Source organism: Pleurodeles waltl, chromosome 7 (genome assembly GCF_031143425.1).
Source record: "Pleurodeles waltl isolate 20211129_DDA chromosome 7, aPleWal1.hap1.20221129, whole genome shotgun sequence".
In the NCBI taxonomy this organism is placed as follows: domain Eukaryota; kingdom Metazoa; phylum Chordata; class Amphibia; order Caudata; family Salamandridae; genus Pleurodeles; species Pleurodeles waltl.
Window position 1 is genome coordinate 1,553,208,784 of NC_090446.1, and position 144,179 is coordinate 1,553,352,962.

The 144,179-nt window shown below is 49.9% G+C and overlaps 1 protein-coding gene across 1 annotated transcript; it reads right to left on the minus strand.

Annotated features, from left to right (window-relative positions):
- Nucleotides 1-1,398: 1,398 nt before the first annotated feature.
- On the minus strand, nt 1,399-73,681 carry LOC138246700 (C-X-C chemokine receptor type 3-2-like). Its single transcript, XM_069201472.1, has 2 exons — nt 72,947-73,681; nt 1,399-5,023 (listed from the first exon to the last, which is right to left on the minus strand). The coding sequence occupies exons 1-2, from the start codon at nt 72,992-72,994 to the stop codon at nt 3,959-3,961; spliced, it is 1,113 nt and encodes a 370-aa protein (XP_069057573.1). The 5' UTR covers nt 72,995-73,681; the 3' UTR covers nt 1,399-3,958.
- Nucleotides 73,682-144,179: the final 70,498 nt, after the last annotated feature.

A 144,179-nucleotide genomic window follows, 5' to 3' on the forward strand; every position in this document is an offset into this window, starting at 1 on the left:
AGTCCTATTGCCTAGCTCATGATGGGATGGTACAATATCCACTTTATGATGAGATGTTCCCATAGCCTGGATCAGTTCCTGTTGTAATGGAGAGACACCCAGTTTAGGATGAGATGGAGATGGTCCCATTGCCTGGATCAGTTCCTGATGGGTTGAAGTGATACACAGATTATGATGAGATGGAAATGCACCTGGGGTCTGGATTACCTCCTGATGGGATGGGCTGATACCCAGTTTGTGGTGAGAAGGTGATGCACCGAGTGTTTGCATCATATTTTGATGGGATGGAGTGATGCACAGTATATGCTGATATGTATAGGGATCTGGTGTCTAGATTAGTACCTGGTGGGATGGCTTGAGGCCCATGATATGATAGCGATATACCCAGTGTCCAAATCAGTTTCTGATGAGATGGAGTAATGCACAGTTTATGATTAGATGGTGAGGCATCCAGTGTTTGGGTTAATTCCTGATGGAATGCCTGGAGACACAATATATGATGAAATTGTGATGCATCCAGTGTCTGTATCATGATGGGTTGGAATAATACCCAGTCTATGATGAGATGGAGATGATCCCATTGCCTAGATCAGTTTCTGATGGGAAGAAGTGATGCACCCAGTGTCTGCATCATATTCCAATGAAATGGAGTGATGCACAGTTTCTGATGAGATGGAGATGGTCCCATTGCATGGGCCAGTTTCTGATTAGATGATGTGAGGACTAATATATGATGAGATGGCGATGTGCCCAGTATCTGGATCATGATGAGATGATAGCCAGTTTATGATGAGATGGAGATGGTCCCATTGCATGGGCCAGTTTCTGATTAGATGGTGTGAGGACTAGTATATGATGAGATGGCGATGTGCCCAGTATCTGGATCATGATGAGATGATAGCCAGTTTATGATGAGATGGAGATGGTCCCATTGCATGGGCCAGTTTCTGATTAGATGGTGTGAGGACTAATATATGATGAGATGGCGATGCGCCCAGTATCTGGATCATGATGAGATGATAGCCAGTTTATGATGAGATGGAGATGGTCCCATTGCATGGGCCAGTTTCTGATTAGATGGTGTGAGGACTACTATATGATGAGATGGCGATGCGCCCAGTATCTGGATCATGATGAGATGATAGCCAGTTTATGATGAGATGGAGATGGTCCCATTGCATGGGCCAGTTTCTGATTAGATGGTGTGAGGACTAGTATATGATGAGATGGCGATGCGCCCAGTATCTGGATCATGATGAGATGATAGCCAGTTTATGATGAGATGGAGATGGTCCCATTGCATGGGCCAGTTTCTGATTAGATGGTGTGAGGACTAGTATATGATGAGATGGCGATGCGCCCAGTATCTGGATCATGATGAGATGATAGCCAGTTTATGATGAGATGGAGATCTGGATCATGATGAGATGATAGCCAGTTTATGATGAGATGGAGATGGTCCCATTGCATGGTTCAGTTTCTGATTAGATGATGTGAGGACTAATATATGATGAGATGGCGATGCACCCAGTATCTGGATCATGATGAGATGATAGCCAGTTTATGATGAGATGGAGATGGTCCCATTGCACGGGCCAGTTTCTGATTAGATGATGTGAGGACTAATATATGATGAGATGGAGATGCACCCAGTATCTGGATCATGATGAGATGATAGCCAGTTTATGATGAGATGGAGATGGTCCCATTGCATGGTTCAGTTTCTGATGAGATGGTGCAAGGCCCAGTATATGATGAGATGGAGATGCACCTGTTATAGTTTTCACATCTTTTTCCATGTTAGGCACCCCCTGTCCTGAGCAACAAATGTTGATTATTTATGTATGACTATCAAATTCAAAATACACATCTATTAAAGTTGTTTTTCATTGCAATGTGATAATCAAGTCTGCTTAAGATAATCACAGTTTTTAATCTGGACCGCATTCTCTGTTAAAAAATAATTGTTTTTGAAATATGAACAAGGTTTCATGAAACCCAATCTTGTCATTTCCTGATTATTGCTCTTTTTAAAAAACAGGGTTTAGCAGAATGAAAATAAGTAAATATTACCAGTGCATTCTTATGCTAATGGTTTCTTCTAAAGTGTTCAACAAAGGCCTGGTAGTGTCATATCCCCTAAGAACAGAGAGTGATGGATTAGAAAGGAACTTTGTGATGAGAGAGGGTCTGCTGAATCGTATCACCAGGGTCACATGTAGCCGCCTTTTACTGGTCTAGAGATATCTTGTCTCTCTGCGTCACTTCCTCTCTCTGCAACACACATAGAAAGAGGACTATGCCTCTCAGGGGGTCTGTGCAATAAGGTGCCCCTTACTCCCCAAAGCAATCCTTCTGGTGACACAGGCGCCCTTGCACCATGCACAAGGTGAGAGCCCCTCTGCGATACGATTCTATGGGGCGCAGCACGTTCTGGGAGGGTTCTGTGTGAGATTTGTGTAACTTGCTTTTGTATAACTCTACTAACATTTTGGGCAAATTATGCAGGATTATGCAAAATTAAACTAAATGTAAATCTGTGATTTAGGGCTATATTTTACTGTGAAATGCATCTGTGCACTAATGTTAGATGTAAACGCACATTTTGCGCTATAAAAATAGCACAAATAACAAACTTCCCATACACACCACCACTTGCGTTCTGGTTGTTTGCATTGTGTGTGCACTCCTGTGTTATAACAGCAGCACAATTATGCAACATGGCATAATGGTGCGGTTTTGTGTATTGTGTGTAACATGGATAATGTGCTATTCCCAACATTACGCAAATTATGCTGGCGTAATTGAAATGTTGCCCAGGGCTAAGTAGGATCCGGTCACTATAGAGGCCATCCCTGTGTGTTGTTATTTTGCATAGAGTGCAGTCGTGTTTTTAAGGGTGCCCAGGGTTGCTTTCAGCACCTGGGACACACCCTTTGTGTTAAGTCACTGAGGGTCCTATCATGTGCTTCAGGTCCCCAAGGACTGTTCTTTCGGATGGAGCACACCCTGTGTGTTGTTGTGTAGTAAGTCACTGGGGGTCCTATCATTTGTTCAATGTTACCCCGGATCGCTTTCTGTGATGGGTCAGGCCTTGTGCATTGTCAAGTTGTGTTGTAATTCACTGAGGGTCCTATCATGTGCCATAGGTGCCTATGATTACTTTCAGTGATGGGGCAGGCCCTGTGTGTTCTTAAGTGGTTTTGTAAGTCACTGAGGGTCCTACCATGTATTCAAGGTTACCTAGGATTGCTTTCAGTGATGGGGAAGGCCCTGTCTGTGTTGTTAAGTTGTGTTAGTAAGTCACAGAGGGTCACAGTGTGTGCCTGGGGTTACCCAGGATTGCTTTCAGTGATGGGGCAAGCCCTGTGCCTGTGTGTTGCTAAGTTGTGTTGTTAGGTCACTCCGGGTCCTATCATGTGCCCTACGTACCTAAAATTACTTAAGTGATGGGTCAAGCCCTGTGTGCTGTTAAGTGGTGTTGTAAGTCACTGAAGGTCCTATCATGTGCCTTAGGTTCCTATGATTACTTTTAGTAATGGAGCACACCCTGTGTGTTGTTAACTTGTGTTGTAAGTTACTGAGGGTTCTATCATTTGTTCAATGTTACCCTGGATCGCTTTCAGTGATGGGGCAGGCCCTGTGTGTTCTTAAGTGTAGTTGTAAGTCACTGAGGGTCCAATGATGTGCCCGGGGTTACCCAGGATTGCTTTCCGTGATGGGGCAGGACCTGTGTGTGTTGTTAGGTCACTGAGGGTCCTATCATGTGCCTGGGGTTACCCAGGATTTATTTTAGTGATGGGGCAGGCCCTGGGTGTGGTGCTAGGTCACTGAGGGCCCTATCATGTGCCTGAGGGTACCAAGGTTCACTTTTAGTAATGGATCAGATCCTGTATGTTGCTGAGTTACAGAGGGTGATATCATTTCTTTGAGGTTACCAGGGTCGCTCCTACGCTCTTCACATCAGGACTGGGTAGATGGTGCTTGTTGCCTGCTCTGCAGATGAGGACACTGTGTGCTCCCTGCAGCTCTGATGGCCACTGGAAGGACTTAGATTTGATCTTTGGTTTTGCAGCCTGCTCTTCTTGAACAACCTGACAAGTTCATGCCTAAATTTAACACCAATAAATGCATAAATGATGGGGTTCAAGCAGCAGTGAGCGAGTCCCAGGCATTCAGTGATGGTCACTCCAAAGTCAAGCACCTGTTCCAAGTAGCAGTTGCGGTCGATGTAGCCCAGCCGCTGAAGGCTATCGACGAGCAGGAAGGTGTTGTAGGGCGCCCAGCAGAGGACAAAGACCACCAGAAGCACCACCACCACCTTCAGGGACTTGTGCTTTGCAAACAGGTTGGAACGGTGCAAGGAGCAGAAAATCTGTGAGTAGCAGAAGACCATGATCAGCAGCGGGATGAGGAAGCCCATGCTCAGGTTAGTCAGACGCAGAGCAATCCTCCATTTGTTGGCATCGATCGGTGCAAAGGCATTATGGCAGAAGAAGACCCTTGCACGGACAGAAAACTCCACTTCCCTGAAAAAGATCTCCACCCCGGCGAAGCCCAGGCAGATGGACCACACCAAGAGGCAGAGCAGATGGGTATGGATGGGCCGCTGCCTGCGGTACAGGTCCATGGCATGGACAATAGCCAGGAACCGGTCCAGACTGATGCAGGCCAAGAAGAAGACAGTGCTGTACATATTGAGCGTGAAGAGCGCCCCCAGCAGCTTGCAGGGGATGCGGCCCAAAACCCACCCATGAGCAAACTGGGTGACCCAGAAGGGCAAGGTGAGGCAGAGGAGGAGGTCGGCGACGGCCAGCTGCAGCAGGTAGTGGTCAGCCAGGTGCCAGGGACACTTCCTTAAGCCAAGGACCAGCAGCACTAGGCCATTCCCCACCAGACCCAGCACGAAGATGAGCGAGAAGGCAATAGGAATGAAGACTGTGTTGAAGTGGCCGATGGACTCCATCGTGCAGGGCGCAGTTTCCTCAGATAGATCCGGGAGATCCGTGGGCAAGGAATAGTACTAGAAAAAAGAAAAGTAAGTTAGTCCACACCTCATAGCACAGGCCTCTACACGTCATGTGAATCTGAAGGTGCTCCTCCACACCTTCATAGTGATGGCTGACAGAACTAGAGGATGCACCACCAGACCTTTGTATCAGAGTCCTGAGATTCCAGGGGTACGTGACCAGACCTTTGTATAAGAGTCCTGAGATTCCAGGGGTATGCGATCAGACCTTTATATCAGAGCTCTGAGATTCTAGGGGTGCACAAACAGGCCTTTATATCAGCGTTCTGAGATTCCAGGGGTGCACAAATAGACCTTTATTTCAGAGCTCTGAGATTCTAAGGGTGCACAAACAGACCTTTATATCAGAGCTCTGAGATTCCAGGGGTACAGGAACAGAAACAGACCTTTATATCAGAGCTCTGAGATTCCAGGGGTGAACAAACAGACCTTTATATCAGAGCTCTGAGATTCCAGGGGTATGCGAGCAGACCTTTGCATCAGAGTCCTGAGGTACCAGGGGTATGCGACCAGACCTTTGTATCAGAGCACTGAGATTCCAGGGGTATGCGACCAGACCTTTATATCAGAGCTCTGAGATTCCAGGGGTGCACAAACAGACCTTTATATCAGAGCTCTGAGATTCCAGGGGTGCACAAACAGTCCTTTATATCAGAGCTCTGAGATTCTAGGGGTGCACAAACAGACCTTTATATCAGAGTTCTGAGATTCCAGGGGTATGCAACCAGACCTTTATATCAGAGCTCTGAGATTTCAGGGGTACACAACTAGACCTTTATATCAGAGCACTGAGATTCCAGGGGTATGCGAACAGACCTTTATATCAGAGCTCCGAGATTCTAGGGGTGCACAAACAGACCTTTATATCAGAGCTCTGAGATTCCAGGGGTACAGGAACAGAAACAGGCCTTTATATCAGAGTTCTGAGATTCCAGGGGTGCACAAACAGACCTTTATTTCAGAGCTCTGAGATTCTAAGGGTGCACAAACAGACCTTTATATCAGAGCTCTGAGATTCCAGGGGTACAGGAACAGAAACAGGCCTTTATATCAGAGTTCTGAGATTCCAGGGGTGCACAAACAGACCTTTATTTCAGAGCTCTGAGATTCTAAGGGTGCACAAACAGACCTTTATATCAGAGCTCTGAGATTCCAGGGGTACAGGAACAGAAACAGGCCTTTATAGCAGAGTTCTGAGATTCCAGGGGTGCACAAACAGACCTTTATTTCAGAGCTCTGATTTTCTAAGGGTGCACAAACAGACCTTTATATCAGAGCTCTGAGATTCCAGGGGTACAGGAACAGAAACAGACCTTTATATCAGAGTTCTGAGATTCCAGGGGTGCACAAACAGACCTTTATATCAGAGTTCTGAGATTCTCGGGGTGCACAAACAGACCTTTATATCAGAGCTCTGAGATTCCAGGGGCACAGGAACAGAAACAGGCCTTTATATCAGAGTTCTGAGATTCCAGGGGTGCACAAACAGACCTTTATTTCAGAGCTCTGAGATTCCAGGGGTGCACAAACAGACATTTATATCAGAGCTCGGAGATTCCAGGGGTACAGGAACAGAAACAGACCTTTATATCAGAGCTCTGAGATTACAGGGGTACTGGAACAGAAACAGACCTTTATATCAGAGCTCTGTGATTCCAGGGGTGCACAAACAGACCTTTATATCAGACCTCTGATATTCTAGGGGTGCACAAACAGACCTTTATATCAGAGCTCTGAGATTCTAAAGGTGCACAAACGGACCTTTATATCAGAGCTCTGAGATTCCAGGGGTATGCAACCAGACCTTTATATCAGAGCTCTGAGATTCTAGGGGTACACAAACAGACCATTGTATCAGAGCTCTGAGATTCCAGGGGTATGCGACCAGACCTTTATATCAGAGCTCCGAGATTCTAGGGATGCACAAACAGACCTTTATATCAGAGCTCTGAGATTCTAGGGGTGCACAAACAGACCTTTATATCAGAGCTCTGAGATTCTAGGGGTGCACAAACAGACCTTTATATCAGAGCTCTGAGATTCCAGGGGTATGCGAACAGACCTTTATATCAGAGCTCCGAGATTCTAGGGGTGCACAAACAGACCTTTATATCAGAGCTCTGAGATTCCAGGGGTACAGGAACAGAAACAGGCCTTTATATCAGAGTTCTGAGATTCCAGGGGAGCACAAACAGACCTTTATTTCAGAGCTCTGAGATTCTAGGGGTGCACAAACAGACCTTTATATCAGAGCTCTGAGATTCCAGGTGTACAGGAACAGAAACAGACCTTTATATCAGAGTTCTGAGATTCCAGGGGTGCACAAACAGACCTTTATATCAGAGCTCTGAGATTCTAGGGGTGCACAAACAGACCTTTATATCAGAGCTCTGAGATTCTAGGGGTGCACAAACAGACCTTTATATCAGAGCTCTGAGATTCCAGGGGTGCACAAACAGACCTTTATATCAGAGCTCTGAGATTCTAGGAGTGCACAAACAGACCTTTATATCAGAGCTCTGAGATTCCAGGGGTATGCAACCAGACCTTTATATCAGAGCTCTGAGATTCCAGGGGTGCACAAAGAGACCTTTATATCAGAGCTTGGAGATTACGGGGGTGCAGAAATAGACCTTTATATCAGAGCTCTGAGATTCCAGGGGTGCACAAAGAGACCTTTATATCAGAGCTTGGAGATTACGGGGGTGCAGAAATAGACCTTTATATCAGAGCTCTGAGATTCCAGGGGTGCACAAACAGACATTAATAGTAGAGTTCTAAACAGACCTTTACATCATAGTTCTGAGATTATAGGTATGCACAAGAGAAGCCTTATATTAGAGCTTTGACCAACAGGAGTGCACAATCCAGGGCTCAATTTGATTGGCGGTTTCCGGTGCGGAGCACTGGCACTTATTTTTGAGGGCCAACACTTATTTTTCTGCCTTAAGTGTTTACTGCGAGCAGAATACACATATGGAAAAGAGAGAGCAAGAGAAAAATGAAGAAGCGTCACAAAGGCAGTATTCAGAAAGCTACACGAGTGAGCTGAAGGGGCAGGGAGTGTCTGTAACTGGATTAAAGAGGCCTGAGATGGCTATAGGGATTACGCTGCCTCAGTATTCAGCGCTCACTCGTTTAATTGCAGCAGCTGCATGTTTAAAAGGAGGGCTTTGGACACCAGCACTTTTATTTACAAATGAAGCACTGGAACAATCCCACCATTATATCAGAGTTCTGAGAATCTGGGTTGCACCCCCAGACCTTTATAGTAGTAGTTATCATAGTTAGAAGGTGCACAACCAAAACGTGATGTCAGATTCCTGAGATTTCAGTGTAGAAAAAATAGATATTATTATTAGAGTTCAGAGCATCTGGGGGTGCACAAGCAGATCCTTATATCAGAGTTCTGAACACGTGGGGGTACAATTCACCAAAATGTCAGGGGTAGCAGACGTGACATCACACAAACTTTGAACTTCAGTTTCACTCACACTCACATTCTTACACATGCGCACACATTTACACTTACACACACATGTACACTTACACACACATGTACACTTACACACACATTTACACTTACACACACATATTCACACTTACACTCTAGCTCTCTCATGTAAACACACATTCACACTCAGGCACGCACACAAGAGAGGTGCTGTAAATCTGGCACTGAATCTGGCACTGGTATATCCTGACCTCTCCACTGACAGGTCTGAGAATCTGGCACTGGTATGTCCTGACCTCTCCACTGACAGGTCTGAGAATCTGGCACTGGTATATCCTGACCTCTCTACTGACAGGTCCGTGAATCTGGCACTGGTATATCCTGACCTCTCTACTGACAGGTCTGTGAATCTGGCACTGAATCTGGCACTGGTATATCCTGACCTCTCTACTGAGAGGTCTGTGAATCTGGCACTGGTATATCCTGACCTCTACACTGACAGCTCTGTGAATCTGGCACTGAATCTGGCACTGGTATATCCTGACCTCTCCACTGACAGGTCTGAGAATCTGGCACTGGTATATCCTGACCTCTCTACTGACAGGTCTGTGAATCTGGCACTGGTATGTGAATCTGGCACTGGTATATCCTGACCTCTCTACTGACAGGTCTGTGAATCTGGCACTGGTATGTGAATCTGGCACTGGTATATCCTGACCTCTCTACTGACAGGTCTGTGAATCTGGCACTGGTATATCCTGACCTCTACACTGACAGCTTTGTGAATCTGGCCCTGAATCTGGCACTGGTATATCCTGACCTCTCCACTGACAGGTCTGAGAATCTGGCACTGGTATATCCTGACCTCTCTACTGAGAGGTCTGTGAATCTGGCACTGGTATATCCTGACCTCTCTACTGACAGGTCTGTGAATCTGGCACTGGTATGTGAATCTGGCACTGGTATATCATGACCTCTCTACTGAGAGGTCTGTGATTCTGGCACTGAATCTGGCACTGGTAAATCCTGACCTCTCTACTGACAGGTCTGTGAATCTGGCACTGGTATGTGAATCTGGCACCGGTATACCCTGACCTCTCTACTGAGAGGTCTGTGAATCTGGCACTGACAGGTCTGTGAATCTGGCGGGTATTTTGTGACCTCTCTACTGAGGGCAGACCTAAAGATGTGACTTGTATCTTACCTTTCTGTATACCGAAAAGTCACAAAGATAATGGTCCGTACTTAGCCCAAAAGTCTAAGTTTACCTTTGTGAGTTGGGCCCGCGGTCTGCGGAGCAGCGTTCCCCACTGGTTCTCCTGTCACGGCGGAGGAGCGCAGGCGGGCTCAAGCTCACCAGACACCGCTGTCGCCATCCTGGCCTCCAGGGCTCTTCCACGTGCACAGAAGGGCCTTCCGGCGCTCGGCCAGGGCCGACAAGCGATTGCCGCATCAGGCCTGTCGCATCAGGCCTGTTGGTGTATGAACAACCCCTTCACTGTCAGGTGTGGAATGGGAGCGCAACATCGAGGATTGCAGCTAAAATGCTAACTTTTGATTGGGAGCAGGTAAGGACTTCATGTTTCATGTCTAAGAAATTGTAATTTAAAATACTCTTTAAAGTCAGATTTTAAGTTACTGTTTGGAAATTCAACTTTAAAAAAATTGGTATTTTTCTGCCCTAGGTATTTGGTGTGACTGGGGGTAGCTGACAGTTATACTTTGTTTATTCCTCCGAGGCAACCACACAATAGATGGATTTGGTACACCTCAGTGGGCCGTCACTGACAAGATGGGGGGCGAAGCTGGGCACAGCCTTAACCCAGAGGACTTATCGCCCTTTCATTGTTCCTGCAGCAATATTATACTGGGAACGATCGGGAAATGTATTTCAAATGCTGCAGACATTCTTGTATATAAGGCCAAATGGGGTTGTTTTGTGGGCACCTTATAATGAAGCATTTACTCGCCTGCAGGGGGAATACTTGTGCTCGGTTCGGAAATTAGCCGGTGTCGTCCATACCAATGGAAGGAATACAGGTTTCCTGAGAAGGACACCTAGACAGTTTTGTATTCCCTAAGGACAATGAAATCTATTTTAAATCTTTTTTTTGTTCATAGATTTGGGACTGAGATCCAAAACCGCGGCATAGTACTGCTTTGTAACATTCCGATGAATTTGATGAAATAGTGGAATATACGGTAAGAGACGAGAATACCTGGTGATGGTTTGGGGTACATGGTTTCCCCCGAGCACCATATGGCACTAATTTTACTCACAAACATTATTGTTTGGGGGGGGATCGGGACCCGCATGTGGATGGAGAACCATGGGTGAAAATAGACACTGGGGACCTGTAGGATTATCGGGCCCCTAAATATGATTATAATTACCTATTAATTTATTTTGCCCAATAGAAGAGACTCATCCTTGAACGTTAGAGAACCAACAAATACTCTCTGGATGAGGATACGCTTTGGTGATTGGTATTGAATTTAGGTGTTTGTATCACTATAGATGCAGGTGACTGTTCTGCTTGAATAATAATGATCCTTTGGCCCTGTTTGAGCTGACCTTAACTTGACTGATTGCCCACCGAGGGTGTTTTTAATGTGATGTTTTAATAAAGGAATGACGGAGGCATCCCAAAGGGACAACTTTGCTTTGTTTCACTGATGCTCCGTTTGGAATTGGGGGGATCCAGAGGATGGGTATGGGCTGTTAAAGAGGGCCTCTTAAGTAATGGGGGTTGTAGGATGGTGGAATTTGTATATTTTATCTAAATATTTTTTATTCTAATACAGACATGAAATTATGTATTGGGAGAATATAAAATCGTCCTGAGGAAGGTGGGAAAAGATTTGTGAGAGACCACCGAAACGCATCGATGCAAGCCAGATAGCTGGACCCATTGGAACTGGCCAGGAATAGATGAGAAGTTTGGTGCACAAATCAATTGGCCACTACATGCCTATATTGGGACATCAAGAGAAGACAGACTAGGGAGGGTGTCTTCTGCCTTGTCTCCCATTTTTGTTAGGTTAGAGATTACACAGAAGTCCATTGTGGAGTCTGTTGAAATGTTTAATTACTGGGTTTTTATATTTATATATATATATGTTATATATATTTTTTATGGGATTATTTAATAAATTATATCTTTGATATTCCTTTATTAAGATTGATCATTGGAGTGAAGGGGTGCTTAGGAAGTGTATTGTGTGGTGTATAGTAGGATATTTCCCCCAGGGGCTAATACTTTTGATATCAACCTCAGACTCAACCAGTGAGTGGATGTCTCCACACGTCACCAGACAGGTATTGGAGCCCTTCTTCAGGAGCTTCAGCGACAAAACAAGTCCACACTGATCACCTGGTCAGACCATGCCCTCGTCAACTTCAGCATACTTATCCCACACTACAGCAGAAACACCATCAGTTATCCAGACGATGGGACTGTAATGAGATGTATAAAGCATTTAGGTCTTCTGAACTCCTACACCAAAGTCCTCAACACAACAACAGCCTCCCTAAATACACCTCCACCTTCAACCCCTGTATAACCAACAGCACAGGCACAGGGGCGCCTCTCAAATCCAGTAAATCCACTAGAACCACACCGCAAGCAAGCACACACAGAACAACTTGAACACAGATGGAGACAAAGTAAGAATGACAATAACAAGAGCTCCTACAAATCGTCCTTCAGACACAACCTTCAGCAAATCAGAGCCAAAAAACACTCTGTGCTCACCGACCACATCGAAAGCAGCATAAACAGCACCAAAGAAGTACTTGCCTCGCTGGCATCAAGCTCCACCAGTGCAACTCCCTCTCAGGATCTCAGCACCCAGCTGTCCCTAATCTTCAGCAACAAGATCAACAGCATTTACAACTTCAAGACTCATCCAGACACACTCCCTTACAGCCCTCCTGTCCATCTCAACCATAACCCAGTGGAGCTTCCTTACCACCTGGCCCACCATCACCAATAAAGAATCTGCAATGACCATGCAGTCTATACACACCGAGCACCCTCGGACCCATGCCCTCCCCACAACTTCACCAAAGAACCGTACCTCATCAGTGCAGCCCTCGCCCTAATCTTGAACCACTTCATCATCACAGCCTGGAAACATGCCACAGTAAACTCCCGCTCCTAAAGAATCCCTCCGCAGACCTTAAGACTGTAGCCAACTACAGGCCTATCTCCCTGCTACCCTCAATCAACTAAGGATTTATAAAGCATGGCAAATCTCCTCTGAGGGTCTCAAGGTGATGAAAAGCAAGCAAAAGACAGCAGCAAGAGCGATGCAGCAACACAGGGAGAGCTGGGGCTGGGACCTGCTCACAAGAAATGAGGGAAAAGCAGGAGAAGATACACAAAAACAGGGGGAAAAGCAACGAGAAAGCACTGAAAACAAGGAAAAAGTAATGAGAAGGCATACAAAGAGAGTTGGTCCTGGGACCTGCTCAATGGGGTTGCACCGCAGCCTCCATGAAGTCAGTCCTGGAAGGATGGATGTGTGCGGGGAGGCGGTGGACAGGGCTAGGCCGGAGGTGGGAAATAATTAACAGCATGTGGGAGCAGCAAGGAAAAAGCAAGGAGAAGGCACACAAAAAAACATTGAAAAGGCAAAGAGAAAGCAGTGAAAATGAGGGAAAAGCAAGAAGAAGGCACTGAAAAAATGGGTGAAAAGGAAAGAGGAGACAGAAGCAAGAGCAATGCAGCAGCACGGCGAGAGCTGGGCCTGAAACCTCCTCCATGGGATCACACGAACTAATTTCACAGAAATGGTGATAACGAGATGCCTAGCCACCTATCTCACCTATCCCACCTATCTGTATCTCCTTCCTCAACACCACTTATTCCAGATTCAGACCCAAACATGGTATAAAGACCACTCTCATTACAGCCACTGACGACATCCGGATGATTATAGACAGGTGACATCACAGCCGTCATTCTACTGGACCTTTCTTCAACCTTCAGCACCTCTCACACCTAATCCTTACCCAAATATTGCATGAAGCCGGCATCTAAGGACCTGTTCAACTTTGCTGGATTTGCTCATTCCGCACCGAGTCAGACAAACCGGCCCCTTTACCTTGGACGCTATCAACCTCATCTGTTGAGATCCCCAGGGATCCTCCCTTAGTCCACCATATTCAACACCTACCTGACCCCACTCAACAGCATCCTCCACGCCCACGGGATCAACATCATATCCTACACACATGAGACCCAGCTTGTACTCCCAACTACAATGCCTACCTGAACCCGCTCGGCACCATCCCCCATGCCCACGGGACATACACACGAGACTCAGCTCGTAACTCAACATCATATACTACACACATGAGACCCAGCACGTACTCCCAACTGCAATGCCTACCTCACCCTGCTCGCCAGCATCACCCAATGCCCACGGGATCAACATCATATCCTACGCACGAGACTCAGCTCGTAACTCAACATCATATCCTACACACATGAGACCCAGCACGTACTCCCAACTGCAACGTCTACATGACCCAGCTCGCCAGCATCCTCCACTCCCATGGGATCAACATCATATCCTACACACCTGAGACCCAGCTCGTAACTCAACATCATATCCTACACACATGAGACCCAGCACGTAACTCCCAAATGCAACGCCTACCTGACCCCGCTTGCCAGCATCCTCCATGCCCACGGGATCAACATCAGAACCTACACACGTGAGACCCAGCTCGTACTCCCAACTGCAACCCCTACCTGACCCCGCTCGCCAGCATCCTCCACGCCCACGGTATCAACGTCAGATCCTCCAGACATGAGTCTCAGCTTGCACTCCAAACTGCAACCCCTACCTGACCCCGCTCGCCAGCATCGTCCACGGCCACGTGATGAACATCAGATCCTACACACGTGAGACCCAGCTCGTACTCCCAACTGCAATCCCTACCTGTAGGAGGCTGGCCTGGCTTGTAAGACCCAGCTCGTACTCCCAACTGCAATCCCTACCTGTAGGAGGCTGGCCTGGCTTGTAGTGGGTACCAGAGGTACTTACACCTTGTGCCAGGTCCAGTTGTCCCTTATTAGGGTAGAAGAGGTGTTTCTAGCAGCTTAGGCTGATAGAAGGTAGCCATGGCAAAACAGCTTAGGCTGAACTAGGAGACATGTAAAGCTCCTACTATACCACTGGTGTCATATGCACAATATCATAAGAAAACACAATACACAGAGTTACTAAAAATAAAGGTACTTTATTTTTATGACAATAGGCCAAAAGTATCTCAGTGAGTACCCTCAGTATGAGGATAAGTTATATACACAAGATATTTGTACACAAACCAAAATTAGGTAAGTAATAGCAAGAAAAGTAATGCAAACAGTGTAGAATTACAATAGTTTGCAATAGGAGCACATAGGTATAGGGGCAACACAAACCATATACTCCAAAAGTGGAATGCGAACCACAAATGGACCCCAAACCTATGTGAGCTTGTAGAGGGTCGCTGGGACTGAAGGAAAACAGTGAGGGTTAGAAAAATAGCCCACCCCAAGACCCTGAAAGGTAGGTGTAAAGTGCACCTACTACCCCCAGAGAGCACAGAAGTCGTGATAGGGGGATTCTGCAGGAAGAACAAACACCAGCAATGCAACAACAGTGGATTTCCGGACCTGAGTACCTGTAAGACAATGGGACCAAGTCCAAAAGTCGTGACAGTGTCGAGAGTGGGCAGGAGCCCAGGAAATGCCAGCTGAGGTTGCAAGGAAGCTGCCACTGGATGGAAGAAGCTTGGAGTTCTACAAGAAAGAAGAGAGCTAAGGACTTCTCCTTTGAAAGACGGATGTCACACATCGCAAAGAAGCTTGCAAAGGTGATCCCACGCAGAATGACCGCACACAAGCCTTGCTAGCTGCAAGGGTTGTGATAGAGGTTTTTGGGTGCTGCTGTGGCCCAGGAGGGACCAGGATGTCGCCACTTGGAGGAGGAGACAGAGGGGGCGCCTAGCAACTCAGGGAGCCCTCACAGTAGCAGGCAGCACCCGCAAAGGTACAAGAACAGGCATTTGGAAGGAAAGTGAACCGGAGTCCACGCGAAGTCACAAAAGGGAAGCCCACGACACCAGAGGACAACTCAGAAGGTTGTGCACTGCAGGAAGGAGTGCCGGGGACCCAGGCTTGGCTGTGCATGAAGGAAATCCTGGAAGACTGCACAGGAGCCGGAGCAGCTGAAAAACATGCAGTACCCAGCAATGCAGTCTAGCGTGGGGAGGCAAGGACTTACCTCCACCAAACTTGGACTGAAGAGTCACTGGACTGTGGGAGTCACTTACACAGAGTTGCTGAGTTCCAGGGACCATGCTCGTCTGGCTGAGAGAGGACTCAGAGGACCAGTGATGCAGTCTTTTGGTGCCTGCGTTAGCAGGGGGAAGATTCCGTCAACTCACAGGAGATTTCTTTGGAGCATCTGGTGCAGGGTGAAGGCAGGCTACCCCCAGAGCATGTACCACCTGGAAACAGTTGAGAAAGCCTGCAGGATGAGGCGCTACAATGTTGCTAGTAGCCATCTGGTTACTTTGTTGCGGTTTTGCAGGCGTCCTGAGCAGTCAGCGGTCGATCCTTTGGTAGAAGGTGAAGAGGGAGATGCAGAGGAACTCTGGTGAGCTCTTGCATTCGTTATCTAAAGAATTCCCCAAAGCAGAGACCCTAAATAGCCAGAAAAGCAGGTTTGGCTACCAAGGAAGGAGGATTGGCTACCAAGAGAGGTAAGAGCCTATCAGAAGGAGCCTCTGACGTCACCTGATGGCACTGGCCACTCAGAGCAGTCCAGTGTGCCTTCAGCACCTCTAAATCCAAGATGGCAGAGGCCTGGGACACACTGGAGGAACTCTGTGCACCTCCCCTGAGAGGTGCAGGTCAGGGGAGTAGTCACTCCCCCTTCCTTTGTCCAGTTTCGCTCCAGAGCAGGGCTGGGGGATCCCTGAACCGGTGTAGACTGGCTTATGCAGAGATGGGCACCATCTGTGCCCATCAAAGCATTTCCAGAGGCTGGGGGAGGCTACTCCTCCCCTGCCTTCACACCTATTTCCAAAGGGAGAAGGTGTAACACCCTCTCTCTGAGGAAGTCCTTTGTTCTGCCTTCCTGGGCCAGGGCTGCCTGGACCCCAGGAGGGCAGAAACCTGTCTGAGGGGTTGGCAGCAGCAGCAGCTGCAGTGGAGACCCCGGAAAGGCAGTTTGGCAGTACCCGGGTACTGTGCTAGAAACCCGGGGGATCATGGAATTGTCCCCCCAATGCCAGAATGGCATTGGGGGGACAATTCCATGATCTTAAACTTGTTACATGGCCATGTTCGGAGTTACCATTGTGACGCTATACATAGGTAGTAACCTATTGTTAGAAATGGGGTTTTTGGTTGGCAGCCAGGTTACCCTCTGTCCAAGCAAGAACCCTCACTGTAGTCAGGGTCACACACAATCCAAAATTATCCTGTGCCCACCCTCTGGTAGCTTGGCACGAGCAGCCAGGCTTAACTTAGAAGGCAATGTGTAAAGTACTTGTGAAAAATCATACAAGAACACGATATAGCACCACAAAATTACACCACACAGTGTTAAGAAAAATATATTATATTTATCTGGATAATTGCAGGTCAAAACGAATAAAGATGCAATGTGAAATTGTAGAGATATCACTGAAAAGTGATATAGGGGGTTATTCTAACTTTGGAGGAGGTGTTAATCCGTCCCAAAAGTGACGGAAAAGTGACGGATTTACCACCAGCCGTATTACGAGTCCATTATATCCTATGGAACTCGTAATACGGCTGGTGGTATATCCGTCACTTTACCGTCACTTTTGGGACGGATTAACACTCCTCCAAAGTTAGAATAACCCCCATAGGCCCTCATTCCGACATTGGCCGGCGGCGGTCGCCGCCGGCATGTCGGGGGCAGCCAGAATACCGTTCCGCGGTCGAAAGACCGCGGCGGTGATTCTGACTTTCCCGCTGGGCTGGCGGGCGGCCGCCTTCAGGCCGCCCGCCAGCCCAGCGGGAAAGAGGCTTCCACGATGAAGCCGGCTCGGAATCGAGCCGGCGGAGTGGAAGCTGTGCGACGGGTGCAGTTGCACCCGTCGCGTATTTCACTGTCTGCAAAGCAGACAGTGAAATACATTTAGGGGCCCTCTTACGGGGGCCCCTGCAGTGCCCATGCCAGTGGCATGGGCACTGCAGGGGCCCCCAGGGGCCCCGCGACCCCCCCTACCGCCATCCGGTTCCCGGCGGGAGAACCGCCGGGAACTGGATGGCGGTAGGGGGGGTCGGAATCCCCTCGGAGGATTCCTATGGGCGGCGGTACACTGGCAGGAGACCGCCAGTGTTGCCGGTCCGACCGCGGCTTTACCGCCGCGGTCGGAATGCCCATTGGAGCACCGCCAGCCTGTCGGCGGTGCTCCCGCGGTCCTCCACCCTGGCGGTTTGAAACCGCCAGGGTCGGAATGAGGGCCATAGTGTCTTAAGTCTTTAAAAAGCAAACAAAGTCTCTTTCAAGCACAAAGTACCTGGTTTAAAGTGGAAAATCTCCGCAAAGGGCCGCAGAAGAAGAGATACGTGGAAAAATGGTGTGTGCGCCGATTTCTCCCCTGCACACAGGGACTTGCGTCGTTATTTTTCACACGGGGAAGTCATGCGTTGTTTTCCGGCGCGCGGACAGTGCGTGGATTCTTCGGCTTGTTTTCCGGCTGTGCATCGTTCCACGAGGCTATGCGTCGAAGTTTCGATCTCATGGCAGGCGTTGATTTTCCCTCTGGAAGTCGGGCGGTGTTTTCCTTGCGAGGCCGTGCGTCAAAGTTCCGGTCGCCCCGAAGGCGTCGCGTCGATCAGCGTTGGTGTGCAACGTTTTTCTTGCCGCGGAGCAAGCTGTGCGTCGAAATTTTCGGCGCAGAAAGAGTCCAAATGAAAAAGAGAAGTCTTTTTGGTCCTGAGTCTTCAGGGAACAGGAGGCAAGCTCTATCCAAGCCCTTGGAGAGCACTTTTACAGCCAGGCAAGAGTTCAGCAAGGCAGCAGGCCAACAGCAAGGCAGCAGTCCTTTGTAGAAAGCAGACAGGTGAGTCCTTTGAGCAGCCAGGCAGTTCTTCTTGGCAGGATGTAGGTTCTGGTTCAGATTTCTTCTCCAGCAAGTGTCTGATGAGGTAGGGCAGAGGCCCTGTTTTATACCCAAATGTGCCTTTGAAGTGAGGGAGACTTCAAAGAGTGGCTAAGAAGTGCACCAGGTCCCCTTTCAGTTCAATCCTGTCTGCCAGGGTCCCAGTAGGGTGTGTGGCAGTCCTTTGTGTGAGAGCAGGCCCTCCACCCTCCCAGCCCAGGAAGACCCATTCAAAATGCAGATGTATGCAAATGAGGCTGAGTACCCTGTGTTTGGGGTGTGTCTGAGTGAATGCACAAGGGGCTGTCAACCAAGCACAGCCAGACGTGGATTGTAAGGCACAGAAAGATTTAAGTGCAAAGAAATGCTCACTTTCTAAAAGTGGAATTTCTAGAATAGTAATATTAATTCCAACTTCACCAGTCAGCAGGATTTGGTATTACCATTCTGGCCATACTAAATATGACCTTCCTACTCCTTTCAGATCAGCAGCTACCACTTCAACAGTGTATGAGGGCAGCCCCAATGTTAGCCTATGAAGGGAGCTGGCCTCACAGTAGTGCAAAAACGAATTTAGGAGTTTTACACTACCAGGACATGAAAACTACCTAGGTACATGTCCTGCCTTTCACCCACACAGCACCCTGCTCTAGGGGTTACCTAGGGCACACATTAGAGGTGACTTATATGTGGAGAAAGGGGAGGTTTAGGCTTGGCAAGTACTTTTAAATGCCAAGTCGAGGTGACAGTGAAACTGCACACACAGGCCTTGCAATGGCAGGCCTGAGACAAGGTAAAGGAGCTACTTAAGTGGGTGGCACAACCAGTTCTGCAGGCCCACTAGTAGCATTTAATCTACAGGCCCTAGGCACATATAGTGCACATTACTAGGGACTTATAAGTAAATTAAATAGTCCAATCAGGTATGATCCAAGGTTACCATGTTTAAAAGGGAGAGAGCATATGCACTTTAGCACTGGTTAGCAGTGGTAAAAGTGCGCAGAGTCTAAGAACCAGCAAAAACAGAGTCAACAAAGGGAGGGAGGCAGGCAAAAAGTTAGGGGTGACCACCTTAAAGCATGTCAGGTCTAACACCTATGTATAGTGCACGCGTGTAATGGTGTCTCCACACTCACAAAGTCCGGGGAATTTGCCCTGAACGATGTGGGGGCACCTTGGCTAGTGCCAGGGTGCCCACACACTAAGTAACTTTGCACCCAACCTTCACCAGGTGAAGGTTAGACATATAGGTGACTTATAAGTTACTTAAGTGCAGTGGTAAATGGCTGTGAAATAACATGGACGTTATTTCACTCAGGGTGCACTGGCAGGCCTGTGTAAGAATTGCCAGAGCTCCCTATGGGTGGCAAAAGAAATGCTGCAGCCCATAGGGAACTCCTGGAACCCCAATACCCTGGGTACCTCAGAACCATATACTAGGGAATTATATGGGTGTACCAGTATGCCAATGTGAATTGGTAAATTTTGTCTGTTAGTGACAAATTTGGAAAGCAGAGAGAGCATAACCACTGAGGTTCTGGTTAGCAGAGCCTCAGAGAGACAGTTAGGCATCACACAGGGAACACATACAGTGCACATACTTATGAGCACTGTGGCCCTGCCTGGCAGGGTCCCAGTGACACATAGACAAAAACAACATGTATACAGTGAAATATTGGGGTAACATGCCAGGCAAGATGGTACTTTCCTACACTACCTGACTCCGCTCCCCAGCACCGTCCACGCCCACATGATGAACATCAGATCCTACACACGTGGGGCCCAGCTCGTAACCCAGACAGCAACCCCTGCATGACCCCGCTCGCCAGCATCCTCCACGCCCACGGGATGAACATCAGATCCTACACACGTGAGACCCAGCTCGTACTCCCAACTGCAACCCCTATCTGACCCCGCTCGCCAGAATCCTCCACACCCACGGGATGAACTTCAGATACTACACCCGTGAGACCCAGCCTGTACTCCAATCTGCAACCCCTACCTGACCCCACTCACCAGCATCCTCCACGCCCATGGGATCAACATCAGATCCTACACATGTGAGACCCAGCTCGTACTCCAAACTGCAACCCCTACCTGACCCCGCTCGCCAGCATCCTCCACGCCCACGGGATCAACATCAGATCCTACACACATGAGACCCAGCACTTACTCCCAACTGAAATGCCTACATGACCCGCTCACCAGCATTCTCCACGCCCACAGGATCAACATCATATCCTACACACATAGGCCCTCATTCTGACCCTGGCGGTCAAAGACCGCCAGGGCGGAGGACCGCGGGAGCACCGCCGACAGGCCGGCGGTGCTCCAATGGGGATTCCGACCGCGGCGGTAAAGCCGCGGTCGGACCGGCACCACTGGCGGGCTCCCGCCAGTGTACCGCCGCCCCATTGAATCCTCCACGGCGGCGCAGCTTGCTGCACTGCCGCGGGGATTCCGACCCCCCCTACCGCCATCCAGATCCCGGCGGTCCGACCGCCGGGATCCGGATGGCGGTAGGGGGGGACGCGGGGCCCCTGGGGGCCCCTGCAGTGCCCATGCCACTGGCATGGGCATTGCAGGGGCCCCCGTAAGAGGGCCCCTACATGTATTTCACTGTCTGCTGCGCAGACAGTGAAATACGCGACGGGTGCAACTGCACCCGTCGCACAGCTTCCACTCCGCCGGCTCGATTCCGAGCCGGCTTCATCGTGGAAGCCTCTTTCCCGCTGGGCTGGCGGGCGGTCTGAAGGCGACCGCCCGCCAGCCCAGCGGGAAAGTCAGAATTACCGCCGCGGTCTTTCGACCGCGGAACGGTAACCTGACGGCGGGACTTTGGCGGGCGGCCTCCGCCGCCCGCCAAGGTCAGAATGAGGGCCATAAGGTCCAGCTCGTAACTCAACATCATATCCTACATACGTGAGACCCAGCACGTAACTCCCAAACGCAATGCCTACCTAAACCTGCTCGCCAATTCCTCCACGCCCACAGGATCACCATCATATCCTACACACGTGGGACCCAGCTCGAAACTCCCCAGCATCCTCAACACCCAGGGGATAAACATCAGACCCTACACACGTGGGACCCAGCTTGTAACTCCCAACTGCAACCCCTACCTGACCCTGCTCGCCAGCATCCTCCAGGCCCATTGCATCAACGTCAGATCCTACACACGTGGGACCCAGCTCGTACTCCCAACTGTAAACCCTACCTGACCCCACTCGCCAGCATCCTCCATGCCCACGGGATCAACGTCAGATCCTACAGACATGAGACTCAGCTTGCACTCCAAACTGCAACCCCTACCTGACCCTGCTCGCCAGCATCCTCCGTGCCCACGGGATGAACATCAGATCCTACAGATTTGAGACCCAGCTGGTAACTCCCAACTTCAACCCCTACCTGACCCAGCTTGACAGCATCCTCCACGCCCACAGGATAAACATCAGATCCTACACATGTGAGACTCAGCTCGTACTCCCAACTGCAACCCCTACCTGACCCCGCTCACCAGAATCCTCCACACCCACGGGATGAATTTCAGATTCTACACACGTGAGACCCAGATCGTACTCCAAACTACAACCCCTACCTGACCCCGCTCACCAGCATTCTCCACGCCCACAGGATGAACTTCAGATCCCACAGAAGTGAGACCCAGCTTGTACTCCAAACTGCAACCCCTACCTGACTCCGCTCGCCAGCATCCTCCACACCCACAGGATCAACATCAGATCCTACACACGTGAGACCCGGCTCGTACTCAAACTGCAACTCTTACCTGACCCCGTTCACCAGCATCCTCCAGACCCACGGGATCAGCATCAGATCCTACACACTTGGGACCCAGCTCGTACTTCCAACTGCAACCCCTACCTGACCCCGCTCGCCAGAATCCTCCACGCCCACGGGATCAACGTCAGATCCTACCGACATGAGACTCAGCTCGCATTCCAAACTGCAACCCCTACCTGACCCAGCTCGCCAGCATCCTCCATGCCCAAGGGATGAACATCGGATCCTACAGACTTGGGACCCAGCTGGTAACTCCCAACTGCAACCCCTACCTGACCCCGCTCGCCAGCATCCTCCACAGCCACGGGATGAACATCAGATCCTACACACATGAGACCCAGCTCGTACTCCCAACTGCAACCCCTACCTGACACAGCTTGCCAGCATCCTCCATGCCCACGGGATGAACATCAGATCCTATACAAGTGAGACCCAGCTCGTACTCCTAACTGCAACCCCTACCTGACCCCGCTCGCCAGCATCGTCCACGCCCACGTGATGAACATCAGATCCTACACACGTGAGGCCCAGCTCGTACCTCAAACAGCAACCCCTGCATGACCCCGCTCACCAGTATCCTCAATGCCCACGGGATGAACATCAGATCCTACACACGTGAGACCCAGCTCGTACTCCCAACTGCAACCCCAACCTGACCCCGCTCGCCAGAATCCTCCACTTCCACGGGATGAACTTCAGATCCTACACCCGTGTGTCGCGCCGCGCGGTGCGGCGCGAGCCGAGAGCTCGACTTCGGCCGGGCGTTCGGCTCGGGCCGCGCACCGCGTTATTAAGACGCGGCGCGCCCCCAGCCTCTCCTGCGCGTTTCGAGGCCCCAGATTTGCTTGGGGCCTCGTTCTTCCTTCTGCCTTTCACTGTCCCAGGGGTCTCTGAACCCTCTTACCTGTTTTTCTTCGTTTCCTTGTCCTTTCTTCTGTTTGCAGTCTGTTGTGTGCCTTTCTTTATGTCTTTTCCTCCTTCCCAGATTCCTGTGCTTTCCCAGCATTCCTTGTTCCCTATTCTCTATGGTTCCTCTACTATTCTGTTCTATATATTGTTTCCCTATCTAAGATGGTGTCCTTTTACTTCCTGTGGGTCACTTCCTGTTTGTTGGTATATAAGGGCTGTGTTTTTCCTCTTTCCTTGCGCTGCAACACTTTCTGCTCAGTTGGTGTCTTCGCTCCTGATTTCCTTGCCTTTTGGTTTTGGACTCAGCATTCTGTGTTTTCTGAATTTTGCTCCTTTTGGATTCCTGTTTGTTTGTTCTTGTTTTTCTCCAGGACTTTTCCTGTTTGGAGGTTTTTCCCCTTTGGAAGGGGTTTTTCCCTCTGGCGCTACTTTCTGAAGGGCACGGTCTGTTCTTGGTGTCTCCATTGCCTACAGCACCGTGGCTACCAGAAAGAGTCGCCCCTTTTTGGGCCAAAGCCGAACATTGAAGATTCACGCCACCAGATCTGCAAATTCCAGGCGCAAGCAGCACGTGAGTCGTGACAGATTGCAGCGCCTAACCATTCCGACGTCCTCAAACACCATGGATAATACAGTGGCGGCTGCTGCAGATCCGGAGCAATCTCTGTTAACCACGATTCAGCAACAAGCCCAGGAGTTGCAACAACTACGTAATGAAAATGCTGCGTTACGACAGGCTTTGGCCCTCCGCACCAGTGATGTTCCGACAATCTCCGCTTCTACCCCTTGTTTCTCTGGTGAACCAACCAAGCTTCGCGAGTTCTTGGATGCTTTAACGGTGTATTTCGCCTTCCGACCTACTCAATTCTCCCACGACAGGACCAAGGTGGGTTACCTTATCAGTGCCTTATCCGGCCCAGCCTTGGCCTGGGCAACCCCGATGGTGTCCTCCGACGACCCTGTATTGTCAGACTATTCCGCCTTTGTGAGTCGCTTCAAACAAATGTTTAGCCGTCCTGGATTGGAAGCCTCCGCTGAAGAAGCCTTGTGCGACATCCAACAAGGCTCCCAAGACGTCCTGCAATATATAACCCGTTTTCGTCAGCTGGCGGCAGAGACCACTTGGGTGGAACGTACTCTGGTAACATTATTTCGTAGAGGACTCAAAGAAGAAATAAAGGATGAACTAGTGCATTCTACCAGAGCGGAAGATCTTCGTGGCCTGATGGATCAAGCACTGTCCATCGAATATCGTCTTCAGGAACGGAGATCGGAAAAGAAAAGGAGTAGAGGGTTTACCCAGCCAAGTAGCTCACGTGCATACCTGCAGCGTTCCGAGGAACCTCGCACTCCTGCTAGAGACATCGAAGGGGAACCCATGCAGGTGGATACTACCCGAGGTCCGCTCTCTGCTAGTGAACGAGAAGACAGACGCAAGAGAGGGTTGTGCCTGTATTGTGGTTCTGCTGGTCACATACTCCGTACCTGTCCAGTACGTCCGTCCAGACCTTCGGGAAACGCCACCTCCCATCCTCTGTAAGAAGGGAGGGGACGGGATCTACAGCTATACCTTCCATCAGCTCCTTTAATGACAATACAACTGCCTTGTTCATCTTTCCTGTCCTGTTACAACTTCCTGACGGTCGTCAAGAAAAGACTATGGCATTACTAGACTGTGGTGCTAGTGGTATATACATGGACAAGACATGGGCTGCTGCTAACCTAGTTCCTACTCAAGCAAAAGAAGTACCCGAACAGGTACACACTGTGGATGGATCTTTGATATCCTCTGGTCCTGTAGACACCACTACCCTGATGTTAAGTCTACAGGTGGGAAACCATCAAGAACACATCTCCTTCGATCTTATTACGTCCCCTAACCATACCATCATTCTTGGAATTCCGTGGCTCATTAGACATAACCCATATATAAATTGGGTTACCCGGACAGTCTCTTTGTCTTCGCAATTTTGTCACGAGAACTGTTTTACTTCCGACAAGTATTGGTCTCCGAAAAGATCCTTAGCTACTGAAGGTGCCACTGGTATGTCCATTAATACGGTCCAAGGGGTCCCAGACCACTATTTGGAGTTTCAGGATATTTTCCAAAAACCGTCAAAACCTGTGCTACCTCCACATCGAGAATATGATTGTGCAATTCCATTAGAACCCGGCACAATTGTTCCTTTTGGGAGGATGTACTCCCTCACGGAACCCGAAAGGGAAGTTCTAAAGGAGTATCTGGACGAAAATATACAGAGTGGTCTTATTGTTCCATCGTCGTCTCCGGCTGGGGCCCCTCTCTTTTTTGTGCCCAAGAAGACTAAGGATCTTCGTCCGTGCCTGGATTTTCGAGGTCTGAATAAAATCACCATTAAGGATCGTTATCCTTTGCCTCTCATCAGGGACATACTGGAAGCAATCAGAGGGGCCCAACGTTTTACTAAATTGGATTTACGAGGAGCCTACCACCTTTTACGCATAAGAGAAGGCGACGAATGGAAGACAGCATTCAGGACCCCATTTGGCCATTTTGAATATAGGGTTATGCCGTTTGGTCTTACTAACGCCCCGGCAATCTTCCAGAGATTTATGGACTCAGTGTTTTCAGACCTACTTAATCAGACAGTCGTGATCTACCAAGATGACATTCTTATTTATTCTAGAAATCCTGAACTCCATACTTCCCATGTGAAACAAGTTCTTCAAAGACTTCGTGATCATCAACTATTTTGCAAACCAGAGAAATGTGAGTTCGACATAACGGAAGTCAAATATCTGGGCTATCATTTAAGTCCCACCGGCATAGCTATGGATCAAGAAAAGGTACAAGCTATCCTAGAGTGGCCTTCTCCTTCTACCATAAAAGAAACACAATGTTTCCTAGGTTTAGCAAACTTCTATCGACAATTCATTCTAGACTTTGCCAGTCAGACTAGCCACATAACTCACACCTTAAAGAAGGACAATTTAAAGAAGGGGTTTGTCTGGACTGAGGCTGCTGAAGCAGCCTTTCAAAGCTTAAAGAGAGCCTTCACCCAAGCCCCCATCTTAAGACATCCAGATACCACCAAGCAATTTATAGTAGTAACTGATGCTTCTGAGAGAGCCATCGGAGCTGTCTTACTCCAACGACAAGAGGATGATGGCCTTGAACATCCTGTTTTCTATTTGTCTCATATCCTTTCCACAGCTGAACAACATTATTCCGTACTTGAAAGGGAATTATTGGCTCTGAAAACAGCCTGCCTTGAGTGGAGGCAGTTTCTGATGGGTTCCAAGGAACCATTTGAGGTGAGGACAGACCACCGTAATTTACAATGTTTAAGAAATTTTGTATGCCAGAATAGTCGTCAGGCCCGCTGGGCCTTTTTCTTCAGTCAGTACGATTTTTATATTACATATATTCCAGGATCTCAAAACATTCTGGCTGATGCTCTGTCTCGCCGATATCCAGAGTGTTCTCCTTCCTCATCCCAGTATCTTCTAGAACCCAGTAAGATCATTGGAGTGGCTCAGTCTTTCCTGGAAGAAGTACAACAAGAATACGCCAACCTATCGGACCATGACATAGAAGAACTAAGACCATTATTGTACAAAAGACAAGGATATTTTTATTACCAAGACCTGATATTCCTCCCTACAAACAAGGTGCAAAAGAAAGCATTACAAATGTGCCATGATTCCCCTGTAGCTGGTCACAGAGGCATCAAGGCCACACAAGAATTACTTTCACGATTTTTTTGGTGGCCTACCTGGAAACTGGATGTGGAAAGATACGTTCAGGCCTGTCCCATATGTGCCCAAGTCAAAATACCTCACACCAGACCGGCAGGATTACTACAACCTTTGCCTGTTCCATCGGCCCCATGGCATACTATCTCTACTGATTTTATGTGTTCGCTCCCACCATCAGCAGGAAACCGGGTTATCATGGTCACAGTGGATTCTTTCACAAAGATGGCTCATTTCACTGGCCTAAAAAAGCTGCCTACTTCCCAAGAACTAGGTCAAATATTCATGGATCATGTCTTCCGTCTCCATGGACTTCCACATACCATAATCTCTGATAGAGGACCTCAGTACATCTCCCGATTTTGGAAGCATTTTTGTAAAACACTGAATATGAATAGAGCCCTGTCTTCAGGGTTCCATCCTCAGACCAACGGACAGACTGAGCGTCTGAACCAAGGACTAGAGCAATATCTTCGATGCTTTTGCAATTCTACCCAAAGTAACTGGAGCACTTACCTCTCTTTAGCTGAATTTTCCTACAATAACTCAGTCCATAGTGCCTCCAAGGTCACTCCCTTTTTCTGTTCCTATGGTTTTCATCCTACCTCTTTCCCTACTTCTCCACAATCCAACTCTCCTCTACCTGCTATTAACTATTTCTCCAAACGCCTTCTCCAACTCCATAAACTAATTCGATCTAATTTGTTACATACCAAGAGGTATATGAAGAAGGCTGCAGACAAGAGACGTACAACCAATCCAAATTATCATCTGCAAGATAAAGTCTGGCTCTCCTCCAAATTCTTGCCCTCACGTCTCTCTCAAAACAAGTTCACACCTCGTTACTATGGGCCTTTCCGTATTCTCCAGTTGGTCAATCCTGTCACTGTCCGTCTTCACTTACCCCATACATGGAAGATCCATCCGGTTTTTCATGTTTCTCAGCTTAAACCTTATGTGCCTGATCCTTACTCACGTCAGTTTCCTTGTCCACCTCCTGTCCTTGTGAATGATGCTCCTGAATATGAAGTGCAGGAAATCTGTGACTCTCGTCTTTTTCATAAACGACTTCAGTATCTGATTCATTGGAAGGGTTATCCTCTCAGTGAATGTTCATGGGAAGATGCCTCTTCCGTTCACGCTCCTCTCCTGACTCAACGCTTTCACTGTTTATTCCCTCTTAAACCTGGGCCTTCGGGAGGGGGACCTACTGTCGCGCCGCGCGGTGCGGCGCGAGCCGAGAGCTCGACTTCGGCCGGGCGTTCGGCTCGGGCCGCGCACCGCGTTATTAAGACGCGGCGCGCCCCCAGCCTCTCCTGCGCGTTTCGAGGCCCCAGATTTGCTTGGGGCCTCGTTCTTCCTTCTGCCTTTCACTGTCCCAGGGGTCTCTGAACCCTCTTACCTGTTTTTCTTCGTTTCCTTGTCCTTTCTTCTGTTTGCAGTCTGTTGTGTGCCTTTCTTTATGTCTTTTCCTCCTTCCCAGATTCCTGTGCTTTCCCAGCATTCCTTGTTCCCTATTCTCTATGGTTCCTCTACTATTCTGTTCTATATATTGTTTCCCTATCTAAGATGGTGTCCTTTTACTTCCTGTGGGTCACTTCCTGTTTGTTGGTATATAAGGGCTGTGTTTTTCCTCTTTCCTTGCGCTGCAACACTTTCTGCTCAGTTGGTGTCTTCGCTCCTGATTTCCTTGCCTTTTGGTTTTGGACTCAGCATTCTGTGTTTTCTGAATTTTGCTCCTTTTGGATTCCTGTTTGTTTGTTCTTGTTTTTCTCCAGGACTTTTCCTGTTTGGAGGTTTTTCCCCTTTGGAAGGGGTTTTTCCCTCTGGCGCTACTTTCTGAAGGGCACGGTCTGTTCTTGGTGTCTCCATTGCCTACAGCACCGTGGCTACCAGAAAGAGTCGCCCCTTTTTGGGCCAAAGCCGAACATTGAAGATTCACGCCACCAGATCTGCAAATTCCAGGCGCAAGCAGCACGTGAGTCGTGACACCGTGAGACCCAGCCTGTACTCCAAACTGCAACCCCTACTGACCCCACTCACCAGCATCCTCCACGCCCACGGGATGAACTTCAGATCCTACACACGTGAGACCCAGCTCATACTCCAAACTGCAACTCCTACCTGACCCCACTCACCAGCATCCTCCACGCCCATAGGATCAACATCAGATCCTACACAGGTGAGACACAGCTCATACTCCAAACTGCAAACCCTACCTGACCCCGCTCGCCAGCATCCTCCACGCCCACGGGAGCAACATCAGATCCTACACACATGAGACCCAGCACGTACTCCCAACTGCAACGCCTACATGACCCTGCTAGCCAGCATCCTCCACGCCCACAGGATCAACATCATATCCTACACACATGATGCCCAGCTCGCACTCCAAACTGCAACCCCTACCTGACCCCGCTCGCCAGCATCCTCCACGCCCACGGGATGAACATCAGATCCTACACACGTGAGGCCCAGCTCGTACCTCAAACAGCAAGCCCTGCATGACCCCGCTCACCAGCATCCTCAATGCCCACGGGATGAACATCAGATCCTACACACGTGAGACCCAGCTCGTACTCCCAACTGCAACCCCAACCTGACCCCGCTCGCCAGAATCCTCCACTTCCACGGGATGAACTTCAGATCCTACAACCGTGAGACCCAGCCTGTACTCCAAACTGCAACCCCTACTGACCCCACTCACCAGCATCCTCCACGCCCACGGGATGAACTTCAGATCCTACACACGTGAGACCCAGCTCATACTCCAAACTGCAACTCCTACCTGACCCCACTCACCAGCATCCTCCACGCCCATAGGATCAACATCAGATCCTACACAGGTGAGACACAGCTCATACTCCAAACTGCAAACCCTACCTGACCCCGCTCGCCAGCATCCTCCACGCCCACGGGAGCAACATCAGATCCTACACACATGAGACCCAGCACGTACTCCCAACTGCAACGCCTACATGACCCTGCTAGCCAGCATCCTCCACGCCCACAGGATCAACATCATATCCTACACACATGATGCCCAGCTCGCACTCCAAACTGCAACCCCTACCTGACCCCGCTCGCCAGCATCCTCCACGCCCACGGGATGAACATCAGATCTTACAGATTTGGGACCCAGCTGGTAACTCCCAACTGCAACCCCTACCTGACAAAGCTCGCCAGCATCCTCTGCACCCACGGTATGAACATCAGATCCTACACATGTGAGACCCAGCTCATACACCCAACTGCAACCCCTACCTGACCCCGCTCTCCAGCATCGTCCACGCCCACGGTATGAACATCAGATCCTACATACGTGGGGCCCAGCTCGTACCCCAAAGAGCAACCCCTACATGACCCCGCTCACCAGCATCCTCCACGCCCACGGGATGAACATCAGATCCTACACATGTGAGACCCAGCTCGTACTCCAAACTGCAACCCCTACCTGACCCCGCTCACAAGCATCCTCCAGGCCCATGGAATCAGCATCAGATCCTACACACGTGGGACCCAGCTCGTACTCCCAACTGCAACCCCTAGTTGACCCCGCTCGCCAACATCCTACACGCCCACAGGATCAACATCAGATCCTATAGACATGAGACTCAGCTCCCACTCCAAACTGCAACCCCTACCTGACCCCGCTCGCCAGCATCGTCCATGCCCACGGGATGAACATCAGATCCTACAGATTTGGGACCCAGCTGGTGACTCCCAACTGCAACCCCTACCTGACCCAGCTCGCCAGCATCCTCTACACCCACGGGATGAACATCAGATCCTACACATGTGAGACCCAGCTCGTACACCCTACTACAACCCCTACCTGACCCCGCTCTCCAGCATCGTCCACGCCCACGGTATGAACATCAGATCCTACACACGTAAGACCCAGCTCGTACTCCAAACTGCAACCCCTACCTGACTCCGCTCGCCAGCATCCTCCACACCCACAGGATCAACATCAGATCCTACACACGTGAGACCCAGCTCGTACTCAAACTGCAACTCTTACCTGACCCCGTTCACCAGCATCCTCCAGGCCCACAGGATCAGCATCAGATCCTACACACGTGGGACCCAGCTCGCACTCCAAACTGCAACCCCTACCTGACACCGCTCGCCAGCATCCTCCATGCCCAAGGGATGAACATCAGATCCTACAGACTTGGGACCCAGCTGGTAACTCCCAACTGCAACCCTTACCTGACCCCGCTCGCCAGCATCCTCCACGGCCATGGGATGAACATCAGATCCTACACACATGAGACCCAGCTCGTACTCCCAACTGCAACCTGTGAGAAAGTAGCCTCTTTCTAGCCTTGTTACCCCCACTTTTGGCCTGTTTGTGAGTGTATGTCAGGGTGTTTTCACTGTCTCACTGGTATCCTGCTAGCCAGGGCCCAGTGCTCATAGTGAAAACCCTATGGGCCATATTTATACTTTTTGACGCAAAACTGCGCTAACGCAGTTTTGTGCCAAAAAAATTAGCGCCGGCTAACGCCATTCTGAAGCGCCATGCGGGCGCCGTATTTATTGAATGGCGTTAGCCAACCAGCGCTGCCAGGTGTGCGTGAAAAAAAACGACGTACACCAGGCAGCGCCGGCGTAGGGAAAAATGGCGTTTGGGCTTCCCAAAATGGGGCAAGTCAGGCTGAGGCAAAAAAATGGTCTTAACCCGATTTGCGCCATTATTTTTGGGCGCCCAGACGCCATTAACCTGACTCCTGTCTTAGCAAAGACAGGAGTCATGCCCCCTTGCCCAATGGCCATGCCCAGGGGACTTATGTCCCCTGGGCATGGTCATTGGGCATAGTGGCATGTAGGGGGGCACAAATCAGGCCCCCCTATGCCACAAAAAAAATTTCAACAAATACTTACCACAACTTACCTTTTCTTCCCTGGGATGGGTCCCTCCATCCTTGGGTGTCCTCCTGGGGTGGGCAAGGGTGGCAGGGGGTGTCCCTGGGGGCAGGGGAGGGCACCTCTGGGCTCATTCTGAGCCCACAGGTCCCTTAACGCCTGCCCTGACCCAGGCGTTAAAAAGAGGCGCAAATGCGGGGTTTTTTGCCCCGCCCACTCCCGGGCGTGATTTTTGCCCGGGAGTATAAGTACCACGCACATGCCTGGGAGTCATTTTATAAGACGGGAACGCCTACCTTGCATCTCATTAACGCAAGGAAGGTGTTCACGCCAAAAAATGACGCTAACTCCATGAACTTTGGCGCTAGACGCGTCTAACGCCAAAGTATAAATATGGAGTTAGTTTTGCGTCGAATTTGCGTCGAAAAAAACGACGCAAATTCGGCGCAAACAGAGTATAAATATGCCCCTATGTTTTCAGTATGTTTGTTATGTGTCAATGGGACCCTGCTAGTCAGGACCCCAGTGCTCATAAGTTTGTGACCTATAGGTATGTGTTCCCTGTGTGATGCCTAACTGTCTCACTGAGGCTCTGCTAACCAGAACCTCAGTGGTTATGCTCTCTCTTTACAAATTGTCACTAACAGGCTAGTGACCAATTTTACCAATTTACATTGGCATACTAGAACACCCTTATAATTCCCTAGTATATGGTACTGAGGTACCCAGGGTATTGGGGTTCCAGGAGATCCCTATGGGCTGCAGCATTTCTTTTGCCACCCATAGGGAGCTCTGACAATTCTTACACAGGCCGGCCACTGCAGCCTGAGTGAAATAACGTCCACGTTATTTCACAGCCATTTTACACTGCACTTAAGTAACTTATAAGTCACCTATATGTCTAACCTTTACCTGGTAAAGGTTAGGTGCAAAGTTACTTAGTGTGAGGGTACCCTGGCACTAGCCAAGGTGCCCCGACATTGGTCAGGGCCAATTCCCCGGACTTTGTGAGTACGGGGACACCATTACACGCGTGCACTACATATATGTCACTACCTATATGTAGCTTCACAATGGTAACTCTGAATATGGCCATGTAACATGTCTATGATCATGGAATTGCCCCCTCTATGCCATCCTGGCATAGTTGGCACAATCCCATGATCCCAGTGGTCTGTAGCACAGACCCTGGTACTGCCAAACTGCCTTTCCTGGGGTTTCACTGCAGCTGCTGCTGCTGCCAACCCCTCAGACAGGTTTCTGCCCTCCTGGGGTCCAGCCAGGCTTGGCCCAGGATGGCAGAACAAAGGACTTCCTCTGAGAGAGGGTGTTACACCCTCTCCCTTTGGAAAATGGTGTGAAGGCAGGGGAGGAGTAGCCTCCCCCAGCCTCTGGAAATGCTTTCATGGGCACACATGGTGCCCATTTCTGCATAAGCCAGTCTACACCGGTTCAGGGACCCCTTAGCCCTGCTCTGGCACGAAACTGGACAAAGGAAAGGGGAGTGACCACTCCCCTGACCTGCACCTCCCCTGGGAGGTGTCCAGAGCTCCTCCAGTGTGCGCCAGACCTCTGCCATCTTGGAAACAGAGGTGCTGCTGGCACACTGGATTGCTCTGAGTGGCCAGTGCCACCAGGTGATGTCAGAGACTCCTTCTGATAGGCTCCTTCAGGTGTTGCTAGCCTATCCTCTCTCCTAGGTAGCCAAACCCTCTTTTCTGGCTATTTAGGGTCTCTGTCTCTTGGGATTCTTTAGATAACGAATGCAAGAGCTCATCCGAGTTCCTCTGCATCTGTCTCTTCACCTTCTGCCAAGGAATCGACTGCTGACCGCGCTGGAAGCCTGCAAAACTGCAACATAGTGGGAAAGACGACTACTGCAACTCTGTAACGCTGATCCTGCCGCCTTCTCGACTGTTTTCCTGGTGGTGCATGCTGTGGGGGTAGTCTGCCTCCTCTCTGCACTAGAAGCTCTGAAGAAATCTCCCGTGGGCCGATGGAATCGTCCCCCTGCAACCGCAGGCACCAAAGAACTGCATCACTGGTCCCCTGGGTCTCCTCTCAGCACGACGAGCGAGGTCCCTTGAATCCAGCAACCCTGTCCAAGTGACTCCCACAGTCCAGTGACTCTTCAGTCCAAGTTTGGTGGAGGTAAGTCCTTGCCTCCCCACACCAGACTGCATTGCTGGGAACCGCGACTTTTGCAGCTACTTCCGCCTCCGTGCACTTCCGGCGGAAATCCTTTGTGCACAGTCCAGCCTGGGTCCACGGCACTCGAACCTGCATTGCACGACCTCCTAAGTTGTTCTCCGGCGACGTGGGACTCCTTTGTGCGACTTCGGGTGAGCACTGTTTCACGCATCCTCGTAGTGCCTGTTTCTGGCACTTCTGCAGGAGCTGTCTGCTGTTGAGAGTGCTCCTTGTCTTGCTCGACGCCCCCTCTGTCCCCAGACGCAATTGGCGACATTCTGGTCCCTCCTGGGCCACAGCAGCATCCAAAAACCCTTACCGCACGATTTGCAGCTAGCAAGGCTTGTTGGCGGTCTTTCGGCAGGAAAACACTTCTGCACAACTCTCCATGGCGTGATGGATCCGTTCTCCAAAGGGGAAGTCTCTAGCCCTTGTCGTTCCTGCAGAAACCTAAGCTTCTACTGTCCAGAAGCAGCTTCTTTGCACCCACAGCTGGCATTTCCTGGGCATCTGCCCATCTCCGACTTGCTTGTGACTTTTGGACTTGGTCCCCTTGTTCCACAGGTACCCACGACTGGAAATCCATCGTTGTTGCATTGTTGGTTTGTGTCTTTCCTGCAGAATTCCCCTAGCACGACTTCTATGTCCTTTGGGGAACTTTAGTGCACTTTGCACTCACTTTTCAGGGTCTTGGGGTGGGCTATTTTTCTAACCCTTACTATTTTCTAATAGTCCCAGCGACCCTCTACAAGGTCACATAGGTTTGTGGTCCATTCGTGGTTCGCATTCCACTTTTGGAGTATATGGTTTGTGTTGCCCCTATCCCTATGTGTCCCCATTGCATCCTATTGTAACTATACATTGTTTGCACTGTTTTCTAATACTATTACTGCATATTTTGGCATTGTGTACATATATCTTGTGTATATTTGCTATCCTCATACTGAGGGTACACTCTGAGATACTTTGGCATATTGTCATAAAAATAAAGTACCTTTATTTTTAGTATATCTGTGTATTGTGTTTTCTTATGATATTGTGCATATGACACTAAGTGTTACTGTAGGAGCTTCACTCGTCTCCTAGTTCAGCCTAAGCTGCTCTGCTAAGCTACCATTATCTATCAGCCTATGCTGCTAGACACCCTATACACTAATAAGGGATAACTGGGCCTGGTGCAAGGTGCAAGTACCCCTTGGTACTCACTACAAGCCAGTCCAGCCTCCTACATTGGTTGTGCAGCGGTGGGATAAGTGCTTTGAGACTACTTACCACTCTTGTCATTGTACTTTTCATAAGAGAAAAATATACAAAACAAGTTCAGTGTATGTACACCTAACCAAAAAGTTTTGCATTTCCTCTTTTCACTCTTTTCTAAGTGCTGGAAAGTACTTCTAAACTTTCTAAAAGTTCTTAAAAGTTTAAAAAGCTTTTTTTTCTGTCTTTCTAAAAACTCTAAAAACTTTTTCTCACTTTTTCTGTCACTTAAACTCTTTCTAAAAATGTCTGGCACAGGCCAAACTGTTGATCTGTCCAAACTTGCATATGACCACCTTAGCTGGAAAGGAGCAAGGAGTCTCTGTGTAGAAAGAGGTTTGAGTGTAGGGAAGAATCCTTCCTTGGAATTATTGCTTAACATGCTTAGAGAACAAGATAAGGCCAAAAGGGCCCCATCTGTTGAAAAAGTAGATAATGGTTCCCAATCTGATCCAGGGACACCCCTAGGAAAAGATTCAGGAAAGAAACTTCAGAGCCTGCCCATTACTAGACAGTCTAGCATAGTTGGTACTGATGTAGAGTCACACCATACAGATAGTGCTGTCTCACATCATAGCAAGAGCATTCATTCTCACCACAGTAGAAGTGATGTTTCTGTTAACCAAGCTGTTAGGGTGCCCTCTGTAAGGGACAGGTCTCCTTCTGTCCATTCTCATCATACTTCTGTTTCAAGACATGTCCCTCCCACCCACCCTGATGACAGATTGTTAGAAAGGGAGCTCAATAGATTGAGAGTGGAACAAACCAGACTGAAGCTCAAGAAGCAACAGCTGGATTTGGAGAGACAGACTTTAGAAGTAGAGAAGGAGAGACAGAAACTGGGTTTAGAAACCCATGGTGGCAGCAGCAGTATTCCCCATAGTCATCCTGCAAAAGAGCATGATTCCACGAATCTGCACAAGATAGTTCTCCCTTATAAGGAGGGGAATGACATTAACAAGTGGTTTGCTGCACTTGAGAGGGCCTGTGCTGTACAGGATGTCCCTCAAAGGCAGTGGCCTGCTATCCTATGGCTATCATTTAGTGGAAAAGGTAGGGATAGACTCCTTACTGTGAAAGAAAATGAAGTCAATGATTACAAAGTTCTTAAGAATGCACTCCTGGATGGTTATGGCTTAACCACTGAACAATACAGAATAAAGTTCAGAGAGACCAAAAAGGAGTCTTCACAAGACTGGGTTGATTTCATTGACCATTCAGTGAATGCCTTGGAGGGGTGGTTACATGGCAGTAACGTTACTGATTATGACAGCCTGTATAACTTGATCCTGAGAGACCATATTCTTAATAATTGTGTGTCTGATTTGTTGCACCAGTACCTGGTAGACTCTGATCTGACCTCTCCCCAAGAATTGGGAAAGAAGGCAGACAAATGGGTCAGAACAAGGGTGAACAGAAAAGTTCATACAGGGGGTGACAAAGATGGCAATAAGAAGAAAGATGGTGAAAAATCTCAAGATAAGCATGGGGATAAGGGTAAAACCAAAGATCCCACTTCAAATCTTAAACACTCTTCAGAGGGTGGGGATAAAACTAATTCTTCCTCTTCTTCTCAACCCACACACATTAAAAAGCCTTGGTGCTTTGTGTGTAAAAATAGAGGCCATAGGCCAGGGGATAAGTCCTGTCCAGGTAAACCCCCTGAGCTTACCACCACTAATACATTAAGCTCTAGTGCCCCTAGCAGTAGTGGTACTAGTGGTGGGACTGCTGGCAACAGTCAAGCAAAGGGTGTAGTTGGGTTCACTTATGGGTCCATCATAGAAACTGGGGTAGTTAGTCCCAAGACAGTTTCTGTCACACCTAGTGGCATTGGCCTTGCCACACTGGCTGCTTGTCCCCTTACAATGGATAAGTACAGGCAGACAGTTTTAATAAATGGTGTTGAGGCCTTGGCCTACAGGGACACAGGTGCCAGTATCACTTTGGTGACTGAAAACCTAGTGGCTCCTGAACAACACATCATTGGACAACAGTATAATATTATTGATGTCCATAACTCCACTAAGTTTCTTCCCTTAGCTATAATTCAGTTTAGTTGGGGTGGAGTTACTGGCCCTAAGCAGGTGGTAGTATCACCTAGCTTACCTGTAGACTGTCTCTTAGGTAATGACCTAGAGGCCTCAGGTTGGGCTGATGTAGAGTTTGTATGCCCATGCAGCCATGCTGGGCATCCCAGAGGAATTGTTCCCTCTCATTTCTACTGAAATGAAAAAGCAAAGGAGAGAAGGCCTGAAAACTCAGGATCCCTCTCCATCAACAGGTAAAAAGGGAATCACAGTATCCCCTAACCACCCTGCCATTCAGGATACCATTCATGTGGTGGGAGAAACCTCTCCTGGGGTGGCACCTGTTCCAAGGGAAGCATCAGCTGGCAAAGCTGGACTCCCTGAGGTAGAAGTACCTCTCTGTGGGATAACTAACATTGGTGAGAAAAAGAGCACCATTTAGTTAATATGGAGCATCCCTCCAACCCTCCCAGAGAAACTTTAGTGCAGAAACCCTGCACTGCCTCACAACACTTAGGACAGCATCCCTGCCCTAGTGTGGAGCTCATAGGACAGCATCCCTGCCATACTCCAACTCAAGAGAAACAGCATCCCTGTTCTCTCTTCCAGCCATATGGACAAAGTTTTTGCCCAGCTATGGCTTTTCTGAGACAGCATCCCTGTCTGGCATTTCCATCACTACAAATAGGTTCAGTGGACAATTCCCACTGCTCTAAACTAAAACTTACTGATAGAAACTCTGAAAATACATCTTCACATTGTTGCTTAGCTAAAAAACTTCAAACAGGGTGGTTTACATCCTCACAGGGAAGTAACCATATAGTGGATGATAAAGGGAGTAACCAGTCTATTGCAGAGCTACTCTCTACTTATCACCACTTAGACAATAAAGTCTCAACTGGCCAAGGTTAGCCTTATTGTCCTTCGTTTGGGGGGGGGGGTTGTGTGAGAAAGTAGCCTCTTTCTAGCCTTGTTACCCCCACTTTTGGCCTGTTTGTGAGTGTATGTCAGGGTGTTTTCACTGTTTCACTGGTGTCCTGCTAGCCAGGGCCCAGTGCTCATAGTGAAAACCCTATGTTTTCAGTATGTTTGTTATGTGTCACTGGGACCCTGCTAGTCAGGACCCCAGTGCTCATAAGTTTGTGACCTATAGGTATGTGTTCCCTGTGTGATGCCTAACTGTCTCACTGAGGCTCTGCTAACCAGAACCTCAGTGGTTATGCTCTCTCTTTACAAATTGTCACTAACAGGCTAGTGACCAATTTTACCAATTTACATTGGCATACCGGAACACCCTTATAATTCCCTAGTATATGGTACTGAGGTACCCAGGGTATTGGGGTTCCAGGAGATCCCTATGGGCTGCAGCATTTCTTTTGCCACCCATAGGGAGCTCTGACAATTCTTACACAGGCCGGCCACTGCAGCCTGAGTGAAATAACGTCCACGTTATTTCACAGCCATTTTACACTGCACTTAAGTAACTTATAAGTCACTTATTTGTCTAACCTTTATCTGGTAAAGGTTAGGTGCAAAGTTACTTAGTGTGAGGGTACCCTGGCACTAGCCAAGGTGCCCCCACATTGGTCAGGGCCAATTCCCCGGACTTTGTGAGTACGGGGACACCATTACACGCGTGCACTACATATATGTCACTACCTATATGTAGCTTCACAATGGTAAATCCGAATATGGCCATGTAACATGTCTATGATCATGGAATTGCCCCCTCTATGCCATCCTGGCATAGTTGGCACAATCCCATGATCCCAGTGGTCTGTAGCACAGACCCTGGTACTGCCAAACTGCCTTTCCTGGGGTTTCACTGCAGCTGCTGCTGCTGCCAACCCCTCAGACAGGTTTCTGCTCTCCTGGGGTCCAGCCAGGCTTGGCCCAGGATGGCAGAACAAAGGACTTCCTCTGAGAGAGGGTGTTACACCCTCTCCCTTTGGAAAATGGTGTGAAGGCAGGGGAGGAGTAGCCTCCCCCAGCCTCTGGAAATGCTTTCATGGGCACACATGGTGCCCATTTCTGCATAAGCCAGTCTACACCGGTTCAGGGACCCCTTAGCCCTGCTCTGGCACGAAACTGGACAAAGGAAAGGGGAGTGACCACTCCCCTGACCTGCACCTCCCCTGGGAGGTGTCCAGAGCTCCTCCAGTGTGCTCCAGACCTCTGCCATCTTGGAAACAGAGGTGCTGCTGGCACACTGGACTGCTCTGAGTGGCCAGTGCCACCAGGTGACATCAGAGACTCCGTCTGATAGGCTCCTTCAGGTGTTGCTAGCCTATCCTCTATCCTAGGTAGCCAAACCCTCTTTTCTGGCTATTTAGGGTCTCCGTCTCTTGGGATTCCTTAGATAACGAATGCAAGAGCTCATCCGAGTTCCTCTGCATCTCTCTCTTCACCTTCTGCCAAGGAATCGACTGCTGACAGCGCTGGAAGCCTGCAAAACTGCAACATAGTAGCAAAGACGACTACTGCAACTCTGTAACGCTGATCCTGCCGCCTTCTCGACTGTTTTCCTGGTGGTGCATGCTGTGGGGGTAGTCTGCCTCCTCTCTGCACTAGAAGCTCCGAAGAAATCTCCCGTGGGTCGACGGAATCATCCCCCTGCAACCGCAGGCACCAAAGAACTGCATCACCGGTCCCCTGGGTCTCCTCTCAGCACAACGAGCGAGGTCCCTTGAATCCAGCAACCCTGTCCAAGTGACTCCCACAGTCCAGTGACTCTTCAGTCCAAGTTTGGTGGAGGTAAGTCCTTGCCTCCCCACGCCAGACTGCATTGCTGGGAACCGTGACTTTTGCAGCTACTCCGGCCTCCGTGCACTTCCGGCGGAAATCCTTTGTGCACAGTCCAGCCTGGTTCCACGGCACTCTAACCTGCATTGCACGACCTCCTAAGTTGTTCTCCGGCGATGTGGGACTCCTTTGTGCTACTTCGAGTGAGCACTGTTTCACACATCCTCGTAGTGCCTGTTTCTGGCACTTCTGCGGATGCTGTCTGCTGCTGAGAGGGCTCTTTGTCTTGCTTGACGGCCCCCCTGTCCCCAGACGCAATTGGCGACATCCAGGTCCCTCCTGGGCCACAGCAGCATCCAAAAACCCTTTACTGCACGATTTGCAGCTAGCAAGGCTTGTTGGTGGTCTTTTGGCGGGAAAACACTTCTGCATGACTCTCCACGGCGTGAGGGATCCGTCCTCCAAAGGGGAAGTCTCTAGCCCTTGTCGTTCCTGCAGAAACCTAAGCTTCTACTGTCCAGTAGCAGCTTCTTTGCACCCACAGCTGGCATTTCCTGGGTATCTGCCCATCTCCGACTTGCTTGTGACTTTTGGACTTGGTCCCCTTTTTCCACAAGTACCCACGACTGGAAATCCATTGTTGTTGCATTGTTGGTTTGTGTCTTTCCTGCAGAATTCCCCTAGCACGACCTCTATGTCCTTTGGGGAACTTTAGTGCACTTTGCACTCACTTTTCAGGGTCTTGGGGTGGGCTATTTTTCTAACCCTTACTATTTTCTAATAGTCCCAGCGCCCTCTACAAGGTCACATAGGTTTGGGGTCCATTCGTGGTTCGCATTCCACTTTTGGAGTATATGGTTTGTGTTGCCCCTATCCCTATGTGTCCCCATTGCATCCTATTGTAACTATACATTGTTTGCACTGTTTTCTAATACTATTACTGCATATTTTGGTATTGTGTACATATATCTTGTGTATGTTTGCTATCCTCATACTGAGGGTACACTCTGAGATACTTTGGCATATTGTCATAAAAATAAAGTACCTTTATTTTTAGTATTTCTGTGTATTGTGTTTTCTTATGATATTGTGCATATGACACTAAGTGGTACTGTAGGAGCTTCACTCGTCTCCTAGTTCAGCCTAAGCTGCTCTGCTAAGCTACCATTATCTACCAGCCTATGCTGCTAGACACCCTATACACTAATAAGGGATAACTGGGCCTGGTGCAAGGTGCAAGTACCCCTTGGTACTCACTACAAGCCAGTCCAGCCTCCTACACAACCCCTACCTGACCCCATCCTTCATGCCCACGGGATGAACATCAGATCCTACACACGTGAGACCCAGCTCGTACTCCTAACTGCAACCCCAACCTGACCCCGCTCACCAGAATCCTCCACTCCCACGGGATGAACTTCAGATCCTACACCCGTGAGACCCAGCCCGTACTCCAAACTTCATCCCCTACTGACCCCACTCACCAGCATCCTCCACGCCCACGGGATGAACTTCAGATCCTACACACGTGAGACCCAGCTCGTACTCCAAACTGCAACCCCTATCTGACCCCACTCGCCAGCATCCTCCACGCTCATAGGATCAACATCAGATCCTACACAGGTGAGACACAGCTCGTACTCCAAACTGCAAACCCTACCTGACCCCGCTCGCCAGCATCCTCCACGCCCACGGGATCAACATCAGATCCTACACACATGAGACCCAGCACGTACTCCCAACTGCAACGCCTACATGACCCCGCTCGCCAGCATCCTCCACGCCCACAGGATCAACATCATATCCTACACACATGAGGCCCAGCTCGCACTCCAAACTGCAACCCCTACCTGACCCCGCTCACCAGAATCCTCCGCGCCCACGGGATGAACCTCAGATCCTACAGATTTGGGACCCAGCTGGTAACTCCCAACTGCAACCCCTACCTGACCCAGCTCGCCAGCATCCTCTACACCCACGGGATGAACATCAGATCCTACACATGTGAGACCCAGCTCGTACACCCTACTGCAACCCCTACCTGACCCCGCTCTCCAGCATCGTCCACGCCCACGGTATGAACATCAGATCCTACACATGTGGGGCCCAGCTCGTACCCCAAAGAGCAACCCCTACATGACCCCACTCACCAGCATCCTCCACGCCCACGGGATGAACATCAGATCCTACACATGTAAGACCCAGCTCGTACTCCCAACTGCAACCCCTACCTGACCCCGCTCGCCAGAATCCTCCACGCCCACGGGATGAACTTCAGATTCTACATACGTGAGACCCAGCTCGTATTCCAAACTGCAACCCCTACCTGACCCGCTAACCAGCATCATCCAGGCCCATGGGATCAGCATCAGAGCCTACACATGTGGGACCCAGCTTGTACTCCAAACTGCAACGCCTTCCTGATCCCGCTCACCAGCATCATTCACACCCACGGAATATACATCATATCATACTCCAAAGTGCAACACCTACCTGACAGCGCTTACCAGCATCATCCACGCCCACAGGATCAACATCATAACCTACACACGAGACCCATCTCGGACTCCAAACTGCAACACCTACCTGACCCCACGTCATCAGATGGATGAAACTGCTTCAAGCTTAACATAGACAAGACAGTAGTAGTAATCTTCAGCAAAGACACCTCACTCTGGAACTCCACCTGTAGACCTCCCTAGCTCATACTCACACCCCTCCCGGCAACCCACACAAAGAACCTGTTGGACCTGGCCCTTTTTGCAGGGTCATCCCAAACGTTCTGCCTCCTTCCTCCTATGTTTTCTGACCTGTTTTTCTTAGCTTTTGGACTCTGGGCACTTTACCACTGCTGACCTGTGCTAAAGTGCAAATGCCCTCTGTGTAAATTGTATTGTTGATTTGGTTTACCCATGATTGGCATATTTGATTTACTAGTAAGTCCCTAGTGCAGTGCACTAGAGGTGCCCAGGGCCTGCACATCAAATGCTACTAGTGGGTCTGCAGCTCTCCTTGTGCCACTCACATACGTAGCCCTGTAAACATGGCTCAGACCTGCCACTGCAGTGTCTGTGTGTGCAGTTTTAAACTGCCAATTTGACTTGGCAAGTGTACCTACTTGTCAGGCCTAAAACTTCCCTTTTTCTACATGTAAGGCACCACTAAGGTAGGCCCTAGGTAGCCCCATGGGAAGGGTGCAGTGTATGTTAAAGGTGGGAAATGTACTGGTGTGATTTACATGTTGTAACAGTGAAATACTGCCTAATTCAGTTTTCACCATGACAAGGCCTATCTCTCTCATAGGTTAACATGGGGTTTGTCTTCAAATATCTCTTAAGTGTAATTTCCCATTAGGAGCAGATAGAGATGTGGAGTTTGGGGTCTTTGAACTCACAATTTGAAAATTTCACTTTTAGAAAGTGAATATTTTCTTGTTTAAACCTGTGCCACTGTCTGGCTGCTTAATACATGTGTGGGTCAGGATGATATTTGGCTGGTTGTGAATTCACTCTAGACAGTCACACAAAGGGAGCTGAGGTGTAGCCTGCATATCCTGGTGGGTCTTCCCAGGCTACAGTGGTAGGAGGAGCTGACACTTGCACCTGGATAGGGCTCTGCCTTTTCTTACACAATGCAATCTCCATGCCCCTAGAGTGTGTCTGGGACTGGGCTGCCCAGACCCCAGGAGGGCAGAAGCCTGTCTCTGGGTTGGCAGCAGCGGTAGCTGCAGTGAAAACCCCAGAGAACTGGTTTGGCAGTACCCGGGATCCATGCTGGAGCCCCGGGGACGTATGGGATTGGCACCCCAATACCAGATTTGCCATGGGGGGACAATTCCATGATCTTAGACATGTTACATGGCCATATTCAGAGTTACCATTGTGAAGCTACATATAGGTATTGACCTATATGTAATGCACGCGTGTAATGGTGTCCCCGAACTCACAAAGTCCGGGGAAATTGCCATGAACTATGTGGGGGAATCTTGGCTAGTGCCAGGGTGCCCTCACACTTAGTAACTTTGCAACTAACCTTCACTACGTGAAGGCTGGACATATAGGTGACTTATAAGTTACTTAAGTGCAGTGAAAAATGGCTGTGAAATAACGTGTGCTTTATTTCACTCTGGCTGCAGTGGCAGCCTGTGCAAAGGCTTGTCTGAGCTCCCTATGGGTGGCAAAAGAAATTCTGCAGCCCATAGGGATCTCCTGGAACCCCAATACTCTGTGTACTTAGGTACCATATACTAGGGAATTATAAGGGTGTCCCAGTGTGCCAATTAGAATTGGTGAAAATTGTCACTAGCCTGCAGTGACAATTTTAAAGCAGAGAGAGCATAAGCACTGAGGTTCTGGTTAGCAGAGCCTCAGTGACACAGTTAGTCACTACACAGGTACACACATTCAGCCCACAAACTATGAGCACTGGTGTCCTGGCTAGCAGGATCCCAGTGAGACAGGCAAAAACAAACTGGCATTCATGTAAAAATGGGGGTAACATGCCAAGGAAGATGGTACTTTCCTACAGCACTTTTCTTGTGTCTCCCTGCACCCACTAACGTCACCATGGTAGCGCTGTATTTACTATATAGCACACCATGGCACACATTTAAATGACGGGAAAAAGGGCACAGTGAAATCCTGTAAATTGGGCCTTTATGCGTGGAAATGCCCCCCCTACATACATTATACCTGGTGCAGGTATAATGTGGCGCAAGGGGTTACAAAGTGGCACATGCATGCATTGCGCTACTTAGTAAATGTGGCACAGGGTGCGGCCTCTTTAACAACTCCTTGGCATAAAAAAAATTATGCTTGTGTGCCACAAGGAGGCGCAAGGAGATTTGTAAATAAGCCCCTTAGTACTCTTGGAATCAGTCAGTGGAACTACACACTCTGCAAGCGTAATAGCACTTGTGGGAGCCAAACCCCAACATTTTACTGAACTCCAATATTCAACTGTAGCAGCTTACGATAAGAGGCGCCCTCTTGTTGATATCAGGCCCAATACATTAGCAGAGTAAATGAAAATAGTGACTGGGACCAATAACCAAGTGCTAGATGGATCAGACTTTGAAGACAGAAAAGTGTAGAATATAAATCGTGAAGTCTCAGATACTGAGTACATAATTAGAAATCATCTTGTATGACAGGCTCTTGATGGCCAAACAAGTGAACACTGTCACCTTGTCCTGCCTCTTCAACCTACGTATACTCCACTAAATATTCCAAAGACTCCCCACTGGCACCAGACGCACAATCACCCAGGCCCCCACCACCATCACCAGCAGACTAGGCGATGGCAATGCTCTCCACTCCGGCATTAAGAATCAAATCAAATAAATATGAGAATAACGACTCCAGACCACCCAGAACGCCGCCGACAGACTCATCCTCAATATCCCGGCAATGCAAACATCACACCCCACCTCAGAGCTACACACAGGCTACATATCCAAATATGTAAGTAGGAGTCAGATTGGCCTACTGGTCTACTCCAGCATCTGGATACCTCTCAGGTGATAAATGCACTACACAAATCTGCATAACATAACATTATTCCAAGTCACAATAAGCAACAAAACCATAAGAGAAATTGACGGGTTCCTATGCGGGCGACGAAAAGTCTCTAATAATCTGTCAGATTCACAAAGAACACTGACAGCATCTTTGGGAAAGGAAAGCCGCCTGTCTCAGCCCCAAGGACAAGGGTTTATACACATTTTGCACGTGGATAATAATCAAAAACTGCAATGCAGCATGAAGTGGCCAGTGATAGGACGTATTGAGCAAATCAGAATGACGATGGTCACAAAAGCAACCCTTGGGCCCGTATTTATACCTTTTTAGCGCAGCAATTGTGCCGCTTTTTGATGCAAAAGCGGCGCAAACTAACAAAATATAATTGGGGCATATTTATACTCTCTTTGCGCCGAAAGTGCATAAAAAAATTTGACGCACATTCGGTGCAAACCTTGCCCCATATTTAAACTTTGACGCCCGAGCCCGCGGATGTCAAAATTCCACTGTGTGCGTCATTTTTTTGGAGCGGGAAATTGCCTTGCATTAATGATATGCAAGGTAGGTGTTCCCGCCCAAAAAATTACTTTAAGGCCTGTGCGCCTTATTTATACCCCAGCGTCATTTATACGCACAGGAGGGGATGGGCTTTAACAAACTGCGCACAACAGGCTGTTGACGCACAAGTATGTTGGCGCAGTTGTGCATATAAAAGTATAAATATGGCCCAATTGTATTTTGTAAGTTTGCGCCGCTTTTCCGTCAAAAAGCAGCACAATTGCGGCGCTAAAAAAGTATAAATATGGGCTTAGTTTCCACAGCAGCAGCTGGACCAGCGGTCTACCACACAATATGACACATTTTCAAAGAAAGACTGGTTCAGCAGTGTGCCAGCGAGCCCGGAACCGCCAGCGGAGGGTCCTTCAGAGCGTCGCATCAGGAGCACAAAACATGCTCTCTAAAGAAAAGAACTAACTGTCACTGTCCTGCGAAAACTGTGGGGAGAGAAGACTTGCAGGGGAGGCGTGAAGAACAGGAGCGCAATGAACAGCACAACACACCAGCGTCTGCTTTAATAAAATGCTCTCTCTGGAAAAATGAGCTAAATTATGTTAATAAAAACACTTCTAAACATCAGGCAAAATTGATTTAAGTGTAGCATCATTTGTTCATCAATTCCAACTATATTCACTATAGACATCATCAGCATTCAAAAATAATTTGTCATCCAAAATTGCACATTTAGAAAAAACCTTCAGCATGCCCAGGGCCCCAGTCTCCAAGAGACGACAGGTCTAAGTTTGCCTTTGTGAGTTGGGCACCTGGTGTCCCACATGATCACTCCCTTTATCCCCTTCTATTCAGCAATAACCTTTTTCCACTGGACACACCCTACAGCAGCAGATGGGCCAATCCCATGTCACCCAAATACACGCTGAGAGGACAGCAGCTCAAAACTCAGACCAGCATCTCTGACTGCTTAGACCACTTGATGAAAGAAAAATCCACCAGCTTGATTGGAGTTAAAGAGGGTTCTAGGATCAGCTGGTCACTACAGATAGGACTCTGGTTCTAAGATCACCTGGTCACCACAGGCGGGACTCTGGTTCTAGGATCACCTGGTCACTACAGGCAGGTCTCTGGTTCTAGGAGGACCTGGTCAGTAAGACAGGACTCTGGTTCTAAGATCACCTGATCACTACAGGCAGGACACTGGTTCTAGGATCACCTGGTCACTAGAGGTGGGGCTCTGGTTCTAGGATCACCTGGTCACTACAGGCAGGTCTCTGGTTCTAGATCACCTGGTCACTACAGGCGGGACTCTGGCTCTAGCAGGACCTGGTTACTGTAGGAGGCTGGCCTGTGTGTGGTGGGTACCAAAGGTACTTACACCTTATACCAGGTCCAGTTATCCCCTAATAGTGAAATGTAGTCAGAGTCTACAAGTATAAAGGTACTTTATTTTGGTGACACAAATGCCAAAAATACCATAGAGACTTTACTTCTTTAGGAGGTAATACACAAGTATATACACTAGTATGCACAAAAACAGTTAGAAAACTGTGCAAATAGTAAAAATCACAATAGTTAGAAATGGGCCCGGGGGAACACAAACCATATACTAAAATAGTGGAAAGCGAATGTCGGTTTCCGACCTATGTAGGTGTAGTGTGTAGAGGGGCGCTAGGAGTATTAGAAAACACCAAAGGTAAGTAATAGAACCCACCCCAGAGCCCAGGAAAGCAGGAGTAAATCACAGTACGTTTCCAAGAACACACAAGAACACGAGAAAGAAGATTATGCAAGAACCAGAAGAGACTGCAAGACACCAACAATTGATTCCTGGACCTGAAGACCTGTGGAAGAAGGGGACGAAGTCCAAGAAGCACTGAAGAGTCCAGGGAGAACAGGAGCCCCAGCTAATGAGGGTGAAGGTGCAAAGAACCACCGGTGGAGAACAACAGTCAGTGCTGCACTCAAGAAGACGGATGCAGGTTCCTGGTTGGTGCAGGTGATGTCCCACGCCGGATGGATGATTGCAGTCTGGGTTTCGTTGCTGGATTCTTCCAACAAGCCTTGGCACATGCAAAGCTTGCGGTTAGGGACCTGGTGGACTCTACCCAGGAGGGAGAGTCAGAGGAGGCTCTCAGCAACTCAGAGAGCCCTCAGAAGACCAGGCAGTGTGCACAGGAGTCCCACAGCACGGGGACAAAGAAGGTGTAGTGGAGGCCCACACAGAACTACACAAATGGATCCCACGCCGCCAGAGAACTACCCAGGAAGCTGCATGTCGCAGGATGGAGTGCTGTGGGCTGGAGCTGCACGGTGGACTTCCTGGAAGGATGCCAACGAGCCTTGGCAACTGGAAGTCACGCAGTGCACGGGGGTACTGTCTTGCATGGGGAAGCAAGTTCTTTCCTCCACCAAAGTTTAACATGTCAGGACCGTTGGGATCACTTCAGTCTACCACCCATGTTGCTGGATCAACGTACTTCTTCAGGAGAGGGGACCCAAGCCACCGGTTGTCGCTGCAGAGGGGTGCCTGCTGAAGCAGGGAAGTGACTCCTTCACTTCAAGGGAGATTCGTTTGTTCTTCTGGTGCAGGCCGAAGACAGGATGTCCTCTGAGGATGCACGACTGGGAAACAGTTTCAGTTGCTGGCAGGAGCTGAAGATACAATGTTGCAGAAGTCGTTTTTGCTTCTTTGTTGCAGTTTGTACAGTTCCTGGATGGTTCAGATGCAGTTTCTTCTGTAAGAAGGTGAAGTAAAGGATGCAGACGATTCCTGCTGGAGTATTGCATTCCGAATCTGAAGAAACACCCAAGAGAGAGACCCTAAATAGCCCTGAAAGGGGGATTGGTCAGCTACACATGTAAGCACCTATCAGGAGAGGGCTCTGACATCATCTGCATGCACTGGCCACTCAGATGCTCTCAGAGTGCCCTGCCAACCTGGAATCCAAGATGGCAAAATCCAAGGACACCCTGGAGGAGCCCTGAGTACCACCCCTGGGGTGGTGATGGACAGGGGAGTGGTCACTCTCCTTTCCTTTGTCGAGTTTCGTGCCAGAGCAGGGACTGGGGGTCCCTGAACCAGTGTAGACTGGATTATGCAAGGAGGACACCAAATGTGCCCTTAAATGCATTTTCAGTGGCTTGGGGAGGCTACCCCTGCCATGCCTGTAACACCTATTTCCAAAGGGAGAGGGTGTAACACCCCTCTCACAAAGGGAATTCTTGGTTCTGCCTTTCTGGGCTCAAGCTGCTTGAGCAACTAGAGGGCAGAAACCGGTCTGTGAGGTGGTAGCAGCTGGGGCTGTCTGGAAAACCTCAGAAGGCTATAATTGCAGTACTGGGGGTCCTCTAAGGAGCCCCCAGAGTGCATGGAATCATACAATGCTTGCAAAAGCCTTGGGGTATGACTCCAACATGTTTTATACCAAACATGGCAATATTCGGAGTTTCCATTGTGAAGCTGGGCATAGGTGGTGACCTATTTACAGTGCACGCGTAAAAGGGCATCCCCGCATTCGCAAAGTCTGTGAAAATGGTCCTGGAGGTCGTGGGGGCACCTCGGCTAGTGCAGGGGTGCCCTCCCCCACAGGTACTCTGCACCCTGCTTTCAGGGCTGAAATGCCTGATCTATGGGTGACTTATAAGTGACCTGGTGCAGTGTAAATGGCAGGAAAGGGTGCCTGCAGAAGCCTTTGCTTGGGCTTCCTTTGGGTGGCAAAAGAAATGCTGCAGCCCATGGGGATCGCCTGGAACCACAATGCCCTGGGTACCTAGCTACCATATACTAGGGACTTAGAAGGGGGGACCAGTATGTCAATTTTGGGTGAAATACTGGGTTACCAGTATTGAACAACCAAATTTAAGGGAGAGAGGATAACTTCTGGGGTCCTGGCTAGCAGGATCCCAGTGAACACAGTCAAACACACTGACATCAGGCAGAAATTGGGGGTAACATGCCAAAAAGAGGGTAATTTCCTACAGTCGTTGCAAGCAGGATTCTGGATCTAGGATCACTTGGTCATTGCAGGCAGGTCTCTGGTTCTAGGGTCACCTGGTCACTACAGGAGGGACCCTTGTTCTAGGATCACCTGGTTACTACAGGCGGGACTCTGGATCTAGGATTACCTGGTCACTACAAACTTCTGCTAGAGTGGCAGATGACACAACTCTAAAACCAGGCCTCAAACTCTGCAACAACTTGAGAAACAACTATGCAGCCAGTTTTAAAGACCCTGTCCTGGCTTCCATTGGAGCCTAGGATCACATTCAAAGAGATCACATTTGAAGGGATCACATTTCAAGGGATCACATTCAAAAGGATCACATTCAAAGGGATCCCATTTAAAGAGATCACATTTAAAAGATTCACATTCAAAGGATCACGTTCGAAGGGATCACGTTCAGAGTGATTACATTTGGGTTCTCTAGGTCCAGCCCTAGCTCTAGGAGTCATCAATAATAAGCATTCTGGAATGTTGCTTTGTTCAGTGACGTCAGCTGAGGTTTTAAGATCTATTGTGACATAATTTACTGAATGGCCCCTTTAAAAGCCCTACAACCCAGCCTAGGAGCAGAGCCAGACCACATCCATGTGGGTGCCTTACACCCCAACATAGGAGCAGAGCCAGACCACCTCCTGGGGAGTGACTTACACCCCAGCACAGGAGCAGAGCCAGGCCACCTCGAGGGTGGTGCCTTACACCCCTATCTAGAAAGCAGAGCCAGATCATCTCCAGATGGGTGCCTTAAACCCCAGCCATAGGAGCAGGTCCAGACCACCTCCGGTGTGGGTGGGGGTGCCTTACACCCCAATCTAGGAGCAGAGCCAGTTCACCTCCAAGTGGGTACCTTACAACTCAGCCTAGGAGCAGAGCTGCACCACTTCCAGGGGGTGCCTTACACCCCAGCAGAGGAGTACAGCCAGACCTGCTCCCAGTCTGGGAGAAGAGCCAATACACCTCCAGGGGGGTGCCCTGCACTCCAGCCTGGGAGCAAAGTCAGGCCACCTCCGGGGGGGAGGGGATGCTTTACACCACAACCTAGGAGCATAGCCAGGCCACATTCAGGGGGTACCTAATACCCCAACCTAGGAGGAGAGCCTGGTCACTTCCAGGGAGGTGCCTTACACCCCAGCCTAGGAGCAGAGCCTGATCACCTCCAGGGGGTGCCTTACACCCCACCCTAGGAGCAGAGCCAAGCCACCTCCAGGAGGGTGCTTTACACCCCAACCGAGGAGCAGAGTCAGGCCACCTCCAGGGGGTGCCTTACACCCCTAATTAGGAGCAGAGCCAGACCACCTCCAGGGGTCCTTACACCCCAGTCTAGGAGCAGAGCTGGACCAACTCCAGGGGGTGCCTTACACCCCAAGCTAGAAGCAGAGCAAGATCATCTCCAGGGGGAGCCTTACACCCCAGCCAAGGAGCAGAGCCAGGCCACCTCCAGGGGGTGCCTTACACCCCAACATAGGAGCACAGACAGACCACCTCCAGGGGGTGCCTTACACTCCAAACTAGGAGCAGAGCCAGGCAACCTCCAGCTGGGTGCCTTACATACTAACCTAGGAGCAGACCCAGGCCACCTCCGGGGGGGGGGGGGCTTTCACCCCAGTCAAGGAGCAAAGCTTGACCACCTCCAGGGGGTGCCTTACACCCCAACCTAGGAGCAGAGCTTGACCACCTTCAGGGGGGTGCTTTACACCCCAGCCTGGGAGCAGAACCAGACTGCCTCTAGGGGTGTGCCTTACACTCCAACCTCGGAGCAGAGCCAGACAGCGTCCAGGGGGTGCCTTACACCCCAGCCTAGTAGCAGAGCCAGGCCACCTCCAGTGGGGTGCCTTACACCCCAGCCTGGAAGCAGGGCCAGACCACCTCCAGGGGGGTGCCTTACACCCCAGCCTAGTAGCAGAGCCAGGCCACCTCCAGTGGGGTACCTTACACCCCAGCCTAGGGGAAGAGCAAGCCCACCTCCGGGGGGTGCCTTACACCCCAGCCTGGAAGCAGAGCCAGACCACCTCCAGGGGGGTGCCTTACACCCCAGCCTGGGAGCGGAGCCAGACCACTTCCAAGGGGGTGCCTTACACCCCAACCTAGGAGCAGAGCCAGGCTACCTCCTGGGGTGTGCCTTATACTCCAGCCATAGGAGCAGAGTCAGGCCACGTCCAGAGGGTTGTCTTACACTCCAGCCTTGAAGCAGAGTCAGACCGGTTTTACGTCGGAACAACACATGCTGGAACCACGCATGCCTGAACAACGAGGTAGGAACGAAAACCTTGTTGTTACCACTGATGCCTTTACCATGAATGATTAGCAGCGCTTTTTCATTGTAAAGGCATTCCTGGTAAAGGCATTAGTGAATGGCATGCATGTTTCCAGCATGCGTCCCCCCACCCTCACCCCTAAAAATTACCACGACCCCCCCATCCCCCACAACCACCCCAACTCCCCACACCTAAAATTACCGCAACCCCTCACCGCGCCCCTAAAACCTAAAACCACCCAACTCCCCACCCCTAAAACCTAAAGCACCCCAACCCCTTACCCCACCCCTAAAACCTAAACCACCCCAACCCCACCCCAAATACTGAAAATACCCCGACCCGCCCCTAAAACTAAAAATGCCCTGAACCCCCCTCCCGCCCCTAAACCTTAATCACCCCGAGCCCCCACCCCCAAAAACTAAAAATACCCTGACTCCCCAACCCCGCCCCCAAAACTAAAATTACCCGACTCCCCACCCCGCCCCCTGCACCTAAACCACCCCAACCCCCTAAAACTAAAAATACCCCACCCCCTCTGCCCTTAAAACAGCCCCAGTCCCAGCCCAAATTACCTCCTCCTTGATCGCATTGTCCTCCTCAGCCGACTCCCTTCGTCTGTGCCTTAACCATGCATGTGTGTGGTTCAGCACATGCGTGGTTAAGGCCCTGAACAAGGAAGTCGTGGAAAACGAAAGTGTTGTTCCGTTTTTGTTTTCCACAACTTTGTTGTTCAGGAGTCATTGTTCAGGATGCTTCCCAGCCAGACCACCACCTGGGGGGGTGGCCTTACACGCCAACCTAGGAGCGAAGCCAGACACCTTCCAGGGGCGTGTCTTACAACCCAGCCATAGGAGCAGAGCCAAACTACCTCCAGGGGCGTGCCTTACACCCCAGCCTAGGAGCAGAGCCAGGCCACCTCCAGGGGTTGCCTTACATTCCAAACAAGAAGCAGAGCCAGGCAACCTCCAGCGGGGTGCCTTACATACTAACCTAAGAGTAGAGCCAGGCCACCTCCGGGGGGTGTCTTTCACCCCAGTTTAGGAGCAAAGCTTGACGTACCTCCAGGGGGTGCCTTACACCCCAACCTAGGAGCAGAGCTAGACCACCTTCAGGGGGGTGCTTTACACCCCAGCCTGGGAGCAGAACCAAACTGCCTCTAGGGGTGTGCCTTACACTCCAACCGAGGAGCAGAGCCAGACAGCGTCCATGGGGTGCCTTACACTCCAGCCTAGTAGCAGAGCCAGGCCACCTCCAGTGGGGTGCCTTACACCCCAGCCTAGGAGAAGAGCAAGCCCACCTCCGGAGGGTGCCTTACACCCCAGCCTGGAAGCAGGGCCAGACCACCTCCAGGGGGGTGCCTTACACCCCAGCCTGGGAGCGGAGCCAGACCACTTCCAAGGGGGTGCCTTACACCCCAACCTAGGAGTAGAGCCAGGCTACCTTCTGGGGTGTGCCTTACACTCCAGCCAACAAAGCAGAGTCAGGCCACCTTCAGAGGGGTGTCTTACACTCCAGCCTTGAAGCAGCGTCAGACCACCACCAGGGGATGACTTACACCCCAACCTAGGAGCAAAGCCAGACACCCTCCAGGGGCGTGCCTCACACCCCAGCCATAGGAGCAGAGCCAGACCACCTCCAGGGGGGTGCCTTACACCCCAGCCTGGGAGCAGAGCCAGGCCACCTCCAGGTCAGCAACATCCCAGTGCCGTCACTCTTCAGGCAGTCACTCAGCTGACCACGTGTGTCTACACAGGTTGTTACAGCACAGTAACTCACCTTCAGATGGGCCCTACCTTCTGTCTACACCTTCAGCAAGAACTCTACAATCACTATTTCAAATCTCCTCAGTGGAGACATGTCCACACAAGGCAAAAGTGCTAAACAAATGCATAACAAGCCAACATAACACAGTAGAACAACACAGTGCACAAAACACCAACACAACCAAACACAAGGCACTACCACACCAATATAACACAATATAACAACTCAAAACAGCACAACAGCCAAACACAAGACATCAAGGCACAAACACAAATCAAGAACAAACCAATACTATACATCATCGACAATAATGATGTGTTGCTGTTTTAGGTGAGGCTGTTTTTTTTGTTTTTTTCTTGTGCCTTGTGCTTTGTTTCTACTTTATGCTAATATGCTGTGGTTGTGTTATATTATGTTTTGTTGTTTGACTGTGTACATTGTGAGAAAGTAGCCTATTTCTAGCATGGTTACCCCCACTTTTGGCCTGTTTGTGAGTGTGTGTCAGTGTGTTTTTATTGTGTCACTGGGATCCTGCTAGCCAGGACCCCAGTGGTCATAGTTTGTGGCCTAATGTGTGTGCTGTCAGTAGTGATTAGCTGTGTCACTGAGGCTCTGCTAACCAGAACCTCAGTGCTTATGCTCTCCGCTCTTAAATGTGTCACTATGGGCTAGTGACTTCATTTACCAATTTCAATTGGCACACTAGACCCCCTGTAGGAAAGTACCATCTTGTCTAGCATGTTACCCCCATTTTTACTTATGTGTCGGTTTGTTTTTGCCTGTCTCACTGGGATCCTGCTAGCCAGGACCCCAGTGCTCATAATTGTGGCCTGAATGTGTTCCCTGTGTGGTGCCTAACTATGTCACTGAGGCTCAGCTAATCAGAACCTCAGTGCTTATGCTCTCTCTGCCTTTAAAATTGTCACTGCAGGCTAGTGACCATTTTTACCAATTCTGATTGGCACACTGGAACACCCTTATAATTCCCTAGTATATGGTACAACAGGTACCCAGGGTATTCGGGTTCCAGGAGATCCCTATGGGCTGCAGCATTTCTTTTGCCACCCATAGGCAGCTCAGACCAATATTATACAGGACTGCCACTGCAGCCTGAGTGAACTAACGTCCATGTTATTTCACAGCCATTTTACACTACACTTAAGTAACTTATAAGTCACCTATATGTCTAACCCTCACTTGGTGAAGCTTAGGTGAAAAGCTACTAAGTCTGAGGGCACCCTTGCACTAGCCAAGGTGCCCCCACATAGTTTAGGGCAATTTCCCTGGACTTTGTGAATGCGGGGACACCATTACACGTGTGCACTACATATAGGTCAATACCTATATGTAGCTTCACAATGGTAACTCCGAATATGGCCATGTAACATGTCTAAGATCATGGCATTGTCCCCCCATGCCAAATCTGGTATTTGGGTGCCAATCCCATGCATCCCCGGGGTTCCAGCATGGACCCTGGGTACTGTCAAACCAGCTCTCTGGGTTTTCACTGCAGCTACCACTGCTGCCAACCCACAGACAGGCTTCTGCCCTTGTGGGGTCTGGGCAGCCCATTCACAGGAAGGCAGAACAAAAGATTTCCTCTGAAAGAGGGTGTTACACCTTCTCCCTTTGGAAATAGGTGCTAAGGGCCTGAGAGGAGTAGCCTCTCCTGGCCTCTGGGAATGCTTTGAAGGGCACAGATGGTGCCCTTCTTGCATAAACCAGTCTACACCAGTTCAGGCATCCCCCAGCCCCTGCTCTGGCATGAAACTGGACAAAGGAAAGGGGAGTGACCACTCCCCTGTCCATCACACCATTAGGGTGGTGCCCAGAGCTCCTCCAGTGTGTCCCAGACCTCTGCCATCTTGAATGCAGAGGTGTGAGGACACAATGGAGGCCTCTGAGTGGCCAGTGCCAGCAGGTGACGTCAGAGACCCCTCCTAATAGGTGCTTACCTGACTAGGTGGCCAATCCTCCTCTGAGGGCTATTTAGGGTCTCTCCTGTGGGCTTCTCTTCAGATAACGAGTGCAAGAGCTCACCAGAGTTCCTCTGCAACTCCCTCTTTGACTTCTGCCAAGGATCGACCGCTGACTGCTCCAGGACGCCTGCAAAACTGCAACAAAGTAGCAAGAAGACTACCAGTGACATTGTAGCGCCTAATCCTGACGGCTTTGTCGACTGTTTCCTGGTGGTGCATGCTCTGGGAACTGTTTGCCTTCACCCTGCACTGGAAGCCAAGTAGAAATCTCCCGTGGGTTGACGGAATATTCCCCCTGCTAATGCAGGCACCAAACTTCTGCTTCACTGGTCCTCTGGATCCCCTCTCATTGTGACGAGACTGGTCCCAGTGTCCGCGAGAGTCCAGTGGTCCTTCTGTCCAAATTTGGTGGAGGTAAGTCCTTGCCTCCCCACGCCAGACAGTAATCCTGTGTACTGCGTAAACTGCAGCTGCTAGGGCTTCTCTCCACTTTTGCAAGGAATCCTTCATGCACAGCCTAGCCCAGGTCCCCAGCACTCCGTCCTGCATTGCTCAACTCGCTGAGTTGACCACCGGCTTCGTGGGAACCTCCTTTGTAGTGCTGAGACAACCGCTGTGCTCAGTTTTCTTGAACCCATGTTCAAGTACTTCTGAGGGTGCTGCCTGCTTCGGCATGGGCTCTCTGTATTGCTGAGTGCCCCTTCTGTCTCCTCGTCCAAGTGGCAACCTCCTGGTCTTTCCTGGGCCCGGGCAGCATCCTTTTTCTTCAACTGTGACCTTTGCAGCTAGCAAGGCTTATTTGCGGTCTTTCTGCGTGAAAACAACTCTGCATCCTCCAGCATGCTGTGCGACATCTTCTGTGCAAAGGAGAAGTTCCTGGCTTCTTGTGTTGTTGCAGAATCTTCAGCTTCTTCCACCCAGAGGCAGCCATTTTGCACGTTTATCTGGAGTTTAGTGGGCTCCTGCCCACCCCTGGACACTTTCGTGACTCTTGGACTTGGTCCTCTTCCTTTACAGGTCCTCAGGTCCAGTAATCCATTTTCAGTGCTTTGCAGTCTGTTGTGGTCTTTGCAGAATCTCCTATCTCGACTTTAGTTTGTCTCTGGGGAAGTAGGGTAACTTTACTCCTACTTTTCAGGGTCTTTGGTTGGGTATCTTGGAAACCCTTAATGCTTTCTTACACTCCCAGCGACCCTCTATACACTACACTAGGCCTGGGGTCCCTAAGTGGTTCGCATTCCACTTTCCTAGTATATGGTTTATGTTGCTCCTAGGCCTATTGCATCCTATTGTATTCTACAGTGTTTGCACTACTTTTCTAACTGTTTACTTACCTGATTTTGGTTTGTGTGTATATTTTGTGTATTTTACTTACCTCCTAAGGGAGTATATCCTCTGAGATACTTTTGGCATATTGTCACTAAAATAAAGTACCTTTATTTTTAATAACTCTGAGTATTGTGTTTTCTTGTGATATAGTGCTATATGACAGAAGTGGTATAGTAAGAGCTTTGCATGTCTCCTAGTTCAGCATTGGCTGCTCTGCTATATCTACCTCCATCAGCCTAAGCTGCTAGAAACTCCTCTAATTTACTAATAAGGGATAACTGGACCTGGCACAAGGTGTAAGTACCATCAGGTACCCACTATAAGCCAGGCCAGCCTCCTACACTGATAGAAACCTGGGCCCTAATATGTTTGAAAATGTGGTATCTACAGATTGGAAAGATTTCACATCCTTCCTTGATAACTTGCTTAAGTCTATTAATGATAAATTGGACAAATTGGAGGGGGAGGTGGAAAAATTACTGGCAATTTGCCAGAAGCTCCCTCTGCCAATGGTGTCCCACAACCCCCAGATTCCTGTGGCAGAGAATACTACCCATAACGAGACAGGTCCTGCACATATATCACAGGTCACAGACACTAAAGATCTGCCAGGAACTGTATTGAGCACTGGGTCCAGGGCCTCTATACAAGGCCAAGTAAAGGAGGCCCACAAAATAGACCAACCTAGTGGGTTGCATATTGTCACTAAGAAGAGACCATTGGGTCCCGTTCCAGATGGCTTACGACCTAAACTAAATCTCGAAGCATCTGAACTGCCCGCCTACATATGAGAGAAGAACTGCCAACTGTTAATCTACCCCAAGAGTGTTGCCCTTATGTCATTATTATGGCCAATGTCCCCCCTCTATGGCCTGACCAGAGTAAGCAACAGGGGGACATGAAGAATAAGGTTGTGCATTGGCTAATGCAGAACAATTTATTCTCAATGGACTATGCCCACCAAATAATTCTAACTCGGAGAGTAGGGTGGGTAGGCCTCGTAGAGAAAGACATGGGGGTGATTGTATAATTATCAATTTTAGAAATCCTCGGCTTGTGAGGGATATCCTGTCCAGGGTCTCTTTTTGCCCCTAAGTTAGAAACACCCCAGAACTGCTCCCGCTAGGTGTATTCTATACACACTTGGAACCTGGACAGCCAGTATACAGACACTCGCTCCATGTTCAGCCATGGATTACCTCGGTACACCCACACTCCGAACGTATTGATAATTTACATTCTACCTCCCCGTTACGTCTAAGTAATAAATGCCAGGCATTAAGTTCACTGGCAGATAATGATTGACTGCCATACAAGGGTTCTGTAGACAGTGAGACGTTGAGGTTTTGGACAGAGGGAATTGTCAAACGTTAGATGGTCGTGAGCCCCAACAAGTCATTCTTAGTACAACAGGGCACAGATGCTATGAACGCTGGGGATACAATCCACAGTGGGGGTGGGGAACCGCCATAAGTAGCTCAAAAAGCAGCCACCCTCAGAATGGAAGATCCAGAAATTCAAGTGCTTGTCGACAACACTAATGGGCACCCCTATTTTGCAACATGGAATATGCAGGGTCTACGTGGTAAAATTGAGACAGAAGAGTGGGGCTCAGTTATTAGCAAGTTAGATGTGGTTTGCATCCAAGAAACTTGGAGCGCTTTACCTGTCTATGTGCACGGATGTACCTCACACCTCCTGCCAGCTACACCATCACAATCTGGGACGGCAAGGGGGGCTCCTGGTGCTTATCTCTAATAAACTCCCTGTAGTGGTAAAAAAGACTTATATGGAGTCCGCACACTTCCAATTGCTGTGGCTTAAGTATAAGAATATGGCTGATGTGGTCATAATTAATTATTATAACTGTTTTTGACGCCACTTGCTGTAGGGTTGTTCACAACCTGGACCAAAGTTTAAACAAGTTTTTAGGGATTTTATTATCCAGCCTTGCCTCTGCACCCTTTCTCGCTCCTGTGGCTTACCACCCCTGATGGGGCAGGGTTTGACCGTTTTTGCCACAATGAGTATGGGGAGGCCCTTAATTTGATGTTTTGCACATTTGATTCAACACTTATGGTACGTAAGCACGGAGACAACTCATAGGGGTCCCAACCCATCCTCGGTTATAGACCATGTTATTGTGTCATTCTTTGCACTAAATGGCTGTGACACACCCTATACGGAGCTGACCCTTCTTAATGATCACAATCAGATCAGTCTCCCAACCTTTTTTTCGTGGCTAAGGGATGTGTTTTATACTACCACTAATCAGGTTGAGGTACATAGAACTATTGGGGGTGAGACGGAAATGGGAAGATATCGAGCCTGCTGACCTTTTGCGGAATGTCATATGTGGCTGCCCGCTAGAAATTGGTTATTGCTTACAGGAGGATATCGAAGCACCATGGCTACTAAGGTGTTTTAGTATAACTGCTGTTTATATACAGGGGCTCCTGCCCCATAACCCTCAACATAGGCGGCCTAAGTATAATAAGGGGTGGTTCAACCACGCCTGCACAAAAGCCAGGGGGAATCTTAATTTAGCCCTTCAGACAACACCCAGAGACTCGATAGTAATTAAGTCCGAGAAGAATATAAGAAGACACAGGAGTAAAGGAAGAAAGAACTAAGGGAAGAAGCATGGTCAAAACTAGCCCAGGTGACGGAAACTAACAACGTTAAATTATTTTGGGAAACAATTAATGCCCCCTTCCTCTCAGAAAGGGCGCCACCAGATTTGGGATCTAGTGTAGCTTGTGCACCATGGGTGGCCCACTATTCAGAGGTCTGCAAGGAAGGGACTTGGACAGTAGATATAATTGGGCAGATCGAGTTGGGGCCACCCAATTATCCACAGATTACCATGGATGAGGTTTATTCTGCCATTCTAACCAGCGCTGAGGGTAATCCCCCAGGACCTGATAGGGTACCAGTGGACGTCTTTAAACATAACACCAGTTTGTGGGTACCAATTCTGACCAGACTATTCAATTTGGCCATATCTGGGGATATTCCGTTGTCTTGGTACACCTCCATGATCATACCGTTATATAAGAGGGGAGATAAGGCCGACCCTAAAAATTATCACCCAATATCATTGTAGGATTCTACCCTGAAAACATTTAGTCGAATCATTCTGGAAAGATTAAACAATGGGGCCCTGGAAAATAACATCCTGTCCCCTGCACAGTTTGGCTTTAGGAAAGGATTAGGTACCATAGAGCAATGTGTTAACCTAGACTTAATTATAGGGAAGTAAACCAAGGCCTAAAAAGGTGCCCTATAGCTACGTTTTGCAGAACTCAGTAGGTCCTTCGATCTAGTGGAGCATGCCCTGCATTGGCCTACATTATTAGAGATGGGTGCCCCAAGGTATATCATCAATTTTTTGGTTTCCTACATAGAGATATGCCATGCAAAGTTTGCTTCGGATAACTGGGAGAATGCACCACCTCCTTCAAGATAGGAAGAGGTATTCTTCAAGGTTGTGCCCTTGCCCCGTTATTACACTCCCTGTTTATTAATGGGGTAGATAAACATTTGCAGGGACTATGGGCTGATGCCCTGTGCCTGCCCTACTTTATACAGATGATGTTGTTGTGATCTCCAGAACACCCGTGGGGTTCCAGAAGTTAATGTGCGGATTTGAACAGTTCATGTCATCAAGAGGTATGATAATTAACAAATCTAAAACATTTACTATGGCTTGTGGCAAGAAAGTAAAGAAATGTAGGAGTTTCTACATTCAGAACATGGAAATTAGTTCTGTCAATTGCTTTAACTACCTGGGGGTATTGTTCTCCAGTAATGGGCAGTGGGATCAGCTGGTCTGTCCAGGTAGGAACAAGCTAAGAAGAAATTCAGGAGCGATATTTAGATTTGCCAGTAAACTAGGGAGTCGTCCCATGGGCACCATGCTGGACATCTACAGGGCTAGAGTTGTCTCCAGGTTAGCATATGGTGCAGGGTGTGGGGGAAAACTAAAAGCGCTCCCCTACAACTAGAGGAGAACTGTTTTCTAAAACCTATGCTATGTTTACCCACCTCAGCCTCTATCTGGATCACACATCCAGAAATGCGCATACAATATTTGGAAGATGTGCTACAGGGGAGACCTCTGCTTTTATGGCACAGCATATGGTCTAAGGAAGCCACTGTTTTTTACAAAAGAACTCATATTAGACTGAAATTGGATAATGCCATGTGTATACCATGGCTAGCTTTTATTGATTCCTTTTTTTAAACTGTTTTTAATAGATCTATAAACCTAAACCAGAGGACGTGCTGTCACTATCTAAAAAATTTATTAAGGACATATTTATGCAATATAAAGCAGACAATAGGAAGTTAATTGAATCAACTAAAACCACTGTTGGCTTTTTCTTGTCTTTCTCATTGGATGCAAGTAGGTTTGGCTGTCTTTCCATTGTCACTAACATGCAGCACCGGTTTGTTTTAACTAGACTAAGGGGGTCATTATGAACATGGTGGGATTCCCCGCCGTGTTCGTGTTGGCGGTCTTATCACAGACTGCCAGCCCCCTTGAGACACCGCCATCAGAATAATATACATTCTGCTGGGCCGGGACATTGCCGACGGCTCCACATGGAGCCGTTGTCAATACCGATGTGTGGCGGGTGCAGCAGCACCCGTTGTGCAGATCACTGCCTGTAAATTGGGCAGTGACCTGCATGACGGGACACTGCACGGGGACCCCTGCCCTGCTCAGGCCAAGTGCATGGGCAGTGCAGTGGCCCCAGGGGGGCCCCAGGGCACCCCTTCCACCAGATTTTCTCTGGTGGGTGAACCCGCCAGGAAATGGCTGGCGGAACAAGGATTCTTTATCTGCAGGGCAGCACTGCTTGCAGCGCTGCCCTGTCGGATGAAGAATTCCGCCATTGTCAGACTGCCTGTTGGCGGTAGCCTGGCGGTGGTGAAAGGCCGCCTGTGGCGGTCCCCGCTGCCTCCATTATGTGGCGGTTGAGACCGCCATGCGACTGGCGGTAAATGCCACCGGCATGGTGGTCTCAACCGTCAAGTTCATAATAAGGGCCTAAGACTGGGCATTGCGCACCAACTAGTAGCATTTCCCCAAACTAGGCATTGACCGCAAGAGTCAGCTAGATGCCCCCGTGACGGAGTTAGCAGACAATGCACATTGCATTTTGTCATATTCTGTAAGTTCTATTAACATCTTAGAATCTTCTACCTCAAACTGTTTTTTAATTAACTTAATTTAAGTACACCCCAGGATGCAATGGAATTCCTGTTAGCCTTAGACTCCCTGAATGTGTGCTATAGGGTGGTAAATTATATCTGAAAAGCCATACATGTTATGAAAAGCATTATAGCACTTGTTTAAAGTATCTATTGTACTTTTGCAAATGGTGACAGAATGCAGCATGATAATTTATATATTTTATGACCTTAAATATTTTATGAGTCTTATTGATTTATTGTGTTATGGTTATTGTTGTATTTTATTGTTTATGTGCTTTTATGGCTTACTCTTGGTACAGCGGAATAAAGAATATGAACGGAACTGACTTAGCACCAACCCAACCACATGATGCAGGGAACAGTGAGCACCTCACAAACTCACCACCAAACCAACCACATGGTGCAGGGAACAGTCAGCACCTCACAGAGTAACCAGCAACCCAGCAACACAGTGTGAGGGAACAGTCAGCACCCTACAGACTCACAACCAACTCAACCATGTGGTGTGGGTAACAGTCAGCACCTTACAGACTCACCATACACCCACACAGTGCAAGTAACAGTCAGCACCACATATGCTCAGCACCATTCCAACCACACGGTGTGAGCAAACAGTCAGCACCTCACAGATTCAACACCAACCCAACCTCACGGTATGGGCAACAGTCAGCACCTCACCGACACACCACCAACCCATACATGTGGTGTGAGGAACAGTCAGCACCTCACGGAGTCACCACCAACCCAGCCACAGGGTGTAGGTAACAGTCAGCACCTCACAGATTCAGCACCAAACCCGCCACATGGTGCGGGGAACAGTCAGCATCTCACAGGCTCACCATCTACCCAGACACTTGGTGGGAAACAGTCAGCATCTCACAGACTCGCCACCAACCCAGCTATACAGTGTGGGTAACACTCAGCACCTCACAGTCTCACCACCAACCCCGCCACACAGTGCGGGGGATTAGTCAGCACCTCACAGACTCAGCACCAACCCAGCCACAGGGTGCAGGTGACAGTCAGCATCTCACAGACCCACCACCAACCCAGACATAGAGAGCAGGTAAGAGTCAGCACCTCACAGACTCAATATCAACCCAACCACAGGTTGTGGGGGAACAGTCAGCACTTCACAGACTCTCCATCAACCCAGCCACACAATGTGGGTAACAGTCAGCACTGCACAGACTTACCACTAACCCAGCCACACAGTGCGGGTAACAGTCAGCACCTCACAGTCTCACCACCAACCCAACCACAGGGTACACGTAACAGTCAGCATCTCACAGACCCACCACCAACCCAGACATAGGGAGCAGGTAACAATCAGCACCTCACAGACTCAGCACCAACCCAGCAACAGGGTGCAGGTGACAGTCAGCACCTCACAGACCCACCACCAACCCAACCACAGGGTGCAGATAACAGTCAGCACCTCACAGAATAAGCACCAACCCAACCACACAGTGCGGGGGAACAGTCAGCACCTTGCAGAGTCACCACCAACCCAGCCACACAGTGCGGGTAACAGTCAGCACCTCACAGTCTTACCATCAACCCAGCCACACAGTGTGGGTAACAGTCAGCACCTCACAAGATCAATAACAACCCAACCACAGGTTGTGGGGGAACAGTCAGCACCTCACAGACTTACCACTAACCCAGCCACACAGTGCGGGTAACAGTCAGCACCTCACAGTCTTACCACCAACCCAACCACAGGGTACACGTAACAGTCAGCATCTCACAGACCCACCACCAACCCATAGGGAGCAGGTAACAATCAGCACCTCACAGACTCAGCACCAACCCAGCAACAGGGTGCAGGTGACAGTCAGCACCTCACAGACCCACCACCAACCCAGACATAGGGAGCAGGTAACAATCAGCACCTCACAGACTCACCACCAACCCAACCACAGGGTGCAGATAACAGTCAGCTTCTCACAGAATCAGCACCAACCCAACCACACAGTGCAGGGGAACATTCAGCACCTTGCAGAGTCACCACCAACCCAGCAACACAGTGTGGGTGACAGTCAGCACCTCACAGGCTCAATATCAGCCCAACCACAGGATGTGAGGGAACAGTCAGCACCTCAAAGACTTACCACTAACCCAGCCACACAGTGCGGGTAACAGTCAGCACCTCACAGTCTCACCACCAACCCAACCACAGGGTACAGGTAACAGTCAGCATCTCACAAACCCACCACCAACCCAGACACAGGGAGCAGGTAACAATCAGCACCTCACAGACTCAGCACCAACCCAGCAACAGGGTGCAGGTGACATTCAGCACCTTACAGACTCAGCACAAACCACACAGTGCAGGTAACAGTCAGCATCTCACAGACCCACCACCAACCCAGACATAGGGAGCAGGTAACAATCAGCACCTCACAGAATCACCACCAACCAAAACACACAGTGCAGGTAGCAGTCAGCACCTCACAGAATCAGCACCAACCCAACCACAGGGTGAGGGGGGACAGTCAGCACCTTACAGTCTCAGCACCAACCCAGACACAGGGTGCAGGTGACAGTCAGCACCTCACAGACCCACCACCAACCCAACCACAAGGTCCAAATAACAGTCAGCACCTCACAGAATCAACACCAACCCAACCACACAGTGCGGGGGAACAGTCAGCACCTCACAGACTCAGCACCAACCCAACCACATGGGGCAGGGAACAGTCAGCACCTCACAGAGTCACCACCAACCCAGCAACAAAGTGTGGGTAACAGTCAGCACCTCACAGGCTCAATATCAGCCCAGCCACAGGGTGAGGGGGAACAGTCAGCACCTCACAGACTCAGCACCAACCCAACCACACGGTTGAGGTAACAGTTAGCACCTCGAAGACTCAGCACCATCCCAACCACACGGTCCAGGTAACAATCAACACCTCACAGACTCACCGCCAACCCAACCACACGGTGCAGGTAACAGTCAGCACCTCACAGACGCAGCACCAACCCAACCACAGGTTGAGGGGGAACAGTCAGCACCTTACAGACGCAGCACCAACCCCACAACACAGTGCGGGGAACAGTCAGCACCTCAAAGACACAACACCAATCCAACCACATGGTGCAGGTAATAGTCAGCACCTCACAGACTCAGCACCAACCACATGGTGCAGGTAACAGTCAACACCTCAATCACAGACCCACACCAGCCCAGCCACAGGGTGCAGGTAACAGTCAGCACCTCACTCACAGACCACACAAACCCAGCCACAGGGTGAGGGGGAACAGTCAGCACCTCACTCACAGACCACACCAGCCCAGCCACAGGGTGCGGGTAACAGTCAGCACCTCACTCACAGACCACACCAGCCCAGCCACAGGGTGCGGATAACAGTCAGCACCTCACTCATAGACCACACCAGCCCAGCCACAGGGTGCGGGGTAACAGTCAGCACCTCACTCACTGACCCACCCACACCAGCCCAGCCACAGGGTGCGGGTAACAGTCAGCACCTCACTCACAGACCCACACCAGCCCAGCCACAGGGTGAGGGGTAACAGTCAGCACCTCACTCTCAGACCCACCCACACCAACCCAGCCACAGGGTGAGGGGGAACAGTCAACACCTCACTCACAGACCACACCAGCCCAGCCACAGGGTGCGGGTAACAGTCAGCACCTCACTCACAGACCACAGCAGCCCAGCCACAGGGTGCGGGTAACAGTCAGCACCTCACTCACAGACCACACCAGCCCAGCCACAGGGTGCGGGTAACAGTCAGCACCTCACTCACAGACCCACCCACACCAGCCCAGCCACAGGGTGCGGGTAACAGTCAGCACCTCACTCACAGACCACACCAGCCCAGCCACAGGGTGCGGGTAACAGTCAGCACCTCACTCACAGACCACACCAGCCAGCCACAGGGTGCGGATAACAGTCAGCACCTCACTCACAGACCATACCAACCCAGCCACAGGGTGAGGGGTAACAGTCAACACCTCACTCACAGACCCACACCAGCCCAGCCACAGGGTGCAGGTAACAGTCAGCACCTCACTCACAGCCCACACCAGCCCAGCCACAGGGTGAGGGGTAACAGTGAACACCTCACTAACAGACCCACACCAGCCCAGCCACAGGGTGCGGGTAACAGTCAGCATCTCACTCACAGACCCACACCAGCCCAGCCACAGGGTGCAGGAAACAGCCAGCACTTCACTCACAGACCACACCAGCCCAGCCACAGGGTGCGGGTAACAGTCAGCACCTCACTCACAGACCCAGACCAGCCCAGCCACAGGGTGCAGGTAACAGTCAGCACCTCACTCATAGACCACATCAGCCCAGCCACAGGGTGCGGGGTAACAGTCAGCACCTCACTCACAGACCCACCCACACCAGCCCAGCCACAGGGTGCGGGTAACAGTCAGCACCTCACTCACAGACCACACCAACCCAGCAACAGGTTGCGGGTAACAGTCAGCACCTCACTCACAGACCCACACCAACCCAGCCACAGGGTGCCGGTAACAGTCAGCACCTCACTCACAGACCCACCACCAGCCCAGCCACAGGGTGCGGGTAACAGTAAGCACCTCACTCACAGACCACACCAACCCAGCCACAGGGTGCGGGTAACAGTCAGCACCTCACTCACAGACCCACACCAACCCAGCCACAGGGTGCCGGTAACAGTCAGCACCTCACTCACAGACCCACACCAACCCAGCCACAGGGTGCCGGTAACAGTCAGCACCTCACTCACAGACCACACCAGCCGAGCCACAGGGTGCGGGTAACAGTCAGCACCTCACTCACAGACCCACATCAGCCCATCCACAGGGTGAGGGGTAACAGTCAGCACCTCACTCACAGACCCACCACCAGCCCAGCCACAGGGTGCGGGTAACAGTCAGCACCTCACTCACAGACCACACCAGCCCAGCCACAAGGTGCAGGTAACAGTCAGTACCTCACTCACAGACCCACACCAGCCCAGCCACAGTGTGAGGGGTAACAGTCAGCACCTCACTCACAGACCACACCAGCCCAGCCACAGGGTGAGGGGTAACAGTCAGCACCTCACTCACAGACCCACCCACACCAGCCCAGCCACAGGGTGCGGGTAACAGTCAGCACCTCACTCGCAGACCACACCAACCCAGCCACAGAGTGAGGGGTAACAGTCAGCCCCTCACTCACAGACCACACCAGCCAGCCACAGGGTGAGGGGTAACAGTCAGCACCTCACTCACAGACCCACACCAGCCCAGCCACAGGGTGCGGGTAACAGTCAGCACCTCACTCACAGACCCACATCAGCCCAGCCACAGGGTGAGGGGTAACAGTCAGCACCTCAATCACAGACCCACACCAGCCCAGCCACAGGGTGAGGGGTAACAGTCAGCACCTCAATCACAGACCCACACCAACCCAGCCACAGGGTGCCGGTAACAGTCAGCACCTCACTCACAGACCCACACCAACCCAGCCACAGGGTGCTGGAAACAGTCAGCACCTCACTCACAGACCACGCCAGCCGAGCCACAGGGTGCGGGTAACAGTCAGCACCTCACTCACAGACCCACATCAGCCCAGCCACAGGGTGAGGGGTAACAGTCAGCACCTCACTCACAGACCCACCACCAGCCCAGCCACAGGGTGCGGGTAACAGTCAGCACCTCACTCACAGACCACACCAGCCCAGCCACAAGGTGCAGGTAACAGTCAGTACCTCACTCACAGACCCACACCAGCCCAGCCACAGTGTGAGGGGTAACAGTCAGCACCTCACTCACAGACCACACCAGCCCAGCCACAGGGTGAGGGGTAACAGTCAGCACCTCACTCACAGACCCACCCACACCAGCCCAGCCACAGGGTGCGGGTAACAGTCAGCACCTCACTCACAGACCCACACCAGCCCAGCCACAGGGTGCAGGTAACAGTCAGCACCTCACTCGCAGACCACACCAACCCAGCCACAGGGTGAGGGGTAACAGTCAGCACCTCACTCACAGACCACACCAGCCAGCCACAGGGTGAGGGGTAACAGTCAGCACCTCACTCACAGACCCACCCACACCAGCCCAGCCACAGGGTGCAGGTAACAGTCAGCACCTCACTCACAGACCCACCCACACCAGCCCAGCCACAGGGTGCGGGTAACAGTCAGCACCTCACTCACAGACCCACACCAGCCCAGCCACATGGTGCAGGTAACAGTCAGCACCTCACTCGCAGACCACACCAACCCAGCCACAGGGTGAGGGGTAACAGTCAGCACCTCACTCACAGACCACACCAGCCAGCCACAGGGTGAGGGGTAACAGTCAGCACCTCACTCACAGACCCACACCAGCCCAGCCACAGGGTGCGGGTAACAGTCAGCACCTCACTCACAGACCCACACCAGCCCAGCCACAGGGTGCGGGTAACAGTCAGCACCTCACTCACAGACCACACCAGCCCAGCCACAGGGTGCAGGTAACAGTCAGCACCTCACTCGCAGACCACACCAACCCAGCCACAGGGTGAGGGGTAACAGTCAGCACCTCACTCACAGACCACACCAGCCAGCCACAGGGTGAGGGGTAACAGTCAGCACCTCACTCACAGACCCACACCAGCCCAGCCACAGGGTGCGGGTAACAGTCAGCACCTCACTCACAGACCCACACCAGCCCAGCCACAGGGTGCGGGTAACAGTCAGCACCTCACTCACAGACCACACCAGCCCAGCCACAGGGTGCAGGTAACAGTCAACACCTCACTCACAGACCACACCAGCCCAGCCACAGGGTGCAGGTAACAGTCAGCACCTCACAGACCCAACACCAACCCAGCCACTGGGTGAGGGGTAACAGTCAGCACCTCACTCACAGACCCACCCACACCAGCCAGCCACAGGGTGCGGGTAACAGTCAGCACCTCACTCACAGACCACATCAACCCAGCCACAGGGTGCAGGTAACAGTCAACACCTCACTCACAGACCCACACCAGCCCAGCCACAGGGTGCGGGTAACAGTCAGCACCTCACTCACAGACCCACACCAGCCCAGCCACAGGGTGCAGGTAACAGTCAGCACCTCACTCACAGACCCACACCAGCCCAGCCACAGGGTGCGGGTAACAGTCAGCACCTCACTCGCAGACCACACCAACCCAGCCACAGGGTGCGGGTAACAGTCAGCACCTCACTCACAGACCCACCACCAGCCCAGCCACAGGGTGCGGATAACAGTCAGCACCTCACTCGCAGACCACACCAACCCAGCCACAGGGTGCGGGTAACAGTCAGCACCTCACTCACAGACCCACATCAGCCGAGCCACAGGGTGAGGGGTAACAGTCAGCACCTCACTCACAGACCCACCACCAGCCCAGCCACAGGGTGCGGGTAACAGTCAGCACCTCACTCACAGACCACACCAGCCCAGCCACAAGGTGCAGGTAACAGTCAGTACCTCACTCACAGACCCACACCAGCCCAGCCACAGTGTGAGGGGTAACAGTCAGCACCTCACTCACAGACCACACCAGCCCAGCCACAGGGTGAGGGGTAACAGTCAGCACCTCACTCACAGACCCACCCACACCAGCCCAGCCACAGGGTGCGGGTAACAGTCAGCACCTCACTCACAGACCCACACCAGCCCAGCCACAGGGTGCAGGTAACAGTCAGCACCTCACTCGCAGACCACACCAACCCAGCCACAGGGTGAGGGGTAACAGTCAGCACCTCACTCACAGACCACACCAGCCAGCCACAGGGTGAGGGGTAACAGTCAGCACCTCACTCACAGACCTACCCACACCAGCCCAGCCACAGGGTGCAGGTAACAGTCAGCACCTCACTCACAGACCCACCCACACCAGCCCAGCCACAGGGTGCGGGTAACAGTCAGCACCTCACTCACAGACCCACACCAGCCCAGCCACAGGGTGCAGGTAACAGTCAGCACCTCACTCGCAGACCACACCAACCCAGCCACAGGGTGAGGGGTAACAGTCAGCACCTCACTCACAGACCACACCAGCCAGCCACAGGGTGAGGGGTAACAGTCAGCACCTCACTCACAGACCCACACCAGCCCAGCCACAGGGTGCGGGTAACAGTCAGCACCTCACTCACAGACCCACACCAGCCCAGCCGCAGGGTGCGGGTAACAGTCAGCACCTCACTCACAGACCACACCAGCCCAGCCACAGGGTGAGGGGTAACAGTCAGCACCTCACTCACAGACCACACCAACCCAGCCACAGGGTGCGGGTAACAGTCAGCACCTCACTCACAGACCCACCCACACCAGCCCAGCCACAGGGTGCGGGTAACAGTCAGCACCTCACTCACAGACCACACCAACCCAGCAACAGGTTGCGGGTAACAGTCAGCACCTCACTCACAGACCCACACCAACCCAGCCACAGGGTGAGGGGTAACAGTCAGCACCTCACTCACAGACCCACCACCAGCCCAGCCACAGGGTGCAGGTAACAGTCAACACCTCACTCACAGACCACACCAGCCCAGCCACAGGGTGCAGGTAACAGTCAGCACCTCACAGACCCAACACCAACCCAGCCACTGGGTGAGGGGTAACAGTCAGCACCTCACTCACAGACCCACCCACACCAGCCAGCCACAGGGTGCGGGTAACAGTCAGCACCTCACTCACAGACCACACCAACCCAGCCACAGGGTGCAGGTAACAGTCAACACCTCACTCACAGACCCACACCAGCCCAGCCACAGGGTGCGGGTAACAGTCAGCACCTCACTCACAGACCCACACCAGCCCAGCCACAGGGTGCAGGTAACAGTCAGCACCTCACTCACAGACCCACACCAGCCCAGCCACAGGGTGCGGGTAACAGTCAGCACCTCACTCGCAGACCACACCAACCCAGCCACAGGGTGCGGGTAACAGTCAGCACCTCACTCACAGACCCACCACCAGCCCAGCCACAGGGTGCGGGTAACAGTCAGCACCTCACTCGCAGACCACACCAACCCAGCCACAGGGTGCGGGTAACAGTCAGCACCTCACTCACAGACCACACCAACCCAGCCACAGGGTGCGGGTAACAGTCAATACCTCACTCACAGACCCAAACCAGCCCAGCCACAGGGTGCGGGTAACAGTCAGCACCTCACTCGCAGACCACACCAACCCAGCCACAGGGTGAGGGGTAACAGTCAGCACCTCACTCACAGACCACACCAGCCCAGCCACAGGGTGAGGGGTAACAGTCAACACCTCACTCACAGACCACACCAGCCCAGCCACAGGGTGCGGGTGACAGTCAGCACCTCACTCACAGACCCACACCAGCCCAGCCACAGGGTGAGGGGTAACAGTCAGCACCTCAATCACAGACCACACCAGCCCAGCCACAGGGTGCAGGTAACAGTCAGCACCTCACTCACAGACCACACCAACCCAGCCACAGGGTGCAGGTAACAGTCAGCACCTCACAGACCCACCCACACCAGCCCAGCCACAGGGTGCGGGTAACAGTCAGCACCTCACTCACAGACCACACCAACCCAGCCACAGGGTGAGGGGTAACAGTCAGCACCTCACTCACAGACCACACCAGCCCAGCCACAGGGTGCGGGTAACAGTCAGCACCTCACTCACAGACCCACACCAGCCCAGCCACAGGGTGCAGGTAACAGTCAGCACCTCACTCATAGACCCACCACCAGCCCAGCCACAGGGTGCAGGTAACAGTCAGCACCTCACTCACAGACCCACACCAGCCCAGCCACAGGGTGCGGGTAACAGTCAGCACTTCACTCACAGACCCACCACCAGCCCAGCCACAGGGTGCGGGGTAACAGTCAGCACCTCACTCACAGACCCACCACCAGTCCAGCCACAGGGTGCGGGTAACAGTCAGCACCTCACAGACCCACCACCAGCCCAGCCACAGGGTGCAGGTAACAGTCAGCACCTCACTCACAGACCCACACCAGCCCAGCCACAGGGTGCGGGTAACAGTCAGCACCTCACAGACCCACCACCAGCCCAGCCACAGGGTGCAGGTAACAGTCAGCACCTCACTCACAGACCCACACCAGCCCAGCCACAGGGTGCAGGTAACAGTCAGCACCTCACTCACAGACCCACCACCAGCCCAGCCACAGGGTGCACCTCACAGACTCAGCGCCCATGAGCCGCTCAGACAGCCTGAAAGGAAAACTTACAGCAGACCCGTACTCATCACCGTCGAGGTAGCTGCTCGTCGCATCCATCTTCAGGGAGCTCAGACGAGCAAGGGTGGCTGTTCTCTGCCGCCTGCAACTGACGCCTGTGGATCAGTGCTTGTCCTCTGCGCATTGAGATCTGTCCTGGATCAGTGTTTTCCCTATGTTCACTAATGTCTGACCTTAAAGCACTGATGTCGGTCCTCTGTGCACTTATGTCTGTCCTGGATCAGTGCTTGTCCTCAGTGCATTGATGTCTGTTCTCTGTGCACGGATGTCTGCCCCAGATCAGTGCTTGTCCTCAGTGCATTGCTGTCTGTCCTCTGCGCACTGATGTCTGTCCTGGATCAGTGCTTGTGCGGAATGGGGCTCTTATCGCTCAATTAGCGATGGCCCACAGCGCGTTGGTGTCTGCCCTCTGCCCCTTAGCTTAGCATCCGCCCTCTACACACTGATGTCTGTCCTGGATCAGGGTTCCTCCGCAGCCCGTTGGTGCCGCCCTTTGCCCCTTAACATCCGCCCTCTACACACTGATGTCTGTCCTGGATCAGTGCTCGTCCAAAGCGCGTTGATGTGTCCGCCCTCTGCCCCTTAACGTCCGCCCTCTACACACTGATGTCTGTCCTGGATCAGTGCGCGTCCACAGCGCGTTGGTGGCTGCCCTCTACACACTGGTGTCTGTAGACTGCAAACTGATTCCTGCTGCCTGTAGGTTCATGACTCTCCTGTATCTCGATGTGCCTCTGACAGCATGACTCTTTGGATTATTGTCTGTGACTGAGATACTTCCCCTATGGTTGACTGACAGAGACACTTCCCCTATGGATGACTTACAGAGACACTCCCCCTATGGATCACTGACGGAGACACTTTCCCTATAGATGACTGACTGTCCTTTGTGCATCAATGTCTGCTCTCTTTGGAGTATTGTCTGTGACCGAGAAACTTCTCCTATGGTTGACTGATGGAGACACTTCCCCTATGGATGACTGACTGTCCTCTGTGCATCGATGTCTGCTCTCTTTGGAGTATTATCTGTGACTGAGATACTGCCCCTATGGATGACTGATGGAGACTCTTCCCCTATGGATGACTGACTGTCCTCTGTGCATCGACGTCTGTGCTCTTTGGAGTATTATCTGTGACTGAGCTACTGCCCCTTATGGATGACTGATGGAGACACTTCCCCTATGGATGACTGACTGCCCTCTGTTCATTGGTCTGCTCCATTGTTTGTGACTGAGATACTGTCCCTATTGATGACTGACAGAGACTCTTCCCCTATGACTGACTAATGGAGACTCTTCCCCTATGACTGACTAATGGAGACTCTTCCCCTATGGATGAGTGACGGAGCCTATTCCTCCATGGATTCCTGATGCAGACTCTTCCCCTATGGATGACTGACGGAGACTCTTCCCCTATGGATGACTGACGGAGGCTCATCCTCTATGGATGCCTGACTAAGACTCTTCCTCCATGGATGACTGACGAAGACTCTTCCTCTATGGATGACTGACTGTCCTCCGTGCATAGATGTCTGCTCTGTTTGGAGTATTGTCTGTGCCTGAGATACTGCCCCAAAGGATGACTGACAGAGACACCTCCCTTATGGATGACGAACGGAGACACTCCCCCTATGGATCACTGATAGACTCATTTTCCCTAGAGATGACTGACTGTCCTCTGTGCATCGATGTCTGTTCTCTTTGGAGCATTGTTTGTGCCAGAGATACTGCCCCTATGGATGACAAACGGAAACACTCCCCCTATGGATGACTAGCGGAGACTCTTCCTCTATGGATGACTGACAGAAAAACTTCCCCTATGGATTAATGATTCTCCTCTGTGCATCGATGTCTGCTCTCTTTGGAGTATTGTTTGTGCCTGAGATACTGCCCCTATGGATGACTGACAGAGACACTTCCTCTATGGATGACTGACAGAGACACTCCCCCATGGATCACTGATGGAGACACTTTCAATATAGATGACTGACTGTCCTTTGTGCATCAATGTCTGCTCTCTTTGGAGTATTGTCTGTGACTCAGATACTTCCCCTATGGATGAATGATGGAGACACTTCCCCAATGGATGACTGACTGTCCTCTGTGCATCAATGTCTGCTCTCTTTGGAGTATTGTTTGTGCCTGAGATACTGCCCCCATGGATGACTGACAGAGACTCTTCTCCTATGGATGAATGATTCTCCTCTGTGCATCGATGTCTGCTCTCTTTGGAGTATTTTTTGTGCCTGAGATACTGCCCCTATGGATGACTGACAGAGACACTCCCCCATGGATCACTGACGGAGACACTTTCGCTATAGATGACTGATTGTCCTTTGTGCATCAATGTTTGCTCTCTTTGGAGTATTGTCTGTGACTCAGATACTTCCCCTATGGATGACTGATGGAGACACTTCCCCTATGCATTACTGACTGCCCTCTGTGCATCGCTGTCTGCTCTCTTCGGAGTATTGTTTGTGCCTGAGATACTGCCCCCATGGATGACTGACATAGACACTTCCCCAATGGATGACTGATTGTCCTATGTTCATCGGTCTGCTCTCTTTGGAGTATTGTCTGTGACTGAGATATTGCCCCTTTGGATGACTGATTGAAACTCTTCCCCTATGAATAACTGATGGAGATTCTTTCCCTATGGATGACTGACTGAGACTCTTCCCCTATGGATGACTGACTGAGACTCTTCCTCTATGGATGGCTGATGGAGACTCTTCCCCTATGGATGACTGACTACGCTCTGTGCATCAGTGTCTGCTCTCTTTGGGGTATTGTCTATGGTTGAGATACTGGCCCTATGGATGACTGACAGAGACACTTCCCCTATGGATGACTGACAGAGACACTCCCCCTATGGATCACTGACGGAGACACTTTCCCAATAGATGGCTGACTGTACTTTGTGCATCAATGTCTGCTCTCTTTGGAGTATTGTCTGTGACTCAGATAGTTCCCCTATGGTTGACTGATGGAGACACTACCCCCATGGATGACTGAGGGAGACACTTTCCATATGGATAAATGATTGTCCTCTGTGCATCGATGTCAGCTCTCTTTGGAGTATTGTTTGTGCCTGAGATACTGCCCCTATGGATGACTGACATAGACACTTCCCCTTTGAATGACTGATTGTCCTCTGTTCATCGGTCTGCTCTCTTTGGAGTATTGTCTGTGACTGAGATGCTTCCCCTATGAATGACTGATGGAGACACTTCCCCTATGGATGACTGACTGTCCTCTGTGCATCGATGTCTGCTCTCTTTGGAGTATTGTTTGTGCCTGAGATACTTCCCCCATGGATGACTGACATAGACAATTCCCCTATGGATGACTGATTGTCCTTGTGTTCATCAGGCTGCTCTCTTTGGAGTATTGTCTGTGACTGAGATATTGCCCCTTTGGATGACTGATTGAAACTCTTCCCCTATGAATAACTGATGGAGGCTCTTTCCCTATGGATGACTGACTGAGACTCTTCTTCTATGGATGGCTGACGGAGACTCTTCCCATATGGATGACTGACAGAGAATCTTCCTCCGTGGATGACTGACGGAGACTCTTCCCCTATGGATGACTGACTGTGCTATGTGCATCAATGTCTGCTCTCTTTGGGGTATTGTCTATGGTTGAGATACTGGCCCTATGGATGACTGACAGAGACACTTCCCCTATGGATGACTGACAGAGACACTCCCCCTATGGATCACTGACGGAGACTCTTTCACTATAGATGACTGACTATCCTTTGTGCATCAATGTCTGCTCTCTTTGGAGTATTGTCTGTGACTCAGATACTTCCCCTATGGATGAGTGATGGAGACACTTCCCCTATGGATGACTGACTGTCCTCTGTGCATCGATTTCTGCTCTCTTTGGAGTATTGTTTGTGCCTGAGATACTGCCCCCATGGATGACTGTGGGAGACACTTTCCATATGGATAAATGATTGTCCTCTGTGCATCGATGTCTGCTCTCTTTGGAGTATTGTTTGTGCCTGAGATACTGCCCCTATGGATGATTGATTGTCCTCTGTTCATCGGTCTGCTCTCTTTGGAGTATTGTCTGTGACTGAGATACTGCCCCTTTGGATGACTGATTGAAACTCTTCCCCTATGAATAACTGATGGAGACTCTTTCCCTATGGATGACTGACTGAGACTCTTCCCCTATGGATGACTGACTGAGGCTCTTCATCTATGGATGGCTGACAGAGACTCTTCCCTTATGGATGAATGACAGAGAATCTTCCTCCATGGATGACTGACGGAGACTCTTCCCCTATGGATGACTGACGGAGACTCTTCCCCTATGGATGACTAACTGTGCTCTGTGCATCAATGTCTGCTCTCTTTGGAGTATTGTCTGTGGTTGAGACACTGGCCCTATGGATGACTGACAGAGACACTTCCCCTATGGATGACTGACAGAGACACTCCCCGATGGATCACTGACGGAGACACTTTCCCTCTAGATGTCCTTTGTGCATCAATGTCTGCTCTCTTTGGAGTATTGTCAGTGGCTTAGATACTTCCCCGATGGATGACTGATTGAGACACTTTCCCTATGGATGACTGACTGTCCTCTGTGCATCGATGTCTGCTCTCTTTGGAGTATTGTTTGTGCCTGAGATACTGCCCCCATGGATGACTGATGGAGACAATTCCCCGATGGATAAATGATTGTCCTCTGTGCATAGATGTCTGCTCTCTTTGGAGTATTGTTTGTGCCTGAGATACTGCCCCTATGGATGACTGACAGAGACACTTCCCCTATGGATGACTGACAGAGACACTCCCCCGATGGATCACTGACGGAGACACTTTTCCTCTAGATGACTGACTGTCCTTTGTGCATCAATGTCTGCTCTCTTTGGAGTATTGTAAGTAGCTTAGATACTTCCCCTATGGATGACTGATGGAGACACTTCCCCTATGGATGACTAACTGTCCTCTGTGCATCGATGTCTGCTCTCTTTGGAGTATTGTTTGTACCTGAGATACTGCCCCTATGGATGACTGACATAGACACTTCCCCTATGGATGACTGATTGTCCTCTGTTCATTGGTCTGCTCTCTTTGGAGTATTGTCTGTGACTGAGATACTCCCCATTTGGATGACTGATTGAAATGCTTCCCCTATGAATAACTGATGGAGACTCTTTCTCTATGGATGACTGACTGAGACTCTTCCCCTATGGATGACTGACTGTACTTTGTGCATCAATGTCTACTCTCTTTGGAATATTGTCTGTGACTCAGATACTTCCCCTATGGATGACTGATGGAGATACTTCCCCTATGGATGACTGACTGTCCTCTGTGCATCGATTTCTGCTCTCTTTGGAGTATTGTTTGTGCCTGAGATATTGCCCTATGGATGACTGAGGGAGACACTTCCCATATGGATAAATGATTGTCCCCTGTGCATCGATGTCTGCTCTCTTTGGAGAATTGTCTGTGACTGAGATACTGCCCCTTTGGATGACTGATTGAAACTCTTCCCCTATGAATAACTGATGGAGACTCTTTCCCTATGGATGACTGACTGAGACTCTTCCCCTATGGATGACTGACTGAGACTCTTCATCTGTGGATGGCTGACAGAGACTCTTCCCCTATGGATGACTGACAGAGAATCTTCCTCCATGGATGACTGACGGAGACTCTTCCCCTATGGATGACTGACTGTGCTCTATGCATCAGTGTCTGCTCTCTTTGGAGTATTGTCTGTGGTTGAGATACTGGTGTAGGAGGCTGGACTGGCTTGTAGTGAGTACCAAGGGGTACTTACACCTTGCACCAGGGCCAGTTATCCCTTATTAGTGTATAGGGTGTCTAGCCGCTTAGGCTGGTAGATAATGGTAGCTTAGCAGAGCAGCTTAGGCTGAACTAGGAGACGAGTGAAGCTCCTACAGTACCAATAGTGTCATATGCACAATATCATAAGAAAACACAATACACAGATATACTAAAAATAAAGGTACTTTATTTTTATGACAATATGCCAAAGTATCTCAGTGAGTACCCTCAGTATGAGGATAGCAAATATACACAAGATATATGTACACAATACCAAAATATGCAGTAAATAGCAATAGAAAACAGTGCAAACAATGTATAGTCACAATAGGATGCAATGGGGGCACATAGGGCTGGGGCAACAGAAACCATATACTCTAGAAGTGGAATGCGAACCACGAATGGACCCCAAACCTATGTGACCTCTTAGAGGGTCGCTGGGACTGTAAGAAAACAGTGATGGTTACAAAAATAGCCCACCCCAAGACCCTGAAAAGTGGGTGCAAAGTGCACCTAAGTTCCCCAAAGAGCACAGAAGTCGTGATAGGGGAATTCTGCAGGAAAGACCAACACCAGCAATGCAACAACAATGGATTTCCAGACAAGAGTACATGTGGAACAAGGGGAGCAAGTCCAAAAGTCACGATCAAGTCGGTAGTGGGCAGGTGCCCAGGAAATGCCAGCTGTGGGTGCAAAGAAGCTGCCACCGGATGGTAGAAGCTGAGGATTCTGCAAGAACGAAAAAGGCTAGAAACTTCCCCTATGGAGGATGGATGTCCCACGTCGTGTAAAGTCATGCAGAAGTGTTTTCCCATAGAAAGACCGCAAACAAGCCTTGCTAGCTGCAAAGCTTGCGGTTAGGGTTTTTGGATGCTGCTGTGGCCCAGGAGGGACCAGGATGTCACCAATTGCGTGAGGGGACAGAGGGGGCGTCCAGCAAGACAAGGAGCCCACTCAGAAGCAAGCAGCACCCGCAGAAGTGACAGAACAGGCACTACGAAGTGGAGTGAATCAGTGGTCACCCAAAGTTGCACAAGAGAGTCCCACGATGCCGGAGGACAACTCAGGAGGCTGTGCAATGCAGGTTAGAGTGCCGGGACCCAGGCTTGGCTGTGCACAAAGGAAATCCTCGAAGACTGACCAGGAGCCGGAGTAGCTGCAAAACATGCGGTACCCAGAAATGCAGTCTAGCGTGGGGAGGCAAGGACTTACCTTCACCAAACTTGGACTGAAGAGTCACTGGACTGTGGGAGTCATTTGGACAGAGTTGCTGAGTTCAAGGGACCTCCCTCGTCGTGCTGAGAGGAGACCCAGAGGACCGGTGATGCAGTTCTTTGGTGCCTGCGGTTGCAGGGGAAGATTCCGTCGACCCACGGGAGATTTCTTTGGAGCTTCTAGTGCAGAGAGGAGGCAGACTACCCCCACAGCATGCACCACCAGGAAAACAGTCGAGAAGGCGGCAGGATCAGCGTTACAAGGTCGCAGTAGTCGTCTTTGCTACTTTGTTGCAGTTTTGCAGGCTTCCAGCGCGGTCAGCAGTCGATTCCTTGGCAGAAGATGAAGAGAGAGATGCAGAGGAACTCTGATGAGCTCTTGCATTCGTTATCTAAGGAATTCCCCAAAGCAGAGACCCTAAATAGCCAGAAAAGATGGTTTGGCTACTTAGAAGAGAGGATAGGCTAGCAACACCTGAAGGAGCCTATCAGAAGGAGTCTCTGACGTCACCTGCTGGCACTGGCCACTCAGAGCAGTCCAGTGTGCCAGCAGCACCTCTGTTTCCAAGATGGCAGAGGTCTGGAGCACACTGAAGGAGCTCTGGGCACCTCCCATGGGAGGTGTAGGTCAGGGGAGTGGTCACTCCCCTTTCCTTTGTCCAGTTTCGCGCCAGAGCAGGGCTGAGGGATCCCTGAACCGGTGCAGACTGGCTTATGCAGAGATGGGCACCATCTGTGCCCATCAAAGCATTTCCAGTGGCTGGGGGAGGCTACTCCTCCCCAGCCCTGACACCTTTTTCCAAAGGGAGAGGGTGTAACACCCTCTCTCTGAGGAAGTCCTTTGTTCTGCCTTCCTGGGCCATGCCTGGCTGGACCCCAGGAGGGCAGAAACCTGTCTGAGGGGTTGGCAGCAGCAGCAGCTACAGTGAAACCCCGGGAAAGGCAGTTTGGCAGTACCAGGGTCTGTGCTAGAGACCCGGGGAATCATGGGATTGTCTCCCCAATACCAGGATGGCATTGGTGGGGCAATTCCAGGATTTTAGACATGTTACATGGCCATATTCGGAGTTAACATTGTGAAGCTACACATAGGTAGTGACCTATGTGTAGTGCATGTGAGAAGGTAGCCGCTTTCTAGCCTTGTTACCCCCACTTTTGGCCTGTTTGTGAGTGTATGTCAGGGTGTTTGTCACTGTTTTCACTGTCTCACTGGGATCCTGATAGCCAGGCCTCAGTGCTCATAGTGAAAACACTATGTTTTCAGTATGTTTGTTATGTGTCACTGGGATCCTGCTGGTCAGGACCCCAGTGCTCATAGGTTTGTGGCCTATATGTATGTGTCACTGGGACCCTGTCACACAGGGCCCCAGTGCTCATAGGTGTGCATGTATATGTTCCCTGTGTGGTGCCTAACTGTCTCACTGAGGCTCTGCTAACCAGAACCTCAGTGGTTATGCTCTCTCATTACTTTCAAATTGTCACTAACAGGCTAGTGACCAATTTTACCAATTTACATTGGCTTACTGGAACACCCTTATAATTCCCTAGTATATGGTACTGAGGTACCCAGGGTATTGGGGTTCCAGGAGATCCCTATGGGCTGCAGCATTTCTTTTGCCACCCATAGGGAGCTCTGACAATTCTTACACAGGCCTGCCACTGCAGCCTGAGTGAAATAACGTCCACGTTATTTCACAGCCATTTTACACTGCTCTTAAGTAACTTATAAGTCACCTATATGTCTAACTGTAGGAGGCTGGACTGGCTTGTAGTGAGTACCAAGGGGTACTTGCACCTTGCACCAGGCCCAGTTATCCCTTATTAGTGTATAGGGTGTCTAGCAGCTTAGGCTGATAGATAATGGTAGCTTAGCAAAGCAGCTCAGGCTGAACTAGGAGACGTGTGAAGCTACTACAGTACCACTTAGTGTCATATGCACAATATCATAAGAAAACACAATACACAGTTATACTAAAAATAAAGGTACTTTATTTTTATGACAATATGCCAAAGTATCTTAGAGTGTACCCTCAGTGAGAGGATAGGAAATATACACAAGATATATATACACAATAGCAAAAATATGCAGTATAGTCTTAGAAAACAGTGCAAACAATGTATAGTTACAATAGGATGCAATGGGGAAACATAGGGATAGGGGCAACACAAACCATATACTCCAGAAGTGGAATGCGAACCACGAATGGACCCCAAACCTATGTGACCTTGTAGAGGGTCGCTGGGACTATTAGAAAATAGTGAGAGTTAGCAAAATAACCCACCCCAAGACCCTGAAAAGTGAGTGCAAAGTGCACCAAAGTTCCCCTAAGGACAAAATAGTCGTGTTAGAGGGAGAATGCAAGGAAAACACAAATCAGCAATGCAACAACGATGGATTCCTGTCTGAAGGTACCTGTGGAACAAGGGGACCAAGTCCAAAAGTCACAAGCAGCTCGGAGATGGGCAGATGCCCAAGAAATGCCAGCGGTTGGTGCAAAGAAGCTCTTACTAGGCTGAAGAACTGTGAATACTGCAGGAACGACAAGGGCTAGAGACTTCCCCTTTGGAGGATGGATCCCCCACGCCTTGGAGAGTCGTGCAGAAGTGTTTTCCCGCCGGATGGACGCCAACAAGCCTTGCTACACGCAAATCGTGCGTTTGGCGTTTTTGGACGCTGCTGGGGCCCAGGAGGGACCAGGAGGTCTCAAATTGGACCTGCAGAGAGAGGGGACGTCGAGCAAGACAAGGAGCCCTCACTGAAGCAGGTAGCACCCGGAGAAGTGCCAGAAACAGGCACTACGAGGATGCGTGAAACGGTGCTCGCCGAAGTTGCACAAAGGAGTCCCACGTCGCCGGAGACCAACTTAGAAAGTCGTGCAATGCAGGTTAGAGTGCCGTGGACCCAGGCTTGGCTGTGCACACAGGATTTCCGCCGGAAGTGCACAGGGGCCGGAGAAGCTTGCAAAGTCGCGGTTCCCAGCAATGCAGCCCAGCGAGGTGAGGCAAGGACTTACCTCCACCAAACTCGGGCTGAAGAGTCACTGGACTGTGGGAGTCACTTGGACGGTGTCGCTGGATTCGAGGGACCTCGCTCGTCGTGCTGAGAGGAGACCCAAGGGACCGGAGATGCAGCTTTTTGGTGCCTGCGGTTGCAGGGGGAAGATTCCGTCGACCCACGGGAGATTTCTTCGGAGCTTCTGGTGCAGAGAGGAGGCAGACTACCCCCACAGCATGCACAAGCAGGAAAACAGTCGAGAAGGCGGCAGGATCAGCGTTACAGAGTTGCAGTAGTCGTCTTTGCTACTATGTTGCAGGTTTGCAGGCTTCCAGCGCGGTCAGCGGTCGATTCCTTATCAGAAGGTGAAGAGGGAGATGCAGAGGAACTCGGCTGAGCTCATGCATTCGTTATCTAAAGTTTCCCCAGAGACAGAGACCCTAAATAGCCAGAAAAGAGGGTTTGGCTACCTAGGAGAGAGGAAAGGCTACTAACACCTGAAGGAGCCTATCACAAGGAGTCTCTGACGTCACCTGGTGGCACTGGCCACTCAGAGCAGTCCAGTGTGCCAGCAGCACCTCTGTTTCCAAGATGGCAGAGGTCTGGAGCACACTGGAGGAGCTCTGGACACCTCCCAGGGGAGGTGCAGGTCAGGGGAGTGGTCACTCCCCTTTCCTTTGTCCAGTTTCGCGCCAGAGCAGGGGCTAAGGGGTCCCTGAACCGGTGTAGACTGGCTTATGCAGAATTGGGCACATCTGTGCCCAAGAAAGCATTTCCAGAGGCTGGGGGAGGCTACTCCTCCCCTGCCTTCACACCATTTTCCAAAGGGAGAGGGTGTCACACCCTCTCTCAGAGGAAGTTCTTTGTTCTGCCATCCTGGGCCAGGCCTGGCTGGACCCCAGGAGGGCAGCTGCCTGTCTGAGGGGTTGGCAGCAGCAGCAGCTGCAGAGAAACCCCAGGAAGGGCAGTCTGGCAGTACCAGGGTCTGTGCTACAGACCACTGGGATCATGGAATTGTACCAACAATGCCAGGATGGCATAGAGGGGGCAATTCCATGATCATAGACATGTTACATGGCCATATTCGGAGTTACCATGGTGAAGCTACATATAGGTAGTGACCTATATGTAGTGCACGCGTGTAATGGTGTCCCCGCACTCACAAAGTTCAGTGAATTGGCTCTGAACAATGTGGGGGCACCTTGGCTAGTGCCAGGGTGCCCTCACACTAAGTAACTTTGCACCTAACCTTTACCAGGTAAAGGTTAGACATATAGGTGACTTATAAGTTACTTAAGTGCAGTGTAAAATGGCTGTGAAATAACGTGGACGTTATTTCACTCAGGCTGCAGTGGCAGGCCTGTGTAAGAATTGTCAGAGCTCCCTATGGGTGGCAAAAGAAATGCTGCAGCCCATAGGGATCTCCTGGAACCCCAATACCCTGGGTACCTCAGTACCATATACTAGGGAATTATAAGGGTGTTCCAGTAAGCCAATGTAAATTGGTAAAATTGGTCACTAGCCTGTTAGTGACAATTTGAAAGTAATGAGAGAGCATAACCACTGAGGTTCTGGTTAGCAGAGCCTCAGTGAGACAGTTAGGCACCACACAGGGAACATATACATGCACACCTATGAGCACTGGGGCCCTGTGTGACAGGGTCCCAGTGACACATACATATAGGCCACAAACCTATGTGCACTGGGGTCCTGACCAGCAGGATCCCAGTGACACATAACAACCATACTGAAAACATAGGCCCTCATTCTGACCCTGGCGGTCGGCGGAGAGACGGCGGTCGGACCGCGAACAGACCGGCGGTATTAAAAATGGCATTCTGACCGCGGCGGTCCCCACCGCGACCGACCGCTACTTCTCCACTCCGACCGCCGCGGCGGTCATGACCGCGGGGCTGGAGTTTGCGCACTCCGGCCCGGCGGTCGTCCCAAGACCGCCAAGGGTATTATGACCCTGCCTACCGCCGCGGTTTCTTGCGGGCGGGAACCGCCGTGCGAACCATGGCGGTAAGCACTATCGGGGCCAGGGAATTCCTTCCCTGGCACTGATAGGGGTCTCCCCCACCCCCCACTACCCACCCGAGTCCTCCCCCCACACCCTCCACCCCCCTGCCACCCCCCAGAGGTGGTACGAACCCCCTCCCCACCCCCACCCCGACATGCACATACATGTACCCCGACATGCACACACCCCCAACATGCACATATACACGCCCCCTACACACACATACACAACGGGGACACATACCCGCACACATACATGCCGACATGCGCACCTGCCGAACAGCACACATTACCCATAGACACAGCAGCACCCCCCGCCCGCATACACGCACTCACACACCCACTCTACACACTCACACGCACACCCCCATGCACGCCCACATCACACAACACCCCCCCACCCCCTCCCCTCACGGACGATCAACTTACCTTGTGCGTTGGTCCTCCGGGAGGCGACGGGAGCCATAGGGACGTGACCGCCAACAGAAGACCGCCAACAGAAGACCGCCACACAGAAATGTGGGTCGTAATTCTGTGGGCGGTGTTCTGCTGGCGTGGCGGTGGAGGTTGACCAGTCTCCACTTTCCCGCCGACCGCCAGTGTGGCTGCTGGCGGTTTTCCGGCGGAACGCTCCCAGCGGTCAGAATGCGCACAGCGGCACACCGCCGCGGTCGGCGGTCTTCACCGCGGCGGTAACTCAGCGGTCTTGCGAAAAGACCGCCAAGGTCAGAATGAGGGCCATAGTGTTTTCACTATGAGCACTGAGGCCTGGCTATCAGGATCCCAGTGAGACAGTGAAAACAGTGACAAACACCCTGACATACACTCACAAACAGGCCAAAAGTGGGGGTAACAAGGCTAGAAAGAGGCTACCTTCTCACACTAACCTTTACCTGGTAAAGGTTAGGTGCAAAGTTACTTAGTGTGAGGGCACCCTGGCACTAGCCAAGGTGCCCCCACATTGTTCAGAGCCAATTCACTGAACTTTGTGAGTGCGGGGACACCATTACACGCGTGCACTACATATAGGTCACTACCTATATGTAGCTTCACCATGGTAACTCCGAATATGGCCATGTAACATGTCTATGATCATGGAATTGCCACCTCTATGCCATCCTGGCATTGTTGGTACAATTCCATGATCCCAGTGGTCTGTAGCACAGACCCTGGTACTGCCAGACTGCCCTTCCTGGGGTTTCACTGCAGCTGCTGCTGCTGCCAACCCCTCAGACAGGCAACTTCCCTCCTGGGGTCCAGCCAGGCCTGGCCCAGGATGGCAGAACAAAGAACTTCCTCTGAGAGAGGGTGTGACACCCTCTCCCTTTGGAAAATGGTGTGAAGGCAGGGGAGGAGTAGCCTCCCCCAGCCTCTGGAAATGCTTTGTTGGGCACAGATGTGCCCAATTCTGCATAAGCCAGTCTACACCGGTTCAGGGACCCCTTAGCCCCTGCTCTGGCGCGAAACTGGACAAAGGAAAGGGGAGTGACCACTCCCCTGACCTGCACCTCCCCTGGGAGGTGTCCAGAGCTCCTCCAGTGTGCTCCAGACCTCTGCCATCTTGGAAACAGAGGTGCTGCTGGCACACTGGACTGCTCTGAGTGGCCAGTGCCACCAGGTGACGTCAGAGACTCCTTGTGATAGGCTCCTTCAGGTGTTAGTAGCCTTTCCTCTCTCCTAGGTAGCCAAACCCTCTTTTCTGGCTATTTAGGGTCTCTGTCTCTGGGGAAACTTTAGATAACGAATGCATGAGCTCAGCCGAGTTCCTCTGCATCTCTCTCTTCACCTTCTGATAAGGAATCGACCGCTGACCGCGCTGGAAGCCTGCAAACCTGCAACATAGTAGCAAAGATGACTACTGCAACTCTGTAACGCTGATCCTGCCGCCTTCTCGACTGTTTTCCTGCTTGTGCATGCTGTGGGGGTAGTCTGCCTCCTCTCTGCACCAGAAGCTCCGAAGAAATCTCCCGTGGGTCGACGGAATCTTCCCCCTGCAACCGCAGGCACCAAAAAGCTGCATTTCCGGTCCCTTGGGTCTCCTCTCAGCACGACGAGCGAGGTCCCTCGAATCCAGCGACACCGTCCAAGTGACCCCCACAGTCCAGTGACTCTTCAGCCCAAGTTTGGTGGAGGTAAGTCCTTGCCTCACCTCGCTGGGCTGCATTGCTGGGAACCGCAACTTTGCAAGCTACTCCGGCCCCTGTGCACTTCCGGCGGAAATCCTTCGTGCACAGCCAAGCCTGGGTCCACGGCACTCTAACCTGCATTGCACGACTTTCTAAGTTGGTCTCCGGCGACGTGGGACTCCTTTGTGCAACTTCGGCGAGCACCGTTTCACGCATCCTCGTAGTGCCTGTTTCTGGCACTTCTCCGGGTGCTACCTGCTTCAGTGAGGGCTCTTTGTCTTGCTCGACGTCCCCTCTCTCTGCAGGTCCAATTTGCGACCTCCTGGTCCCTCCTGGGCCCCAGCAGCGTCCAAAAACGCCAAACAAACGATTTGCGTGTAGCAAGGCTTGTTGGCGTCCATCCGGCGGGAAAGCACTTCTGCACAACTCTCCAAAGCGTGGGGAATCCATCCTCCAAAGGGGAAGTCTCTAGCCCTTGTCGTTCCTGCAGTATTCACAGTTCTTCAGCCTAGTAAGAGCTTCTTTGCACCAACCGCTGGCATTTCTTGGGCATCTGCCCATCTCCGAGTTGCTTGTGACTTTTGGACTTGGTCCCCTTGTTCCACAGGTACCCTCAGTCAGGAATCCATTGTTGTTGCATTGCTGATTTGTGTTTTCTTTGCATTTTCCCTCTAATACGACTATTTTGTCCTTAGGGGAACTTTGGTGCACTTTGCACTCACTTTTCAGGGTCTTGGGGAGGGTTATTTTGCTAACTCTCACTATTTTCTAATAGTCCCAGCGACCCTCTACAAGGTCACATAGGTTTGGGGTCCATTCGTGGTTCGCATTCCACTTCTGGAGTATATGGTTTGTGTTGCCCCTATCCCTATGTTTCCCCATTGCATCCTATTGTAACTATACATTGTTTGCACTGTTTTCTAAGACTATACTGCATATTTTTGCTATTGTGTATATATATCTTGTGTATAGTTCCTATCCTCTCACTGATTGTACACTCTAAGATACTTTGGCATATTGTCATAAAAATAAAGTACCTTTATTTTTAGTATAACTGTCTATTGTGTTTTCTTATGATATTGTGCATATGACACTAAGTGGTACTGTAGTAGCTTCACACGTCTCCTAGTTCAGCCTAAGCTGCTCTGCTAAGCTACCATTATCTATCAGCCTAAGCTGCTAGACACCCTATACACTAATAAGGGATAACTGGGCCTGGTGCAAGGTGCAAGTACCCCTTGGTACTCACTACAAGCCAGTCCAGCCTCCTACAGTGCACACGTGTAATGGTGTCCCCGCACTCACAAAGTCCGGGGAATTGGCCCTGAACAATGTGGGGACACCTTGGCTGGTGCCAGGGTGCCCACACACTAAGTAACTTACCACCCAACCTTTACCAGGTAAATGTTTAGACATATAGATGACTTATAAGTTACTTAAGTGCAGTGTAAAATGACTGTGAAATAACGTGGACGTTATTTCACTCAGGCTGCAGTGGCAGGCCTGTGTAAGAATGGTCAGAGCTCCCTATGGGTGGCAAAAGAAATGCTGCAGCCCATAGGGATCTCCTGGAACCCCTATACCCTGGGTACCTCAGTACCATATACTAGGGAATTATAAGGGTGTTCCAGTATGCCAATATGAATTGGTGAAATTGGTCACTAGCCTGTTAGTGACAATTTGGAAAGACATGAGAGAGCATAACCACTGAGGTTCTGGATAGCAAAGCCTCAGTGAGAAAGTTAGTCATAACACAGGTAACACATACAGGGCACACTTATGAGCACTGGGGCTCTGGCTGGCAGGGTCCCAGTGACACATACAACTAAAACAACATATATACAGTGAAATATGGGGGTAAAATGCCAGGCAAGATGGTACTTTCCTACACAACCCCCCCCCCCCCAAACGAAGGACAATAAGACTAGCCATGACCTGATGAGTCTTCATTGTCTAAGTGGAAATATCTGGAGAGTCCATCTGCATTGGAGTGGGTACTCCCAGGTCTATGTTCCACTCTATAGTCCATTCCCTGTAGGGATATGGACCACCTCAACAATTTAGGGTTTTTACCTTTCATTTGTTTTAGCCAAAGTAGAAGTTTGTGGTCTGTCTGAACAATGAAGTGAGTGTCAAACAGGTATGGCCTCAACTTCTTCAGTGCCCAGACCACAGCAAAGGCCTCCCTCTCTATGGCAGACCAACGCTTTTCTCTAGGGGTCAACCTCCTGCTGATAAAAGCAACAGGTTGATCCTGGCCCTCAGAATTAAGTTGTGATAAGACTGCCCCTACCCCTAATTCAGATGCATCAGTTTGGACAATGAATTATTTGGAGTAACAGGGGCTTTTCAGGACAGGTGCAGGGCACATGGCCTGCTTCAGCTCCTCAAAAGCTTTCTGACAGTTTGCTGTCATTAATACCTTCTTAGGCATTTTTTTAGATGTGAGGTCATTAAGAGGGGCTGCAATGGAGCCATAGTTCTTTATGAACCTCCTATAGTACCCAGTGAGGCCTAAAAAGGCTCTCACCTGAGTCTGAGTTGTAGGGGGAACCCAATCTATAATAGTTTGGATTTTCCCCTGAAGTGGTGCAATCTGTTCTCCACCTACCAGGTGTCCCAGATAAACCACTTTCCCCTGCCCTATCTGGCACTTTGAAGCCTTGATACTGAGGCCTGCCTTTTGCAGGGCCTCCAAAACTTTCCATAGGTGGACCAGGTGATCATCCCAGCTGGAGCTAAAGACAGCTATGTCATCTAGATATGCTGCACTAAAAGCTTCCAGCCCTTGCAGGACTGTGTTCACCAACCTCTGAAAAGTGGCAGGTGCATTTTTCATTCCAAAAGGCATTACTGTGAATTTGTAATGTCCTCCAATGGTTGAAAATGCAGTTTTTGCTTTTGCATCTTCTGATAATTTGATCTGCCAATACCCTGCAGTCAAATCAAAAGTGCTTAGATACTTGGCAGATGCCAGTGTATCTATTAGCTCATCTGCCCTGGGTTTAGGGTGAGCATCAGTTTTGTTTACCTGGTTGAGACCTCTGTAGTCAACACAAAATCTCATTTCCCTTTTCCCATCTTTGGAATGAGGTTTTGGTACAAGTACCACAGGAGAGGCCCATGGACATTCAGAGTGCTCAACCACTCCCAGTTCAAGCATTTTCTGCACCTCTTGCTTTATGCAGTCTCTGACATGGTCAGGCTGCCTATAGATCTTACTTTTGACAGGCAAGCTGTCTCCAGTATCTATAGTGTACTCACACCAAGAAGTGGTGCCTGGCACAGTAGAGAAGAGTTCAGAAAACTGATCCAGGAGATTTATGCAGTGGTCTTTCTGCTCAGCAGTAAGACAATCTGCCAGTACTACACCTTCCACTAGAGCATCTTGTTCTGTGGAAGAGAAGAGATCAGGGAGAGGATTGGTCTCTTCTTCCTGTCCCTCATCTGTTACCATGAGCAGGGTGAGATCAGCCCTGTCATAGTAGGGTTTCAGGCGATTGACATGGAGCACCCTAAGGGGACTCCTGGCAGTGCCTAAGTCAACTAAGTAGGTGACTTCACCCTTTTTTTCAACAATTATGTGGGGTCCACTCCATTTGTCTTGGAGTGCTCTTGGGGCCACAGGCTCCAAGACCCACACTTTCTGCCCTGGTTGATACTGAACCAAAACAGCCTTCTGGTCATGCCATTGCTTTTGGAGCTCTTGGCTGGCCTGAAGGTTTTTACTGGCCTTTTTCATGTACTCAGCCATCCTAGATCTTAGGCCAAGTACATAGTCTACTATGTCTTGCTTTGGAGCTTTTAAAGGTTGTTCCCAACCCTCCTTAACAAGTGTTAGAGGACCTCTTACAGGGTGTCCAAATGGGAGTTCAAAGGGGCTGAAGCCCACTCCTTTTTGGGGTACCTCCCTGTAAGCAAAAAGGAGGCAAGGTAACAGGATATCCCATCTCCTGCGGAGTTTTTCAGGGAGTCCCATTATCATACCTTTGAGAGTTTTGTTAAATCTCTCCACCAGTCCATTTGTTTGTGGATGATAGGGTGTGGTGAACTTGTATGTAACACCACATTCCTTCCACATGGCCTTTAAGTAAGCAGACATGAAATTGCTTCCTCTGTCTGATACCACCTCTTTTGGGAAGCCCACCCTGGAAAAGATTCCCAGGAGGGCCTTTGCCACTGCAGGAGCTGTAGTGGTCCTTAGAGGAATTGCTTCAGGATATCTGGTGGCATGGTCCACTACCACCAAGATAAACCTATTGCCTGAAGCAGTAGGATGGTCAAGGGGGCCAACTATGTCAACCCCTACCCTTTCAAAGGGAACCCCAACCACAGGCAGTGGAATAAGGGGTACCTTTGGAGTGCCACCTGTCTTGCCACTGGCTTGAAAGGTTTCACAGGACTTACAAAATTCCTTTGTGTCCTCTGACATTCTAGGCCAATGAAACAAGGGGACAAGCCTGTCCCAAGTTTTCATTTGCCCCAAATGTCCAGCTAAGGGAATGTCGTGGGCTAGAGTTAGGAGGAACTTTCTGTACTCCTGAGGAATCACCAATCTCCTGGCAGCTCCAGGTTTTGGATCCCTTGCTTCAGTGTACAAAAGGTTATCCTCCCAGTAAACTCTATGAGAGTCACTGACATCCCCATTTGCTTGTTTGACAGCTTGCTGCCTTAGACCCTCTATTGTGGGACAGGTATGCTGTGCCACACTCAGCTCCTCCCTGGCAGGCCCCCCTTCATCCAAAAGCTCAGCAGTGTCTGCTTCCAGCTCCTCTGGTGTAGGTTCTGCACAGGGTGGAAATTCTTCTTCCTCAGAATTAGAATCCACTGTAGAGGGAGGGATAGTAGGTAGTGGTTTACCTTTACTAACCCTAGCTTTAGGGAGCACTTGGTCCATTCTTCCAGGATCCAAGTCACCCTGTCCTTTTTGCTTTTTGGCGTGAGCCCTGGTTAAAGCAAAAATATGCCCTGGAATGCCCAGCATTGCTACATGAGCCTCCAACTCCACTTCTGCCCAAGCTGATGTCTCTAAATCATTCCCTAATAGACAGTCTACGGGTAAATCTGAGGCAACCACAACTTTCTTTGGACCAGTAACCCCCCCCCAGTTGAGATTCACAACAGCCATGGGGTGGCTAAGAGTGTTGTTATGAGCATCGGTTACTTGGTACTGGTGACCAAGTAGGTGTTGTTCAGGGTGGACCAGTTTCTCTATTACCATTGTAACACTGGCACCTGTGTCCCTGTAGGCCTGAAACTCAACACCATTTATTAGGGGTAGTTGCTTGTACTTATCCATGTTAAGGGGACAAGCAACCAAGGTGGCTAAATCAATAGCCCCCTCAGAGACTAACACAGCCTCTGTGGTCTCCCTAATCAGACCAACCCCAACTAAATTACCAAAAGTGATCCCAGCTACTCCCTTGGATTGGCTATTAGTAGGTTTGCTCCCACCACCACTGCTATTACTAGGGGCACTAGGTGTAGCAGCAGGGGTTGTAGTGGTAGGAGGCTTGGTGCTTTTCTTTGAACAACTGGGATCTGTTGTCCAATGGACTTTTATTTTACATAAATAGCACCATGGTTTCTTTTCTTTGTTTTGATTTGAAGAGGATTTGGGCCCACCACCCCCACCAGAGTGTTTTTGTGGGCCTGATGAAGACTCATTTTTATATTTGTCCCCACCCTTGTCAGAAAACTTACCATCCTTCTTCTTGCCATCTTTGTCACCCCCTGTATGAACTTTTCTGTTCACCCTTGTTCTGACCCATTTGTCTGCCTTCTTTCCCAATTCTTGGGGAGAGGTCAGATCAGAGTCTACCAGGTACTGGTGTAACAAATCAGACACACAATTATTAAGAATATGGTCTCTCAGGATTAAGTTATACAGGCTTTCATAGTCAGAAACTTTACTGCCATGTAACCACCCCTCCAAGGCCTTCACTGAATGGTCAACAAAGTCTACCCAGTCTTGTGAAGACTCCTTTTTGGTTTCTCTGAACTTCATCCTGTACTGTTCAGTGATTCAGTGGTTAAGCCATAACCACCCAGGAGTGCATTCTTAAGAGCTGCAAAATTATTGGCATCACTTTCCTTTACAGTAAGGAGCCTATCCCTACCCTTTCCACTGAAAGATAGCCATAGGATAGCAGCCCACTGCCTTTGAGGGACCTCCTGTACAACACAGGCCCTCTCAAGTGCAGCAAACCACTTGTTAATCTCATCCCCCTCCTTATAAGGGGGAATTATCTTGTGCAGATTCCTAGAATCATGCTCTTTTGCAGGATGACTATTTGGAATACTGCTGCTGCCACCATGGGTTTCAAAACCCAATTTCTGTCTTTCTCTTTCTATCTCCAAGGACTGCCTATCTAAATCCAGTTGTTGCTTCTTGAGCTTCAGTCTGGATTGTTCCACTCTCAATCTATTGAGCTCCCTTTCTAACACTCTGTCATCAGGGTGGCTGGGTGAGGCATGTCTTGAAACAGAAGTATGCTGAGAATGAACAGAGGGAGACCTGACCCTAACAGATGGCACTCTAACAACCTGGCTAACAGACACTCCTACTATGATGGTAAGGAACACTCTTACTGTGATGTGAGGCAACACTATTACTGTGGTGTGAATTCACATCAGTACCAGCTATGCTAGGTGGTCTGCTAATGGGCAGGTTGGGAAGGTTCCCTTCTAAATCCTTTGCTAGGGGTGCCCCAGGGTCAGATTGGGAACCATCAGCTAATTTCTCAACAGAAGTTCCAACTCTGGTCTTATCTTGTTCAATGAGCATATTAACCAACAGTTCTCTACAGGGATTCTTCCTTACCTCTAAACCTCTTTCAATGCAGAGACTCCTTGCTCCTTTCCAGCTAAGGTGATCATAAGCAAGTTTGGACAGATCAACAGTTTGGCCTGTACCAGACATTTTAGAAAGTGTTTAAGGGATAGAAAAAGTGAGTTTAAAGTTTTTCAGAACTTTTTGAAAGACAGAAAAAAACTTTTTAAAACTTTTTAAGAACTTTTTAGAAAGTTTAGAGGTACTTTTCAGCACTTAGTAAAGAAGTGAAAAGAAGAAAAGCAAAACTTTTTGGTTAGGTGTACATACACTGAACTTGTTTTGTATATTTTTCTCTTATGAAAAGTACAATGACAAAAGTGGTAAGTAGTTGCAAAGTACTTATCCCACCGCTGCACAACCAATGTAGGAGGCTGGACTGGCTTGTAGTGAGTACCAAGGGGTACTTACACCTTGCACCAGGCCCAGGTATCCCTTATTAGTGTAGAGGGGTGTCTAGCAGCTTAGGCTGATAGAAAAGGTAGCTTAGCAGAGCAGCTTAGGCTGAACTAGGAGACGAGTGAAGCTCCTACAGTACCACTAGTGTCATATGCACAATATCATAAAAAACACAATACACAGATAAGCTAAAAATAAAGGTACTTTATTTTTATGACAATATGCCAAAGTATCTCAGTGAGTACCCTCAGTATGAGGATAGCAAATATACAAAAGATATATGTACACAATACCAAAATATGAAGTAATAGCAATAGAAAACAGTGCAAACAATGTATAGTCACAATAGGATGCAATGGGGGTACATAGGGATAGGGGCAACAGAAACCATATACTCTAGAAGTGGAATGCGAACCACGAATGGACCCCAAGCCTATGTGACCTCGTAGAGGGTCGCTGGGACTGTAAGAAAACAGTGAGGGTTAGAAAAATAGCCCACCGCAAGACCCTGAAAAGTGGGTGCAAAGTGCACCTAAGTTCCCCAAAGAGCACAGAAGTCGTGATAGGGGAATTCTGCAGGAAAGACCAACACCAGCAATGCAACAACAATGGATTTCCAGACGAGAGTACCTGTGGAACAAGGGAACCAAGTCCAAAAGTCACGATCAAGTCGGGAGTGGGCAGATGCCCAGGAAATGCCAGCTGTGGGTGCAAAGAAGCTGCCACTGGATGGTAGAAGCTGAGGATTCTGCAAGAATGACAAAGGCTAGAAACTTCCCCTTTGGAGGATGGATGTCCCATGTCGTGAAGAGTCGTGCAGAAGTGTTTTCCCGCAGAAAGACCGCAAACAAGCCTTGCTAGCTGCAAAGCTCGTGTTAGGGTTTTTGGATGCTGCTGTGGCCCAGGCGGGACCAGGATGTCACCAATTGCGTGAGGAGACAGAGGGGGTGTCCACTAAGACAAGGAGCCCACTCAGATGCAAGCATCACCCGCAGAAGTGCCTGAACAGGCACTACAAAGTGGAGTGAATCGGTGCTCACCCGAAGTTGCACAAGAGAGTCCCACGACGCCGGAGGACAACTCAGGAGGTTGTGCAATGCAGGTTAGAGTGCCGGGGACCCAGGCTTGGCTGTGCACAAAGAAAATCCTCGAAGAGTGCACAGGAGCCGGAGTAGCTGCAAAACATGTGGTTCCCAGCAATGCAGTCTAGCGTGGGGAGGCAAGGACTTACCTCCACCAAACTTGGACTGAAGAGTCACTGGACAGTGGGAGTCACTTGGACAGAGTTGCTGAGTTCAAGGGACCTCGCTCGTCGTGCTGAGAGGAGACCCAGAGGACCGGTGATGCAGTTCTTTAGTGCCTGCGGTTGCAGGGGGAATATTCCGTCGACCCACGGGAGATTTCTTCGGAGCTTCTAGTGCAGAGAGGAGGCAGACTACCCCCACAGCATGCACCACCAGGAAAACAGTCGAGAAGGCGGAAGGATCAGCGTTACAAGGTCGCAGTAGTCGTCTTTGCTACTTCGTTGCAGTTTTGCAGGCTTCCAGCGCGGTCAGCAGTCGATTCCTTGGCAGAAGGTGAAGAGAGAGATGCAGAGGAACTCTGATGAGCTCTTGCATTCGTTATCTAAGGAATTCCCCAAAGCAGAGACCCTAAATAGCCAGAAAAGAGGGTTTGGCTACTTAGGAGAGAGGATAGGCTAGCAACACCTGAAGGAGCCTATCAGAAGGAGTCTCTGACGTCACCTGCTGGCACTGGCCACTCAGAGCAGTCCAGTGTGCCAGCAGCACCTCTGTTTCCAAGATGGCAGAGGTCTGGAGCACACTGGAGAAGCTCTGGGCACCTCCCAGGGGAGGTGCAGGTCAGGGGAGTGGTCACTCCCCTTTCCTTTGTCCAGTTTCACGCCAGAGCAGGGCTGAGGGATCCAGGAACCGGTGCAGACTGGCTTATGCAGAGATGGGCACCATCTGTGCCCATCAAAGCATTTTCAGAGGCTGGGGGAGGCTACTCCTCCCCAGCCCTGACACCTTTTTCCAAAGGGAGAGGGTGTAACACCCTCTCTCTGAGGAAGTCCTTTGTTCTGCGTTCTTGGGCCATGCCTGGCTGGACCCCAGGAGGGCAGAAACCTGTCTGAGGGGTTGGCAGCAGCAGCAGCTGCAGTGAAACCCCGGGAAAGGCAGTTTGGCAGTACCCGGGTCTGTGCTAGAGACCCGGGGAATAATGGGATTGTCTCCCCAATACCAGGATGGCATTGGTGGGGCAATTCCATGATCTTAGACATGTTACATGGCCATATTCGGAGTTACCATTGTGAAGCTACATATAGGTAGTGACCTATGTGTAGTGCACACGTGTAATGGTGTCCCCGAACTCACAAAGTCCGGGGAATTGGCCCTGAACAATGTGGGGGCACCTTGGCTAGTGCCAGGGTGCCCACACACTAAGTAACTTAGCACCCAACCTTTACCAGGTAAAGGTTTAGACATATAGGTGACTTATGAGTTACTTAAGTGCAGTGGTAAATGGCTGTGAAATAACGTGGACGTTATTTCACTCAGGCTGCAGTGGCAGGCCTGTGTAAGAATGGTCAGAGCTCCCTATGGGTGGCAAAAGAAATGCTGCAGCCCATAGGAATCTCCTGGAACCCCAATACCCTGGGTACCTCAGTACCATATACTAGGGAATTATAAGGGTGTTCCAGTATGCCAATATGAATTGGTGAAATTGGTCACTAGCCTGTTAGTGACAATTTGGAAAGACATGAGAGAGCATAACCACTGAGGTTCTGGATAGCAGAGCCTCAGTGAGACAGTTAGTCATAACACAGGTAACACATACAGGGCACACTTATGAACACTGGGGCTCTGGCTGGCAGGGTCCCAGTGACACATACAACTAAAACAACATATATACAGTGAAATATGGGGGTAACATGCCAGGCAAGATGGTACTTTCCTACAACTGGCCCAATGGATGACTGACAGAGACACTTCCCCTATGGATGACTGACAGAGACACTCCCCGATGGATCACTGACAGAGACACTTTCCCTCTAGATGACCGACTGTCCTTTGTGCATCAATGTCTGCTCTCTTTGGAGTATTGTCTGTGACTGAGATACTTCTCCTATGGTTGACTGATGGAGACACTTCCCCTATGGATGACTGACTGTCCTCTGTGCATCGATGTCTGCTCTGTTTGGAGTATTGTTTGTGCCTGAGATACTTCCCCCATGGATGATTGATGGAAACACTTCCCCTATGGATAAATGATTGTCCTCTGTAAACTATGTCTGCTCTCTTTGGAGTATTGTTTGTGCCTGAGATACTGCCCCTATGGATGACTGACAGAGACACTTCCCCTATGGATGACTGACAGAGACACTCCCCCGATGGATCACTGACGGAGACACTTTCCCTCTAGATGACTGACTGTCCTTTGTGCATCAATGTCTGCTCTCTTTGGAGTATTGTCAGTGGCTTAGATACTTCCCCTATGGATGACTGATGGAGACACTTCCCCTATGGATGACTGACTGTCTTCTGTGCATCGATGTCTGCTCTCTTTGGAGTATTGTTTGTGCCTGAGATACTGCCCCCATGGATGACTGATGGAGACACTTCCCCTATGAATAAATGATTGTCCTCTGTGCATCAATGTCTGCTCTCTTTGGAGTATTGTTTGTGCCTGAGATACTGCCCCTATGGATGACTGATTGAGACACTTCCCCTATAGATGACTGACTGTCCTCTGTGCATCGATGTCTGCTCTCTTTGGAGTATTGTTTGTGCCTGAGATACTGCCCCCATGGATGACTGACATAGACACTTCCCCTATGGATGACTGATTGTCCTCTGTTCATCGGTCTGCTCTCTTTGGAGTATTGTCTGTGACTGAAATATTGTCCCTTTGGATGACTGATTGAAACTCCTCCCCTATGAATAACTGATGGAGACTCTTTCCCTATGGATGACTGACTGAGACTCTTCCCATATGGATGACTGACTAAGACTCTTCCTCTATGGATGGCTGACGGAGACTCTTCCCCTATGGATGACTGACAGAGAAGCTTCCTCCATGGATGACTGACGGACACTCTTCCCCTATGGATGACTGACTGTACTTTGTGCATCAATGTCTGCTCTGTTTGGAGTATTGTCTGTGACTCAGATACTTCCCCTATGGATGACTGATGGAGAAACTTCCCCTATGGATGAATGACTGTCCTCTGTGCATCAATGTCTTCTCTCTTTGGAGTATTGTCTGTGACTGAGGTACTGCCCCCATGGATGATTGACGGAGACAATCCCCCTATGGATTACTGGTGGAGACTCTTCCTCTATGGATGACTGATGGAGACTCTTCCCCTATGGATGACTGATTGTCCTGTGTGCATCGACGTCTGCTCTCTTTGGAGTATTGTCTGTGACTGAGGTACTGCCCCTATGGATGACTGATGGAGACACTTTCCCTATGGATGACTGACTGTGCTCTGTGCATCGATGTCTGCTCTCTTTGGAGTATTGTCTGTGGTTGAAAACTGGCCCTCTGGATGACTGATAGAGACACTTCCCCTATGGATGACTGACGGAGACTCTTCCCCTATGGATGACTGACTGTGCTCTGTGCATCAATGTCTGCTCTATTTAGGGTATTGTCTGTGGTTGAGATACTGGCCCTATGGATGACTGACAGAGACACTTCCCCTATGGATGAATGACAGAAACACTCCCCCTATGGATCACTGACGGAGACACTTTCCCATAGATGACTGACTGTACTTTGTGCATCAATGTCTGCTCTGTTTGGAGTATTGTCTGTGACTCAGATACTTCCCCTATGGATGACTGATGGAGAAACTTCCCCTATGGATGAATGACTGTCCTCTGTGCATCAATGTCTTCTCTCTTTGGAGTATTGTTTGTGCCTGAGATACTGCCCCCATGGATGACTGACGGAGACACTTCCCCTATGGATGAATGATTCTCCTCTGCGCATCGATGTCTGCTCTCTTTGGAGTATAGTTTGTGCCTGAGATACTGCCCCTATGGATGACTGACAGAGACACTTCCCCTATGGATGAATGACAGAGACACTCCCCCGATGAGTCACTGACGGAGACACTTTCCCTCTAGATGACTGACTGTCCTTGGTGCATCAATGTCTGCTCTCTTTGGAGTATTGTCAGTGGCTTAGATACTTCCCCTATGGATGACTGATGGAGACACTTCCCCTATGGATGACTGACTGTCTTCTGTGCATCGATGTCTGCTCTCTTTGGAGTATTGTTTGTGCCTGAGATACTGCCCCCATGGATGACTGATGGAGACACTTCCCCTATGGATAAATGATTGTCCTCTGTGCATCAAAGTCTGCTCGCTTTGGAGTATTGTTTGTGCCTGAGATACTGCCACTATGGATGACTGATTGAGACACTTCCCCTATAGATGACTGACTGTCCTCTGTGCATCGATGTCTGCTCTCTTTGGAGTATTGCTTGTGCCTGAGATACTGCCCCCATGGATGACTGACATAGACAATTCCCCTATGGATGACTGATTGTCCTTGTGTTCATCGGGCTGCTCTCTTTGGAGTATTGTCTGTGACTGAGATATTGCCTTTTTGGCTGACTGATTGAAACTCTTCCCCTATGAATAACTGATGGAGACTCTTTCCCTATGGATGACTGACTGAGACTCTTCCTCTATAAATGGCTGACGGAGACTCTTCCCTTATGGATGACTGACAGAGAATCTTCCTCCATGGATGACTGACGGAGACTCTTCCCCTATGGATGACTGACGGAGACTCTTCCCCTATGGATGACTGACTGTGCTCTGTGCATCAATGTCTGCTCTGTTTGAAGTATTGTCTGTGACTGAGGTACTGCCCCTATGGATGACTGATGGAGACACTCCCCCTATGGATGACTGGTGGAGACTCTTCCTCTATGGATGACTGAGGGAGACTCTTCCCCTATGGATGACTGATTGTCCTGTGTCTATCAACGTCTGCTCTCTTTGGAGTATTGTCTGTGACGGAGGTACTGCCCTTATGGACGACTGATGGAGACACTTTCCCTATGGATGACTGACTGTGCTCTGTGCATCGATGACTTCTCTCTTTGGAGTATTGTCTGTGGTTGAAAACTGGCCCAATGGATGACTGACAGAGACACTTCCCCTATGGATGACTGACAGATGCACTCCTCCTATGGATCACTGACGGAGACACTTTCCCTATAGATGACTGACTGTCCTTTGTGCATCAATGTCTGCTCTCTTTGGAGTATTGTCTGTGACTCAGATACTTCCCCTATGGATGACTGATGGAGACACTTCCCCAATGGATGATTGACTGTCCTCTGTGCATCGATATCTGCTCTCTTTGGAGTATTGTTTTTGCCTGAGATACTGCCCCTATGGATGACTGAGAGAGACACTTCCCCTATGGATGACTGACAGAGACACAGCCCCTATAGATCACTGACAGAGATACTTTCCCTATAGATGACTGACTGTCCTTTGTGCATTAATGTCTGCTGTCTTTGGATTATTGTCAGTGACTCAGATACTTCCCTTATGGATGACTGATGGAGACACTTCTCCTATGGATGACTGACTGTCCTCTGTGCATCGATGTCTGCTCTCTTTGAAGTATTGTTTGTGCCTGAGATACTGCCCCTATGAATGAATGACGGAGACACTTCCCCTATGGATGACTGATTGTCCTCTGTTCATCGGTCTGCTCTCTTTGGAGTATTGTCTGTTGCTGAGATACTGCTCCTCTGGATGACTGATTGAAACTCTTCTCCTATGAATAACTGATGGAGACTCTTTCCCCATGGATGACTGACTGAGACTCTTCCCCTATGGATGACTGACTGAGACTCTTCCTCTATTGATGACTAACAGAGACTCTTGCCCTATGGATGACTGACAAAGAATCTTCCTCCATGGATGACTGATGGAGACTCTTCCCCTATAGATGACTGACAGATACTCATCTTCTATGGATGACTGACGGAGACACTTCCCCTATGGATAAATGATTCTCCTCTGTGCATCGATGTCTGCTCTCTTTGGAGTATTGTTTGTGCCTGAGATACCACCCCTGTGGATGACTGACGGAGACACTTCCCCTATGGATGACTGATTGTCCTCTGTTCATCGGTCTGCTCTCTTTGGAGTATTGTCTGTTGCTGAGATACTGCCCCTCTGGATGACTTATTGAAACTCTTCCCCTATGAATAACTGATGGAGACTCTTTCTCTATGGATGACTGACTGAGACTCTTCCCCTATGGATGACTGACTGAGACTCTTCCTCTATGGATGGCTGACAGAGACTCTTCCCCTATGGATGACTGACAGAGAATCTTCCTCCATGGATAACTGATGGAGACTCTTCCCCTATAGATGACTGACAGATACTCGTCTTCTATGGATGACTGACGGAGACTCTTCCCCTATGGATGACTGACGGAGACTCTTACTTTATAGATGACTGACGGAGACTCTTCCCCTACGGATGACTGACAGAGACTCTTCCTCCATGGATGACTGATGGAGACTCTTCCCCTATGGATGACTGACAGAGACTCTTCCTTTATAGATGCCTAACAAAGACTCTTCCTCTATGAATGACTGACAAGACTCTTCCCCTATGGATGACTGATGGAGTCTCTTCCTCTATGGATGACTGATGGAGACTCTTCCCCTGTGGATGACTAGGAGAGACTCTTCCTCTATGGATGACTGACAGAGACTCTTCCTCTATGGATGACTGACTGTCCTCTGTTCATCAATGTCTGCTCTCTTTGAAGTATTGTCTGTGACTGAGATACTTCCCCTATGGATGACTGATGGAGATGCTCTCCCTATGGATGACTGACTGTCCTCTGTGCATCAATGTCTGCTCTCTTTGGAGTATTGTCTGTGACTGAGATACTGCTCCTACGGATTCCTGACTAACACTCTTCCTCTATGGATGACTGAGGGAGACTCTTCCCCTATGTATGACTGATGGAGATTCTTCCCCTACGGATGACTGACAGAGACACTTCCTCTATGGATTGATGGACAGGCAGTTATCCATGACTGAAATCTGGCCACTCTAAACTGCGTATTGACACCAGTCTTCTGTGGGTTGACTTCTGTCCTCTGATGATTGATACCTGTCCTCTGCTGAGTCGCACTTGTACTCTGTTGATTGACTCCAGTCCTCTCATGATTGACACCTGTCCTCTGATGATTGACACCTGTCCACTCATGATTGACACCAGTCCTCTGATGATTGACAACTGTCCTCTGATGATTGAAAACTGTCCTCTGTGGATTGACACCTGCCCTCTGTGATTGACACCTGCCCTGTGAGGATAATCACGTGTCCTCTGATGATTGACACCTGCCCTCACATGATTGACACTAGTCCTCTGATTATTGACACCTGTCCTCTGCTGACAACTGTCCTCTCATGATTGACACCTGTCCTCTGATGATTGACACTTGCCCTCTGATAATTGGCTCCTGTCCTCTATGACTGAGACCTGTCCTCTGTGATTGACACTAGTCCTCTCCTGATTGACACCTGTCCTTTCGGGATTAACAATTTCCTCTCTAGATTGACACCTGTCCTCTCATTATTGAGACCAGTCCTCTGATGATTGACAGCTGTCCTCTGTGGATTGACAGCTGTTCTCTGCTGACACCTGTCTTCTCATGAATGACACCTGTCCTCTGCTGACACCTGTCCTCTGATGATTGACACCTGTCCTCTGACGATTGACACCTGTCCTCTGTGGATTGGCACGTGTCCTATGATAATTGACACCTGTCTTCTCATTATTGACACCAGTCCTCTGATGATTGACACCTGTCCTCTGTGGATTGGAACGTGTCCTCTGATGATTGACACCTTCCCTCTGTGGATTGGCACCTGTCCTCTCATTATTGACACCTGTCATCTGTGATCGACTCTAGTCCTCTGATGATTGAGACCTGTCCTCTTATGATTGACACCTGTCCTCTGTGGATTGGCACGTGTACTCTGATGATTGACACCTGTCCTCTCATTATTGACACCTGCCATCTGTGATCCACACCAGTCCTCTGATGATTGACACCTGTCCTCTGATGATTGACACCTGTCCTCTGTGGATTGGCATGTGTACTCTGATGATTGACACCTGTCATCTGTGATCGACACCTGTCCTCTGATGACGTTTTCCTGACTGCCTGCTTGCCTCTGCTCTGTCATCTAAGCCTTGTCCTGAATGGAGCCCGGAGCTCATCGTAATACCAGGGCCTGTATTGCTGCAAGGGCACACTTGCAGACAGCACACCGTTACGCAGGTGTGCCAGTTACAAACAGGGAAGTGCATCATATTCACATTCAAGGGAAGTACCTGGAAGCAGGTTAAAAGCGGCTCCGTGTTTCACTGCGAAGGCGGCAACCCGGCTGCACTTTCAAAAGAGACTAGAGCTCCCCCTGCAGGCGGGTGCTGTAAGTGACTGCACCCGCCTGCAGGGGGATGTCTGGGGGGTCCATGAGGCTCAGTTCCTCCCCCCCAGAAAGCTGCCTTTTGGAAGTGCAAAGAAAGCGTAGCACCCTGCTGTGGCGCACTTTCACTGCACCCCCTAAAGCCACGTTTGCTTCTTCTCCCAGTCAGTAATAGGGAGCGGGCACAGAGGAACAGGGATTCCCTCATTTGCATGGGCCACACCCCCATGCAAATGAGGCAACACTCTCTAGATATAGCGCCGGTGCTACATGTGTGCCAGCGCTATCTGTAGTGCAGAAGGGCCGTACAAGCGTCTGTGGCCCCTTCTGTAATGCCAACATGCCTCGGGCGCACAAAGCGGGCGCATATGCCCATTCTGCCACCAGGGTCCTCTGTAGGATGCCCGCTGGCTCCTTCTTCTATGGCATGATTTGATCTCAGTCTCTGCTTTATTGGCCAATCTTTGCCCTGACTGATCCCAGTGTCCCCTCTGTGGACCAGGCTCTGCCCAGAATGAATGCTCTTTTCCTCCTCTATGAGCAGATTTCTGCAAGCGTTGCCCTGACTGGATCCCTGCCTCCCCTCTGCAGGGAAAGCTTTACCCTGATTGGATCTGTTCTCTCCTCTGTAGACCAGGTGTTGCCCTGACTGGATCCCTGCCTCCCCTCTGCAGGGAAAGCTTTACCCTGTTTGGATCTGTTCTCTCCTCTGTAGACCAGGTGTTGCCCTGACTGGATCCCTGCCTCCCCTCTGCAGGGAAAGCTTTACCCTGATTGGATCTGTTCTCTCCTCTGTAGACCAGGTGTTGCCCTGACTGGATCCCTGGCTCTCTTCCTTATACCTGTAGGAGGAGGACTCTCTATGTAGTGTACAGAAATTATGTGCACTGTGCTGAGAGTCTGAGCAACCCCACCTTGGTATCCAGAGGTAAAAAACAGACCGCCTGATGCTCTGGTTTTGTGGTAGTGTGGACGAGCACCTACGCTAATCCAGGAGTTGTGCTAAGCATTTGTTGTACTCACAGTATCAATGAATGAAGACACACACAGAAGAATAACTCGAGAACAAGTTACAAAAATAACATCGATTTTTACAAAATGTTCAAGACCAAGCTCCCCAATATATGGTAAGCACTTCTTTTGTTATGATTTTTCAAAGTTTAAAAAATGTACTGTTTTTGTGTCTAATTACACACCACAGGAATCAATGGGAAAAACTGCAAAAAATGCATATTAAAATCAGGCAATGTTTTCACAAGTGTCACTTTCTGTTTTTTAGGTCAAGGTCATCGAGAGGTCCAATGATCCAGCTGCAGAAGTTTGGACGGCTCCTGGTGCAAGCAGGAGCAGTGACTGAAGGTCCTGGAGCTGGTGCACAGAGGAGAAGGGGGTCACTTGGACACACACTGCAAAGATGGACTTAAAGATAATTCTTCTGGGAACCCTTGGAGTGGGGAGATCAGCTTGGGGACCATGAGAGCACAGCAGGATTGTCAGTGCGGGGTCCAGGGAGGCTGAGTGCAGCACAGATACGTCAGCCAGGTATTGTGTATTTTCGAGTCCTCATCAAAAGGGGAAAGTAACTTTGAGGGTGGATCTCAGGTGGTGCTGGTCAGTTGAGCCACTCTCAGGGTGGATCTCAGGTCTCCTGAAACTGGTGCTTGCTCCTGTGGTTTTGGAAGTCTGTAATGGACTCTGCTTCTGGGTGTCCGATGTTGGGAGTCCGGTACCTCGGGTAATGGTACGCCACAGCCCTTAAAAAGTCTCAGTGCCACCAAACTTGGCACGTGGTAGGTCTTGTTCTCTGGAGCTGTTGTATGCTTTTTGGCAGGGATACTGGGTCTGAGTCGTTGGTCAGCAGCAGGTCAGCAAACTGGACTTCAAGGGTTCCTTGCCTGCAGAGTGCAGGACAGTGACACCTTCACTCTGGCGGAGGTTCTTGGCAATTCTCAAAAGGCTGGAGGTGCTCTGGGGCTTTGTAGGGTCCTTCAGGTTTCCAGGTGACACCTCAGGGGCGATGGCTGAGTCCTGGGTGCAGCAGGCAGGGTTTGGCACATTTTTCTTTGTGCAGAAGGGCATAGATTCTTGAGCCTTAAGTCTTCTTCGTCCTGGTCATCTTGTGTCCATCAAATCTAAAGTCCTTGGTCAGGGTATACCCTCTAAATACTGCATTTAGGGGGGCCATTAGGGGGAGTTCCTGGTAGTGGCCAATGGACCCACTACCTTAGGCTGGCTACACCCACTAAGTGACCACTTCCTACGGGAAGGGGACACTGTGAGAAAGTAGCCTCCATATAGCATTGTCACCCCCACTTTTAGCCTGTTTGTGAGTATATATCAGTGTGTTTTTCTGTCTCACTGGGATCCTGCTAGCCAGGACCCCAGTGCTCATAGTGAAAACCCTATTTGTCAGTGTGTTTTATATGTCTCACTGAGACCCTGCTAGCCAGGGCCCCAGTGCTCATAGTTTGTGGCATGAATGTGTCCCCTGTGTGGTGCCTAACTTTGTCACTGAGGCTCTGCTAATCAGAACCTCAGTGCTTATGCTCTCTCTTCCTTTAAAATTGTCACTGCAGGCTAGTGACCATTTTTACCAATTCTAATTGGCACACTGGAGCACCCTTATAATTCCCTAGTATATGGTACCTAGGTACCCAGGGTATTGGGGTTCCAGGAGATCCCTATGGGCTGCAGCATTTCTTTTGCCACCTATAGGGAGCTCAGACAATTCTTACACAGGCCTGCCACTGCAGCCTGGGTGAAATAACGTCCACGTTATTTCACAGCCATTTTACACTGCACTTAAGTAACTTATAAGTCACCTATATGTCTAACCCTCACTTAGTGAAGGTTAGGTGCAAAGTTACTAAGTTTGAGGGCACCCTGGCACTAGCCAAGGTGCCCCACATTGTCCAGGGCAATTTCCCCGGACTATGTGAATTCGGGGACACCATTACACGCGTGCACTTCATATAGGTCAATACCTATATGTAGCTTCACAATGGTAACTCCGAATATGGCCTTGTAACATGTCTAAGATCATGGAATGGTCCCCCCATGCCAAATTTGGTATTTGGGTGCCAATCCCACACATCCCCGGGGCTCCAGCATGGACCCCGGGTACTGCCAAACTAGCTCTCTGGGGTTTTCACTGCAGCTACCGCTGCTGCCAACCCACAGACAGGTTGCCCTCCTGAGGTCTGGGCAGCCCAGTCCCAGGAAGGCAGAACAAAGGATTTCCTCTGAGAGAGGGTGTTACACCCTCTCCCTTTGGAAATAGGTGTTAAGGGCTGGGGAGGAGTAGCCTCCCCCAGCCTCTGGAAATGCTTTGAAGGGCACAGATGGTGCCCTCCTTGCATAAGCCAGTCTACACCGGTTCAGGAATCCCCCAGCCCCTGCTCTGGCACGAAACTGGACAAAGGAAAGGGGAGTGACCACTCCCCTGTCCATCACCACCCCAGGGGTGGTACCCAGAGCTCCTCCAGTGTGTCCCAGACCTCTGCCATCTTGAATGCAGAGGCGTGACAGCACAATGGAGGCCTCTGAGTGGCCAGTGCCAGCAGGTGACATCAGAAACCCCTCCTGATTGGTGCTTACATGGTTAGGTGGCCAATCCTCCTCTGAGGGCTATTTAGGATCTCTCCTGTGGGTTTCTCTTCAGATAACAAATGCAAGAGCTCACCATAGTTCCTCTGCATTTCCCTCTTCGACTTCTGCTAAACATCGACCGCTGACTGATCCAGGACGCCTGCAAAACCGCAACAAAGTAGCAAGACGACTACCAGCAACATTGTAGCACCTAATCCTGTCAGCTTTCTCGACTGTTTCCTGGTGGGGCATGCTCTGTGGGCTTTCTGCCTTCACCCTGCAGTGGAAGCCAAGACGAAATCTCCAGTGGGTCAACAGAATCGTCCCCCTGCTAACGCAGGCACCAAACCTCTGCATCAACGGTCCTCTGGGTCCCCTCTCATTTTGACGAGTGTGGTCCCTGGAACACAGGAGCTGGATCCAAGTGACCTCGACAGTCCAGTGGTCCATCTATCCAAATTTGGTGGTGCAAAGTCCTTGCCTCTCCACGCCAGAAAGTAATCCTGTGTACTGCGTGAACTGCAGCTGCTAGGGCTTCTGTGCACTTTTGCAAGGAATCCTTCATGCACAGCATAGCCCACGTCCCCAGCACTCCGTCCTGCAATGCTCAACTCACTGAGTTGACCACTGGCTTCGTGGGACACTCCTTTGTAGTGTTGAGATGACCACTGTGCTCAGATTTCTTGAACCCCTGTTCAAGTGCTTCTGTGGGTGCTGCTTGCTTCTGCATGGGCTCTCTGTGTTGCTGAGCACTCCCCATGTCTCCCCCTCCAAGGGGCGACCTCCTGGTCCTTCCTGGGCCTGGGCATCACCCATTTTCTTCCACTGCAACCTTTGCAGCTAGCAAGGCTTGTTTGTAGTCTTTCTGCATGAAAACAACTCTGCATCCTCCAGCACACCGTGGGACATCTTCTGTGCAAAGGAGAAGCTCCTGGCTTCTTCCGTTGTTGCAGAATCTTTAGCTTCTTCCACTTAGAGGCAGCCATTTTGCACCTTCATCTGGGGTTTAGTGGGCTCCTGCCCCTCCTGGACACTTTCTTGACTCTTGGACTTGGTCCCCTTCATTTGCAGGTCCTCAGGTCCAGGAATCCGTCTTCAGTGCTTTGCAGTCAGTTGTTGTCTTTGCAGAATCTCCTATCACGACTTTAGTGTGTTTCTGGGGAAGTAGGGTAACTTTACTCCTACTTTTCAGGGTCTTGGGGTGGGGTATCTTGGACACCCTTAGTGTTTTCTAACACTCCCAGCGACCCTCTACACATTACACTAGACCTAGGTTCCCTAAGTGGTTCGCATTACACTTTCCTAGTATATGGTTTATGTTGCTCCTAGGCTTATTGCATCCTAATGTATTCGACAGTGTTTGCACTACTTTTCTAACTGTTTACTTACCTGATTTTGGTTTGTGTGTATATTTTGTGTATTTTACTTACCTCCTGAGGGAGTATATCCTCTGAGATATTTTTGGCACATTGTCACTAAAATAAAGTACCTTTATTTTTAGTAACTCTGAGTATTGTGATTCTTATGATATAGTGCTATGTGACATATGTGGTATAGTAGGAGCTTTGCATGTCTCCTAGTTCAGCCTAAACTGCTAGAACACTACTAATCTACTAATAAGGGATAACTGGACCTGGCACAAGGTGTAAGTACCATCAGGTACTCACTATAATCCAGGCCAGACTCCTACACTGCATCAACCGCGTTTTGCACCTCCTTTCTCCCTGTGTCCTGGGACCTCTGGGGGTGCTGGCTGGCATCATGAGAGCTCTCTTAAGTACTGAGAGACCTCTCTTCCTCCTCACACAGAGTTGAGGCCCCCAGGTCCTTCCTGGGTCCATCCAGCACAATTTTTATGAAAAACGCACTTTTGTCGTAGCCAAGGCTTGTTGGTGCCTTCTAACACAAAATCTCATCTGCAACAATCTTCACACGGTGGGACATCTTCCTAGGGTGCATTTCTGCTGTCTTTGACTAATCAGGGACTATTCTTTTGCGCCCTCTTCTGGGTTGGCAGGGGCTCCTGTACCTCTTGTATCTTCTTTTGACTTCTGGACTTGGTCCCCTTCCTTTGCAGGTCTTCAGGTCCTATAATCCAGCAGTTGCTCTTTGCAGTCTTGGTTGGCTGCTGCAAAATCCCCAAAATAAGGTGTAATGTGTCCTAAGGAAACTTGCAGTACTTTACTCCTGCTTTTCTGGGCTCTGGGGTAGAGTAATTTACTTACCTTTACTGTATTCGTACTCTCCCAGTGATTCTGCACACACTACACTTGTCTATGGGGGAATTCGTGATTCACATTCCACTTTTTTAGTATATGGTTTGTGTTGCCCCTAGACCTATTTTCTCCCATTGCATTTAATAGGATTTCCTACTGTTTGCATTTTGCTATGACTATTTACTTGTCTAATTTTGGTGTCTAGTGTATATATTGTGTGTAATACTTACCTCTATGACATTTTTGGTACTGTGTCACTCAAATAAATACCTTTATTTTTGGTAACATTGAGTATTGTCTCTACTTGTGTATAAGTACTGTGTAACTATAAGTGGTATAGTAGGAGCTTTGCATGTCTCCTAGTTCAGCCTAAGCTGCTTTGCTATAGCTATCTCTATCAGCCTAAGCTGCTAGAACACTACCACTTCACTAATAAGAGATAACGGGACCTGTGTAAGTACCCAAGTTACCCACTACAATCCAGGCCAGCCTCCTACAGACACATCCCTGTCCCTGATTGGCTATTTTTCCTACCATTCAAAATAGAGGAACATGAAATGGAATGGTCAACTCGCCTGTCACACTTGAGGAGTGGTGCAGGCTGAGAATGACCACTCCTTCTATTCTTGCTAAGTTTCGTGGCAGTTTTCCCACCCAAGGTTGGGGTAAAACCATCGGGCGGCCTTCTTCTGCTTCCAGCAGAGGCGGGGTCAGATTTAAAAGGTGGCGAAGCCTTAGAAGCTGATCGCTGGAGCAGGGCGCTGTCCCTGGGAGAGGAGGTGTGACATCTCCGCCCAGAAAAGGCTTTGTGTTCTGGCTCAGGAGTCTAGAGTATAGATTCTTGAGCCTTAAGTCTTCTTCGTCCTGGTCATCTTGTGTCCATCAAATCTAAAGTCCTTGGTCAGGGTATACCCTCTAAATACTGCATTTAGGGGGGCCATTAGGGGGAGTTCCTGGTAGTGGCGAATGGACCCACTACCTTAGGCTGGCTACACCCACTAAGTGACCACTTCCTACGGGAAGGGGACACTGTGAGAAAGTAGCCTCCATCTAGCATTGTCACCCCCACTTTTAGCCTGTTTGTGAGTATATATCAGTGTGTTTTTCTGTCTCACTGGGATCCTGCTAGCCAGGACCCCAGTGCTCATAGTGAAAACCCTATTTGTCAGTGTGTTTTATATGTCTCACTGGGACCCTGCTAGCCAGGGCCCCAGTGCTCATAGTTTTTGGCATGAATGTGTCCCCTGTGTGGTGCCTAACTTTGTCACTGAGGCTCTGCTAATCAGAACCTCAGTGCTTATGCTCTCTCTTCCTTTAAAATTGTCACTGCAGGCTAGTGACCATTTTTACCAATTCTAATTGGCACACTGGAGCACCCTTATAATTCCCTAGTATATGGTACCTAGGTACCCAGGGTATTGGGGTTCCAGGAGATCCCTATGGGCTGCAGCATTTCTTTTGCCACCTATAGGGAGCTCAGACAATTCTTACACAGGCCTGCCACTGCAGCCTGGGTGAAATAACGTCCACGTTATTTCACAGCCACTTTACACTGCACTTAAGTAACTTATAAGTCACCTATATGTCTAACCCTCACTTAGTGAAGGTTAGGTGCAAAGTTACTAAGTTTGAGGGCACCCTGGCACTAGCCAAGGTGCCCCACATTGTCCAGGGCAATTTCCCCGGACTTTGTGAATTCGGGGACACCATTACACGCGTGCACTTCATATAGGTCAATACCTATATGTAGCTTCACAATGGTAACTCCGAATATGGCCTTGTAACATGTCTAAGATCATGGAATTGTCCCCCCATGCCAAATTTGGTATTTGGGTGCCAATCCCACACATCCCCGGGGCTCCAGCATGGACCCCGGGTACTGCCAAACTAGCTCTCTGGGGTTTTCACTGCAGCTACCGCTGCTGCCAACCCACAGACAGGTTGCCCTCCTGAGGTCTGGGCAGCCCAGTCCCAGGAAGGCAGAACAAAGGATTTCCTCTGAGAGAGGGTGTTACACCTTCTCCCTTTGGAAATAGGTGTTAAGGGCTGGGGAGGAGTAGCCTCCCCCAGCCTCTGGAAATGCTTTGAAGGGCACAGATGGTGCCCTCCTTGCATAAGCCAGTCTACACCGGTTCAGGAATCCCCCAGCCCCTGCTCTGGCACGAAACTGGACAAAGGAAAGGGGAGTGACCACTCCCCTGTCCATCACCACCCCAGGGGTGGTACCCAGAGCTCCTCCAGTGTGTCCCAGACCTCTGCCATCTTGAATGCAGAGGCGTGACAGCACAATGGAGGCCTCTGAGTGGCCAGTGCCAGCAGGTGACATCAGAAACCCCTCCTGATAGGTGCTTACCTGGTTAGGTGGCCAATCCTCCTCTGAGGGCTATTTAGGATCTCTCCTGTGGGTTTCTCTTCAGATAAAGAATGCAAGAGCCTACGCTCCACCGGGATCCAAGGCCAGGCCCTGGACTGGATCGCCTCCTTCCTCGCTAACCGCTCCCAAAGAGTTTACCTCCCTCCGTTTCGCTCAGAACCCACCAAGATCATCTGCGGCGTACCTCAAGGCTCATCGCTCAGCCCGACACTCTTCAATGTCTACATGAGCCCCCTCGCCAACATCGTACGCAAGCACGACATCATCACCACCTCCTACGCCGACGACACCCAACTTGTACTCTCCCTCACCAAGGACCCCGCCAGCGCCAAGACCAACCTACAAGAGGGTATGAAGGACGTCACAGATTGGATGAGGCTCAGCCGCCTAAAGCTGAACTCTGAAAAAACGGAAGTCCTCATCCTCGGCAACACCCCGTCCGCCTGGGACGACTCCTGGTGGCCCACGGCCCTCGGCACCGCACCGACCCCCGCAGACCACACCCGCAACCTCGGCTTCATCTTGGACCCTCTTCTCACCATGACCAAGCAAGTCAACGCCGTGTCCTCCGCCTGCTTCCTCACTCTCCGCATGCTCCGCAAGATCTTCCGCTGGATCCCCGCCGACACCAGAAAAACCGTGACCCACGCCCTTGTCACGAGTCGCCTGGACTACGGCAATACCCTCTACGCCGGGACCACCGCCAAACTCCAAAACCGCCTGCAACGCATCCAAAACGCCTCGGCCCGCCTCATCCTCGACGTACCCCGCAACAGCCACATCTCCGCACACCTGAGACACCTGCATTGGCTCCCAGTCAGCAAAAGGATCACCTTCCGTCTTCTCACCCACGCACACAAAGCCCTCCACAACAAGGGACCGGAATACCTCAACAGACGCCTCAGCTTCTACGTCCCCACCCGCCCCCTCCGCTCCGCTGGCCTCGCACTTGCTGCCGTCCCTCGCACCCGCCGCTCCACGCCGGGTGGGAGATCTTTCTCCTTCCTGGCGGCCAAGACCTGGAACTCCCTCCCCACCAGCCTCAGGACCACCCAGGACCACTCCGCTTTCCGGAGACTCCTAAAGACTTGGCTGTTCGAGCAGCGATAACCCTCCCTTTCCCCCCTAGCGCCTTGAGACCCGCACGGGTGAGTAGCGCGCTTTATAAATGTTAATGATTTGATTTGATTTGAAGAGCTCACCATAGTTCCTCTGCATTTCCCTCTTCGACTTCTGCTAAACATCGACCGCTGACTGATCCAGGACGCCTGCAAAACCGCAACAAAGTAGCAAGACGACTACCAGCAACATTGTAGCACCTAATCCTGTCAGCTTTCTCGACTGTTTCCTGGTGGGGCATGCTCTGTGGGCTTTCTGCCTTCACCCTGCACTGGAAGCCAAGACGAAATCTCCAGTGGGTCAACAGAATCGTCCCCCTGCTAACGCAGGCACCAAACCTCTGCATCAACGGTCCTCTGGGTCCCCTCTCATTTTGACGAGTGTGGTCCCTGGAACACAGGAGCTGGATCCAAGTGACCTCGACAGTCCAGTGGTCCATCTATCCAAATTTGGTGGTGCAAAGTCCTTGCCTCCCCAAGCCAGACAGTAATCCTGTGTACTGCGTGAACTGCAGCTGCTAGGGCTTCTGTGCACTTTTGCAAGGAATCCTTCATGCACAGCATAGCCCACGTCCCCAGCACTCCGTCCTGCAATGCTCAACTCACTGAGTTGACCACTGGCTTCGTGGGACACTCCTTTGTAGTGTTGAGATGACCACTGTGCTCAGATTTCTTGAACCCCTGTTCAAGTGCTTCTGTGGGTGCTGCTTGCTTCTGCATGGGCTCTCTGTGTTGCTGAGCACTCCCCATGTCTCCCCCTCCAAGGGGCGACCTCCTGGTCCTTCCTGGGCCTGGGCATCACCCATTTTCTTCCACTGCAACCTTTGCAGCTAGCAAGGCTTGTTTGTAGTCTTTCTGCATGAAAACAACTCTGCATCCTCCAGCACACCGTGGGTCATCTTCTGTGCAAAGGAGAAGCTCCTGGCTTCTTCCGTTGTTGCAGAATCTTTAGCTTCTTCCACTTAGAGGCAGCCATTTTGCACCTTCATCTGGGGTTTAGTGGGCTCCTGCCCCTCCTGGACACTTTCTTGACTCTTGGACTTGGTCCCCTTCATTTGCAGGTCCTCAGGTCCAGGAATCCGTCTTCAGTGCTTTGCAGTCAGTTGTTGTCTTTGCAGAATCTCCTATCACGACTTTAGTGTGTTTCTGGGGAAGTAGGGTAACTTTACTCCTACTTTTCAGGGTCTTGGGGTGGGGTATCTTGGACACCCTTAGTGTTTTCTAACACTCCCAGCGACCCTCTACACATTACACTAGACCTAGGTTCCCTAAGTGGTTCGCATTACACTTTCCTAGTATATGGTTTTTGTTGCCCCTAGGCTTATTGCATCCTAATGTATTCGACAGTGTTTGCACTACTTTTCTAACTGTTTACTTACCTGATTTTGGTTTGTGTGTATATTTTGTGTATTTTACTTACCTCCTGAGGGAGTATATCCTCTGAGATATTTTTGGCACATTGTCACTAAAATAAAGTACCTTTATTTTTAGTAACTCTGAGTATTGTGATTCTTATGATATAGTGCTATGTGACATATGTGGTATAGTAGGAGCTTTGCATGTCTCCTAGTTCCGCCTAAACTGCTAGAACACTACTAATCTACTAATAAGGGATAACTGGACCTGGCACAAGGTGTAAGTACCATCAGGTACTCACTATAATCCAGGCCAGACTCCTACACTGCATCAACCGCGTTTTGCACCTCCTTTCTCCCTGTGTCCTGGGACCTCTGGGGGTGCTGGCTGGCATCATGAGAGCTCTCTTAAGTACTGAGAGACCTCTCTTCCTCCTCACACAGAGTTGAGGCCCCCAGGTCCTTCCTGGGTCCATCCAGCACAATTTTTATGAAAAACGCACTTTTGTCGTAGCCAAGGCTTGTTGGTGCCTTCTAACACAAAATCTCATCTGCAACAATCTTCACACGGTGGGACATCTTCCTAGGGTGCATTTCTGCTGTCTTTGACTAATCAGGGACTATTCTTTTGCGCCCTCTTCTGGGTTGGCAGGGGCTCCTGTACCTCTTGTATCTTCTTTTGACTTCTGGACTTGGTCCCCTTCCTTTGCAGGTCTTCAGGTCCTATAATCCAGCAGTTGCTCTTTGCAGTCTTGGTTGGCTGCTGCAAAATCCCCAAAATAAGGTGTAATGTGTCCTAAGGAAACTTGCAGTACTTTACTCCTGCTTTTCTGGGCTCTGGGGTAGAGTAATTTACTTACCTTTACTGTATTCGTACTCTCCCAGTGATTCTGCACACACTACACTTGTCTATGGGGGAATTCGTGATTCACATTCCACTTTTTTAGTATATGGTTTGTGTTGCCCCTAGACCTATTTTCTCCCATTGCATTTAATAGGATTTCCTACTGTTTGCATTTTGCTATGACTATTTACTTGTCTAATTTTGGTGTCTAGTGTATATATTGTGTGTAATACTTACCTCTATGACATTTTTGGTACTGTGTCACTCAAATAAATACCTTTATTTTTGGTAACATTGAGTATTGTCTCTACTTGTGTATAAGTACTGTGTAACTATAAGTGGTATATTAGGAGCTTTGCATGTCTCCTAGTTCAGCCTAAGCTGCTTTGCTATAGCTATCTCTATCAGCCTAAGCTGCTAGAACACTACCACTTCACTAATAAGAGATAACGGGACCTGTGTAAGTACCCAAGTTACCCACTACAATCCAGGCCAGCCTCCTACAGACACATCCCTGTCCCTGATTGGCTATTTTTCCTACCATTCAAAATAGAGGAACATGAAATGGAATGGTCAACTCGCCTGTCACACTTGAGGAGTGGTGCAGGCTGAGAATGACCACTCCTTCTATTCTTGCTAAGTTTCGTGGCAGTTTTCCCACCCAAGGTTGGGGTAAAACCATCGGGCGGCCTTCTGCTGCTTCCAGCAGAGGCGGGGTCAGATTTAAAAGGTGGCGAAGCCTTAGAAGCTGATCGCTGGAGCAGGGGGCCGTCCCTGGGAGAGGAGGTGTGACATCTCCACCCAGAAAAGGCTTTGTGTTCTGGCTCAGGAGTCTAGAATCATGTCTGGTGGTGGCAGGCTGGTTGAGGCCAGTCACCAACTATGCCAGGCTGTCAGCATTTACAGGGGGCACATCTAAGGTGCCCTCTGAGTACGTTCCATAATAAATCCCACTCTGTCATTAGTCTGGTTTTATTATGCTGAGTTGTTTGATACCAAACAACCCAGGGTTCCGTGAGGCCATCATGTAGCTGGGGAACTTGTAGTGACTACTGTCCAGCACTGTATTTGCTGTGGCTTCCCTGTACACTTACTATGTCTAAGAATTGGCAAAAACACAGTAGGGGCATATCCGCTCATGCACGCATCTGCTCTCACATGCATTAGAGTGCACCCTGCCTTAGGGCTGTAAGGCCTGCCAGAGGGGTGACTTACCTACATTGCATGAGGTGTTAGTGGACATGGCACTCAGGGTGCGTGTCATGTTTAGTCTGCAACTCTGGAGTACACCTTGTCATGCACTTGCAATGGCATTGTGCATGGGTCTGGTGTGGAGCCTTTCAGAGTGGCACAATTAGTGCTGCAGCTCTGGGGGGCCCTCTTAAGTACCCATGACCTACGTACCAGGGGTACCATCTACTAGGGACTTACCAGGGAGGCTAAAGTGACAATCGCAGTACAGTTTTGGGGAAAGAGCTCTGGCCCTGGGAGCCTGTTTAGCAGGGGCTCAGGGCACTTCGGGTTCTAAACCACATCATATTCCAAGCAAAAACTGGGGGGCTAACCATGTCAGTAGAGGCCCTTTCTCACAATGCCATGCAGTGTTCTGATTGGATTCTGTCTCTTCTCAATAAAGAGTGTTGCTGTGATTAGATCCTGTCTCTCCTCTGTGAACAGAGTGGTGTTCTGATTGTATCCCAAAGTCTCCTCTGTTAACAGAGTGTTACTCTGATTGGATACCTGTCTTTCATCAGTCAACAGAGTGTTTTTCTGATTGGATCCTACCTCTCCTCAGGTAGCAGAGTGCCGCTCTGATTAGATCCTGTCTCTCCTCAGTGAACAGAGTGTTGCTCTGATTGGGACACTTCTCGCCTCAGTGAATAAAGTGTTGCTGTGATTGGATTCTGTCTCTCCTCAGTGAACAGATTGTTGTCTGGTTAGATCCCAGTCTCTCCTCAGTGAGCAGTGTTTGTCTGATTGGATCCCCGTCTCTCCTCAGTGAGCAGTGTTGCTCTCACTGGATCCCAGTCTCACCTCAGTGAGCAGTGTTGGTCTGATTGGATCCCCGTCTCTCCTCAGTGAGCTGTGTTGCTCTCACTGGATCCCAGTCTCTCCTCAGCGAGCAGTGTTCATCTGATTGGATCCCAGTCTCACCTTAGTGAGCAGTGTTGGTCTGATTGGATCTCCATCTCTCCTCAGTGAGCAGTTTTGGGTCTGATTGGATCCCTGTCTCTCCTCAGTGAGCAGTGTTGCTCTAACTGGATCCCTCGCTCTGTTCTGTCAACCAAGGTCTGTAGATTCACTGCTGCTCTTTAGCCACCTAGAGAAACCTCTAGATGTAAAGGAGCAAACTTTTGCAAGAGGAACCACAGAGACCACATCTGGAGAAATACATGAGCACAGACCTAGGGTAGTAGAAAATGAGGAACAATGCAGAATTCTGTGATGTCTGGTGTTTTCCTTCAAACATAATGTGAAGACGATCACGTACAGCCCCCTCCCTCCACCACCCTATTTCTGAAAATGCCTTGGTAGCCTTTGAGACAGACCTTCCCTCCTGAAGATTCAATTTATTTTAAAAGCCTTGAGAATGCTCACAGGTGTGGCCACACACACTGTACAATTCTGACAGTAGCTGGGACCACATCACAGTTTTCAGCTGCTGGCTGTGTGATGGGGTTAGCTGCCAAACCCTGCTGCTGATAAACTGTCCTTTGATGGGCAATGACCGTAACCAATGGGCTCCACACATACTTCTTAGAACGTGTTGTGGCTCCTAATTGGATCATATTGTGATATGACTTACATCTGTTTCCAATTTCACAAGGCTGCCTTGTCTGAATGAACAGACAAAAAGAATGACATCCATGGAAAATTCTGTTTGTCCTGTTAGGACCTAGGCATCAACTAAGGCCAGTCCCTCTTCTTATAGCATCTCAAGTGAACTGCAGTCACATCTCTCATCACACATAACATCCACCTCAGAGACACACAGTCCATCTATTCTTGGCAGCCTAAATGGACCACCAACTCAGGCAAGCTGACACACATCTCAAGCACCACTACTGCCATGCTCAAGAGGACGCAGTGACATACCCGTATCTCCATCTGTAAAACAGACTCGGGCCCTCATTATGACATTGGCGGTATTTACCGAAGACAGTTGTGGTATAGGCCACCAACAGACCGCTGCAGAGGCAGTAATCTGTCCACCAGATAATGACACACAAACACAAAATTGACAGAAACCAGACGCAACCACAATTCCGCCAGACCCAATAGAGGTGAAAAACTGTCGGACCCACTACCCTCCCTGCTAGGCCAGCAACACACCGCCATCCAAATTATGGACCATGAATCCCCACAGCGGACACTCAACGGTGGCCAGCCATTGGCGGTGCAGACCGCTACGGCAGAGTTGGGCACCCAACACCACTAGAAGGCAACAATGGCCAGATAGAAAAACCCACACCGGACACATGTACACACACCTTACACACCCACCAACAGCACTATAAAACACCCCCCCCACACAACCCACAATCCTCTGCAAACACGAAGAGACTGCTACACCTTGCCAGGCCAAACCTTTAGAGAACTGCACACACACCACATCCACCTATACACAAATCACACAACACACAACACACACCACCCACCCTACCTCAACACCTAACACCTTCTGCACAACACACACGCCATACAATAGGCATGTCCCCACAAAAGAGCCCCCGTTTCACTGATGAGGAGTTGCGGTTGATAGTGGAAGAAATCATCAGGGTAGAGCAACAGCTGTTCAGTGCACAGGTCCAACAGATCTCCATTGCCAGGAAGATGGAGGTATGGCGGAGGATCATGGGTAAGGGTGAACTCTGTGGGACAATATCCATGCACAAGTGACGACATTCGAAAGAGGTGGCATGACCTACCGGGAAGGTGCGTTTCATTGCATCAAGGCACCAAGTCAGCATCATGAGGAGTGGCGGTGAACCCCCACCTCCTTCTCCACAGTTGACAGCATGGGAGGAGCAAGTCATGGCAATCCTGCATCCTGAGGATCTAATTGGAGTAACTTGAGGGCTGGACACTGGTAAGTCACCATTACTGCCCTACCTACACTGGTACCTGGATGGCATGTCACCACCTCACCCTGACTCCCTACACCACACTCCATCCCATACAGTGCACCACGCCAATAACCACCCTTTAGTGTGTACCCCTGCATGCCCTAACCCCTGCAAGCACACCCCTCCAGCTCTGCATGCACACACAACAGCAATGTATGGGCAGCATGTAGCACTACCAATCCCACAATCCATCACCATACACTAACCAAAGGTGGGACCACAACACCAAACCCATAGGGAAAGCCAGAAATGTGGATTATGTGACAGACAATGACTGTAATAAATCACTCACATTTTCACAGGTGCCCCAGCCGATGTCAGCGGCGAGCAGGGGCCACAGTAACCCAATCCTCCACCAGAAGATGCCCTCAGTGATGACAACAACTCTGGACGTCCCAAGCTGGATGAACTCCCTGGCGGTCTGGTCAGTCGGCATCTACATCCCACAGCCAGTCCACCACAGGGCCCCCCCAATCCGACTCCATCACCACAGCAGCCAGCCAACGTCCACAAACCTCTGTCCCCAGGACACGTTGATCAATAGTGTGCCCACCTGTACAGAGAACCTAGGCAACACCACACAGGCAAGACGGTGAAGGTCCAGGTGTAAGTGGGATTGGGCACACCATCAAGGTGACACAGGCAAAGGGGGGCAGGGACAGTGGGAGGTCAGCTGTGTGCCAGGGGGAGGCCAGGGAACCGACTGCCACAGAGGAACTCAGCCATGTCCTGGGGGCATACCAACAATCCCAGGACAGGATGGACCAGGTGATCACCATCATGCAGGAGAACCAGCGGCTGCAGAGGTACACCACCAGGAGGTCATGCAGCAGTTGCAGGCCTTAAATGCCAACATAACCTCCATTGTAGGGCTGCTGGGTGTCATGACCTCACACCATGCAGGAGAACAGAGCACACCAGCGGCCCACTCCCACTAGCCACTCCACTCAGCAGCCATCAACATCTGCTGCAGCTAGTGGACAGGAGGACCTGCAACAACACCCACAGGCCACCAGCACACCACCCCTTGCTGAAGGTGAACCACCCTGCAACTGTTCCCTGCAACTTAGACTGACACCAAAAACTGTTGCCAAGACGAAGACCACTGCCAGGAAATGAGCCTCTCCAGAATGTCCCACTTGTGTGTCACCTTGTTCACTTTGGACTACCATTGCTCCTTTCCTATGGCCCCATGGACACTGGACCTCTGCTACAAACCAACTGGGCCACAACATTGAAGTGTTCATCCACCATCACCTCACTCTATTGCACTATCCCTTCCTTTTTGTCACTTAAATAAATATCCTTGACCACAACTGAAGTATTTGTGCTTTATCATACAACAATGTACAATGTGTTGAACTGCATTATCCTGTGCAAATGTCCTGTAATGTGTGAATCCATCCAACAAATGTGTTTATGCAGACTGTAGTCATCATATAAGTACACAGTTGTGACCACATCAACATTTGCAAAAAAGGAAAGCATAAGCGACAGTCAATTGGAAAGTAAAGGTATTGCTTGCCACAACACAGCAGGCACATAGCACTTAACTGAAATGGAGATATGAGCACAAGTCCAGTCTTACCTGAGTGTCATTGGAAGTACTGTTGTATGATATGTGTCCTGTTGTCCACATCCTCCTCCTCCTCCTCATCCTCATCACTGTCTTCAGTGTCCACTGCTGCCACAGGTGCATTGTCTTCCCCTGCAGGTAGGGCACATGGCGTCTGAGGGCCAAGTTGTACAACATGCAGCAAGCCACCACAATCTGGCAGACCTTCTTGGGGGCGTAGCATAGGGATCCACCTGTTAAATGGAGGCACCTGAACCTGGCTTTCAGTAGGCCAAATGTGCATTCAACAACCCTCCTGGTACGGCCATGGGCATCATTGTACTGATTTTATGCCTCTGTCCTTGGATTCCTCACTGGGGTCAACAGCCAGGACAGGTTTGGGTAGACAGAGTCGCCTGAAAGTAGTGAGGTACATACATTACTCAAGTACAATGGCATGAAGTACAACTCTAGTTAGCATACACTTACATGCATTGTGTGAAGACTCAAGCTCACCTATGAGCCACACTCTGTGCTTCTGTAGTCATGGCATCACCTGCGGGACGCTGCTATTTCTCAATACATAGTGTAGGAAGCTGACTCTGTATATACTATCTCAAAGTTAGATAATACTAATGCTCTATTTTGTGGTAGTGTGGTCGAGCAGTAGGCTTATCAGAGGGTAGTGTTAAGCATTTGTTGTACACACACAGGCAATAAATGAGAACACACACTCAGAAAGATATTAACTCCAGGCCAATAGATTTTTATACAGAAAAATATTATTTTCTTAATTTATTTTAGAACCACAAGATTCAGAAGTTAGGTAAGTACATAAATTGTAAGGTACTTCACACAGGTAAGTATGGAACTTTGAATTAAAACAGTGATGAACACAGTTTTGGCAAACATTTCAATAAGCTGTTTTAAAAGTGGACACTTCAAAAATCAACAGTTCGTGGGGGAGGTAAGTATTGGTTAGTTTCTCAGGTAAGTAAAGCACTTGCAAGTTCAGTCTCCTGGGAATAAGCAGCCCACCGTTGGGGGTTCAAGTTAACCCCAAACACCGAGCACCAACAACTCAGGGCCGGTCAGGTGCAGAGGTCAAAGTAGGGCCCAAATAACATAGGTGCCTATAGAGAACAGGGGTGCTCCGGTTCCAGTCTGCTAGCAGGGAAGTACCTGCGTCCTTGGGGAGCAAGACCAGGGGGCGTTTTGTAGAGCACTGGGGAGGTCCCAAACATGCACACAAAATACACCCTCAGAGGCACAGGGGCGGCCGGGTGCAGTGTGTGAACAAGGTGCCGGGTTTTGTATTGAAGTAAACGGAGGGACCCAGGGGTCACTCTGGTGATGCAGGCAGGCTGACCTAACTGGTGGCTGACTCCTCCTTGTTTTTCTCATTATCTCCTCCGGACTTCCCGCTAAAAGTGGGGGCTGTGTCCAGAGGGGTGGGCAACTCCACTAGCTGGAGTGCCCTGGGGTGCTGTAACACCAGGCTTGAGCCTTTGAGGCTCACCGCCAGGTGTTACAGTTCCTGCAGGGGGAGGTGAGAAGCACCTCCACCCACTACAGGCTTTGTTCCTGGCCACAGAGTGACAAACGCACTCACCCCATGTGGCCAGAAACCCATCTGGATGTGTCAGTCTGGCAGAAAATGGTCAGCCTAACATTAATAGTTGCACTGGTATACAGAGGGAATTTCTAACATGCCCTCTGTGTGTATTTTTCAATAAATCCCACACTGGCATCAGTGTGGATTTATTGTGCTGAGAAGTTTGACACCAAACTTCCCAGTATTCAATGTAGCTATTATGGAACTGTGGAGTTCGTGTTTGACAAACTCCCGGACCATATACTCTTTATGGCTACCCTGCACTTACAATGTCTAAGAATTTGCTTAGACACTGTAGGGTCACAGTGCTCATGCAACTATGCCCTCCCCTGTGGTATGGTGCACCCTGCATTAGGGCTGTAAGGCCTGCTAGAGGGGAGACTTACCTATGCCACAGGCAGTGGGTTGGGTTGTGGGCATGGCACTCTGAGGGGAGTGCCATGTCGACTTAGTCATTTTTTACCCACCAGCACACACAAGCTGTGAGGCAGTGTGCATGTGCTGAGCAAGGGGTCCCCAGGGTGGCATAATACATGCTGCAGCCCTTAGAGACCTTCCCTGGCCACAGGGCCCTTGGTGCCCAGGGTACCATTTACAAGGGACTTATCTGTGTGCCAGGGCTGTGCCAACTGTGAAGACAAAGGTACAGTTTAGGGAACACTGGTGCTGGGGCCTGGTTAGCAGGGTCCCAGCACACTTTCAATCATAACTAGCATCATCACAAGGCAAACAATTAGGGGGTAACCATGCCATCAGAGGCATTTTCCTACACTACCCCCCCCCCCAAATGAAAGAGGATGTGACCAACCTTTCCCAAGAGAATCTTCATTTTCTAAGTGGAAGAACCTGGAAAGGCCATCTGCATTGGCATGGGCAGTCCCACGTCTGTGTTCTAATACAAAGTCTATTCCCTGTAGGGATATGGACCACCTCAACAGTTTAGGGTTCTCTCCTTACATTTGCATAAGGCATCTCAGAGGTCTGTGATCGGTTTGAACTGTGATGTGAGTACCAAATAGGTATGGACTCAACTTCTTCAGGGACCAAACCACAGCAAAGGCCTCTCTCTCAATGGCACTCCAATGCTGCTCCCTGGGGAGTAACCTCCTGCTAATAAAAGCAACAGGCTGGCCAAGGCCATCATCATTGATCTGGGAAAGAACTGCTCCTATCCCATGTTCAGAGGCATCAGAATGCACAATGAACTGCTTAGAGTATCCTGGAGCTTTCAAAACTGGTGCTGAGCACATGGCATGTTTCAGGGTGTCAAAGGCCTTTTGACAGTCCAAGGTCCAGTTAACTTTTCTGGGCATTTTCTTGGGGGGAAGTTCTGTGAGGGGTGTCACTATGGATCCATATCCCTTCACAAACCTCCTGTAATACCCAGTCAAGCCAAGGAATGTTCTGACTTGAATCTGGGTTTTTGGAGCTCCCTAGTCCAGAATAGTCTGGATCTTGGGATGGAGTGGCTGAACTTGGCCTCCACCTACAAGGTGTCCCACGTAAACCACTGCACCCTGTCCTATCTGACATTTAGATGCCTTGATAGAGAGGCCTGCTGCTTGCAGGGCCTTCAAAACCTTCTTCAGGTGGACCTGGTGATCCTGCTAGTTGGAGCTAAAGACAGAGATATCATCCAGACATGCTACACTAAAGGACTCCAAGCCAGCAAGGACTTGATTCACCGACCTTTGGAAGGTGGCAGGGGTATTTTTTAAGCCAAAGGGCATAACAGTAAACTGATAATGCCCATCAGGTGTGGAGAATGCTGTCTTTTCTTTTGCTCTAGGTGCCATTTTGATTTGCCAGTACCCTGCTGTCAAGTCAAATGTACTTAAGAATTTGGCTGCACCTAATTTGTCAATTAATTCATCTGCCCTTGGTATGGGGTGAGCATCGGTCTTGGTGACAGAGTTGAGCCCTCTGTAGTCCACAAAAAACCTCATCTCTCTCTTTCCATCCTTGGTGTGAGGTTTGGGGACTAAGGCCACTGGGCTAGCCCAGGGACTGTCAGAGTGCTCAATGACTCCCAGTTCCAGCATCTTGTGGACTTCCACTTTGATGCTTTCTTTGACTTGGTCAGATTGTCTGAATATTTTATTCTTGACAGGTAAACTCTCTCCTGTGTCCACATCACGGGTACACAGGTGTCTCTGACCAGGGGCCAAAGAAAAGAGCTCAGCAAACTGCTGGGGGACTTGCCTGCAGTCAGCTTGCTGTTGGCTAGAGATGGTGTCTGAGCAGACAACTCCATCTACTGAGCCATCTTTAGGGTCAGTTGAGAGGAGATCAGGGAGAGGTTCACTCTCTGCTTCCTGATCCTCATCAGTAACCACTGAACAATACAGTATTAAGCTCAGAGACACCAGAAAAGAGTCCTCTCAAGACTGGACAGACTTTGTTGACTGTTCAGTGAGGGCCTTGGAGGGGTGGTTGCATGGCAGTAAGGTGACTGACTATGAAAGCCTGTATAATCTAATCCTGAGAGAGCATATTCTAAACAATTGTGTGTCTGACTTGTTGCACCAGTACTTGGTAGGGTAGACTCAGATCTGACCTCTCCCCAAGAATTGGGAAAGAAGGCAGACAAATGGGTCAGAACAAGAGTGAACCGAAATTGTATACAGGAAGTGACAAGGATGGCAAGAAGAAAGATGGTGAGAAGTCTCAGGATAAGCGTGGGAATAACGGTAAAACTAACGACCCTTCTTCAAATCCTAAACACTCTTCTGAGGGGCTGGGGATAAATCAACTTCTTCCTGTTCTACACAACCCACACACATTAAAAAGACTTGGTGCTATGTGTATAAAAATAAAGGCCATAGGCCAGGGGATAAATCCTGCCCAGGTAAACCCCCTGAGCCTACCACCACTAATAACATCAAACTCTAGTGCCCCTAGCAGTAGTGGTAATAGTGGTGGGACTGCTGGCAACAGCCAAAATAAAGGTGTAGTTGGGTTCATTCATGGGTCCATCATAGAAACTGGGGTAGTCAGTCCCAAGACAGTTTCTGTCACACCTAGTGGCATTTGCCTTGCCACACTGGCTGCTTGTCCCCTTACAAAGGATAAGTACAGGCAGTCAGTTTCAATAAATGGTGTTGAGGCTCAGGCCTACAGGGACACAGGTGCCAGTATCACTTGGTGACTGAAAACCTAGTGTCTCCTGCACAACACATCATAGGACAACAGTACAAGATTATTGATGTCCATAACTCCATTAAGTTCCTTCCCTTAGCTATAATTCAGTTTAGTTGGGGTGGAGTTACTGGCCCTAAGCATGTGGTAGTATCACCTAGCGTACCTGTAGACTGTCTCTTAGGTAATGACCTGGAGGCCTCAGGTTGGGCTGAGGTAAAGTTTACCACTGTGAAGCTACATATAGGTATTTATCTCTATGTAGTGCACGTGTGTAATGGTGTCCCCGCACTCACAAAGCCCCAGGAATTGGCCCTGAACTATGTGGGGGTACCTTTGCTAGTGCAAGGGTGCCCTCACATTTAGTAACTTCACACCTAGCCTTCATTAAATGAAGGTTAGACATATAGGTGACTTATTAGCTACTTAAGTGCAGTGAAAATGGCAGTGAAACAATGTGTGCACTATTTCACACAGGCTGCAGTGGCAGTCCTGTGAAAGGGTTTGTCTGAGCTCCTTATGGGTGGCAAAAGAAATGATGCAGCCCTTAGGGATCTCCTGGAACCCCAATACCCTGGGTATCAAGGTACCATATACAAGGGAATTATATGGGTGTACCAGTGTGCTAATGAGAATTGGTAAATTTAGTAACTAGCCTGCAGTGACAAATTTGGAAAGCAGAGAGAGCATAAACACTCAGGGTCTGGTTAGCAGAGCCTCAGTGATACAGTTAGGCACCACACAGGGAACACATACAGGGCACATACTATAAGCAGTGGGGTCCTGCCTAGCAGGATCCCAGTGACACAAGGGCTAAAACAACATACATACAGTGAAAATGGGGGTAACATGCCAGGCAAGATGGTACTTTCCTACACAACCCCCCCACCCCAAACGAAGGACAATAAGACTAGCCTTGCCAGATGAGTCTTCATTGTCTAAGTTGAAATATCTGGAGAGTCCATCTGCATTGGAGTGGGTACACCCAGGTCTATGTTCCACTGTATGGTCCATTCCCTGTGGGGATATGGACCATCTCAACAATTTAGGGTTGTCACCTTTCATTTGCTTTAGCCAAAGTAGAGGTCTGTGGTCTGTCTGAACATTGAAGTGAGTTCCAAACAGGTATGGCCTCAACTTTTTCAGTGCCCAGACCACAGCAAAGGCCTCCCTCTCTATGGCAGACCAACACTTTTCTCTAGGGGTCAACCTTCTGCTGATAAAAGCAACTGGTTGATCCTGGCCCTCAGAATTCAGTTGTGATAAAACTGCCCCTATCCCTAATTCAGATGCATCAGTTTGAACAATGAATTTCTTGGAGTAACATGGGCTTTTTAGGACAGGTACAGAGCTCATGGCCTGTTTGAGCTCCTCAAAAGCTTTCTGACAGGTAGCTGTCCATATCACCTTCTTAGGCATTTTCTTTGCTAGTGAGATCATTAAGAGGGTCTGCAATGGAGCCATAACTCTTGATGAATCTTCTGTAGTAACCTGTGAGGCCTAAAAAGGATCTCACCTGGGTCTGAGTTGTAGGGGGAACTCAATCCATGATAGTCTGGATTTTCCCCTGTAGTGGTGCAATCTCTTCTCCACCAACCAGGTGGCCCAGATAAACCACTTTCCCCTGCACTATCTGGCACTTTGAGGCCTTGCTAGTGAGGCCTGCCTTTTGCAGGGCCTCCAAAACTTTCCAAAGGTGGACCAGGTGCTCATCCCAGCTTGAGCTAAAGACAGCAATATCATCAAGATATGCTGCACTGAAAGCTTCTAACCCTTGCAGGACTATATTCACCAACCTCTGACAAGTGGCAGGTGCATTTTTCAAACCAAAGGGCATTACTGTGAATTGGTAGTGCCCTCCTATGGTAGAAAATGCAGTCTTTGGTTTAGCATCCTCTGCCAATCTAATCTGCCAATACCCTGCAGTTAGATCAAAGGTGCTAAGATACTTGGCAGAAGCCAGTGTATCAATGAGGTCATCTGCCCTAGGTATAGGGTGAACATCAGTTTTGGTTACCCGATTGAGTCCTCTTTAATCTACACAAAACCTAATCTTTCTCTTTCCATCTTTGGTGTGAGGTTTTGGTACAAGCACCACTGGGTTAGCCTATGGGCTTTCAGAAGGTTCAATCACCCCCAAATCCAACATTTTCTGCACCTTGTGTTTAATGCAGTCTCTGACATGGTCAGGCTGCCTATAAATTTTACTCTTGACAGGCAGGCTGTCTCCAGTGTCAATAGGGTGTTCACACCAGGATGTAATACCTGGTACAAGTGAAAAGAGGTCTGTAAATTGGCTTAGGAGATTGATGTAGTTGTCTTTCTGTTCTGAAGTCAGACATTCTGCTAACACTACTCCCTCCACTAAGGCATCTGCTTCAGTGGTGGAGAAGAGATCAGGGAGAGGGTCACTCTCTTTTTCCTGTCCCTCATCTGTTGTCATGAGCAGGGTGAGATCAGCCCTGTCATAGTAGGCTTTTAGGCAGTTGACATGAATCACCCTAAGGGGACTCCTGGCAGTGCCAAGGTCTACCAAATAGGTAACCTCATCCTTCTTCTCAACAATTAGATGGGGTCCACTCCATTTGTCTTGGAGTGCTCTTGGGGCCACAGGCTCCAATACCCACACCTTCTGTCCTGGTTGGTACTGGATCAGAACAGCCTTCTGGTCATGCCATTGCTTTTGCAGCTCCTGGCTGAACTGAAGGTTTTTACTGGCCTTTTTCATGTACTCAGCTATTCTGGATCTTAGGCCAAGTACATAGTCTACTATGTCCTGTTTAGGAGCTTTTAAAGGTTGTTCCCAACCCTCCTTCATAGGAGTAAGTGGACCTCTCACAGGGTGCCCAAAGAGGAGTTCAAAGGGGCTGAAGCCCACTCCTTTCTGGGGTACCTCCCTGTAAGTAAAAAGGAGGCAAGGTAACAGGACATCCCACCTCCTCCTGCGTTTTTCAGGGAGTCCCATTATCATACCTTTGAGAGTTTTATTAAACCTCTCAGCCATGGCATTTGTTTGTGGATGGTAAGGGGTGGTGAACTTGTAGGTAACACCACACTCCTTCCACATTGCTTTTAGGTATGCAGACATGAAGTTGCTACCTCTGTCTGATACCACCTCTTTAGGAAAACCCACTCTGGAAAAGATTCCCAGGCAGGCCTTTGCCACTGCATATGCTGTAGTGGTCCTTAAAGGTATAGCTTCAGGATATCTTGTGGCACAGTCCACTACCACCAAAATAAATCTACTGCCTGAAGCAGTAGGAGGGTCAAGGGGGGCAACTATGTCAACCCCTACCCTTTCAGAGGGCACCCCAACCATTGGAAGTGGAATTAGAGGGGCCTTTGGAGTGCCACCAGTCTTGCCACTGGCTTGGCAAGTCACACAGGACTTACAAAGGTCTTTGGTGTCCTCTGACATATGACGCCAGTGAAACAAGGGGACATAGTGGGTAGGGATTTACCATTGCTACCCCTAGCTTTAGGGAGCACTTGGTCCATTGTTCCAAGATCCAAGTTACCCTGTCCTTTTTGCTTTTTGGCCTGAGCGCTGGTTAAAGCACAAATATGCCCAGGAATGCCCAGCATTGCTGCATGGGCCTCCAACTCCACTTCTGCCCAAGCTGATGTCTCCAAATCATTCCCTAGTAGACAGTCTACAGGTACATCTGTGGCAACCACAACTTTCTTTGGACCAGTACCCCCCACCCAGTTGAGATTCACAACAGCCAAGGGGTGGCCAAGAGTGTTGTTATGAGCGTCTGTCACTTGGTGCTGCTGACCAAGTAGGTGTTGCTCAGGGTGGACCAGTTTTTTTATCACCATAGTTACACTGGCTCCTGTGTCCCTGCAGGCCTGCACCTCAACACCATTTATTAGGGGAAGTTGCTTGTACTTATCCATATTGAGGGGACAAGCAACCAAGGTAGCAAAATCAATGCCACCATCAGAGACTTAAACAGCCTCTGTGGTCTCCCTAACAAGACCAACCCCAACTACATTGCCAATAGTGAGCCCAGCTACTCCCTTGGATTGGCTATTAGTAGTAGTTTTCCCACCACCACTGCTGTTACTGGGGGCACTAAAATCTGCAGCAGGGGTTGTGGTGGTGGGAGGTTTGGTGTTTTTCTTTGGGCAACTGGAATCAGTTGCCCAATGGCCTTTGACTTTACACAAATAACACCAAGGCTTTTTAGGTTGATTATTAGAAGAGGATTTGGACCCACCACCCCCAGAGGATTTTTGTGGGCCTGATGAAGACTCAGAATGTTTACTTTTGTCCCAACCCTTCTCAGAAGATGTACCATCCTTCTTCTTGCCATCCTTGTCACCCCCTGTATGAACTTTTCTGTTCACCCTTGTTCTGACCCACTTGTCTGGCTTCTTTCCCAATTCTTGGGGAGAGGTCAGATCAGAGTCCACTAGGTATTGGTGCAACAAGTCAGACACACACTAGTTAACAATATGCTCTCTCAGAATAAGATTGTACAGCCTTTCATAGTCAGACACTTTACTGCCATGCAACCACCCTTCCAAGGCCTTCACTGAACAGTCCACAAAATCTGTCCAGTCTTGAGAAGACTCTTTTCTTGTGTCTCTTAACTTAATCCTGTATTGTTCAGTAGTTAAGCCAAATTCATCCAAGAGTGCATCTTTCAAAACTTTGTAGTTATTGGCTTCACTTTCTCTAACAGTAAGGAGCCTATCCCTACCCTTTCCATTGAAAGATAGCCACAAAATATCAGCCCACTGCCTTTGAGGGGCCAACTGTACCATACAGGCCCTCTCAAGTGCAGCAAACCACTTATTGATGTCATCCCCCTCCTTGTAAGGGGGGACTATCTTGTGCAGATTCCTGGAATCTTGCTCTCTAACAGGATTGCTATCAGGAATACAGCTTCTGCCACCATGGGGAACTAACCCCAACCTCTGTCTTTCCCTCTCAATGTCTAGGGATTCCCTATCTAAGGCCAGCTGTTGCTGTTTAAGCTTCAGTCTGGTCTCTTCACTCCTCAACATTTTGAGTTCCCTTTCTAACAAGTTATCCTCAGGGTGGGTGGGTTGGGAATGCTTTGACACAGATGAAAAATGGGAAGTTTCAGAGGGGGACCTGTCCCTAACTTTCTGGACAACACTCTTAGCCACCCCATGACTGTTGTGAATCTCAACTGTGGGGGTTTAGTGGTCCAAAGAAAGTTGTGGTAGCCACTGAATTACCTGTAGATTGCTTATTGGGCAATGATTTGGAAACATTGGCTTGGGTAGAAGTGGAGTTGGAGGCTCATGCAGCAATGCTGGGCATTCCTGGGCGTATATCTTTGCTTTGACAAGGGCTCAGGCCAAGAAAAAAAAAGGACAGGGAAACTTGGATCCTGGAACAATGGACCAAGTGCTCCCAAAAACTAGGGGTAGAAAGGGTAAATCCCTGCCCACTATCCCTCCCTCTACAGATGATTCCCTTTTTGAGGAAGAGGAATCCTCTCCCTGTGCAGAACCTACACCAGAGGAGCTGGCAGCAGACACTGCTGAACTTTTGGGTGCAGGGGGGCCTGCCAGGGAAGAGCTGATGGTGGCACAGCAAACCTGTCCCACATTAGAGGGTTTAAGACAGAAAGCTGTTAAATATCAGAATGGGGATGTCAGTGATAGCCATAGAGTGTATTGGGAAGATAACCTCTTGTACACAGAGTCAAGGGACCCTAAACCTGGAGCTGCCAGGAGATTGGTCATTCCCTTGAAGTACAGAGAGTTTCTTCTTACGCTGGCACATGACATTCCTTTGGCTGGGCATTTGGGCCAGACGAAAACTTGAGAAAGACTTGTCCCCTTGTTTCACTGGCCTCATATGTCAGAGGACACAAATGAGTTTTGTCGCTTAAGTGTGACCTGCCAAGCCAGTGGCAAGACTGGTGGCACTCCAAAGGCTCCCTTAATTCCACTTCCAGTGGTTGGGGTGCCCTTTGAAAGGGTAGGGGTTGACATAGTTGCCCCCCTTGACCCTCCAACAGCTTCAGGCAATAGATTCATCCTTGTGGTAGTGGACCATGCCACTAGGTATCCTGAAGCCATTCCCTTAAGGACCACTACAGCTCCTGTAGTTGCAAATGCCCTCCTAGAAATCTTTTCCAGAGTGGGGTTTCCTAAGTAAGTGGTGTCAGACAGATGTAGTAACTTCATGTCTGCATACCTAAAAGCAATGTGGAAGGAGTCTGGTGTAACCTACAAGTTCACCACCCCTTACCATCCACAAACAAATGGTCTGGTTGAGAGGTTTATTAAAACTCTCAAAATTATGATAATGGGACTCCCTGAAAAACTCAGAAGGAGATGGGATGTCCTGTTACCTTGCCTCCTTTTTGCTTACAGGGAAGTACCTCAAAAGGGAGTGGGCTTCAGCCCCTTTGAACTCCTTTTTAGGTACCCTGTGAGAGGTTATCTTGCTCTTGTGAAGGAGGGTTGGGAACAACCTTTAAAAGCTCCTGAACAGGACATAGTGGACTATGTACTTGGCCTAAGATCCAAAATGGCTGAGTATATGAAAAAGGCCAGTAAAAACCTCCAGGCCAGCCAGGAGCTGCAAAAGCAATGGCATGACCAGAAGGCTGTCCTGACCCAGTACCACCCAGGACAGAAGGTGTGGGTATTGGAGCCTGTGGCCCCAAGAGCACTCCAGGACAAATGGAGTGGACCCCATCTAATTGTAGAGAAAAAGGGTGAGGTTACCTATTTGGTTGACCTGGGCACTGCCAGGAGTCCCCTTAGGGTGCTCCATGACAGCCGCCTAAAACCCTACTATGACAGGGCTGATCTCACCCTGCTCATGGCAACTGATGAGGGACAGGAAGAAGAGAGTGACCCTCTCCCTGATCTCTTCTCCACCACTGAAGCTGATGGCTTAGTAGAGGGAGTGGTCTTAGCAGATTGTCTTACTGCAGAACAGAAAGACAACTGTGTTAATTAAGTTTTCTGAACTCTTCACTGATACCAGGTACCACTACTTGGTGTGAACACACTATCAATACTGGAGACAGTTTACCTGTCAAAAGTAAGATATATAGGCAGCCTGACCATGTCAGGGACTGCATTAAACAAGAGGTGCAGAAAATGTTGGACTTAGAGGTGATTGAGCCTTCAGAAAGCCCCTGGGCTAGCCCAGTTGTGCTTGTCCCAAAACCTCACACTAAGGATGGAAAAAGAGAGATGAGGTTTTTTTGTTGACTATAGAGGGCTCAACCAAGTAACCAAGACAGATGCTCACCCTATACCCAGGGCTAATGAGCTCATAGATACACTGGCTTCTGCCAAGTATCTAAGCACTTTTTATCTAACTGCAGGGTATTGGCAGATTGGGTTATCAGAAGATGCAAAACCAAAGACTGCATTTTCAACCACTGGAGGGCACTATCAATTTACAGTAATGCCCTTTGGTCTGAAAAATGCACCTGCCACTTTTCAAAGGTTGGTGAACACAGTCCTGCAAGGGTTGGAAGCTTTTAGTGCAGCATATCTAGATGATATAGCTGTCTTTAGCTCCAGCTGGGATGATCACCTGGTCTACCTATGGAAAGTTTTGGAGGCCCTGCAAAAGGCAGGCCTCACTATCAAGGCTTCAAAGTGCCAGATAGGGCAGGGGAAAGTGGTTTATCTGGGACACCTGGTAGGTGGACAACAGATTGCACCACTTCAGGGGGAAATCCAAACTATCACGGATTGGGTTACCCCTACAACTCAGACCCAGGTGAGAGCCTTCTTAGGCCTCACTGGGTATTACAGGAGGTTCATTAAGAACTATGGCTCCATTGATGCCCCACTTAATGATCTCACTAGCAAAAAGATGCCTAAGAAGGTATTGTGGACCGCTAGCTGTCAAAAAGCTTTTGATGAGCTAAAACAGGCCATGTGCTCTGCACCTGTCCTAAAAAGCCATCGCTACTCCAGGAAATTCATTGTTCAAACTGATCCTTCTGAATTAGGGGTTGGGGCAGTGATATCACAGCTAAATACTGAGGGCCAGGATCAACCTGCTGGGTTTATCAGCAGGAGGTTGACCCCTAGAGAAAAGCGTTGGTCTGCCATAGAGAGGGAGGCCTTTGCTGTGGTCTGGGCACTGAAAAAGTTGAGACCATACCTGTTTGGAATTTACTTTATTGTACAGACAGACCACAAACCTCTACTTTGGCTAAAACAAATGAAAGGTGAAAACCCTAAATTGTTGAGGTGGTCCATATCCCTACAGGGAATGGACCATACAGTGGAACATAGACCTGGGAGTACCCACTCCAATGCAGATGGACTCTCCAGATATTTCAACTTAGACAATGAAGACTCATCTGGGCAAGGTTAGCCTGATTGTCCCTCGTTTGGGGGGGTTGTGTAGGAAAGTACCATCTTGCCTGGCATGTTACCCCCATTTTTACTTGTGTGTATGTTTGTTTTTGCCTGTGGCACTGGGATCCTGCTAGCCAGGACCCCAGTGCTCATAAAGTATGCCCTGTATGTGTTCCTTGTGTGGTGCCTAACTATCACTGAGGCTCTGCTAACCAAACCTCAGTGTTTATGCTCTCTCTGCTTTTAAAATTGTCACTGCAGGCCAGTGACTAATTTTACCAATTCTCACTGGCACACTGGAACACCCTTATAATTCCCTAGTATATGGTACCTAGTTACCCAGTGTATTGGGGTTCCAGGAGATCCATATGGGCTGCAGCATTTCTTTTGCCACCCATAGGGAGCTCAGACAATCCTTACACAGGCCTGCCACTGCAGCCTGCGTGAAATAACGTCCACGTTACTTCACAGCGATTTTCACAGCACATAAGTAACTTATAAGTCACCTATATGTCTAACCCTAACCTGGAGAAGGTTAGGTGCAAAGTTACTCAGTGGGAGGGCACCCTGGCACTAGCCAAGGTGCCCCCACATCGTTCATGGCAAACTCCCTGAACTTTGTGAGTGCGGGGACACCATTACACGCATGCACTATATATAGGTCAATACCTATATGTAGCATCACAATGGTAACTCCGAACATGGCCATGTAACATATCTAGGATCATGGAATTGTCACCCCAATACCACTCTGGTATTTGGGGGCTATTCCATGCATCCCCCGGGCTCTAGCATAGAACCAGGGTACTGCCAAACTAGCTCTCTGGGGTTTTCTCTGCAGCTACTGCTGCTGCCAACCCTCAGACAGGTTTCTGCCCTCGTGGGGTCTGGGCAGCCCAGTCCCAGGAAGGCAGTACAGAGAATTTCCTCTGAGAGAGGGTGTTACACCCTCTCCCTTTGGAAATAGGTGTGAAGGGCTGGGGAGGAGTAGCCTCCCTCAGCCTCTGGAAATGCTTTGAAGGGCACAGATGGTGCCCTCCTTGCATAAGCCAGTTTACACCGGTTCAGGGATCCCCCCAGCCCTGCTCTGGCGCGGAACTGGAAAAAGGAAAGGGGAGTGACCACTCCCCTGACCTGCACCTCCCCAGGGGAGGTGCCCAGAGCTCCTCCAGTGTGTTCCAGACCTCTGCCATCTTGAATGCAGGGGTCTGAGGGCACAATGGACAGCTCTGAGTGGCCAGTGCCAGCAGGTGATGCCAGAGACGCCAGAGACCCCCCGAGTTTGGTGGAGGTAAGTTCTTGCCTCCCACGCCAGACAGCAATCCTGTGTACTCCGTGAACTGCAGCTGCTAGTACTTCTGTGCACTCTTTCTTCCTGCACAGCCTAGGCCAGGTCCCCTGCACTCCGTCCTGCATTGCCCAACTTGCTGAGTTGACCTCCGGCTTCGTGGGACCTCCTTTTGTGTTGCTGAGTCGATCATTGTTTTCAGCTTTCTTGAATGCCTGTTCAAGTGCTTCTGCTGGTGCTGCCTGCTTCTGCGTGGGTTCCCTGTGTTGCCGGGAGCCCCCACTGTCTCCTTTTCCAAGTGGTGACCTCCTGGTCCATACTGGGCCCGGGCAGCATCATTTATCTTCAACCACGACTCTTGCCACTAGCAAGGCTTCTTTGTGGACCTTCTGCGTACAAACAACTCTGCATCCTCCAGCAATAAAGGTACTTTATTTTTATGACAATATGCCAAAAGTATCTCAGAGAGTACCCTCACTTTGAAGGTAAGTAATATACACAAGTTATATGTACACAAACCCAAAACAGGTAAGTAACAGTAAGAAAAGTAGTGCAAACAATGTAGAATCACAATAGGATGCAATAGGTGAACATAGGTCTAGGGGCAACACAAACCATATACTCCAAAAGTGAAATGCGAATCACAAATGGACCCCAGACCTATGGGAGATTGTAGAGGGTCGCTGGGACTGCGAGAAAACAGTGAGGGTGTCCAAAATACCCCACCCCAAGAACCTAGAAAGTATGAGAAAAGTTACCCTACTACCCCAGAAAGACACAATAGTCGTAAAAGAGGGATTCTGCAAGAATCACAAGCACCAGCAAAACACTGAAGATGGATTCCTGGATGGGAGGACCTGCAAGGCAAGGGGACCAAGTCCAAGAGTCGCGATAGTGTCCGGGGGGGGGGCAGGAGCCCAGGAAACACCGGATGAAGGTGCAAAAGGCCTGCCTCCGGGTGGAAGAAGCCGAAGATTCTGCAACAACGAAAAGGGCTAGGAACAGAAGCCGGAGCAGCTGCAAATCACACAGTGCACAGGTTTGCTGTCTGGTGTGGGGAGGCAAGGACTTACCGCCACCAAACTTGGACTGAAGAATCACTGGACTGTGGGGGTCACTTAGATCCTGCTCCTGTGTTCCAGGGACCACACTCGTCAGGATGAGAGGGGACCCAGAGGACCGGTGATGCAGTCTTTTGGTGCCTGCGTTAGCAGGGGGGAGATTCTGTCGACCCACCGGAGATTTCTTCTTGGCTTCCAGTGGAGGGTGAAGGCAGACAGCCCCCAGAGCATGCACCACCAGGAAACAGTCGAGAAAGCCAGCAGGATGAGGCGCTACAATGTTGCTGGTAGACGTCTTGCTACTTTGTTGCGGTTTTGCAGGTGTCCTGGAGCAGGCAGCGGTCGATCCTTGGAAGAAGTCAAAGACGGAAGTGCAGAGGAACTCTGGTGAGCTCTTGCATTCGTTATCTGAAGAATACCTCAGAGGAGAGACCCTAAATAGCCAGAAAAGGAGGTTGTGTCTTGCTTAGGAGCTTTTAAAGGTTGTTCCCAACCCTCCTTCACAATTGTTAGGGGACCTCTTACAGGGTGCCCAAAGAGGAGTTCAAAGGGGCTGAAGCCCACTCCTTTCTGAGGTACCTCCCTGTAAGCAAAAAGGAGGCAAGGTAACAGGACATCCCATCTCCTCCTGAGTTTTTCAGGGAGTCCCATTATCATACTTTTGAGAGTTTTATTAAACCTCTCCACCAGTCCATTTGTTTGTGGATGATAAGGTGTGGTGAATTTGTATGTTACACCACATTCTTTCCACATGGCCTTCAAGTATGCAGACATAAAGTTGCTACCCCTGTCTGATACAACCTCTTTTGGGAAACCCACCCTGGAAAAGATTCCCAGGAGGACCTTTGCCACTGCAGGTGCTGTAGTGGTCCTTAGAGGAATTGCTTCAGGATATCTTGTGGCATGGTCCACTACCACCAAGATAAACCTATTGCCTGAAGCAGTGGGAGGGTCAAGGGTGCCAACTATGTCAACTCCTACCCTTTCAAAGGGACTTCCAAGATTTAGGGTAACATAGACACCACATATGACAAAGCATACACCAGATAGATGGCAGACGCTTGTTCATGTCAATGGTCCACATTTCACATCCTATGTCCCAGAGTTTTGGTAACAGCTTCCTAGGCACTAGTTGGTGAATCCCACAGTGAGTCATACACATGCATTGAGGAAGTGGGTACCATGTTGTTTGCCCAGACAGACAAAGGTGAATCACAAATGTATGATGACACCACAGTTGAGGTCGGCGCAGACGGAGTATAAATATGCCCCTTAATTTGGCATTGCCCGAGTTCTATGCTAGAGCCCCGGGGATGCATGGGATTGTCCCCCCAATACCAGAATGGTATGGGGGGACAATTCCGTGATCCTAGACATGTTACAAGGCCATATTCGGAGTTACCATTGTATCGCTATACATAGGTATTGACCTATATGAAGTGCACGCGTGTAATGGTGTCCCCACACTCACAAAGTCCGGGGAAATTGCCCTGAACTATGTGGTGCCAGGGTGCCCTCACACTTAGTAACTTTGCAACTAACCTTCACTAAGACTAAGTGAGGGTTAGACATATAGGTGACTTAGAAGTTACTTAAGTGCAGTGTAGAATGGCTGTGAAATAACTTGGACGTTAGTTTACTCAGGCTGCACTGGCAGTCCTGTGTAAGAATTGTCTGAGCACCATATGGGCGGCAAAAGAAATGCTGAAGCCCATAGGGATCTCCTGGAACCCCAATACCCTGGGTACCTAGGTACCATATACTAGGGAATTATAAGGGTGTTCCAGTATGCCAATCAGAGTTGGTAAAATTAGTCACTGGCCTGCAGTGACAACTTTAGAAGCAGAAAGACCATAAACACTGAGGTTCTGGTTAGCAGAGCCTCAGTGATAAAGTCAGGCACCACACAGGGAACACATATAGGCCACAAACTGTGAGCACTGGGGTCCTGGCTAGCAGGATCCCAGTGAGACAGGCAAAAACAAACTGACACACAAGTAAAAATGGGGTAACATGCCAGGCAAGATGGTACTTTCCTACACCTTTGCGCACAGCATGGCCCAGGTCCCCAGCACTCCAGCGGCGTGGGACCCTTCTTTATGGTGCTGCACCAACTGCGTTTTGAACCTCCTTTGTCCCCGTGTCCTGGGACTCCCGTGGGTGCTCTCTGGCATCCTAAGGGCTCTCTAAACTGCTGAGAGCCCCCTCTTCGGCCTCACACATAGTTGAGGCCCCCAGGTCCCTCCTGGGCCCAGCCAGCGCATTTTTGACGCAAAACGCACATTTTTCGTAACCAAGGCTTGTTGGTGACTTACAACATGGAATCAGGTCTACATCCATCTTCACATCATGGGACATCTTTTGCATCATGCAGGAACCCGCTGGCACCTTCCTAGTGTGTTTTCCTGCAGTCTTCGTCCAATCGGGGACTTTTCTTTTGCACCCTCTTTTGGGTTGGCAGGGGCTCCTGTCCCTTCTGGAACTTCTGGACTTGGTCCCCTTCTTTTGCAGGTCTTCAGGTCCTGGAATCCAACAGTTATTGTTTGCAGACTTGGTTGGTTACTGCAATAATACACATCACGAGGTGTAGTGAGTCCTAAGGAAACTTGCAGTACTTTACTCCTGCTTTTCTGGGCTCTGGTGTGGGGTAATGTACTTACCGTTACTGTATTATTTCTCTCCCACCGATTCTGCACACAGTACACTTGTCTAGGGGGGAATTTGTGATTTTCATTCCACTTTCTTAGTATATGGTTTGTGTTGCCCCTAGACCTATTTCCTCCCAATGCATTCTTTAGCATTTCCTATTGTTTGCACTATCCTATGTCAAATTACTTGCCTTATTTTGGTGTCTAGTGTATATATTGTGTATACAATACTTACCTCCAGACGGAGTATTGCCTCCAAGATATTTTTGGTACTGTGTCACCCAAATAAACTACCTTTATTTTTGGTAACACTGAAAATTTTCTTTACTTGTGTATAAGTACTGTGTAACTGTAAGTGTTATTGCTTGAGCTTTGCATGTCTCCTAGTTCAACCGAAGCTGCTCTTCTATAGCTACCTCTGTCCTCCTAAGCTGCTAGAACACTACTACTTCACTTATAAGGGATAACTGGACCTGCTATAAGGTGTAAGTACCCAAGGTACCCACAACAAACCAGGCCAGCCTCCTACACATCTCTGTAGGGCAGTCAACAATAGTGATTGACATCCAGGGGCTGGCATCCCTGATGCAGCAATGCAATGCCTACCTGAAGGGCATTCATGGTGGCTTGGCTGCCCTACAGAGATAGTTTCAGGCTGTGGCCTCCTCTTTGACAGCAGCCAGTGTCCCTGGTTCTTCTGCCCCCCCTTCACCTACCTGTTTCCAGTCCTGAAGCCCTTTTCCCAACCCATCCCACACACACAATCAGAAAAGCATGCACCCAAACAACAGACAGGACCTGCACAAACAAGCAGAGGCACCACACTTCACTCCACAAGCACACACACAGCCAACACGCAGATGCAGATACAACAGCCACTGCCTTCACTGTCTCCCCTCCTCCTCCTCCCTCAGTCACATCAACACACATACCTGCATGCACTGCATCATTAGTCCCAGATCCTGCCACCTATACAGCCTTGCCCACAGTCACCACAACAGCAGACAGGCAGACTAGTACCCCATTCACCAGATACACAGTCACCACCACCACCATCGCAACCTCATGCAGCACATTCACCTCACTTGAAGACACCACAACAATGCATACACAAGTCCTGTTTGTCCACTCCCACCCTGTCTGCCCCTTCCCAAAACACATAAACGCTCCCACTCAGACACTCAACAGCCGCCACCTCACATATGCACACTGTCCATGCACCTGCACCCAAGTCCACCACATCTACTCCTCCTACAACCACTCCCTCTACCTCTACTCCCAAACCTTCCCCCACACCCCGCCCCATTGGACCTAAGAAACTTTTCTCTTCCCTCCCCCGTCCTGCCCGTAAGAGGAAGAGCCATCTCCCCAGCCCACTACCTCCAGCTCTCAGGCCACTCCTCTTCTTCCCCCTAAAGCTTCACCTGCCACTGAGGTGTCACAAGAGTGGCACTCCGGCCCCCCGCCCCAAGCAACTACCTCTGCCCCCTAAACAATGGAGCAAGGACCCACCCTCTGCCAAACCCCAGGAACCCCCCTCCCAAGAAAACCTCCCAATCCCCCTCACTCCCTCAAGTGCCTCCCTACCATCGCCATGATGCCTCTGCCCAGTGGAGTGACTTGGGCTGCCAGGAGTCAAGTTGGGCCTTGGCCATCGGAGTTGCTGCTCCTGGACTGCAATCACGTGGTACAGCATCAGCAGGACTTCCAGTTGCAGGCAGGGAAGGGCAGGGCACAGGGGGGCTTCTCGGGCCAGCCACCGACTGGGCTAGGATGAGGGCTGCCTGTTGGTCACTCCTGCACCAGTGGTTGGTTCCTCTCGATCTTGGGGGCTGCGGGTGTAATGCTTCTTCCAGGCGTCGGGTTCCTTTGTTACCGGGCAGTCGCGGTCAGGGGGAGCCTCTGGATCCTCTCTGCAGGCGTCGCTGTGGGGATGCAGGGAGGTCGACTCAGAGTGTCCACATCGTTAGAGTTACCTGGGGGTGCTCGCTGCGGTGTTGGTTCTTCTGGACACGAGCCGGGGGAGTCGGGTGCAGAGTGTGAAGACTCACGCTTCCGGAGTGAGGCAGGAGTCTTCTTTAAAGTTGGTTTCTTTGTTGCATATTTGGACAGAGCTGTTGTCCTCAGGAGTTTCTTGGTCCTTTAGGTGCAGGTCCATCCTCTGAGTCCTCAGAGGTTGCTGGTCCCACTGGATGCGTCGCTGAGCAGGTTCTCTGAGTCTGGAGACAGGCTGATAGGGCTGGGGCCAAGTCAGTTGTCGTCTCCATCGTCTCTGCAGGGCTTTCAGGTCAGCAGTCCTTCTTCTTTCTTCAGGTTGCAGGAATCTGATTCCTGGGTTCAGGATTGCCCCTAAATACTCAATTTAGGGGTGTATTTTGGTCTGGGAGGCAGTAGCCAATGGCTACTGTCCACAAGGGCAGCTACCCTTGTGGGGAGAGGGGCACATCCCTAATCCTATTGGGGAAATCCTCCAAAACAAGGTGTAGGATTTCTTAAGGCAGGGGTCACTTCAGCTCAGGGCACCTTAGGGGCTGTCCTGACTGGTGGGTGATTCCTCCTTGTTTTTCTCATTCTCTCCTCCGGCCTTGCCGCCAAAAGTGGTAGCTGTGTCCGGAGGGGCGGGCATCTCCACTAGCTGGAGTGCCCTGGGGTGCTGTAACACCAGACTTGAACCTTTGAGGCTCACCACCAGATGTTACAGTTCCTGCAGGGGGAGGTGAGAAGCTTTGTTCCTGGCCACAGAGTGACAAAGGCACTCACTCCATGTTGCCAGAAACCCGTCTGGATGTGGCGGGCTGGCAGAAAATGGTCAGCCTAACACTAATAGTTGGACTGGTATACAGGGGGCAGCTCTAAGGTGCCCTCTTGGTGCCTTTTTCAATAAATCCCACACTGGCATCAGTGTGGATCTATTGTGCTGAGACGTTTGATACCAAACTTCCAAGTATTCAGTGTAGCCATTATGGAACTGTGGAGTTCGTGTTTGACAAACTCCCAGACCATATACTCTTTATGGCTACCCTGCACATACAATGTCTAAGAATTTGCTTAGACACTGTAGGGGTATAGTGCTCATGCAACTATGCCCTCACCTGTTCTATAGTGCACCCTGCCTTAGGGCTGTAAGGCCTGCTAGAGGGGTGACTTACCTATGCCACAGGCAGTGGGTTGTGGGCATGGCACTCTGAGGGGAGTGCCATGTCGACTTAGTCATTTTCTCCCCACCACCACACACAAGCTGTGAGACAGTGTGCATATGCTGAGTGAGTGGTCCCCAGGGTGGGATAAGGCATGCTGCCTTCCCTGGCATCAGGGCCCTGGGTACCAGGGGTACCATTTACAAGGGACTTATCTGTGTGCAGGGGCTGTGCCAATTGTGGAGACAAAGGTACAGTCTAGGGAAAGAACACTGGTGCTGGGGCTGGTTAGCAGGGTCGCAGCACACTTTCAATCATAACTAGCATCAATAAAAGACAAAAAGTTAGGGGGTAACCATGCCATCAGAGGCATTTTCCAACACATAGGCATCATGCACTAATCCAGGAAACTTGGCAGTGACGTGGGCCATGTATTGATCAGCAAGGCACACCATCTGGACATTCAGAGATTGGTAACTCTTCCTATTCCTGTAGACCTGCTCATTTGTCCTGGGAGGGACCAAGACAATATGGGTCCGTCAATGTTCCCAATCACATGTGGTATGTGTCCCATGGCGTAGAATCCAGCCTTCACAGTGGGCAAATCTTCACTCTGGGGGAATGAGATGTAGCTGCTCATATGTTTGAGCAAGGCAGACAAAACCCTTCCAAGCACAATCAAAAACATTGGCTGTGACATTCCTACAACCAAGCCCATGGTCACCTGGAATGACCCAGTTGTCAGGAAGTGGAGCACTGACACTACCTGTACCGCAGAGTATATTGCTATAGTGCTACGGATAGCAGTCATTAGATCTGGCTCCAATTGTTGACACAGCTCAGTAATTGTGGTCCTGTCCAGACGATAGGTGAGTATGATGTGTAGCCGAGTCCACTAGGGGTCTGTAAATGGGTCATTGCCTCCTCCTCCCAGTGGTTGGTATCTAAATAAACCAAACGAGATGTGCGTGACTACAGGAAGTATGGACACATACTATCACAGTACACAGAGCATGTATGTAAGTAGCTTCCTGGAATTGTCGCGGTGTGTACGACTATACCTATGACGCACATTAATTCGTCCAACATAAGTACCAGCAATAAGAAATGACAACTACCTGTCCTTTTAATCTGGGCCCAGAAGAACGCAGAGGCCCGGCTGGGGACAGCTTCTCAATGAGGGAGGGGTGCCCGTAGGACCGTGACCACTCTAATGGCCTGCATACTGGTGGTGGCCAATCCTGTGTTGGATGGGTGCTTGAGGGCAGCACAGCAGCCATAAGTGGATGAGTGCAGAGTATGTGGTATTTATCTTTGTTGCCTGCCATGTGGTTTGGGTGCAAGGTTCTAGTCACTGGATATCCCAATATGCAGGTTTAGCTATTCTTGTGGGGTCCTGCTTAGCAATGTAGGGTGGTATGTATATTTGGTATTGGTGAGTAACTAGCATCCAATGGCAGACATGGCTTAGGGAGTCCCAGTAGGTGTGTATATGGTAGTGTTTGGGTTCTTTACTGCTGTTGTACCCAGGGAATGGTTTGTCATTGTGGTCCATGCTGCAGAGTGTTAGTCCCAGTGAGTGATTGTGATGTGAGAGTGATATGTGCGGTTGTTGCTGTAATTGACCCTGTGCTCCCTTTCTTTCTCCCCAACCGCTCTACTTTTCTCATCCTCTTCTTGTGTGCATTAGCATCATCTGGTGAAGGAGCAGGGGCACCGGCGAGTGAGGGAGCTGCAGCCCACGGGACCCAGGAGGCAGGGAGCACCGTCACCGAGAGGACCAGTGGGTTGGAGGGCGAGGGGAGCACCACGGGGGAGACTAGAGCAACGACATCTGACTCAGATTCCTCCTCTGATGGAAGCTCCCTGGTGGTGGCGGACCCCTCTGGGACCACCCCGGCTGCAACATCCTCTGCCCTACCAGCACCGCCC

Bases quoted from the DNA above. Each gene is read 5' to 3' on its own strand.
- LOC138246700 (XM_069201472.1), bottom strand. From the start codon at position 72,994: ATGGATGCGACGAGCAGCTACCTCGACGGTGATGAGTACGGGTCTGCT. The intron at 5,024-72,946 runs GTAAGTTTTCCT...TCTTTTTTCTAG, and splicing joins GTGATGAGTACGGGTCTGCT to TACTATTCCTTGCCCACGGA.